This window comes from Sarcophilus harrisii, chromosome 2 (assembly GCF_902635505.1).
Source record: "Sarcophilus harrisii chromosome 2, mSarHar1.11, whole genome shotgun sequence".
In the NCBI taxonomy this organism is placed as follows: Eukaryota; Metazoa; Chordata; class Mammalia; order Dasyuromorphia; family Dasyuridae; genus Sarcophilus; species Sarcophilus harrisii.
The window spans coordinates 108,019,369-108,163,547 of NC_045427.1; the positions used below are offsets into that span (position 1 = coordinate 108,019,369).

Here is a 144,179-nt window from a genome sequence, read left to right on the forward strand (position 1 = left end):
TCAGACTTGCTGTATCTCTGTCAGCTGCAGTTAGACATGAAACCAATGGATGAGCTTCAGTCCTCTAACTTTCACAGGAATCTGCAATGATTAATCATAGCAGGAACTCAAGACATGTTGAATAAATGGAAATAATCTTTTTTATATGTTTTTTTTTTTGCTTGTTTTGCTGTTCTTACCCTCTTTGACAGTGTTACAGCATTCAGCACTTAGCCACTTTTTCCTTGCTGATGCTCTCTCCTCCCTTCCATAACATAGCACACATGTTGCATGTGTGGATTCCCAGTGCCTTGTCTTATCCCCTAAGGGGCATTTGGAGAAGTTTACAATGATTAACCCTAGCTAGGTTTCAGTTATCTTATCTGTAAAATAGGTATATTAATACATCCTCAGGATTGTTGTGGGCTCAAAATCTAATAATAATAACTAATATTTATAAAGTGTTTACCATGTGCCAAACACTTCACAAATTTATTATCTCATTAGAACCTTACAACAGCCCTGGGAGATAGGTGCCATTATTATCCCATTTTACAGATGAGGAAACTGAGGGAAAGAGAGATTCAATGAATTGCCTCGGACCTCACAGCTAGTAAATTTCTGAGGCCATATTTTAATTCGTTTCTCATGGACTTCAGACCCAGAACTATCTAATGTGCTACCTAATTGCCTCAAATAAGATACTGTATATAAAATATTTTCTAATATGCTTGAGGTCATCATCACTAGATAGGGGTAAGTAGCTATTGGTCAAGGATAATATAAAAGAAAGGGGAGAAAAATTCTTTTGTGCTATCCCTCTGATCTGGAAGGATGGGTTTTTTTTTTGAAAATTATTAATAAAAGATAGGATTTTAAACTTTTAAAAACTGACCCAACTGCTAGGGGATAAATATACCAGGGATTTTAGTCATTAAAATAGTTTTAAATTAAATTATATTAATTTAAATGTTTATGAATCTCCTTTGAAATTCTGATCACCATCTTACCTGGTGGGAGAAGAGAGGAGAGAATCATTTGTAATACCAAGGTTCATACTCTGATGTTGATGTCAGAGAAATCTATTTCCATCTCCCTCAGTTCTACTCCTCCCCACCTCACTGCACACACTTCTTTTTACCAGTAAAATATATCTAGGAAAGGCAGAGCAAGGAAGCTGGGGATTTGTATAAATAAATGTGATAAATTATCCCCTTCAGCAAAACTGAATAATAGTAATCTTGTTCAGTATGCACATTAATTAATTACCTGATATGTACCAGGGCTTGATGCAATCTTCCAAATGGTTCCATAATTCCATGTTTTGTAATAGGATGACATTGGACAGTAGCTATTATGGTAGTTGATAAAACCCAGAACTGCAATTCTAAAAATGTGGTCCTATAGATCCCTGGGGTCCTCAAAAGACCCTTTTGGGGGATTTGAGAATTATTTTTATAATAATACTAAGATCTTATTTACTTGCTAGAATATGCTTCCCCTTTCCAACTACATATCTGTATAAGGCCAGATTTTCTTCATATATTTAAATGAAAACAACCTATTGAAACAGACTGACTGCAGACGCAGATTTAAGAATTCAGCTGTCTCCTATGAAGTCAGACATTAAAAAGATTTACAAAAATGTGTAAGAAAAAGTTACTCTTCTCACATTTTTTTTTGTTTTGGAAAATATAGTTATATTACATTTTTTAAATGTCATTTAGAGTAACATATAATGGAGTTTATTACTATTATTTTAAAATTAGGTAATGGTATGTATATGTTGAAATTCTATAGATTGTATAGATTTTAATTTTAATATATCAAATATCAATCATCTAGTAGCATGTTTTCCATCCCCCTGAATTCTAATACAAATGACTGCTCTCTAATTCCCATGAAATATATTCAACACAGAATTGTGACAGTCTAAGGTTTGATTCTCCTCTGTTACTTCCTCTATTAGTATGATGGAACTCAGAACGATTGGCTTGTCCCCCCAGATTTGGCAAGGAGATTAGTCACTCCCTGCAAATTTCACCTGAATGCCATCAAGCCAGTTTTTCTCTACTGATCCAGAGGTACAATATCTTTTATTTTGATTTCCCCAATGGGAATTATTAAAAAGGAATTGTAATGCTAGCTGATCAGTTACCCAATGGGTGGTACTAAGAGTCTCTCTAGATTGAATCTGAATCCATTCAATTTCCCTTTAGATTGTGCTACTGAGTTTGTCATTTATCATTTTCTAGCCTTGGAAATAAGATCATTTAGTTCAGGATAGGTGTGATGGATAGTGATACCATTAATGTTGGTATCTTTAAATGGCTTGCTCTTTGTAGAGCTCTATTGCTCAAGAATATAAATCCTTGAGGTCCCGGGTATATGAACTCTCTCAGAACCCATGATACTGGTGCTCATTCAGTAGTTTTTTTCCCAGTTCAGGCTTTCCTAATCTGCCAAAGTAGGAAATTTATAAATTAGATACTTGGTTTGTTCAGATCTCCATATTGGCTTGTTGTTTGTTGTCCTTCTTTCTTGAAGAGGATCAAAATAATATTACTATGCTAGGTCAAGAAACAGTGTGTCTGACTATGGCTGATCAGAGCGCAAAGAGCTTCAAAGAAATTTTCATGTATTTAGTCATTAGAGGATTCTACTAGACTTTGTCCTTCTCATTAGTACATAATACCTGCAGATAAGAGTTCTGATCCTTGTGTACTTGCAATCCCAGAGGTCCTCAGTATGGGACAGCCCCATGTTGCATATGTTGGGAATGGTCCTTCATAATCAAAAAACCTGATTACATATGGATATGTGTGGGTATGTAACACAGGAACCTGTCTTTCACTGAAGAAGAGGTGGAGAGATAGAGGAGAAAGACAAAAGGCACCTAGAGAGGAGATTGTACATAATATTTTGATAGAGAGCTGTATTTGATTTTTGTCTGGCACTGCCTCCTGGATTGTGGAATGCTTGTTGTTCAAAAAATGGTGAGAAGAGGTTCCCTCCCCCATTTGCCCAGCCTTCCTCCTAACAACAAAAACAAGACGAAAAATAAAAAAATAAAAAATCAAACAAAACCCTAACCCCATAAGCACCTACTATTTCCCTCTCTTATTTAGAAGGGATGTTTTCCTATTTTTCAACACAGATTAGTTAATTTTTGTGGCAGGGGTCTTAATCTTCACAGTTCTCTGTCTCCTCTGATCCTTATTCTACTTAATAATTTTGAATAAAGGAGTAGGAGGAGGGGAGGCTTTTATACCAACTCAGTGGGAATCCTGCCAGGCCTGGTGTATGTAGCAATAGCTTTGTGAGAATTCTATCCCTGAGAACACCACAAATGGAGGAGGGGAAGCCCAGGCATTCCTGGATTTCCTGCCCTGAGTACGGCTGCCATTAGAAACCCAGCATTTCTAATTATCTAAAAAATTTCAAGTTTTTCATGATGCTAAGAAAAGTGAGATCTTGAGATGTCCAGGGACCAGAATCTCAATATCAATCAATAAACATTTATTAATAAGATGTGCTGGGCATTGTGCTAAGCCCTAGGGATACAAAAAATAAAAAAAGAGGTAAAAATATTAAAGGAGCCCACAATTTAATGAGGGAGACAACATGAAAATAAATGCAAAGCAAATTATAAACAGAAGAAAAAAGAAATAATTAACAAAAGGAAGACACTGGAATTAAGAGAATTTGAAGAAGGCTGCCTGTAGAAGGTGGGATTTTAGATGGAACTTAAAGGGAACAGCCAGAGAAAATGCCTAGAACTAAGAGATGGAGTGTCTAGTTCATGAAAAAGCTAGAATGCCATGATGTAGGAAGAGGATGTACTTGGGGAATAAACAGTAAAAAGACTGAAAAAGGAGGGGGACTGAATAATGAATGGTTTTGAATGTCTAACAGAGCATTTTGCATTTGCTCCTGGGGGCAACAAAAAGCCACTGAAATTTATTCTGTAGAGGACGGACATGATTGGACCTGCACTCTAAGAAAATCACTTTAGTGGCTAAATGGAGCATGTACTAGAGTCGGAGTGACTTGAGGCTAGCAGACCTGGAGTAGTCCAGATGTGAGGTGATAAGGACCCACACTAGAGTAGTGTCAGAGCAGAAAGGGAAGAATAGCTGAGAGTTGTTCTAAAGGTGAAATTGAAAAACCATAACTAAAGATTGGATATTTGGGGTGGGGGAGAGAGTTAGGAGTTCAATATTACTCCTATTTTGTGAAGTTGAGATATTAAAAGGAGGGTATTGCCCTCTATAGTAATAGAGAAGATCATGGTGATGGAATTAAGAAAGATAATGAGTTCCATTTTTGACATATGGAGTCTAAGATGTCCATTGAATGTCCATTTTGAGATAACTAAAAAGCACTTAGAGATGGGAGACTAAAGCCCAAAGAAAGTTTGGGGCAGAATAGGAAGATATGAGAATCATCAGCATCAGATTACCCTAAAATACAATCTTCACCAAGGGCCATGGTTGTATTTCTCAATGTCCTCTCATTTTCCCAATATGTAAAGTTGGTCAGGTTCATTTTCCAACCCCATTCAGTCATCTACTCACCCTGCCATTTTTATTCATGGATTATTACCCTTTATTTGTATGTATAACAGCTTTTCTTTCCCCAAAAATAATCATATTTCCATCCTTTTGAGAAAATTGTGGTTAAAAAAAAACACCTCAGGATCCAATTCTATTCCAACTGATCAGTGATGAACAGAACCAGCTACACCCTGCAAAAGAAAACTGGGGAAAGAGTGTGGACTGCTTGCATTTTTGTTTTTCTTCCCAGGTTATTTTTACCTTTTTAAATCTGATTTTTCTTGTACAACAAGAGAACTGTATAAATTTGTACATGTATATTGTATTTAAGACATACTTTAACATGTTTAACATACATGAGACTGCCTGCCATCTAAGGGAGGGAGTAGAGGGAAGGAAGGGAAAAGTTGGAATAGAAGTGTTTGCAAGGATCAGTGTTGAAAAATCACCCATGCATATGTTCTGTCAATAAAAAGCTATAATAAAAAAATACCTCAGGATGTCATGACATGCAAAGGACATCTGTGGTTGGACTTTGAAGTAGCTTCCCTTACTTTGTGGATGAATTTCTGCTTCCCCGAGATGATTCTTCTTCTTCTTCTTCTTCTTTCTTTCTTTCTTTTATTTATTTATTTATTTATTTATTAGGATTCTGGCTTTTAATCTAGTCTGCTACCTGCTTCTCTTTTATGGGAGAGTTCATCCCATTCATATTCACAGATAAAGTTATTAACTCTGTATTTCCTGCTATCTTGTTTACCACTAGTTATACTTTCCCTTTCCCCCTTTCCCTACTCCCCAGTATTTTGTTAATGACCATCCCCTTCCTCAAACAGCCTTCCCCTTTTACAACACCTCCTCCTTTCTTATACCTTTCCCCTTCTACTTCTGTTCTCCTATTAGCCTCCCTCCTTCCTCTCCTACTTCCATATAGGCTGACATAAACTTTTTTGTGAAGCTAAATGTATCTAATATTCTCTCTTTGAGCCAAATCTGATGAGAGTTAAGTTTCCCACAATGCTCATCTCCCTCCCCTCTTTCATTCAATTGTAATAGGTCTTTTTTTTGCGTCTCTATGAGATGTAATTTACCCCATTTTAACTCCATTTTTCTCTCCTTCCAGTAGAATCACCTTTCCTCTTCTGGTTTCTTTTTTTATATCATCACAATAAAATCAAAATTATATCTGCACCTTCTAAGTATATCCACAACAGAGATACAGAGCTTCCATTTGTTCAATTCTAATTTTTAGTGAATTATTTTCTTCAGTTAGCTTTTTTATCTCCTTTTGCATTTGGCCAATTGAACTTTCATATGAAGTGTTTTGTTCATTGTATTTTGATTCCATTTCACTGATTTTGGTTTTTTAATGAATTGGTTTCTTTTTCGTATTTATTTTGTAAGGAATTATATGCTTTTTCTATTTCATCAAGTCCATTGTTTAAGGAGTTTTCAAATAATTTCTGGTTTTCCTTTTCCATATTCTCATTTCCTTTCCCCATTTTTCTTCTAACTCTCTTTTAAGATCCTTTTTTAATTTTTCCCAGAGAGTTTTGTGACATGGGGACCAACTCATATCACTCTTTGGGGCTTCATCTGGAGCTGATTTGCCTTTAAGATCCTAGAGTTTGAGGTTTGTTTTTCTCTTTTTCCATAAAAGCTGTCTATGGTCAGAGTTCTTTTTGGGGTTTTTTGCTCATTTTTTAAAAGGTTAAGGTCTGCTCTTGCGGCAAAGGGTCAAAAGCTGCTTTAGTTTGCCCTGGGGCTGGTGCTGGTACCTGAATTCCAGTGCTGGGTAGGCCAGGCCAAATCCCATGTTCTTCCCGGGTTCAGTGACTCACAATTTGCCTTTTGTATTTGCTTTTGGGTGTCTCACAACAAATCTACTGAACCACCAGCTTACAACCAGGACAGGGTAGCCTAAAAGCCTCACAGTAGATTCCCAGGTATATAGAAGCCACAATGCCCTGGCTCCTGCTCCAGCTCCCTGTCCTGAGCTCCCTGAGTTGTGGTCTGGGTTCAGCAGCTTATCTCCCCTGCCTGGTTGAAACAGACCTTTTCTGAAGTTCTTCCAAAGTATCTTCTTCTGGAAATTTGTTGTACTCCAAATATTTGTGAGTTCAGTCACTCCAAAACCAGTTCAGAGGCTTAATTTGCTGTTGATTTGAGGGACTACTTGGAGGAACTCAGATAAAGACAAGTCTACTCTCCATCATCTTGGCTCTGCCCCTCCTCAAATAAGATTCTTCTAGAGAAATTAATTGGCTCCTCCAGATGCTTTGTCTTAGAAGCTATTATTTGGGGAAAATCTGTGATCTACCATTTCAGACTCCACAGCTTCCTTCTCCATCACTTTCAACTTCTCTTGTCAGAGTGAGAGCTCCTTCTTTCCCTTCCTCAAATCTTATTTCATCAACAAGATTTCAATGGCCTTTTTATATAAAGCAGCAGCATTCATCAGTATAGGTACCTGAGAGAGTCAAGCTTTCTTGGGAGTATTTGATTCAATGCCAGAACTTGTTTGTACTGAAGATTTTCAGGATAATAAGGCTTAAAGTCAGACATGCTTTTCCCATTCTCAAAAAGAGAATTACAAACTATTATATATCACAGGAAAAATTGCCACAAGTCACAAATAAATAAGATAAATGTATATCAAGCAATACTAACATTTCAACTGATAACCAGTAAAATGTCAAAGAAGATAAGCAATGAGTTGAAACAAATGTTAAAGGACCAGTGGAAGGGCTCATCTATGCCTAGCAGAGCTGTGAATTGGTCTGACCATTCTGGAAAACAATTTGGAATTATGCTACAAAAGTTACCAAAAAGCAATTTCTCAATAAGCATTTATTAAGCACCTACTATATGGGAGATACTTTGCTGTTATTAGGGGAAATGACCATTTCCTTTGACTTGGAGATCTCTTTTAGGCATATATGCTTTAGGGATCAAAGACAGAAAGATAGTGTGTGTGTGTGTGTGTGTGTGTGTGAGAGAGAGAGAGAGAGAGAGAGAGAGAGAGAGAGAGAGAGTGATATGCATAAGTACACTGTTGTGAGGATCAAATGAGATTATATTGTAAAGCACATAGTATAGTACTTGGGAAATAGTAGCTACTTAATAAATATTTGTTTCTCCATAGATGGACTAATAGTTAAACAACTTGTGATACATGAATGTAATAGGATTGTACTATGCCAGAAGAAAAGATGAATATGAAAAATTCAAAGAAGCAAAGATGTGTATGAAATAATACAGAATAAATTAAGCAGAACTGAAAAAATAATATACCCAATGACTACAACAATGTAAACGGAAGAACACAAATGAAAGTAAATATTATGTAATTGAACCAACCAAGCTTATGTCTGAGGAGATAATAAAATGCATGTCCCTCCCTTCCTTGGAGAGGGGGGTGTTGTGCATGAGAAATGTTGTATATATTGTCCAACTCCATTGCTGTGTTGGTCAGTCTTACTGAGCTTCTTTCTTAATAGTATCCACCTCAACAGGCTCTTGTCATAGTTAATGGGAGAATAATTGTAAAGCATTTAGCCCAGTGCCTAGCACATAGTGACATACAAAGTTAGCTACTATTTTTTTCTTTTCTTTCATTTTTATCTTTTTGTTACAAGGGATGATGGCTCATTAGACCAGGCAGGAGGAAGGGATAGCATTAGAAAATGAAAGTGATGTAAAAAGAAAATATATCAATTAAATTTAAATTTTTGAAAGAGAAAGGAAGAAAATAAGAGTTGTTCAGTAGAAGTGCTATGTGGGTAGCAAAATGGTTCGGGCTTCAAGATGCTGAATTTTCCTTCCTGGGTGAGCTTCTTTTTCCTATAATCAGTGACTCTTAGATAGCCAAGGATATTGTCTTGTCCTATGGGGCCTATTTCCCCATTGTCCCTCTAAAAAAGAGAAAATGGGAAATTTATTTCAGACATCTTTTGAATAAAAGTACTGACTCTAGGAATCAATGAAATTAGATTGAAAACCTGCCTTTAATGTCAATAATAATAATAATAATAGCTTGCATTTATATGACTGTAAAAAATTTGCAAAGCACTTTATGTGTCATCTTGTTTTAATGCTCACAAGACTATGAGGTACTTTTTCACATTTTCCCCCTTTGATTTGATTTTTCTTGCACAGCATGACAAATAAGGAAATATTTTAGAAGAATTGCACATGTTTAACCTATATCAGATTGCTTGCTGTCTTGGAGGGGAGAGGGAGAAAAACTTGGTACACAAGGTTTTATAAAGATAAATGTTGAAAACTATCATCACATATATTTATTTAGGAAAAATACTATTAAACATTTTTTTAAAAGACTGAGGTAAGTAGTTATTATCCTCACGTTACAGACTGGGAAACTAAGGTTAAAAGAGGCTAATAATTTATCCAGAATAATACAGCCAGAAAAATCTGTGAGGTAATATTGAAATTCAGATCCTCTTGACTCCAAGCCCAGCATATCTTCCAATGAACCTCTGAGCTACCTCTTAACTTCCCTAAGCCTCAGTTTCTTTAATTGTAATAGCAATTAGCATTTATATAATGGCTTAAGGTTTACAAAATGCTTTGCATATGTCATTTCACAATAATCTTGGGAGGAAGGTACTGTTAGTATCCCCATTTTACAGTTGTGGAAACTGAGGCAGATAGAATTAAAATGATTTGCTAAGGGTCACATAGCTAATAAGGATCTGAAATTTGAATTCAAGTCTTTCTGACTTCAGGCCTAGTGCTTTATCCACTGGGCCCCTTGGCAGTTTCGACTTATTTTTGACATGGCTTCTCATTTGGAGTATTTCTTCCTCTAACTCTTAGGGGCTAGTTTCTTTACTTAAGTTGATTAATGAGTAAAATTCTCTTTGCCCTTGGTGACTTTTAATTAGCAGCCAATTGAGTTATTTAATTAAAATCATTAACCCAGGGTTGTTGTGATGATCAGCTGAAATAATATATGTAAAGCACTTAGCCTGAATGTCCAACACATAGGTGCTACCTAAATGCTAGCTTTCACTATTATTAGCCATTATCATAAATAGCCTCATTTCTATGGAATTTACTACATGGCACATCATTTTGAAAATAAATGCCATTCAATTCCAGTAGATTTGGGAAGGAAAATGCCCATCACATCCAGAGAAAGAAATATGGAGACTGAATGTGGAATGAAGTACATAGTATTTTACCTCTTTGTTTCTTTCTTATATATTTTTTATTTTGGTCTGATTTTTATTGCCCAACATGACAAATATGGAAATATGTTTAAAAGAATTGCATAAACAAAAGAACTGTTCGGTTCTGCACACATATATTGTATCTAGGATATACTGTGACATATTCAACATGTATAGGACTGCTTGCCATCTGGGGGAGGGGGTGGAGGAAGGGAGGGGAAAAGTCAGAACAGAAGTGAGTGCAAGGGATAATGTTGTAAAAAATTACCCAGGCATGGGTTCTGTCAATAAAAAGTTATAATTATTTTTAAAAGAATCGCACATATTTAACTTATGTCAGAGTGTTTGCTGTCTTGGAGAGGAAGAAGTGAGAGAGGGAGAGAGAAAAATTTGGAAGACAAAGTTTTACAAAAATAAATGTTGAAAAAATTCCCAAGATGTCTTTCTTCCCTCCCTTCCCAGAAAGCCATCCCTTGAACAAAGATTTCAAAAAAGAGGAAAAAAAATACATCAGTATTTTTCATTCATATAGTGAAATGCCCTGCCATTGTATAGACAGGGCTTCATATACGGAAGATGGACCTTCTCATATCTATTCTTTGAGGACAAATGTGGCCATTATAATTTCACATTTGATTTTGTTTTGTTGTTGTTCTTGCTCTTTCCATTTACATTATTGTGGTCATGATTTTGCTATCTGTTACTTTGTTTACTGGTTCCGTTTACTTTGAATCAGTTCACATAAGTTTTTCTGTATTTCTTTGGATTCATCAGTCACTGCTCATTATATTAAAATAAGATTCCTTTACACCTTGTTTAACCACTTCCCTGTTGATGTGTATCTACTTTGTTTCCAATTCTTTGCTACTACAAAAAGTTCTGCCATAAATATTCTGGAGTAGATGTGATCTTTCTTTTTATCATTAACTTTTTTGGAGTAGACCCTTGATAGTGGGATATCTAGGTCAAAGGGTATGGATACCTTAATTACTTTCTTGATTTAATTCTAAACTATTGTATAAAATGGTTACATCAATTTACAGCTCCAGCAACAATGTATTAATGTGCCAGTTTTTTCATAATCCATGAAATATTAACTACTACCATGGTCTGGCATTATTAATAATAATATTAATTACTGGGAAGCTAGATGATGCAGTAGATACAACAAGTCAGGAAGACTTAAGTTCAAATCCAATCTTAGCTATATAACTGAGCAAGTTACTTAACCCTGTTTGCCTCAGTTTCCTCACCTGTAAAATGATCTGGAGAAAGAAATGGCAAGCCACCTCAGTATCTTCGCCCAAAAAAATCCCATATGGTTTTACAAAGAATCAGATACAACTGAATGACAACAACAAAATTTTATACAGGACCTTAGTATTTATAAGGAATTTTACACATATTAATTTATTTGACCTAATGAGGTAACTACAGATATTATAATCTCCATTTTACCAGTTAGGAAAGTAATCACACAGTTGGCAGTGCTGGAAGCAGGATTTGAAGCTAAGACTCTTTGATTGTAAATCTAGAGTTCAACCCACTAGTCCACTCTCCCTTGTATTAATTAATTAGAGCTCTAATGAATCATTATGCTAATCTGGAGCAAGGAAATTGATGACACTCTGAGAGCTGTCTTAAAATTTTAAATGAGTCTTTGAATTGTCTTACTAAGAAACCTAAAAAGGACAACCACCAACTCCAAAGGAGAGAACATGTGCTAGTTACTAATTTGTTAAATGAGCAAATTGGGCTAGAGGCAGTGTGAAGTAGCTGGTAGAGCACTATACTTGCATCAGTCACTATCTAGCTGTATGAACTTGGACAAGCCACTTTTGTAAATCTTAACTTTTTCATCTATAAAATGAGAGGATTGGGGTTCCTCCCAATTCTAAATCTATGATTAATTAACATTGATTAAGCACTACTATGTGCCAAGAATATGGCTACAGGTAAGGAGAAGGAAACAATCCCTGCTTACAAGGAGTTTACATTCACCTTATGATCTTTCCCAGTTCTAAATTCATGCTCTTTTGAGCTTCTGTTAAGCCAGCAGAATGGCAAAAAGAAAGTGAAGGACCTTGCAGAGAAATGAGTGTTTCAAGACCTGTCGATTTTAAACACATTTCAGGTTCAATCTCACTTTTTGACTCTCCCCTTCCACACCTGTTCACAGTAGTGTGAGCTTCTGCCATAGGAATGTAGGCGCCTCCCTTTGCGTCCACTGTCCCAGGACAAAGACATTGGATACACCTCTGATGAATTACATCTCCTTAGCAGGGATGCCCTCTCTGCTGCATCAGCTTCTCCTTCCTCATTCCCAAAGGGGATAGTAACCTGCACTCCCTTTTTGATGCTGGCATTATTTTTACTCTGAAGTTCAACCTTGCCTTCCAGGCTACTTTCCATCAGCTGTGAGGAATGTGCTTCCTCCTTTCAATCTGGGATTGTCCTGTTACACTATTTCCTTCTCATCTCCTCCTACTGCTTTTTCCCACTGATACTTCTTTCCCCACACTCAGGAAAGACAAAAACCTATAGAAGAGGCATGGCAAATTCTAGGTACTACAAAGCAGTTAGCCTGGCAGAGTTTTCAGGGCATCCAGTCCCTCCCCCTAACATTGGGCAACATACTTCAAGTTTACTCTTTGGAACAATAGCCAAATGCTGGCTTACCTTCAAAAGTAGTAGTAGTAGTAGTAGTAGCAGCAGCAGCAGCAGCAGTAATAGTAGTAGTAATGGTGATAGCAGCTGTAGCAGCAGCATTAATAGTAGTAGTAATGGTGGTAGTGGTGGTAGCGGTAGCAGCAGTAGCAGAAGCAGTGAGGAGTAGTAGTAGTAGTAGTAGTAGTAGTAGGAATAGTAAGAATAGTAGCAGTAGTAGTAGTAATGGTAATAGTAGTAGGAATAGTTAGTAGTGGTAGTAGTAATAATAGTAGTAGCAGTAATAATAGTAGTAATAATGATAGCAATGGTAATAGTAGTAGGACTAGTTAGTGGTAGTAGTAATAGTAGTATTAGTATTGCTACTAGTAGTAGCAGCAGTGAGTAATAGTAGTAGTAATAGTAATAGTAGTAATAATAATAGTAGTATTAGTATTAGTAAGAATGGTAGCAGTAATAGTAGTAATGGTAATAGTAGTAGTAGTTGTAGTAACAGCAGCAGCATCAAGTAATAGTAGCAGTAGTAGTAGTGATGATAATAGTAATAGTAGGAGGAATAGTAATAACAGTAGGGATAGTAGCAGCAGCAGTAGCAGCAGCAGCAGTAGTAGTAGTGGTAGTGGTAGCAGCAATAGTAACAGTAGCAATAGTGGTGGTGGCGGTAATTGTGGTAATAGTAAAAGTAATAGTAACAGTGAGGATGGTGATTAGTAGTAGTTATCACAGTGAGGGTGGTGGTGATAGTGGTAGTTGTAGTAATAACAGTAGCAACAATAGTAATAGCTGGTTTTGCAAAATGGTTTGCAAGATTCTTTACATATATCATCTCATTTGATTTTTCATAACAACTCTGGGATGTTGGTATTATTTCCCTTTTTAGAGATAAGGAAACTGAGGTTGAGAAGTGAAGTGACATAGAGGGAGTAAATGTCTAAGGCAGGATTCAAATTTAGACCTTCTTGACCCCAAATTCAGCGCCTCAAATCTCTCCTTATTCCAGACCATTATTTTTACTCTAAAGATCTGAAACACAAGCCATCCTTCATTCAGCAGCCAAAGTGATTTTTCCAAAGTACATCCTTTACCCACCCCACTCCTGTCCCAACACAGACACTCAATAAATTCTAATAGTTCACTATGTTTTCCAATATTAAATGTAAAACCCTCCCTTTGTTTAGAATTAAGGCTTTATAAACCAATTGCTTCCTATCTTTCCAGTTTTCTTCCTTTTTCCTCCTTCTCTTCTACACAATCTACAATCCAGCCACAGTGACCAATTTGCTCTTCTTCCTACACAACACACCATAACCTTTCCTTAACTGTCCCCAGTGTACAGAATGCTCTCTTTCTTCCCCTTTGCCTCTTGACTTCCCTGCCTTGAAGGCACAATTGAAAAGACTTTGTATCAGAGTTGCAGGGGGTCTCAGAGGCCATCTAATCCCATCCCCTCATTTTACAGATGAGGAAACTGAGGTCCAGGGAAGCTCAGAGTCTTGTTCAGTTTTTTCAATTGTATCTAACCCTTTGTATCTCCATTTGGGGTTTTCTAGACCCCTGGGGTGATTTGCTATTCATTTCTTCAGGTCATTTTATAGATGAGGCAAACAGGATTAAGTGATTTAGCCAGAGTCACATGGCTAATTAATATCTGAGATTAGATTTGAACTCAGATCTTCCTCACTTCCTAACTCTGAGCCCAGTAATCTACCCACTGCATCACCCAGCTATCTCAAGAGATTAAGCAAGAGAGTCAAGATTTGATCCCAGACCCTCTGACTCCAAAGCCAATATTCTTTCCATTGTCCCATGCTGGCATGGGACATGTATCTGAAGTTGTGTATCTGAAACTGTCTACTGCCTTTTGACTGAAACACCAATAGAATTGAATGCAGATTTTCTGAGGTATGTGTTGGAGTGTGTGACAGAAGGACTACTCTATAGATTCATGCATCCTTGATGGGTATGTGAGAGTCTCCTTTTTTAAAACTGTTGAAAATTAACTTTGAATAATGAGTGATCAAGTTCCATGACCCATGTCTTTTCTTCACCCTTCTATCTAATTTCTATTTTATTTTTTTGCTGAGGCAATTGGTGGTGTGATTTGCCCAGGGTCACACAGCCAGGATGTGTTTAAGTGTCTAAGACCAGATTTGAACTCAGGTACTCCTGACTTCAGGGCTGCAGCTCTATCCACTGTACCACCTAGATACCCCACTTATTTTCTTACTTAGTATGACTTCATCCTCTAGGGGACCAAGAGTGCTAAAAAATACAACATCCAGGATCCATAAGGGAACACTTCTGCCTGACTTCATTGTCAGAGTCAACCTCAATTCCTTGCTCTGACTCACCTTCCATATTTATCTCTCATATGGATCCTCCTCCCTCTCCTCTGACCACCACAATCCCAGTAAAGGCTTTCATCACTCCTTGGCTGGCCCATTGCAATAGAATTATGGTTGGTCTCTCCTCCTTGAGTCTCTCACCCCACCACTGCATCCTCTTCTCAGCTGCTAAGGTGAGGATGCTAAAGCATAAACTTGACCATATCACCTCACCTACCTCCTGTCCTGCTCATCAGCTCCAGTTGCTCATTGTTATTTCTAAATTCACATATAAAATCCTCTGCTTGGCATTTAAAGTTATTCATATGTTATTTCATCTTCCTACCTTTCCAGAATTCTTACACTTCAGTCTCCTCCACATACTATAATACAGCTACACTGGCCCGCTAGTTGTTCCTTTTATAGGATTCTCCCCCTCAGCCTTTATACTGACTGCTCCCCATGCCTAAAGTACTCCATTCCTTCAACATCATCTCTTAATTTTGCTGGCTTCCTTTAAGGCTCAACTGAAAGCCTACTCCTTATGGGAAGCCTTCCCCATTTCCCCAGCTATTAATGCCTTCCCTTTGGCTTTATTTTCCATTTGCATTGTACATATCTTAAATGTACATAGCTACTTATGTTGGCTCCTCCATTAGAGTGTCTGTCCCTTGAGGATAGGGACTGTGCCGTCAAGGCATTTTCTCCTTCTTTCTTAGCATCCTCTCCACTTAGCATGGTGGCCATCAATTAATGAGTGCTTAATAATAATAATAAGTGCTTAAGTCGATTTGCCAACTGACCGTCATGGAAACCAGTCAGCCCTGAGAGAAGCTCTTAGAAGCCTTAGGCCTAGATTTAGAAATTATATCAATTGATCCAAACTTGGAAAGAAGCTGGAAGAAAGCACAGAGAAAGGGAAGTCCTAAGATATTACTGAGCTCTGTGTTGGAGAGTTGAACAGGATGGATTTGTGCAGATTCAGGTTCTGGAGATATTGGAAAATGGCAAATCAAGTGTTTCACTCCATATGCAGAGAAGTGATAGCTGGATCTTAAGTAAATCTAAGGCCAATGAGCTACAATAGAAGATCCTCATGTTGGTCATTGAGACAATACTGAAAAGACATGGGGACAACATGACTGACTTTTTTTTTTACCTCATTCACCCACATCCTTTCCTAGGTTTTCTTTAGGCTGTTTCTTCCCTAGCCAACACCTTCAAGAGGTGCAGAAGATTAAAAATGTTTATGGGAAAGTGAAAGAATAATTCTATTACTTTATTCCCTCATTATTTGTATTGGTTTGGTGTCTTAATTAAAAGCTTTGACCTTGGAATTGTAGTTTTTGCATGGTCTATGATGGAAAATGTTGCACTAGTGGGGGCTCATACAAGACTCAAAGCATTGATTTTCCAAAATAGCCCACATCAAACCTTGGAAAAGTAATAAGGGATAATAGAACCAAAGTAGGAAGAAGGTTTAATACCATATAAGTTAAAACCTTTAAAATTATTTGTAAATGTCAGCCCTCATTCTCTGGGGTATTAATTATAGGAAAGCTTAGCTTATCGTGGCTAATTAATGACCATAAGTTCTTTGTTCTGGTATTCCCACAACCTTTGCTATCCTTCTCCAGAGACTATCTTTATGTTGAAAAAATATATATCCTGATAGATTTGATCCTGTCTTCCTAAATGGCTGTGCACCCAACTTATGAACAACCTTATCCCCATAAAGATGGCAACACTGTTAACCATCTTTATGGGGATAAGGTTGTTTTCCTTCAAGTAGCCTTCATTGACGGTGACTGAATGTTTCTGAAGCATTATTGCAATGATGATTTCTCTCTTTTCTGTCTCAGGGAGATGCTGAGCCTGGATCTATTTCTCTGGGCCTTTAATGTCAGCCATTCAACGCTATAACCAACCACCAGAACCGAAGTAAGCGTCTCATCATGAAGCATGTCAAATTGCTCGACGCCACATCCAGTTAAGCAATTCGAAAGGGTGACGGTAGGAGAGTCAGTTTGCTTTTCAAATGACTTGAAATTACAGAGATGCTTTTTCCCTTGATATCAAAGCAGATTTAAGGGAGGGACCAGAAAGAGAGAATAAAAGGAAGAACCAGTTAATGGGTTATAGTCATTGGCTATTGACTATTTTGTTACCATCTGGACCTGTCCAGATATGCTACATTAAGTGAATCTTATGAGTAACTCTTCTCCTAGAACAATGGTTTCTTCTATAATTAGTCAAGTTCCACTGAATGGGCTGGACCCAGCATTCTGCCACATTTCAAAGGGATGAGTCAAGGCTTAATATGAAAAACTCAGCTCTTCAGCTACAGTTTAGCTTAGACATGTAAAAGTTACCTGCTATCTCTGGCTTGTTGCCCAGGTAGAAACAGGACAAAGGAGATATAGGGGTTTGTGGATAGAAACAATGGTTAGTGGGCACTTGGAGGATACCTGGGCAAGCAATCCTACAATTGAGGCAGTAGGATTCACACTATTTTACTTATGCCAAGGTCTAGTTCTATAAATTTGCTCAGCTGGGAGATATGGTTTTCAACTGTCTGAGTCCTTAGACTTCAGAAGATCCCTCACATCATCTCCTCCAAAAGATTGTTAGGCGAGAAAAGGTCTTGCAAATGTGAATCCAGTGAAGGATCTCCTTAGGAAAAATAATCCAATTCTGCCTCTCGATCTAGACAATTCCATATCTCTTCCTGGTTCACAGGTTTAATTAAAAAGGACTCTTTTCAACACAGAAGGAATGAGGAAAGATGAGCTGCCCATAAATATTTCTTGCCACCAGTCTTCTTTATTAGTGCTTTTGGCTTTTAACCTTGCTTCCCTTGCCTGACACTCTGGGATGCTTCTTTAAGATCCCCTGAGCTCCATAAAGCTATGGGGAAGGCAAAAAGAAGATTATCATCACCTGTCATATTTTCTAGTCTACTCCCCAGATCAAACTACGAATCTAGAACAATCAATTGAACAAAAATATCTATATAAAATTGGAAAGACAAAAATGAGAAAGTTGCAAATGACTCACTAGATTTAATGCTGTGTCTCAATGAATTTTGAAGGGACAGGTTTCTGAAATAACCCACCTTGCCATGAAACAAGATTTGGGCACTTCATCCTAGCCAGGCTGGCTATTTCTGGACTTGGGCCCAGAGTAACTGCCCATCCCTTCCTAGAACAGGGAATAATGAAACTTGATCCCAATTTGTTTCTAGGCCTAACCTAGGAAAAGTATTTACTTTCAGCTCCTTTGGTGTGAAATCCTTTGAACGCTCAACTAAGAAAAGTTCATTGATACTTCTGACCTAGAAGTGGTTTCACTAGGCAATGTTCCAGATGAGATGGGCCTGGGAACTGACATTGTGACCCCTTGGGGTGGGGTTTATCCTGGGCTAAACACCTTGATTGGAGGCCAGGAGCTGCTTCAATCAGGATAGGGCTTGCCATTTGTAGGCGTCCACAGGGCAGGTACCCCACTTAGTCCTACTGTTCCTCTCACTCCAGAGAGACACCTGTGCCCCAGGCAAGCACAAGTGATATGGTACAAGGACCAGAATATGTTTGTTATTAAACCCACAGCTCAAAGGAGCTGGGTCCCCAGGGACCCCCACTCCTGCCTTAGCAACCTGGATCCTCCTAATGGCTCAAGACCATCAACTCCTGTGAGCAGTCAGTTTTTACATAGAATTGAAGGCAAAACAGCCTGCTAGTCCTGAACCAACTACCTAAAGTGGTTCACCAAGGAAAGAGAGTAAGATGGTTCTCTTTTCATTCTCCTACCTCAGGAGTTACATTTCTCCAGGCTGCTGGGAAGAATCAAGATACCATGTGATTGATTTTGTCTAGATTGTGAGATTGGGATCTTTCTAAAAAGCGCCGTCAGGCCATACAAACCAGCTTCTCAGGGTATCGGGGTGGAGGAGCCCATCTCCTTAGCAACAAAGTGCTAGTGTTTTTTATTTATGAAGAATCACCACCGTCCCTAGTGTTTTTTACAAGTGTAAAACAGAAAAATCAACAGACCAGAACAAGGCTCCCTCTACAAAGGGCTGGTATTCCAAAGGAGGTGCTATTCCAAGAAATAGGGTGTGTGTTTGTGGCCTATTGAAGTTCAAAGGAACCAAAGATAGGGAATCCAGGCTGATCTGAAAGAGGGAATAGACAATGGCAAAGGTGTAGTCAGGATACTGGAGGTGGGTCGGGAGACTTGCATGGCTTTGGAGATCCAAATACGGGCACTCCCACAGCATTTTAAATGTGTATGCCAGTCCCACAAGGAATGTAGTCTGCTGGGAGATGGAGCAATATCTCTGCTGAATGTACTCGGATTACCTCACTCCCCCACCTCTGGAGACACTGATCAGGGGACCATCAAAGGTGATGAAATGTAGATGGGTTCTGAAGCTCTTCCAGTCCCACCAGTTATTTCTCAATGTCTCCTTAGTGCCATGACCTTCTTGAAGACAATGGATATGTACACTGGTAGCTAAAGAAGTTTGTATCCTTCACTCAAAAAACAAACAAAAAATCCTTTCTTACTTGGAGCTTGTCTTTTTAGGCCCAGATTTTTTTTTCTTGGACTATTAATAAATAATTTTTTGCTGCTTAGAAAAAAATTAATTTTTAGAGTTATCCAGAAGTGAAATGAGTTATCTAATGAATCAGTGAGTTTCCCTTTCCCCGAAGATCTTCATATTGAGGTTATATTATAATTTGTCAATCATATTCAAGCAAAGATCCTTCTCCAAGAATTGGTTGGAACAGATGATTGTGGAAGTCCCTTTCAACCCTAAATTTTGTGATTCTTTATTAGTTACAATTCTACATTATTAATGATGTTTCCCAAGCAAAGAGATATCAACACTTTAATGGAATAGTCATGCAATAATGATATAATTCTACTTTATTGCAATATGGTGGAATATCTATATGATTTATGGACAGAAAGGACTTTGAGACCTGGTCCAATCTCCCCTTTCATTCATTATCATGGCTGCCCTAGAAAAAGAATAGAGCTATACAATATAATCTTAAGGAGTTGAAAAAAATGAGGAGCAAGGAGCAAGAGTCTGAAGATGAGTTGAATTATTTGAATGGTGTTTTGATTAGTTCCTCCTTGATGTAAAATAAGAAAGGTGGATGAGCAGAGAATCTTGGAATTATAATTTTCTCTCTGACTGCTGAGTGGATGGCTTAGGAGGCAAATTCAGTAGTTTAGGAGGAGTGTCACCTATGTTCTCTATGGCACCTGAGGAACTATAGCATCAAGGATCCAGATTCCTTCCAGAACCTAAATTGCTTTTAGGTAATAAAATAAAATAAATTTCAGTACTAATAAAAATCTGTGATTTTATTAATGTGGCTACTCCCTCTACCAAAGCAGACCATAAAGCCTGTCACACCTCAGATAATCTTCATGAGTTACTGTAACCAAAACAATTCATCCCCCAGTGATCTTAAGTGATGAGAATTTACAAGAATCATTCAGCAATCAACAAATGATCTAAGAATATGAAGAGCAATTCTCAAAATAAGAAATTCAAGCTGCCAACAGCTATATGAAATAATTCTCCAAATCACTAATAATTAGAGAAATACACATTAAAGTTTCTCCAAAGTTTTAACTCAATACCTATCAAATTGCCAAATCGATAAAAATGGAAAATGAAAAATGTTGGAAATGCTGCAGAAAACTGATACACAAATTCAGTGTTAAGGGAGCTATCAATTGTTAGGGTCATTCAGGAAAACAATTTGGGACTATGCTTAGTAAGTTACTAAATTGAAAATATCCTTTGACTAACAATACCTCTACTGGACTTCAATGGCTGGAGGAGAAAATGAGGCTAAAGGCTTTGTACACCTCTGCCTCACTTAAATCCACTTCACTCTCAAGGCAAAACAAGATTCCGTGTTGGACAGAAAAAGGCAGTAACAAGGTTGTGTGTGTTCTCAGGCTCCATAGAGGTAAATGGGAGAGAGTGGGAAGTGTAGATCAGAAACAATTCCATACAGGCTTATTTAGACCTAGCAGAGAGAGCTGAAGAGCTGGAGAAAATGGGTATGAAATTCAGATATCAATTACTTTTTTTTTTAATTTGAGGACTAAGTTGCTGAAATAAACCAATGGTCTCATTTTATCTTGGTCTTCTTCAAGAATAAAGAATGAGCAACAACAACAATAACCTCTACTGGGTTTATATACCAAAGAGATCAAAGAAAGAAGAAAAGAGACTATTTGTAAAATATAGATGTATATATTTGTACCAGCTCTTTGGGGATTAGCAAAAAAGGAATGAAGGGGGTGCTTATAAAATTGGGAAACAGATGAACAAATTACAATATAGTAATGCAGTAAAAATAGTATTGTGCAATTAAAATGACAGTGATTGGTTTCAGAAAAACATGGGAAGAGTTACATGAAATGATACAGAACAAAGTAAGCAGAACTAGGAAAACAATTTACACAACAACCTCATGAAAGAATTACAAACTCTGATCAATGTATCTACCAATCATGATTCTAAAGGTTTGATAAAGATCCATGCTATCCACCTTCTGATAAAGAAGTAAATCCATGTGATAGATTCAGGATGCATTTTTGGACGTGGATAATTTGGGTGTTTGTTTTACTTGACTATGCATATTTGGCACAAAGATTTTGTTTTCATTTTTCCCCCAACTGGAGTAAGTAGGAAGGAAGAAAATAAATGTTTAATTTACTTTTTAAAAAATTAGTATTAAAAAAAAGACTCAGGAGGGGCAGTGAGGTGGCTCAGTGGATAGAGCACCAGCCCTGAAGTCAGGAGGACCTGATTTCAAATCTGGTCCCAGACACTTTACATTTCCTGGCTGTGTGACCCTGGGCAAGTCACTTACCCCCAATTGCCACAGGGGAAAAAAGACTTAGGAATCACTTAATTCCTATATGGCACCATGTATCATTACTGTGACTTCCCAGATCAAAACAATTTTCCCTGGCCATGATAGATAGGATTCTCTACAAAGCCCTTTGAAAAGAAAGATGAGGTCTCACTTCTGTATTTGTATCCCTAACTCTTAACATAATGTTAGTGCTTAGTAAATGCTGAATAAAGGGATTTCATTCATGCATATTCACTTGCTGCATGACTTTAGGGAGAGCCCTGATCCTCAGCAGTCTTGCCCATGATCAGAATGACTTCCCAGAAAGGCGTTCTGGCTCCATCTCCCAAGATCTGCAGCTGCTTTTCCTGAGGTCGTCCTCAGCCTCTTTGAGGATCTTTCCAAAGCCGCTGATAGCGATGTCTGCAGGTTACCAGGCCAAGCCGAACCAAAAACATCACACTTGTCACAACTAAAAGGACAACTAGAAAAGAGACATAAAAATGAGTGGGACAGGAAGGACAGCCCGGTTGTCTGAACTGGAGAAAGAAGCATGGCCATTCCCTGACAGACGAAAAATGGCAGAGACAAGGTGGTGTGTGCTCCCCGCTTCAGGATGGGAGGGAGCGAGAAGTGCAGAGCAGAAACTGTTCCATACAGGCTTATGCAGACCTGACATCGAGCTAGAGAGAGTGGGTACGGAATTCAGATATCTTCTAGTCCAGATTGGGGTTTTTGTGGTTATTATTGTTGTTTGTTTTTGTTTTGTTTTGTTTTGAAAATTTGAGGATCAAGCTGCTGAAATGAACCAAAGATCTCACTTTGGTTTGGAATGGCTAAAAATATTTTACTTTTTTTTACTCATTTTTACTCATTTTACTCATTTACCTGTAAAAATGTTGTTTGTGCTTGGAGCAGATGGATCATAATGCTGAGCAATATTGCCAGTTAATGCAATCATGACCACCGGATACACAACGAGGATGTAATGTACATATTTATCCAGGAGGAAATTTTCCAGGTAAAACCTAAGGAGACAAAGAGTGACAGCACTTAAGAAATAAAAACTTTATAATTCTAGAAATTGACTTTCTGGAGCTTTAGCATAGCATCCCATAGAGTCAATCAATTAATAAATAAACATTTATTAAATACCTACTACATATCAAGTATTAAGCAAAGGTTTAGGGATACAAAAGGAGCAAAAAATAGTCCCTAATCTCAAGGGGCTTCCAATCTAATGGATAAGACAAGAAGGAAACAAATCTATACAAAGCAAGTTATAGACAAGATAAATGGGAAATAATTAACAGAAGGAAAGCATTGGAATTAAGAGAGATGCAAGAAGGCATCCTAGAGAAGGTAGAATTTTAGTTGGGACTTAAAGGAAGCCAGGGAGGTCAGTAGTTAGAGTTGAGGAAAGTGCTCCAAGCGTGGGGGACAATCAGAGAAAATGCTCAGAGCCGAGATATGGAGTGTCTTGCTCCAAGGCTTGTGTCACTGGATTGAAGAACATGTTTGGGGAGTGAAGAGAAAGAAGACCGAAAAGGTAGGAGGAAGCTAGGTTATGAAGAGTTCTGAAAATCAAAAACATTAGTGTTACCAAGTAAAAGAGTTAGAAGGGCTTTTTTTTGGGGGGGTGTTGCTTTTTGTTTTTTCCTTGTTCAAAGGATAATCTACTGAATATCAAAGAAGATCTGGATTTGGGATAGGGAATTGGTAAAAGCAATGCTCATGCTATCTCTTCTCTACAGTTATTCAGTAATGATTACTTCTTTGGAGGGAGTCTTAGGAATAATTTTAAATTCAAGAGTTTTGGGTTACTTGGGGATGGGAAATTTTAAAAGAAAGATAAATAATTATTTTAATATAATTGCTTTCCTTTTATGTATGTATTTTGTCTTCTGCATTTAAAAACAGTATTCTGAGAAGGGATCCATATTTTTCACCAGACAGTCCAAGGGGTTTGTGAGACAGAAAAGGTTAAGAACTACTAATCTAAAGGTTAAAGGATATTTCCTGAGCAGTATTACCTCTTGGAAGAAAGTGTAGGATTCTATGGTAATCGTATTTTTCAATCTCCTCAACCTGGCCCTCACCTACATGGCTAGGAGAACAATAATAGGGATATAAGACTTGAGGAATCAAGAAACCTGTAGCTTGCTCTGACAATGAGAACTTCAAACTGTGAATGTACAACAGGAATTAATGATGCTTATTCAGCTTCATATGATTGTCTTATTGGGGAATTTATGGGTTATTGGAGTACTTTATTATATTTTCTATATCTGCTTATTAGCTTTTTTGAGTTTTTTGCATCTTAAGCATTTTCTGTGAATTGAAATAAAGACTTTCCTGAAAGATAAGAATATATTACCTTGAGTGTTTATATAGGAACTTGAGACCCTATTATCTACATTGGAAGAAACCTAGATAAGTGCTATTCCCAAGTTACATTTTGAGATTTCCAGGCAAGTGGAAACATAATGAGCTAAAAAGAAAAAGTTATCTGAGATGGACCAGATCCACCACAGCCTGGGGACTTTGGGACCTTAAGCTACAGGTCCCTATTTAAATCAAATGAAGTGATTGATATTGTTCTAGAGGTCCAATTATGAAACTTTCTTCTACTCAGTAGAAGAGTTCTCCCCTATAAGTAAGGAAAAAATAGCTAACCCAGTGAATATTAGTTGGGAAGTGACTTAGCAGTATTAGAAATTTTATATTGCACTATGAAAACAAAAGCCATCAACAAAATATTTTTGAAAGAATAGAAAAAAAAAAACTAGAATTCCTTCCTTCTAAGTTCTTTCCTTTTCCTTCTTTTTGATATTCCTGATTGGTTTAACCCAGTTAGTTAGAGACTGAACATTTTCACTCCTGAGAGTGAAAATTCTACTTTGGTCAAACATGAACCAAATTGAGCCCACAAGTTAATTATTGTCATTTGCAGAACTAGACAGACTGGCTTATTTCTAGCTATAATTGATTTTATCTAGAGCTAGACAAGGAATTTTGAAGTGAAATTTCCTCCTGGGGAAAGGGGTAAGACCTCCTCCTTTTCTAAACTTTGGTGTTCCAATCAAAAATATCATTGAGCTTCCCATGCAAATGAAATAGGGGTCACTTTCTTTCTGGAGGAGATGTAAAAAGTGAAATCAGAGCTGTAGAGAATTATCAGAAATGCATAATATGACTGAAATTTCCATGAAGGAAGATAACAGATGACAAATAACTGAGCCTGGCACACAGTAGGCACTTGATAAATGCTTGTTGATTGATGGATAGACTGAGAAGGCCCCATTTTCACTGGAGTCACATGAAAAGACATCCAAATTTCAGCAACCACAGAAAAAAAGGGGAAAGAAAATGATTAGGGAGAATCCAGTGAAAGAGATTTTTGTTTTTCTTTTTCTACACTGAATCTAAACACTGGGGCAAATATCATTCATGGAATTCCTAACCCTAGAGTTAGTTAACCAAGGATATCTAGTTTAACTTTCTCAATTTATTTACAAGTGGGGAAACTGAGGTCTAGGAAGGTTCCATCATTTGCCCAAGGTCACACAGCAATGGATAAGATCTATAAAACACAAACTACTGACATGGATCCATGATATATATGGCAGAGGCACCAACAAACAAATTTGGAGTGGGTTCTGGCTCTTCTTCATGGAAATAACCTGAAAGGTTAAAACAGGTTCTACCTCAAAAACATCTCTAGGTTCTAGCATCAGCCTATTGGAAATTTATCCAAACCCTTCTCAAATGATTTACATATTCAGTCCATGATAATCTGTTTTATTATCTCAGAGGATACTTATTTCTCTGTGCCTAATATTATTATGTAAATTCACCTTGAATTATACTAAATTTACCATTTTAAACTTTTCACACGTAAAAAAAAAGTCTCATAGAATGGATTTGGTTGCATAAAGACTAGTCACTAAGTAACTGTATGGCCTTAATGAAGTCCCTGGTAACTGAGTCTCAACTTCTTCATCTGTAGAATGAAATTTTTTTTTATTTCCTTAAAACAAACAGGGCACCCAGGATTTAAGTAGAGGAGAAATAATCTCATGTTGTGGAATTTAAGAAATGTTCTTCTCAAGGACTTAGCACAGAGCCTGGGACATAGTAGGTACTTAATCAATATTTGTTCCCTGTCCCCCTCACTCCTTCACCTCTCTCCCCATTCTTTCTCCTCTGGTTCTAGAAACTCTGGAATTTGGTGGCCCAGTCAGTGCCCAGATCTTTCATCATACTACAGATTTCAATCATATCTCAACAGTCTTTATCTTTCCAGGATTCATAACATGCAGCATCAGTCTTAGGCTACGAGAGAAAACTTGTTGAGGACAATAACAGATCATCACTGATGATACTTTGCTTTGTGTCATACTTCTAACATTTAAAAGTCACTTTCTTAGTCCTTCTTATGTCCCCATCACAGCCTTATGGGATAGGCAGGGCAGATATTGTTATCTTCATTGTACACAATTGTAGATGTATGGAGTGATTCGTAGTTTTTCCAAGGTCATAGCGACTTAGTGTATACTTTTTGATGACAAAAAGCTATCTTCCTAAGACAATCTGAATGAACTATGCTGATCATTAGCTAAAGAGATTATGATGTGATTAGCATGGAAAATATTGTAAATCTAGTGAAATGCCTGTTGATATTGATATATCAATTGATGAATATGATATGAATTGATCAATTAAGAATTGATACCCATTTTAAAAAAATTCTATTCCAAGGCCTCCTCCAGGAAGTTTTCCCTGATTCCTTTCTCAGTAATATCAACCTTTCCCATCTGAGGCTTCACATAGCACTCATTCTGCCCTTCTCCTACACACTTGCAGAAACCTGCAATAGTAATAGTAAACCTGTAATATAGTAAGAGTTTGGGGACTCGGTATCACCAAATAATTAAGTACCATAGAATTTTAGAATTGGAAGGGATCTCAGTGAACATTGATAGTCCAATTTATACCTGGAAGTATAAACATTTCCCCCTACTATATATATATATAACATTTATGTAACAAGTGGTCAACCAGCCTTTTGCTAGGTCCAAAGAAGGAGAAGTCACTACTTCCTGAGGCAGCCCCTTCCAGTTATGGGCAATTCTGATTATTAGGGAATTTCCCTTTATAATAAGTTTAAGTATACAAATAAATGTATAAATAAATAGTTAGTTGTGAAATAATTAGGAGCCCTGGGTTCGGATCTTAGCTCTGATGCTTCCTAGTTCTATAGTTATATGACTTCCCCCCAAGGCCTTCTGTTTTCTCATCTGTAAAATGGGAACAGTAATCCTTATATTGCTTATCTCATAAAGTTGTGATGAAAACATTTTGTAAATCTTAAAATATTATTCAAATATGAGGCATTATTAGTATTATCATGTATTATTTCATATTCTAGTTAATTATGTTTATGTTGTCTCTCTGATAGAATGTTAATTCCAGGAAAGTAGGGGACTGTTCAATGTTCAGCATCATTGTTCTATAAACAGGAGGCATTTAATGTTCCCATTGATTTGAGATGAGCTGACTTAAATTGACTGGAGTTGAATGGAAATCTAGATCCTTATCTAGTCAGCGAGGGATGAATTACTCACCAGAGCACCAACAGCATGAGCAAAATAGACAGGACAACAGTAGTGGAAGTTGAATTGGCCACCCCCACCGTGTAGATTAACACAATTGCAAAGTTCAAGAGCGTTGCCACTGTGGTCCATGTAGCATAAAGTGCAATTCCATTCTGCACCTAGAATGACAGGCAATGTGATTTAAAAAAAATTCACACCCAGACACAAGCCTGAAAGATTTATAACAAAAGTTATTGTTATTTGTGGCTGATGTTGTTTTGCCAGATCTGTGATTTCACTGATAAAGAGAAGTCCAAGTGAGGAAATGCTTCCCACCAAGGCAGATTGCAACCTTCAACTTAGAGTCAGAGAGTTGCTCACAGGACTGTAAATTTAAAGTGATTAGACCAGCATCACACAAGCAATGACTGTCAAGAACCCAAGATTCCAGACTTCTGAAGATTCTCCAAACTTCTACTGCAGTTGCCTCATCTACTATGATTGCTAATCATAACTATTTTGGTTTGATTCTGTGACTTTATTGGTGTGGGGAAGACCTGATGTAGCTACTACTTCACTAAAGCAGACTATAACTTATAGTCTTAAAGAAATGCCTGAGACTATTAAAGTCCAGACTCTGACCCCAAGTTTTCCTGATTCCCATCTTGACCCTCCACTATCTAAGCCTTGATACCACTCAATGATTTTTGAAAAATAGTTCATGGTTACATGGTGCTTGGGGTTTACAAACTGTATTTCTTATGACAATCTTGTGGAATAGCACAAGTTTTTTATTATTCAAAAAATAATTTTAATACATTTTTAATACAACAAACATGTTTTAATAAATTTCTCCCATAAGTCTCCTTCTTTCCCTTCCCAGGGAGCCATTCTATTGAATATATTATCATTTTAATTGAGGAAATGAGGAGTTCAAGAGGAAAAGTAACTTGGCCAATCGTGCAAGCCAGTGTTCCATCTCCAAGTTTGCGGTTCTTTCTTTTATTCCAGGCTGCCTCCTTTAAGATGGATCAGACCATGGATATGTGAAAGGGATAGATTATGTGAGGGAAAAGGCCTCCAACTTCTTTCCCAAACAGGACAATGGAATCATTGAAACAGCCTACATTGCATCAGATGATAATTTGGAAAAGGGTGGAGGAACTTTGGGGGCCCTGAAGCATTGGTTTTATGTATTGGGCTTTGTTCAAGACAGGCAAAGTATAGTTTGAGGAATTGCTTGAGTAATAAATGTCTCTAATTGCATTGGACCTACTGCTATTTTAATAAATGTAAGCACCTTGAGGGCAAGAGCTATTTCTTTTCTATCTCAGTTTCTCCAGCTCCTAGCACAGAGCAGGTACTTTATAAAGATTTATTGATTAATTGATAGTTTAAAGGAAAGAGTTAAATACATTCATTTCCATGTAATTCAGCTGATGTTTATTAAGCCCCTATTAAGACTGCTTGTGCCAAACCAACTATGTTTCAGGCAGTTTTCCATCTCTTTCATCAGTGCTTTGTTAGTACCTCTGGATCTGCAATACTCAGTCCTTTCCCAATACTTCTAATTCCCATTCTTTGTCCTTCAGATAACGTTCCTATAGCCTTAAACTTTACTTTCACCTTCTATGCCCAGCTTTGATTCCTTCCCCTTCTCAGGGTCTCCAGCTAATCCTTGCTTTTAGAAAAGTTTTCTGGAATATAAGCAGCATCTCTTATTAGTCACTGACACTAAAAGCTTGGAGTCTAGCTTCATAATATCTCAAGCAAAGTGACGGGATTTGCTGGTTTTGGGTTTCTATGCCATGATGAAGCTGGCACAAGATAGGTCGCTCTCAGATTTGGGTTGTTTTGAGTGGACATGAGAAATACTTTGTGGGTTGCTATGAGAGAAAGAGAACTGGTACTTTCTCTAGCTTTTTAATTAAAGTTCTATTGACTTTTTAAAAAATTATTTCTTGATTTTAAACTTCTTTTCTTTTAAAATGTTGAGTTCCAAATTCTATTCATTTCTCCCATCTCCTCCTCTGCCCACTGACAAGGTAAAAAAACATAATATCGACTACAAATATGAAATGACACAAAATTTTTTTTATACATCCTATTGACTCCTAGTGGCATATAGCCAAGTGGAGAAAGGCAACATGGGAAATTCCTGACTTAGTAGGAATTTAATTGATCTGCACAGCAAACCTGAGATAGAGGTGCTACTGAAATCTCCATTTTACAAAAGAGGAAGATGAGACTGAAAAATTTAAAGATTTACAGAGCTAGGAAGGGTTGGAGGCAGGATTTGATATCAGATTATCCACAACTTTACCCAGATGGCTCAATGGGGGGAGGAAATTCTGCTACATCATTCCCTCCCCTACCTGAAGTCTCCCCACATTCTCCTTCCTTGCCTCAGAGCCAGCTTGCTCCTGGGGCCACCTAGCAGTGGGGTCCTGTTCTAGACCCCCCCAATTTCCACAGAGTATCCCCTGTGCGGACAGCCTTTGCTTCTTGTACCACACACACTGTGTCCCCATTAGGAGTCTGCTCTGCAGGGGCCTTACCAGAACGCGGAGGAGCCACAGGTCTGTCCTGTGGTGACTCTGCAGCCAAAGTCTGTGGGAACTGAGTCCTCGACAAGCCAGGAAGAGAATCGCGTAATTGGACACTGTGAGCCCTGTGAGGACAAGCAGAGCATGGCTGAGGCATCTGAGGGGGAGAAAGAAGTCACCATGAAACACGCTGTACCTGCTCTTGTTCCACAAAGCCCCTGACACCTTTCAGACCGATCTACAGGGTCCACGTGCTTCAACAGCCGGCCAATTGCACCCATATGTGTGTGTGTATGTTCACGTGCCCTGGATGATAGCCCATTAGAGCTGGAAGGAACCTGAGACATCGTCCTTTCCAAGCCCAGGGAGCCGAGGAGATATCTTCCCTGAGGTCACCCTGAGCAGGGGCAAAGCCAGGATTCAAATCCTTATCTTCTGACTCCAAAAGTTCTTATGTGCAAAGCTCAGAGAAAGCCACAGAATCCTCCTCCTCCCAGGATGTCAGATACCGACTTTTTCTACTGACTCTTTAGTGCAAGCCCCTCTGATGGGGAGAGATAATCTTTCTTCACCATCAGCAACAAACTCGTGCCAGTGAGAGCAAGCGGACAAGGAGCTCTGTTAGGTTGATGAGGCACAAAAATCACCGATATTTTTGATAGTGATGATGAATCACAGTTGGAAAATATAACAGCCAAAAAATATAATGGAGGCTTAGAGGGTAAAGTTTTTTTTTTTTAATAGTTAATAAACTTTTAGTAATCATCTACCCAGGTATTGTTTAAAATGTTGGTGATAAAAATATTAAAAAGGAAAATATCCCCTGCCCTCATGGAGCTTATGATCTAATGGGGAAGGGGAAAACAGCACACAAAAAGAAGCTGAAAAGTGGGGTTGGAGTGGGAGAAGTTACACAGAGAGGACTTATGGAAGCGTCCCGTGAAATCCAGATGAGTTTAGACGGATGGGAAATAAGGAAATGGCTGGGCTGGGCCTACTCCTTAAATATGAGTTTTGATATTTATGGTCATAATTTTATTTGAAATAATTTTTAGGGTTCATTTAGTTCAGGACCCTCATCTCGCAGATGAAGAAACTGAAGCCTGAAGAGGTAAAATGATTTATCCAAGAAGAGAGTCTGGATTCACACTCGGATCCTTTAACTTCCCAGAAAATGCTCCTTCCCTACATTGGCTCCTCAAGATTTGGTTCTTCTGACTAATTTCTAAGTTCTGGTTTGAGGAAAAGTGATGATTAGCCCTGCAGTCTTGTGATGAGAAGCTTGGGGGCTCAATTCCAGGAAAACCAGTTTATCCTCCCTTCTGTTAACCTGCACTTTGGCACCTCTACCATCATAATAATGATCCTGAGGAATTGCAAGATCCTGAAGTACCTTCTGAATCATCAACAATTAAGTTGTTTTCATTATAATTTTAGCATTAAGTATATTTTATAATATTTTCATTTTTTGAAAATTAGTCATCATAGACTAAAGGAGACCTTGGAGTTTGTATTGTCCAATCCCTTTTTAAATAGATGGTATGATTTCCCAAGATCAAAAAGCTATTTAGTTTTTTTAATTGGCCTAGCTCTGGACTGAGAATCTGAAGAGTTATAGTGAAATCCTGCCTCCAATCTTTGCTGCTTGGATGATGTTAGAAAAATAATTTCACCTCTCTTGTCCTCTGTTTCCTGATCTGTTAAATTAAGGAGCTGAACTAGGTGACCTTTAATATCCCTTCCAATTATTTCCAACCCATTAACCTATGTGTATATAGTATTTGAAAACTGATCTTCTTTCTCGGCCCTCTTTAATTCTACTGGCTTCCCTTTGAGATTATCTTCAATTTGTCCTGTAGTTTGTATATAATTATTTTTATTTTTCTCCTTAATTAAATCATAAGGTTATTGGGGGAAGGGGCTGTCTTTTGCTTTTCTTTGTATCTTCAGAATTTAGCAGAATGTCTAGTAAAGAGTCGGCACTTAATGAAAGCTGACTGACTGACATACACACATATCTTTGGTCGGATCTGTGATTTTATCAGTGTAAGGGAATTCCTGGTATGTAAACTCCCTTCTACATTGCAAATTTCAGATTGGCTTGGAGAACACTTTAGGGCAATGAGAAGTTAAGCGATTTTCCATGGTCACACAGCTAGTAAGTGTACAGAAAGGATTTGAACCTGTCTTCCTAGCTCTGAGACCAGCTCTTTACATATGATGCAATACTATGTGTATAGTTGTATGGATATATACAAATACAGATATATGATTATGACAGAAAGATGTCGTTAAGTCACACAGGATGAAAGGGCAATCAATCAATCAATCACGACAGCTATATTTATATAGAGCCTATTATATCCCAAGCGCTGTTCTACTTTCTTACATATATTTCCTTTGATCCTCACAACAATCCTGCAATGGAGGTGCTATTATTCTCTCCATTTTATACTTGAGGAGACAGTGTCATAAGCTAGTAATTAACTGAGACTGGATTTGAACTTATGTCCCCAACTCCAGACCCAGTATTCTATCCATAGCACAACCTAGTTGCCTCAATCAACAAAAATTGATTAAACAGTCAAGTATTGACATTATTTTCCAGGCACTGTAACTAACACAGAAAATAAAAAGAAAAAAAATGAAATGGTTTCTGTTCTTAAGAAGCTTACTTTACTTATAATTACTATTCCCTTGTACAAATATCAATTGATACAGAATATGTATAAAGTAAAAATGTATAAAAGGCGTGGGGGGGAGGGGAATCACCTGCAGCAGAGAGAAACAGGAAATGTCTCCTGCAAGAGATCACTCTTGAGCTGAGCTTTGAAGGAAACCAGGCTAATTCTAAGATGCATGATCGATTGTCAGCTGTCTTATTGGAGAAAGTACCCACACTATTGGGAAACATTAAGGTACCTTTTTTACATAAAGAATTATGGATGCATATTTGCATGTTATATATGTGTGGATATGCAGCATATAAATGTGGCTGGTATGAGATTTCAATGGTGTAGGGAATTCCTACTCAGAAAATTTCTCTACCATAAAGTTGAGCAAATTCTCCACAATTTTGCAACTTAGAGAGTTGATTGGGACAGTGAGGGGTTAAATAATCTTTCCTGATTTGTATGGCCAGGATGTTTCAGAGATGGGGCTCGCCACTATCATGCTGATATAATATATAATTTATTGTATACATAGATACACATGTGTGGAGTATGGGCAGCTAGATGGTACAGTGGAGTGACACTCCTGGGGTCAGAAAGACCTGAGTCCAAATCTAGCCTCAGATACTGACTGGCTATAGGACCTTGGACAAGTCATTTAACCCAGTTTGGCTCAGTTTCCTCATCTGTGAAATGAGTTGGAGAAGGAAATGATAAACCACCTCAGTGTCTCTTCCAAGAAAATCCCAAATGGGATCACAAAGAATCAGACATGACTGAAATGAATGAACAACATGTGTGTGTGTGTGTAAACTTTTAAACTCTCTATTAAACAGGGACTGGATTAAACAGAACCCCAATTTCCTGACTATACCAGACAAGACTTTATGATACCATTCAAAACAACAAAACAAACTGGGATCAGGAATCTGTGAAAGAAGCCAATATCAACATAGAGTTTATTTGCTCATTTGTTTGTCTTGTTCCTCCCATTAAGTCAAACTTCTTTAAGGGCAGGAATCATGTCTCTCCTTTATCATGTAATCCAAGAACATGGGCTTGTGGCAGGGTTTTCTGTAGAAACTGTCCGAGAACACATGTCCTCATTTCCCTCCTGTTGCTGGCCTGAAACATTCTATCCCTTAGCAACCACAACCCAGCCTGTAGTCTAATACCTCCATCCACCTGACTCGGTAGCCTGAGCCCATCTTGTTCCCTGCTGCCAAGGGGTGACTGATACCCAAAAGACAAACACTTCTGTCTTAAAGACTAAGGAGAAAGAACATCCACTCCTACAGATGGAGAAGACCAAATCAGAGGCAAACGTGTCCACTGCTAGGGGAACAGCAAAGTATATCCTGGACAGATGGACAAGGGGAGAGTCGGGTTGGAGGAGGAAGAAGACAGGGGTGGGTCACATCACATTTAGAAGATTGTGCTTTCAATCAGCCTAAGAAGCTCCCAGCTGCCACAGCTCTCTCACACCAGTATTTCCCCAGAGATGCTACAAAGTTGTGAATCATGCAATGGTATCTCAAGACCATCTCAATAATCAAAACTGCAGGTGATCCTAGGATAGGGGATCTTAAGCTCGGGTCTCTGAACTTGGGAGAGAAGGAGAGAGACGGAGAGAGTGAGACAGACAGAGAGAAACAGAGACAAAGACAGAGAGAGGAGGGGACAGAGAAAGAAGCAGAGATAGAGACAGAGAAAGAGATACAGAGACAAAGAAACACAGACAGAAAAACAATGACAGAGACAGAGACACACACAGAAAGAGACATAGACAGAGAGAGAAAAAGACAGAGAGCCTGAAACAGAAAGACAAAGAGGAGGGGACAGAGAAAGAAACAGAGGTAGAGACAGAGAGAGACAGAGGCAAAGAAACAAAAAAGAAAAACAATGACAGAGACAGACAGAGACATGGAGAGAGACAGAGACACACACACAGAGAAACAGAGACAGACAAAGACAGAGAGAACCTGAAACAGAAAGACAGAGAGAAGGGGACAGAGAAAGAAACAGAGATAGAGACAGAGAAAGAGATACAGAGACAAAGAAACAAAGACAAAAAAACAATGATAGAGACAGATACAGAGACAGGGAGAGAGTAAGACACAGAGACAGAAAGATAAATACAGAGAGAGACACAGAGACAGAGGGAGATTTTTATGTTTATATAACATAGTATATTTCTATGTATAATGTATTTCAAATATATGTATATATGCATAAACATGTATGAATAACTATTTCAATACAATTGGAGAGGGAAGTATTTCAATACAATAGACTCTTTTACAGTCTTATGTATTTTATGTGTCTAATTCTGAGAAGAGGTCTGTAGTCTGCCCAAGGGATCCAAGAATCTCTGCCCTAAGATAATAAAAAGGTGCATAACAGATGGAAGTAAACCAAAGCATATTATCAACAGTAACAATATTAGAAGAGACCCAGAAGACATCAAATGCATGTATGATCAGCAGAGAGTGGTCGTGCTCCCTAGCCTGAGGACACCATCTCCATCAATCACAGTTGGATAAGGGGCTGTATTTCTCCAGATTGAGCTGGATGCTTTATCAGAAGAGATAAGTAGGTGAAGAAATACCATGGAAGACTGGCCCCAGCAGTCAGGTGACCAATCACAAAAACATGCCTTGGCATTGATTCTAAAGGTTTTTATCATTCTCTCAAGGTCTCAGCAGAATTAAAAGAATATATGTCTTCAGAGCCTAAGTTCTGAAAAGTCACAAATTATGGTGACAGGTTGGGCCTCCCCCATGCAACTCTAGATTTAAAATTGAATTCAAATCCTGACTTGGTGTATATTATTGGTACCACCTTCAGTAAATCCCCAAAGTTCTCTGAAGTTGTGTCCTTCTCTGCAGACTGGATTATGCTGTAATAATGAGACACGTTATCTCCACACATATCAAAATGAAAGCATTGTAAAAGCATGAGGGTCCAGGCCTCCTAGAGAAGACCAAATGTCCACAGTGACACAATTTACTGAAAGGTATATAGAACATGAGCCCATTTTGTTTATTGATTACAACAACAAATATTGACTTGATAGAGAAAAATGAAGCTTTTTAGATGTTTCTCCAAAAGGATGCTATGATCAATACAAACTTTGGCTCTGCTAACTATGTGACCTTGGGGAAAAAAAACATTTAATCTCTCTAGGGCTCATTTTCCTCATCTGTAAAATGAAAGAATTGGATTAGATAAGCTTTCAGACACCTACCAACTCTATGTCACTAATCTTATCACATTCTACTGTCTCATTTAAAGATTCTTGATCATCAACTTGCAGACTTCCAGAAACCGTGAACTGTTGCAGTTTTACCATATGCAAAGTTGTTCTTCAAACATCTAAAAGATGTAATAGATGTATGGGTGTGGTAGCCCACACCTGTAATACCTGATGCCATGGAAGCTAAGACTGGTGGAGTCTGAGAACTCTGGCAGCAGCAGGTCAGCTGATGGGTTGTATAGTGGCAATAATATAGTGAGCCCCTGGGAGCTCTTCGGGGCTTCCAGAATCCCTGAGGAGGGTGAACTGACCAAGGGAGGAAACAGAATGGAAGTGGGCCTTGCACTATCAGCCTGGGCAAGACAGAGAATGCTCACTCTCACTCCCTTTCTGTCTCTCTGTCTGTCCGTCTGTCTTGTCTCTCTGTCTCTCCCTCTCTGTCTCTGTCTCTCTCTCTCTGTCCCTCTTCCTCCCTTCCTTCATTTCTCTTCCTTACTCTTCCTCTTTCCTTCCCTCCCTACCTCTCTTTATCTATGTATGTTTCTCTCCTTCCCTTCTTCCCTATCTCTCTCTCTGTGTCTGTATGTGTGTCATACACACACACACACACACACACACACACACACACACATATACACACTTATATATACATATTGACACATTTATAATTTATATATGCATATAATTTTTTAAAGAAATAGATATTTCATCTGGTTATTTTGTAAATTAAAGTAAGAAGAAGTTTTGCATGAATCTGTCAGAAGTATGAGGGGGCTTGCTTATACTAGCTCTACAGAGCTGATTTTTAAATATTCCCTGTAACCATTTTACACCCCAAAAATGGGCAAATGCTTATAAATCAGGGCTTAATGTATTGTTTTGCTTATTAATTTATTAGTGGCTTACTAAAACCACTAGATCAATGGTTCAAGTTCAAATTGACAAAGGAGACACTAAACCATACACAAGGATCCTTGCAGCAACTTGGTTCTTTAGCAAACTATATAATATTATTTATCTTTATTGTATTTTAATACATTCTGTTAAACATTTCCCACTTATACTTTAACCTGATTCAGCCCGGAGTATATTGGAGGTGGAATGCATCCTCTGGTCTCATGTTTGACACTTCTGGTTAAGTGATGAAGAAAATATTCACAATGCAGATTAAGCTTAAAGGTGTGTCATAGCTACATCTCACCCCCACTCTTACCCTAAGAGCCGGCTGTTAAACATTCATCAGTACATCAGTCAACACATTTCCTCTGTCACCTTTGTGCAAAATGAATTTCTTCTGCTGTGTTGAACTTGGATTTGTGTGGTACTTAAGTTCCAATGATGACTCCTACATTTATTTGTGAGACTTTGGACAGGTCACAACACCTCCCCTCCACCTCATTTTCCATTTCTGTCCCAAGAGAGATTGAAGCAGATGACATCCAAGAACAAAGAAACGAACCTTGTACTAAATTGGAACCCAAAGAGATTAAGAGGTCAAAGAAGGACTAAATCAGATTCCTCTTGGTGGCTTCCCAAAGGGCTGTATCAGAAGGCAGGGAGGGGCTGTGATCTTTACCCTTGAAATACTGATTCATCTCAGAGTGGTGCAATGACCATAGAGCTGAATTTGGTAACCATACCTAGATTTGACTATCACTTCTGCCACTTATCAGTGTGATCCTGAATGTATCATGTAACTTTCTGGGCCTCTGTTTCTTCATCTATATGTTTAAAAAAAAAAAAAAAAAAAAAAAAAAAAGAAAGGGGAAAGGGATAGACTAGACCACTGATGTCAAGCTCAAATAAAAACAGATCCCTGCAGGGATATTTCAATTTAGAAAACTGTAAATTAACATTATTTGTGTTGCATTGTGTTTATTTTTTTTCTAAACATTTCCCAATTACATTTTAATCTGATTAAGGTTGTACAACCTGCAGGGAAGAGTTTGATACCTTTGAACTAGGCAATTTCTAAAATAAATCTGTGATCCAACCAACTAGACCTAGGGTCAGTATAAATTTGAAGTGTTATGATTACTTAGGTCAACACTGCATGGCAAATTTAGCTCTATAAACCTAGGCCCCTTTCTGGGAATCACTTCTTACATAATTGCCACTTACTCTTTGTCCCATAGAAACAGCCACCCAACATTCAAGGCGTTATTCAGGATCCATACCAAGTAAAACGGAGTTGGCAAGACATCTGGTTTCACATAGAACCATCCAAGTTCGTTCCTGGCCAAAAAAGAAAAAGCGTCCATTCAGCAAGACCTACAGTCAACTCTCATTGGATCCAATGAACCCACCCACCCTTAACAGATTGCCAGTTCAGTGCCTTGCACACATTCCATTTTGTCTTCATAAAATCTGTTGTGCAGTGGCTGGAGGCCATGCTACAGTACACACAAACATGTTTTGCCTCTATGTGACATGTCCCAAGATTTATGTTTACAATGAAACCATCCCAAAGGACCCCACCTCTAATGGAAACTCCCAGACTTTCACAATTCAGTCAGATTCCTTATTTGACTTAGTAATAAAGATGAAACTCCCCTAAACAACCTGTCCTTTCAGTGATGGCTTAATTATTTGTGTAAAGCACGTGTGAAAAGATTCAGGTGGGTGGGGTGACTACTTCCTAGAAACATGGCTCTCAAACATTTTTTGTTCCATATTCAGTGACATAAGGAATCACTCTATCTAGTATGGGAGAACCAGGGCACTTGGCCATGTAGTCAGAAGTATAAATTCTATACAACTTTAATACCTGTACCATGGTCTTCCCTTTAATGTTTTTTGATAGAGGAGACACAAGACTCCGTTAGTTAAACACAATGGTATCTTTTGGATGAATTGTCTTTTTTTTTTTTTTTTTAAAAATGGATGGCCACCACAAAGATTAGTTAACTTCCTGTTGTATTAGAGATTTAGGGACAAGGCGTAGAAAAGACAAAAGACAATTCTCTGCTATCCTTCCATTCACAATGAGCCCTACAGAAAAAAATGTAGTTTATCCTGGATTTGTGAAAGTTTAACACCCTTAAATATTCCCTAAATTGTTTCTTTTGGCCCCAGAGAAATGGGTTTCTCTATTTAGAATGACTGAGCTGGAAAATGTTGAAAATATAGCCACAGGACTAGCACCAACAACCAGACAGGTCTTGGTAAAAAGAACTTGTCTGATCCAGACCCTCTTGATATCCAGTGGAGAAGGGAAATACTTCCTAGCTCTGGTGGCTGAGGAGAGCTCCTCTACAAATACAGTACCTTCTGCAGATTCCGGATAGAGCATAGCCAAGCCAAGCTAATTGCCACAAATAGATGATGTTCCAAATGAGGAAGGTCCAGCCAGCTGGAGTCACATCAGTGTTGTACTTGTTGGAGATGTTTCCAACAGTTCTCTGGAATATACCTAGAGCAATTGGTGTTGCAACAACCACACATTACAACTGCTCTACAAAAGACCCAACACTTCCTTCCTCATCCTCCAGTTGGGGGTGGGGGGGCTTCATTTTGCCTTGATATCAACTTCTGACCCTTACTAGAACATAGTTACTACAAGACATTTGGGTTCTGACCTTTGTTGTTGTCTCTAAATAGACAGATGTGATTATATAACACTGATTCATATAAGCAGGTCCAGCTTTAACCAAACCATGCCCAGGAAAAAAAGAGAACTACATGCTAAATAATAATTAAAACTAGACAAACCAGCTCTGCTAGTCTCTCAGACTAGGGTGCAAGGAAACTTCAGAGAAGTCAACAAATGGAGTTTGTAGGATTGAAAGCTCAGATTTCTCAACCAAAACCATTTGACTATAAGTTTGAATTCTATTAATTCTGTTATTCAACATTTACCCATATATGATATTCTGATCATTCTTCCCCCTTATATGGGTAGGAAATTATCGAAAGGGAGGTTAATAACCAAGGATTTTTTTCCAAGTAGATGAATGAAATAGCCAGGATACAAGTTGACTCAGATGCTTAGAGTGGGAAGAGGCTTAGAAATCATCTAATCCAAAATCTCCACACCCTACTCATGCCCCTCTACATCATCCCTAATATACAGTCACCCATCCTCTACTCAGATATTTCCATAGATGGGAGTTCACTACTTCATGAAGCAGCCCATTTATTTCATTGCTGGCCAACTCTAGTCAATAAGCACTTATTAAAATGAAATCTGCTTTCCTGTCATTTCTATTGAGTCATTGATCTTAGTTCCAGACACATAATTCCAACCCACTCGTAAGCTCCCTCCAACTGACTGCCCTGAAACATAATTTGGAAGAAATATACCCCCCTATGACATGGATAACTATAGAAACTTTCTAAAAAAGCTAAATACCTACCTTTGAATGCTCCAGAACCTGCTGCACCATTCATCACCACCATAATCACAAAAGTGACCATACTCAAAGAAATTAAGAAAACTTTGACCTTGTTATGTGTAGACATTTTGGAGACTGAGAAAAAAGTCAGAAAAGAGCATGGAATCAGAGTCGTTGGTATCACACTATGATTTCAACCCAGGTCAGTTTCTGGGGCTGATGGAAGGAGGCAGATGAGCTATTCCTAAAAGATCCTTTTGATGATCTGTTGAAATGACAAGAGCCATTTATGCTAAATTGGATCATCATCTTTTATAATTATGACAGAGGGAGGATTTCCTTGAATGTAACAGAGATCCTGCTTGGGGGGCAGAATCCAACTGAGCCCATATACCCTATAAAATGTTCAAAACTTGAGGAAGCGCATATCTGAAGAAGGTTCCATTGGGAGGAATACGTCAACAGTATACATTCTGATTCCCAATCCATAGAAAATGTATGAGGGGAAAGAAAGGAAAGGAACAAGTATTAATAAGCGTCTACTATTTGTCCAACACTGTATTTAATGCTTTGTTAATATTATTTGATCCCTGTGAGGTGGGTATTCTTATTATTCCCATTTTACAGTTGAAGAAACTAAAGCTTACTCAGGGCATATAGTTCATATGTAACTGAGGTCAAATTTAAACTCAGGACTTCCTGGCTCTATGCTTAGCCCTCTCTATCTACTTTACTACCAAGATGCAAACCTGTATACAGAATTTAAAAAGCTTTGCTCAGAAAGTGCAAACTTAAAACCCAAATTAACTAAAGAATAATTTTCAGTATAAAATAAAATTACCCTCTTAATGTTCTTTAAAATAATAAGTTTCATTGAATTTAAAATATGATTTATAAAACAAGTTTTCAGGCTCTCTTCTATTAGAGCAAGTGAAATATATCTACATTGCAACATTTTGGGGAGATGTCAAGAGTATTTAAAATTCTTTTTTCACAATTGTAGGGATAAGGCACCATAACAGTTAAATGAATTCTGGTCTGGAGTTAGAAGATCTGATTTCTCCTTGCCTCTGATACTTACTAGATATGTAATGCTGGGCAAGCCACTTATTCTGAGTCTCTGTTTCTTCATCTATGAAATAGAAATATTTGCACTCCTTTGCTACCAGGTTGCTGTGAGGAAAGCTCTTTGTGGGACACAAATTAAGCCATTTAATCACTTTTCAAGGATCACCCTCATTCATTCTATTTTTCTCAGCACCAATGCTGATGGAGATGTTTGGCATTCAAGTCCAAAGGCTCCAAAGAGAAGGCAGAGGAAGTCAGACCCACAGAGAACAAACAACTCTCACCTCTCTGGGAAGCTTCCTCTCCCCTGGCTGCCTTCCAAAGCATGAATTCTTTTCCATTTCCTGAACACCCATAAGCAGGGGTGAATGTTAAATGGCACAGAGGTCAGCCTCCTTGGCCCTGTGAGTTTGCACATCCCTTTTCCCTGTGCATAAATGACTGAACACACAGCAGGCTTCTCTAAACAATGTTTCCATTTTCTGTGACAGACCAGTCCTGCTTACTGAAGAGTTTTCATCACTCAGAAAAATGAAATGGCATCTTTGTTACCATCCGTTTCTCAAAAAGAAGTCTTTTGCAAAGAATTTAAGACCACGGATTTGCTCAGAATTCCCCTGTTCTTTAACTCTCACTAAATGCCTTAGAAAAACTTTCCCAGTTTAAGATCACTGGGAAGAGTCTTGTCTTTAATCTGGGTTCTCTCTTTGGCTAGCTGTTAAGTCCCCTTGCTAGCAAAGTTTGGAAATCTACTGGGTGTGAATAAGTTCCTTCTCTTTCAGAATCTCTCTTTCAAGCATCCTTTGATCCAGAAAAGCTTGGAAAAATCTAGGAATGCTAGAGTGGGGAAGGGAAAATCAACAGTAGTTTTGGTTTTCTGAGACTTGAAGATTTTTAAGATTAAAATGGAAATCTCTTTAGGACATATTAAAAAATATATCCACTGTTGCAAACCATGTGGATGAAATATATTTGGAAAGAGAGAACATGGAACATTGCCTTCTCTTACCAGGGGACATGAATCTTATACTTCTGGAAGAGATAATCTAATTGTTTTGAAAGGTTCAATTCCCCCAAAAAGTGTCTTCTCTATTCTGGCTGGGCAAACAATTCTTTTGGGCAAAGCATTTTGAGAGCCAAAAATGTGACAGAAGTGATAGTTATAAACTATCTTAAGTGTGGGAAACCAAGAAAAGAACATGATGGCAGGAGTGTTTGGGAAAGTGACCAAAAAGAAAAAGAACATACTTAATGGTGTCTTTTCTCTTCTCTTTCCCTAAAGGCAGACAGAAGTGGTATTTTATTGGTGGGCTAATTTTAACTAACCTGTTCCTAGGATTCTGAAGGTAGCAATGATCATCTTTATCCTAAATATTCTTTTTCGATGGTGATGAGGGGAGAGATGGGGTAAGTAGACTGTTATCCTTTGTTTTCCACCCAATAGTGATACCAACAGCAGGAAAACTTGGGATCGAGCTGGACTTGAATTCTGGAGTCATCTAAGAAAGGGTTAGTATCATGAGAATCTAACTATAGTCCTTCCCTACTCATAACAAGGAAATAATATGGCTCAACCTAATTCTCAGGAAGGTCAGCACTATGTAACCATTTAGTTCATGTGGAACAGCTGAACCCTTACCAATCATCTTGACTTATGTCTTGCCACTGGACTCAAAAGACTCTGGAAGAAAGAGTGAGGCTGATGACTTTGCAAGCTCTGTCTCACTTAAATCCAGTTCACTCACAAGAAAAGACGTCATTTTTCTGATATCATTAGTCTTCTTCAAGAAAGAAGGATGAATACCAAAAACATATGGAACAGTATGGAGTAATGGATAGAGTGTGTCACCGTGGGTAAATCATTTAGCCTCCCGCCAACTCATCTTTAAATGGGGTGGTTGGACTAGATCATCTTTAAAATTCAGGTAGTTCTTACTTCACAGTGGTATTATAAGGCTTAAATGAGATAATGTATGTAAAGCACTTGACAAACCTTACAATACTGTGTAACCAACAGCTATTATGTTCTACCCAATAAGGAAGTTCAGTGCCAAAGTGTTTAATTGAAATAATTTTTTTTTTTTTAGAGGGGAGGACTTTGGTCATTTTGAGGAAGTTGGTGTTCTTTTTAGCATAAAAGGAGGATTTTCTTTAACTTTTGGCACTGGCTTTGGAATACTATATTTTATTTTATTTTTGCTAAGGCAATGGGGTTAAGTGACTTGCCTAAAGTCACACAGCTAGGAAGTATTAAGTGTCGGAGAGCAGATTTGAACTCAGATCCTCCTGACTCCAGGACTCTGCAAGGTCCTGCAAGGTTAGAGCATTCTGAACCTCTCGCCGTGAGAACACCAGGGAACACAACTTGGAAGGTCAGTAGAGAAGGCTTATGGCACCCAGCACACAATCCCAGTGCAGGGCGCTTCAGCCCAGCCAGCTCAGTATCCCACCCCCATCACACACTGGATCTTATAGCTACAGGAGGGTGGGAACACTCCTAACAGTTCCAGGGCAAAAAAATAGTGCTTGTGGTCAGGTTCCTAAAAGGATTTCTGAAAACACAAGGCACAGAATCCCAAAAAAGAATGTCCTGGGGGAAGGGGAAAGAAGTGGAATGGTGCATGTTATCTGCCATAAAAAAGAGGCAAGAATAAATGTTTTCAGTGGAGTGAAAGAGGGGAAAGAAAGGGTAAAAGTGAATCTTCCTCTCATCAGAATTGGCTCAAAGAGAAAATAACATAAATAAGCTATTGGGGTATAGAAATCTATCTTACCTTGAAGGAAAAGAGGAGGAGAATGGGATATGGGAGGGGGAAGGGTGATAAGAGAAATATTGAGGGAGGGAGTGGTCAGTATTAAAAAGACTTGTGAGAAGGGACAGGATGAAAGGAGAAAGAGAATAAATGGGGGGGGGGGGAAAGGCAGTTAGCAATAGTAATTGTAAAAGGATTTTCAAAGCAAGTTTTCTCGGTAAGCTCTTATTTCTCAAATACAGAGGGAGCTGAGACAAATTTATAAAAAATAAGAGTCGAGTCCCAATTGATAAATGATCAGAAGATATGATGTGTGTTCAAAGGGCTATAAATTCATGCATATCCTTTGATATAACAACACCACTATTTGGCATGAATACCAAATGAAATTTGGGGAAAAGATTAAAATTACCTATATGTACCAAAAAATATTCCTAGTAATTCTCTTGTCAGGGAAAAAAAAAGGAAATTGAGGCAATATCCATCAATTGAGGAATGGCTCAATAGATTGTAGTGTGTGTTTATGGTGAAATAATATTGTTCAATGGGAAATGATGAGCAGGATGCTCTCAGGAAAAAAACCCTACAAAGTCTTCCATAACGCAAAGTAAAATATACTGTATATAAAGTAATAGCAATTTTCTGGGATAACCAACTGGGAGTGACTTTGTTATTCTCAATAATACAACCATCCACATCTACTCTGAAGGACTTGATGATGAAAATTCCTATCCATATCCAGAGAAGGAACCAAATGTATCTGAATCTGAATACAGATTGAAGCATTCATCTTCTCACTCTTGCTCTCTCTCTTTTTAATTTAATTTTTCTTGAGGATTTTTATTTTCTTTTTGGTGGGAAATATGTTTTTTTTCCACAACTAGACTTTTATAGAAATGTTTTGCATAACTTCACAAGTGGTTTCTTAATTGTGGCTGGGGATAGGGGAGAACACCTAGAACTCAAAAAAAATTTTTAAATGTAAAAAAATTGTTTTGAATGTAACTGGGGGAAAATATTAAATAAATTTTTAAAATTCTGAAGGAAAAAAAGAACCACTTTGTCAAATTATGAATCCTGTAAATTGGGAAAACATTTTATAGCTAAAGGTTCTGATAAAGGCTTCATCTCCAAAATACATAGAGAATTTGACTCTAATTTATAAGAAATCAAGCCATTCTCCAATTGACAAATGGTCAAAGAATATGATTTTTGGATGAAGCAATTTATTTATAGTTATATGAAAAGGTGTTCCAAATCATTATTGATCAGAGAAATGCAAATTAAGACAACTCTGAGACACCACTACACACACCTGTCAGATTGGCTAAGATGACAGGAAAAGATGACAAATGTTGGAGGGGATGTGGGAAAACTGGGACATTGACACATTGTTGGTGGAACTGTGAACAGATCCAACCATTATGGAGAGCAATTTGTAATTATACTCAAAAAGTTATCAAACTGTGCATACCCTTTGATCCAGCAGTGTTTCTACTGGGCTTATACCCTAAAGAGATAATAAAGAAGGGAAAGAGACCCACGTGTGCAAAAATGTTTGTGGCAGCCCTCTTTGTAGTGGCCAGAAACTAGAAAATGAATGGATGCCCATCAATTGGAGAAAGGCTGAATAAATTGTGATATATGAATATTATGGAATATTATTGTTCTGTAAGAAATGACCAACAGGATGATTACAGAAAGGCCTGGAGAGACTTACACGAACTGATGCTGAGTGAAATGAGCAGGATCAGGAGATCATTATACACTTCAACAACAATACTACATGATGATTAATTCTGATGGAAGTGGCTCTCTTCAATAATGAGAGACTTCAAATCAGTTCCAATTGATCAGTGATGGACAGAACCAGCTACTAAATCTGATCTTTCTTGTGCAACAAGATAACTGTATAAATATATATACGTATATTGTATTTAAAATATATCTTAACATATTTAACATGTATGGGACTGCCTGCCATCTAGGGGAAGGGTGGAGGGAAGGAGGGGAAAAGGTGAAACAGAGGTTTTTGTAAGGGTCAATGTTGAGAAATTACCCACGTATATGTTTTGTATATAGAAAGCTATAATAAAAATAAAAAAAATTATGAATCCTCTTTTGGAAAATATGGTCACTGCAAACTTACAAGGAGAAATGACTTGGAAAATGACATCATCAGCACTATCACCATCCTAATGAGTTACCTAGAGTTAAGTTAGCCTTCCTTGTATCAGTTCCTGATCTATATGCATGTTGGATGGGGATGGTAGAGGGAAGGAGCTCATCAGGACACCCCTAATCAATTTGATTTTTCCTCAGTGAAGCTGATGTAATTATAAAAAGGAGACAAATCACTAATAGCAAGATGCTAAAATACCCTCTACAGTTTGCTATGAGATGTAAAGTTCATGATATGTAAAGTTCTCCTTAATGGAAGGAAGAAGTAGCTAGCTAATGGGTGGTGGGAGCTTCTGGGAGGCCTTTAAAAGCCAAGACAGAGTGACCAACCGTAGCTCAGGAAGACTGAGAAGAAAGCAAGCTGCCCACCTCCTGATAAACAGATCATGGACTTAGATTCAGAAAAACACATGAAATTTTGGACATGGTCAATATCTGAGTTGGGTTTTGCCTGACTTTCCATATATATTATAAGGTCTGTTTTTCTCTTACTTTAATTGATGGGAGTAGAGGTAGGGGAGAAATCTGTTGGTAACAGGTGCTAATGATAATGTCATCCCTCCAAAAGAAAATAAAGAAAAGGGAATCATTGAAATATCAAAGAGAAAAGCATAAAAAAGAACAGAAGGAAATATATACAAGCAGAACAGTTTTGAAAGTCACATTGTTGAATTTAAATGAGCTCTAATGAGATACTAATTTTAAAGCACTTAACACAGTGTCTGGCACATAGTATTATATAAAAATAATATTATATGAAAAATATATAAAACTTCAGTAATAATGATAATAAAAATAATGGCTAATTATTTTTATTATCATTATTACTGGAGGTTTAAGTTTTTAGTAATAGAAAAGTACACTAAAATTTGGGATGCCCTAGATATCTTTTTTGAAAAACAAGCCATATGTAATAAAAAATGACAGATTTGTATATAATAGGTTTGTTTTGGAAGTTCTATTGTGACTAGATGTTTTTTCTTATGGCATTTAAGTCTATAATAAAAATAGTTTTTTTTAAAAAAGAAAAAAATTATCATAATTTAATAGAGAAGGAGTTTTTGGATATTACATATTTCTGTGATCTGCACTTCACAGATTTCTATTTTCTCTTGCTTTGTCATTACTAGCATACTGTACTGTCAAATGAAATGATTGTAATATTGCCAAAAATAAAAAATAAAAAGCAGGACATGCTCTCTAGGAAGACAACAATCAAAGAAAGGGAACAGAGCCAACTTTGGAGAAAGAACTCAACATTTAAGAGGAAGTCAATTTTATGACCTTTGCCTTGTTCTCTCTCTACCATAGGGCCACAAAGGGGGAGGGGATTTCTCTTCTCTCCTTCCCTCACTCCCCTCCAACAATCCACACTGACCACAGAACATTTTGCAAAGTAGCTACTCCCTTAGTAGGAGTTACTGCTTCAACATTGAGCTGGCCCAAAGAGTCAATCAAGATGGCTCCAAAGAACATGACCTTTGGCAGCTGGGAACCAAGCTCCCTTTAATAGACCTGTCCAGCAGAAATGCTACAGCAATGAGAGACCTGCATGATGATCCGATCCCTCAAGAAGAGAAAGGACATCAGATCCCTGAGATGTGAATGACCTCTGCTGTTGGTGTTCTCTGCCCAATACCTATCTGTATCTGCTGTGTATGTATCCCCACTGTCACTATGCTGTGCGTATTTATGGAAGAGTGGGCCATAAATTTATGGGGAAGAGCACATTTCCAAGGGAGAAAGGGTATTTTTTTTTTTGCTATTATTCTTAAAATGCTATTTCAGTAAACGCCTTTGTTTTGAACTAATTGTTATCTACTGACTGCAATTGTAAGTGTGCTGGTGGAGGCTGGTGAGTATAAGTTGACCCAAAAAGTACCTTAAACCTGGGTCCTGAAGACCCAACCTGTATTCTGCCAAATTGGGTTATCGTCGGGGTAAGTGCAGGGTGGGGGAGAGAATCAAATAGATTAAAGGTGCATTGTATAGAAAATGAAGTGACTGGGCTTGATAGTCATTGAGGTCCTTGATGATTTCTGTATTTATGAAACCATCTCTCTGGGGCTCCATTTCTTAATCTGTAAAATAACAGAGTTGGATTGGATTTTCATATGAGGTTCCTTTCAACCATAATTCCTATGATTTTGTGAATCTTCACGGTAACATGGAACTTTTCATGACCCTGTGATCTCATCAGTATATCCCCTAAAGATACAAAATGGGACCTGACAATGCCAATAGATTTGTGGTAGAAAATGCCATCTGTATCCAGAGAGAGAAGAATGGAGGCTAAATGTGGATCAAAGTATCATATCACCACCATTATTGTTGTTTGTTTATTTTTTCCCTTTTGATCTAATTTTTCTTCCACAGCATGATGAATATGGGTTTTAAAAACTGCATATGTTTAACCTATATTGGATTACTTATTGTCTTGAGGAGGAGAGGGAAAGAGGCAGAAAAATTTGTAACACAAGGTTGTGCAAGACTGAATGTTGAAAGTTATCTTTGTGTGTGGCTGGAAAAGTAAAATGGTATTTAAAAAAGAAAAAAAAAAGAAACAAATTGAGACTTTTTTACAAGGCAATTTATATGATGCAGTGGACAGAGTAGAGGGTGTAGCATCAGGAACACCCGAGTTTAAATCTGGCCTCAAACACTTACTAGCTCTGTGATCCTGGACAAGGCACTTAACTCTGTTTGCCTCAGTTTCCTCAACTGTAAAATGAGCCAGAGAAGGAAAAGGCAAACTGCTCCAGTATCTTTGTCCAAAAAAAAAAAAAACCCAAATGAGATGACAGAGTCAGACACAACCGAAATAGCACAACAATATCAGATCTAAGGTCAAATTCTGCCTCAGACATTTACTTGCTGTGTGATCCCAGGCAGGTCACTTAATCTGTGTAGGTCCCAGTTTCCTCAACTATAAAATGGGAATGATAATAGCTAGCACCTGCCTCTCAGAATTGTTGTGAGGACCAAATGAGATAATAAATGCTAGCTGTTATTATTAGCTCTTAATTCATCTCATGCAATTCTGATTCATGTCATTCTATAAATCTTGCAGAGAGAATATAACTAATGACCTTCCTGTAACTCTTTTAATATTTCATAAACACTTGAACACTGGGCTCCAAATCTATAATCCATCATTATCACTATGATGAGACCATATCTGTGACAAATAACATCCTCATGCCAGCGTTTCCATGTAAGTCATCATTGGCAATGTGGCCCCACTGGCCAACAGCCTTGCCGGATCTTTCCGTGTCCTTTGGGACACCACAGTTTTGATTCTTCAGAAATTGTCCCGTTCCATGACTTCCAATACCAGAAGAATATTGATATTAGAGAGATGAGTTTGTGAGTGTACTTGTGTGTGGGAAGAATATCTAGACGTGTTCAAATCTGGCCTTAGACACTTATTAACTATATGATGCTGGGCAACTCACTTCACTCTCAGTTTTTTTTTTTTTTTTAATCTATCAAATGAGTTCGAGAAGGAAACAATTTCAGTATTTTTGCCAGGAAGACCCTAAATAGGGTCACAACGAATCAAACAAGGCTGAACAACAAATCTGTGCTACAATATTGAAAATGCCATATAATTTCTTCTCATCAAACGCAGCCAGCTCTCCCACTCCTCTTTAATTCTTGGTCATTCATTGTCTTGCAACTTAATATCACACATGTCAAAAACAAAATTTTCTGCTATTAAGAATACATGCATTTACAAGGAAAACTGTTATTAACAAGTAACCCTACTGTATTATATACCCTATATATATGCATATAATATAGTTCTATGTGCCCTCACTGCCTACATTATATCCTTCTCCCCCAACCCGAACTCTGGTCCCATCCCTTTGCCTCTAAACCAGAAATTCTTAACCTTTTTTGTGCCATGGACTCCTTTAGCAGTCTAAGAAAGCCTATGAACCCAGTACCAGAATAATGTTTAGATGCATGAAATAAAATGCATAGGATTAAAAATGAAACAAATTATATTAAAATAAATATTTGATTATTTCCTATTCACAAACTCTCTGAAATCTATTTCCAGGTTAAGAACTAATGTTCCAAGCATAGCCAATAATATTCTGGGCTTACAGATCAGGAGGATAGAAATCAGAGTCAAATGGGGCTTTTCTCCAAGAACTGACATGTGGGTCAGGACATGTAGATTTAGCTAAAATAACCATCTTCTCTGAGATCTGTTCCTTAAGCTGTGCCAGCCCCTCACCAATCCATATGGCTATAAGGTACAACCACCCTCAGTCTGCTATCCTTTTTCCCCAGGGTGCCCCTCCAGACCCAACTTTGCTTCTCAGCTCCCAAAGAGTTGTAGACAAAATTATCTGAGAGATGAGTCCTCTCCTTGGTATGATTTCATCAAGAAAGGGATTAATTCCTTCTGCCATCACCACTCTCCTCCCCCAATAATGTTTACCTTGGGTGAAACAATTCTCCTGGTTTATGAGGTAAGAGTCTAGACTAAATATATTTCCTCATTTTACGCAATCAATTGTTGTTATTTGACCTTTGTCCTCAAAGAGGATCAATGACATTATGAAGGTAATGTCTTGATTTGAGTGTAAATTGGATTTGTTGTACAGGATCACTCTCCACCACAGGTTACTGGAAGTCTGATGGCAAGATAAAAGTCAGGAGGACAGCCATGGTCTGGGATGAAGTAACCTTTGGCCTTTCTAAATTAAGGAGCAGTCTAGTAGCTCCATTTGGAAAACAATGGGCCAGCCCAGGGAATAAACTGACTCCTTTAAAAATCATTATTTTTCTTTAAAAGCCCCCCCCTTTTTAGAATTCTGTTTCAATAAATCATCACTGAAAACTGAACAGGACAAAAAGTAAATTGAACCAGTTTTTAGGAGAAAAAAATCTAGTCTTCAAGCCCCAAAATATCTTAAAAATATAACTAAAAATGATATTTCAACGGACAGATTACCCACCTGTAAGGATCTAGCCCCAAGTGAAGAGAGGGACTAAATGTGGCAAGAGGCTGTAGTTATGTAGGACTGCAAGGCAGACAAAGCAAATATCTCCAGCCTCATCTTCCTCCACCCTTCTCCAAGAGACACTTTCATCCCTGCCACATGTTTTTTTTCAGAACTAGTTCTGGGGTCTGCAAGTCCTCACATGGTCACCATTCTCCTGACTTATGCTCTGGTACGTGAGTGACCACAAGCACTCTCCTCCCATCTGGAAGCATGACCAAGCCCCTGTATTAAAGATAGATAATAAGAGCACCGACTGAATTGGCCATGACTAGTGGAACTCTGCTTGAAGAGGGCCAAGGCAGAGGAAGCCACTGCCATTCCAGCCTCTTTAAACAAAGCTTATCTCAAATAATCTTCTGAGAAGCCATGAAAGCCAGGGAAGATGGGAGGTAGAGATGAGGAGAAAAAATATTCCAGGCATAGAGAAAGCCAGATGTGACTTAAAATGCATCAAAATTAAAGCTAAAATAGATTTAATCAAAAGAGAAAAATAGGGAAATTACACTATGTCTGCCACATTAATCAATATTGTTTTAGACTATTTCAAATAACTAGACAGTTTGAGGTTGGAACACTGCTGTGGTGTAGGCAATGATGAATTGGCTAAATTAAAAAAATATGAAAAAACTTGGACTTAGGAAGATGTTATCTACCTCTAGAGAAACAGAGGACAAATAAGTAGATGATTTATATGAATGTACATGGGCATATGTGTGTAGATATGGATGTATATGCATGTGTAAATATGTATATGTTTATATGTTCATATATGTAGGTGTATGTAAACATATCTATGCTTAATTGTAGCCTTCTTGGGGAAAGTGAGGAAGGAAAAGGGGGGGAAAGAATAAGGTAAAAAGTGCAGAACAGAGAAGAAAACTTACAAGAAAGAAAAGAGAATATGGACAGCTCTGAACACAATGTATAGTATGTATTATATAGGTTTTCTTGAAATGAAAATTTATTGTCTAATATTTTTAATGTGCTCATGTTCTGCTGTGTGCATGGACATTTTTTTCTTTTTCTATTTTGTTTGTTTTTCTATTTTGAAATAAATTTTTAAAAAGAAAAAAGAAAGATAGTACACTAAGAAGAAAGGAGTGGAGAGCTTTAAAGGAGGATCTGGGGGAATAGGAGACAGAAAATGGGACTTCAATAATGAGAGCTACTGGGATGGAGTACAATATGATTGAGTGGAAGTTTGTTAATCATTCACAAGACAGTTTGGGTAGGTTAGCAATATTACTTGGCATAGAGTGTCAGGATGTTAGGCATCTTTGGAATTCCTGAAAAGTCCCATAAGGTAAATTTGTAGAAGATGACCTATTTTCCAAATAATAGGCTACACGTGGACAGCACATTCTCTTGGAAAGCAACTAAGTCTTAGGTAATGCAAATCATTATCCTCTAGACTCAATATTACATTTTGTTTTAATTCAGATTTTTAGCAAGTTTCCTCCAGAAATGCTGGAGCTGGAAGCTTAGCTCCCCTCATTTTGCCCTCACACTTCCTATTACAGGTGGAGAAAATCAGGCCCAGAAACAAGATGTGTCTGAGCAAGAATACAATTATTGTATCATATACCTCTCAGTGAATTTCTACCCGGAGCTATACAGTTTACATTTCCTAAAATATTATAAGAAGAACAAACAATGGATATTTGCAAAATATTAAGATGATATTACCAATTGCATGTTTTGCCCTTCAATAATTGCCTTGGACCCAGGCTTTGTGCTAGGTATTATGCTCTCTTTGTCTAATTCTCCCAAGTCAGAAAGCTATTTATTATCTAGGTTTGTATAAATAAAATATCTATTAGCTCAGCCATTTAGTTAATAATTCAGACCAGAGGCAGATTAAGGCCTTTTGGGGAGCATGGGCAATAAGAGGCCTTTTTACAATGTTAGTAATATTTTTAAGTAGATTTTTTTTAAATCAGTATTTAAAAAATAAAAAACAGGCTTGTTACTGTCTTTATAAATATTTAATGTTCTCATATTCATATTTAACAAAAGGTATGGAAGAGACTTTAGAGGATACCTACTCCAAAATGTAAACACTCAAAAACTGCCTCATGACTTATTGTCAGCGGGACATGGAGATAACCCTGGGTTTTTGAAGGCCATGGAAGCAAAGGACAATAATGACTGGAAGAACCAGCATTTATACAGTATTTGAAAGTTTATAAAACACTCTAACTCTATGATTTCATTTGATCCTCATAGACACCCCAGGGGGAGATAGGTGCTTTTCTTATTTTCATTGCACAAAGGAGGAAACTGAGTTTGAAAGAGGTGACTTATCCAGGAGTTCAAATCCTGCCTCAGACACTTAATAGCTGTAAGACCATGGGCAAGTCACTTCACTCTGTGTACCTCAGTTTCCTCATCTGTAAAATTACCTAGAGAAGGAAATGGAAAACCACTCCAGCATCTCTGCCAAGAAAATCCCAAATGGAGTCACAGAGTCAGACAACACTGAAGATTATCCAACCACAATTTCTTAGCCCCAAGGGTAGTATTCTGTTCACTACATCAGCTCCTTAGCTCTAGCATGTTATACTATACTGAAAAGTTCTGAATATTGACCAGATTAGATGCACATCTCTTGTCTGAAAACCAAACTAAGTTAGGAGTTGGCCAAATGAGGCAATTTTTTAATACAGCAACCCCCTAAATGCCAGAGTAGATGTGATCTACTCTGACCAAAGGAGTACCTACATGGATGACATTACAAAATTTTTATGTTTTGAAATATTAAATGTATATATTAAAATTGAAATAAATTAAAATTAAGCAATTAAGTTGCTCTATTATATTTTTAGGCAATAAGATTTGCAAAATTATAAAGTTTCTATGTTTTGAATATTAAAATGAAACCAATTTTATTTTTAAATTCTAGTTAAAATCAAAAGGAGGAAAAAACTATGACATGCAAATGAATTAGATTTGAGTGAGGGAAGGCTGTGCAAGGGCACCTACCTCACTTTCCACTTCAGAGCCATCTGGGTTGCTAGATGGTACAGTGGATAAAGTATCGGCCTTGGAGTCAGACAACCTGACTCCATTGGATCTCAGAAATTTAACTACTCTCATTTAACAAGATAAAGGACTAGAAAAATATACAGTATATAATATTAATTTATTAGGCTAGAATGGGCTCAGTATTAGAAAGTTATAGCACATTTGATCCATATGGCACAAATATGTGACTATTTTTCACATAAAATTCTATGAAACCATGATTATATTATATTTGTATTTCCTACTGTAAATTTCAGAGAAAAACTTTTTAAACACTTTTAAAAATATCTTTTCCATAATTTTCAATTTCTCTAGTCATCCAAGTCAGTAGTTCCCAGGTAGATACCAAAGTCTACAAACCATAATCCAGGGCCAAAGGCAACCTAGTTATTTACCAAGAAGTGCCATTGAGATAAGCAAAGATATAACAATCCCTCTAGGGAAATGGCTGAACAAATCCTATATCAGTCCAAGGGCCATTAACAAACATCTATGAAATTATTATATTCTAGACCAGTAAAGGTCTTCTTTGTCAGGCACACAAGGAAGAGTACATTTGAAACCCATTCCATTCCCCAGTCACTCCAAAGTCAACCATTTGATTACCTTGTAAAACTCTAGTCATGCTCTTAATCTTGAGGGTCCCTAAAAGTGTCACCAACATTCATTTTGAGACATTTATCTTTGGCTCAGAAAGTCCTTGTGTTTAGGCTTCAACTTGGGGTGCATGTGGATGTTACTTAATGGGGTGGAATGCTGATCAGCACAATAACCAATTTCATAGGACTCCTAGTGAAGCTTTCTGCCCATCTTCTGGCACAGAGGTGATGGACTTGGGGTGCAGAATAAGGCATGTATTTTTGGACAAGGTTGATGCAAGAATTTGTTTTTCTTAACAATTTGAATATGATAATTTTTTTCCATTTTTTTTCCCAATGGGGTGGCAGAGAAGATAGGAAGAAAAAATAAATTTCTCTTAATTGAAAAAAAAAAACTTTTTTTAATAAATTTAACTGAGCAATATTTGGTTTACAAGGTCAATTGAAATGAAAAGAAAAATAAGTCCAGAATTCTTACTGCAGTAAATATATATCTGCCTTGCACACAATAGATCTTTAATTAATGCTTAATAAAGCACTTAACTAAATCTCTGCTATGGGACCATCATCTAATAAAGGGAAAAGAAACAAGCATTTATTATATGCCTACTATGTGCCAGATGCTGTGTTAAGAGCTTTACAAATATTATCTTATTTGATCCCTCTCTCTTCTGTAGTTCAGTCATTTCTTACTCTTCATTACCCCATTTGGATCACTGGAGTGGTTTGCCATTTCCTTCTCTAGCTTATTTTATAGATGAGGAAACAGAGGCACATAGGATGAAATGACTTGCTCAGGCTCACATGGGTACTTAGAATCTGAGACCAGACTTGAATTTAGGATTTTCTGACTAGATCTGGCACTCTAACCACCTCACCTACCTACCCTCTCCTTCTCTTCTGTTTCTCTCATAAGGCTTCAATCAGATTCAGAAAGGAGAGAAGGAAATAGCTAAGTAGGCCAAACTTCTTCAGAGAAGAGTCATTGCTAGTTCAACACTTAGGCTCTCGGTTACTTCACCCAGGAGGGCACTAAAAAACCCCAGTTGTGACCTAGTAGTGGTTCCAGTTAGCTGGTCAAGAAGAATCTGGCACTCCAGGACTCCTACTTCCCCTTATTCAGAATTAGGCACCTTCAACCTGGTGGAATATCAGGAGTGGTCTAAGAGCCTGGGGCAGATGGGTCCTTGAGAAGTCAGGAAATGAGGACGTTCTCAGGGAAACAAAAAATCCCAACCTTGACATTCCTTCCTTCCTACTTTAAATATACCCCCTTCTTATTGCTTAAGCAATATAGCAAACCTGTTTCTAGGCTAGAAGCTAAATTCAATCATGTCCTTTAATTGATGAGGTTGAAGAATGTGAATGTCCTTGTGTGTGTATTTCTTGGTGGGTGTTTATTTATGTATGTATGTGTTTATGAGATATTCTGTCTATTGTCTCATCTAGGTAATATTCAAAGTATTCTCGGCTGTTTGAATTTCCCTGGAATTTATTCATATTCTCTTATGTAGCCCTAGCCTGGAACATAAGGGAAAACTGGCTGAGAAGTGTCCTACCCGGGGTTTTGAAATGGCACCTCCATTTCCATTTTGGTTTCTCATAACCTTAAACCCAGAATTACTAAAGAAAATTGCCAGGCTGTCCTCCCCAAACAAGCAAAAGCCCAGCTCTTCATAGGAAGCCAGGAGGAAAGAGACTGCCCCGTGTATCTGAAGCTTCTGACTCGTAGTTTCAGAAACACAGACCCCGCCCCCCCCAATATTAAAGACACTCTCCCCCTACCCTGTTTTTAAATTTTAACATCTCAGAGTCTGACCTAGCCCCTGACACCTCTGAGTTATATGTCCCCAAAATACTTCACTTGCCAAAAACACTTGGAGGAAGACCAGAGTTCAAATAGTACCTCATGTGACCTTCTGTATCTCAATTTCCTCACCTGTTAAATCGGAGGGATTGGCTTTTAATTTCCTTCCAACTCTAATCCTACAATCCTATTCTCCTTCCAATACCAGCCTGCCCAACCCATGTGCCAGTTCTGGCTGGGCGGGTCTACAATTCATGACAAACAGGGTGGTGGAACTATTTCAGTCCCTGGATACCTGAAACTTTGAATCCACTTTGGAGTGATCTATTCAGCACCCAGAGAACCCCTCCCAAGACCTTTGCTTCCCTTGGGTGGGTGAAGGAAGAATGGTGGCTTCAAACTGGAGGGATTGGGAGTAGGGAGTGGGGAGTGGAGAGATCTTGAGGAAATGTTTTTCCTAGTTTTTTCCCCTCAGTCTTGGCTGGCTCATAATAGTTTTAGCTCTTTTTCTGGTTAATCATTTATAGTAGTCTTCCTATTCCACTGCAAATTTTCCGGCAGTTAAAAAAAAAAGTTACTCACATTATTCCCTTTTTTCCTCCTATAGGACTATGTTAAACACCCTCCAGATTTGGTTCAGCTGCGGCTTCCCTGGTTATTCAAAATAACTAAGAGCTGTGCCTTTCAGGCAGCTGGAGAACTTACGTCACTGCCCCTCCAACCCATCTCTTGGGAAACTCCAATGATGCTTCTCAAAAATACCCTTTGTCAGATTCCTCTGGGGAGGATAGCCTCTGATTGACTGAAAGGAAACTCTGTACCAGAGAAAACTAGATCCTTAACTTGGGGCCAGGACCAGAGCTTAGATTCCCTTTTCCTAAGAGACATGGTTAATTTTTTTTCTAAATATTACTGCAGCACATTCTCAAGGCGAGACCCTCAGATGGTTCTGTGGCATTCCTTTCTCTGGAAACAAGCAACTTTTGGGAATAATTGTACTTAAGAGGATTGGGAAGGGCCATTTGCATAAATGAAGATGTTTTAGGTGTATATAAATCATCCTGAATTTCTTACATATTAATTTACAGGCAAAGCTTATTTAACAGGGGGGAAAAATGTTATTTCCAGTCCTTCTGTCTGCTCCTCCCCTCCCCTAAGTCCCTCCATTTCCGTTATTCAAGACACTCTGGAAGGAACATAATGTTCCTGAAGTTAGAGGGGCCTGCCAAATCCCTCCCATTTTCTAGGGAGCTTGTTTTCTTGTTTTTAAGCTGAGTTGTGTAAAACCACAAGATACAACAGTAGAGTTGTTTCTCCTCTACTTCTTCCAGTGAGCCAGGGACGTGGCCTCCTTCCCTCCCTAAATCCATGACTGCAGTGCAGTATTCCTGGCACATCTGCCAGAGGCGGATCTCAACGCCACAACTGCACTGGGATCTAGGCCAGAAAGTGAGATGTCTGAATTTGCTGATGCAGAAAATTTTAGTAAAAACCTTTGGCACCCATGTGGCCAAGAGACTTTCCTATCCTTTTATTCCTCTTTTTCCTTTTGCACTCTCCTTTCCTTCTTTTATTCTCTCACTGAATCTGAGGACCAGAAGAAGGAGTTAGTAGGTTTTCTAGTTTTTTTCCCTCCTTTTCTTGAACACAGACATATTTAAGCCGTCCTGGAGAGAAAGGGTTTTTTGTTGTTTGAAAAACCTCCAAAAGAGATTCCATAATCTTTATGATTTAGTTCAAAGATAATTTTAAAAAATAATGAGTTGAGACTAAAGTACAGTTGTACCCTACTTTCTCTAGCAGATGTAGAGATAAGTTCAGGTTAATAGGAATTTAGTCCATTGAAAGAATGATTAAATTAGACTTAGTAAAAGGAAGGTAGTTTAGCAATGAATGGAGTATTAAATGTGGAGTAAAGAGACCTGTGTTCAGATGCTGACTGACAATTAGTAGACATGATAATAAGAAAAATCACTATAAAATGAAGATAATATATTTGCACTTAATCCATTTCAGGGTTGCTGTGGAGAAAGTCTCAGCTAACATCCTGCCTTCTATAAAAAGCTCTTCCTAAGCCTCTTTATTCTTAGTGCCTTCCCTCAGAGATTATCTGCAATTTATCCTATATGTGTCTTGTTTGTACATAGTTGTCACATAGATTGTGAGTTCCTTGAAAGCAGGGACTGGGGCTTTTTCCCCCTTTTTTTGAATCCTTAGCACTTAAACATAGTTCCTGGCACATAATAGTCATTTAATAAATGCTTGTTGATCTGACTTGGGTAACTTCACAAAGCTCAAGGAAGAAAAAGTTTATACATATAGTACAGGAAATAGAGTTCATATTAGAGCACATGTAAAACATCAACCTTACTCAAAGAGCAGCTCTTCCCCAGAGACCTGTACAGATTTATTCATTTATAGTCATTCAACATTAAGCGATACTCCAGCAGGCATTCTTCTCAGGGCTCCTTAGCATGTGCCATCTTCATTAGTTCCTGTAGAAAGTGGCATTTCCAGTCCTTTCACAGAGAAGAAGCTCTATATTATGGGCTTTCCATCTCTGTATGACTGATTAGGGATCCTTCAATGTCTGTATTATTGCAAGAGATGCAAGTCTTCTCTCCATGTTATTGTTTAAATGTATCTCTGGACCAGTGTCCTCACTCCCAAGCAACTACTTGTCTCATGTGAAGTGTTCCCACTAAAGTCAGGATATACTCTTCCCCTTTGATTTCTGAACTGATCTCTAGAACTGGTAATGAATTGGAACACGATGTGTTAACTTCAGAGCCAAACATTCTTTTTTACTCAACATCAAGTATTGTGTCTTTTATTCACGTCAGCATTTCCCTCAAAAACTTGAGAAAGCTCTCTAATTTCTCTGCAGTGATCTCTCAAATCATAAAAGTCCTTCCAGAACAAGTGGTCAGGATTTTTTAAATCATATGGGGCTGCTTCCAGTGATATCCAAAGTAGAAATATGGGCAAGGAAAACCAAAGTTTTCCTCACATGCTACCTAGAACTGGAAAAAATATCCAATGCCTATTAGATTTATAAATCTTGAAGCATAATATTAACGTGAGTTATTGTGATAAGAAAAGTGGTGATAATGAGAACACTCTAGGAAGAATGGATGTTCTTAGAAAAAGAACAAGTATTGAAGGGTTTGAATTAGAATTTAGGGGTTCCTAACTTTTGTGTCATGGTACCCTTCAAGCAGTCTAATGAAGTTTATGAATTCCTTCTTAGAATCATATTTTTAAATGTATAAAATAAATTTTGTGATTTGCAAAGGAAATTAATTATATTAAAATAAAGACATAATGGTTTTTTCCCATCTAAGTTCATAGACTTTCCAAAAGTCATCTATGTATCTCAGATTAAAAATCCCTGGATTATATGATCTACAATGTCCCTTCCTGTTCAAAGTCTACAATCCTGACCCAAAGATAATTTTAAAAGAAAAACAAGAGGTCATCTGAACTCACTCTGGAAATTGGTTTCCCAATCCCAGCTTCTGGAGATAAAGAATCAACTTACAGTTGAAGAGACTTCTGACTCATAATGAAGGAAGCTCACTCATTTTACTTCCTTCTATCCAGACCTGCGCTGCAGGTACTTAGTTAATCCCTTCCATAAATCAGCCCTCAAAAAAAAAAAAAAAAGGAAATCCCAGTGCTTGTTTTGTTTGCCACAGACTCGTCTCCTATCCAAAACATAATTCATTATATTTCCCCTCAAAAAATCTTTTCCCTACCATTTTGGCATCCTCCCAGAACCCCTGCTTTCCTGCAGCTCATATATCCAATTAGTAACAAAATTCTTCTAATTCTACAGCACTTCTCACATCCAACTCCTGTACAACCTGACTCTACCTTACTTTTTAGGTTTATCACATATTGTTCTCCTGCACACAAAGTGACCTTTTTTATTTTCCTCACACACAGCTCCACCTCCCATTCCCATCTCTGCACTGGCCACTCTCATATCTGAATGCATTGTTCTGTCTCCTCTCCCTCTTAGAATCCTCTATTTTCTCCAAGACTCAGTTCACACACAACCTTCCGTTTAAAGCCTGTCCTGATTCCCCACTCCCTCAATTCTACTGCTTTTCTGCATTTAACCAAATATTGATTTGTACTTTGGTATATTTTGACATGGGACGTTAGATAGGAGAGTGGATAGTATTGGGCCTGAAGTCAGAAAAACTCATCTTCCTGACTTCAAACCTGGCCTCAGACACTTACTAGCTACATGACCCTGGGCAAATCATTTTACCCTGTTTGCCTCAGTGGAAAAGGAAATAGCAAATCTTACCAGCATTTTTTTTTTTTTTTTGGTCAAGAAAACCTAAAATGAGGTCACAAAAAGCTGGACATGACTGAACAAGTTTGAACAATTTATTTTGACATAAGTACATGCTGTCTTCCCCCAATGGAGTATCTATTAGGAAAGCAAGTTTCATTGTTGTTTTTTGTTTCTTTTGCCTTTGTATCCCTAAACCTAGCACAATGCCTAGTAGGTGCTTAATAAATGCTTGATGATTTACTGAACTATTATGATTTAATGTGATGGGAAAACAGCAGAAGGAACTCTTCATACATTGGCCTTACACCTGGAATCTTCCTGAAAGAGTGTGGCTATTTTAGAGAACATTTTCCCCTCAGGACTTACATGATCATTACAGAAGTCATTTATCTTCATTACCTATTGATCTTTCATTGGCAGAAGGCAGCCAATATTCAAACTTACAGTTCCTCTGCTCATTACCCACTCTCAGTCAAATAATTCACAAGAATTTACAGGAAGGGATTGAAGGGATTATCTAGTCCAACCTCCTCCTTTTACAGATAGGGAAACAGAAGCTGTGATTTGACCACAGTCGGAAGAGTAAATGGATGAGTGAGAATTTGAACTCAAGTCCTATGACCGACTCCAAAGTCAGTGTTCTTTATTAAAGCATTCTTCCTTTCTAATGATTGTGAACAAAAACATATCTCCAGAGTTAATTCACGTGTAAAAAGGAACCCTTGTGAATTGATTTTAAATTTAAAACCTTCATTTTTGATGGCTTTATATGAGTTTTCTTAAATGGAGTACTACAGAGAATTAAATTTCTGTTCTCAGAAGGAAGAAGGTTCAAAGTATAAGAATCCCTAAAAGGTTTAAGATTTCATATATCTGGTCTCCTATGCAGGAGTCACACTTTCCACTGGTATACCAGCACCCATGTGACTCACCCACACAGCCTCCAACTCACCTCTGGAGTCCTGTAAGTATCTAAGGCCTTTTCCCTTTAGTTTTATGTGGGCTTGTTAAATACTTGTAGTTCCCTCATAGTTTTTTTAAATTATTATTTATTGAGAATTCACAGAAAAATGCCACATTATATCAAATGTCTTTGCAAGGTGAAACAGTTCCATAGAAATATGGTAAAAATGGACAAATGAATTAATGGCATGGGATAGGAAGAGGTTCACAGTAGTATATTATATTCTATTGCATTGACTGTGAAAAATTTCACAGTATAAACACACATCCTAAAATCCTTTCTTCTCTTCTACAACTAAGTTTTTCTGTACTTTTCATTTTATATGATTAAATGAAAGACTACTTTTTCTTCACTACACAATTCTTCCCTTATACCCTATTTGTCCATCCACAGAAATTTTTTTGTTATGCTTAGCTCAGATGACTCCAGTACAAAGGGAGACATAGGGAAACCTCTGTTTCAAGAAATAAAAAGGATTCAAACTCCTACAGGCCAAACAGAACTTTTATTCCTGTATATCATACTTTCTTTAAGAAGAGAGTCAGAAGGCACTGAATGTAGAAGACATCAAATAACATCATAAAAATTAAACTGACTAAATCTTAACAGTAAGGAAACAATTGGTCAATAATATGGGACTGATTTCCAAATCAGATATCTTCATCAGTCACTCCATTGACTTGTTATACCAAAGAATTAAAACATTTCCAATCAGACCTAGTTTTTAAAAAGCCATTGAAAATGAAATAAGGGAATCGAATAAAGCAAAAAATATTTGTATAGTCCAGGGTAGGAAACTTTCGACCCTGATACAAGACCTGTGGAATTATTTGCTAAGGCAACCACAGGTGATGATGAGCTGAAGCTAGGTACAACAATCTCCCACTGCTTGAGTTCTAAGTTGAAAGTTTTGTATAGCCCACAAATGATGTTATAAATATCCAAATGGTCCTTGGCAGAAAAATGGTTCCCCACCCCTAGTATAGACTATCATCATTTCCTAAAGAATTTTACCTGGTATAAATCCATGATCACAACAAGAAGTCCAAAGAGTCCAGCTGAGTTTTATCCAGCCAACACTTAACCTCCTTGCCAACCAATGCCAATTGCCAGGGGAAAATATAAACTCATTTGCAAAATCTTATAAAGAAAGCACAATTAATTAACTAGCATTTATTAAGTGATACTGTGTGCTAGACACTATTATAGTCACTGTGAATACAAATTAAAATTGAAATAGAGCCTTCCTTCAAGGAATTTACATTATATCAAGTGAGACAACATGCACATATATGAATACATGCAAAATACAAGTAATTTTGTGAAAAAATTATAGAAGGTGGGATAGTCAAGGAAGACCTTATATAGGACATAATACTTGAGCAGATTTTGGAAGGAAACTAGGTACCGTAAGAGGCAAAGGTGAGGATGGACTAATTTCCAACAGTCAAGGAAGACTTTATATAGGACATAATACTTGAGCAGATTTTGGAAGGAAACATGGGATTGTAAGAGGCGAAGGTAAGGATGGACTAATTTTCAAGCATAGGGTACAATTTATGTAAAGGCATAAAAATAGGGACATGAATGTTTTGTGTTAGGAACATCATGAAAGCCAATTCTAAGGTTCCATGGAGTTCTTAAAGGGAAGTAATGAATAATAAGGCTGGGAACCTACATTGCATCTAGATTATGAGGGGATATAAATGCTAAACAGAGAATTTTGTATTTAATCTAGATTAATAAAATATGGTATTTATATATATGGCTGCCTTTATGCCTTAGGAATGCCAGCTGTGGCAGTCGTGCGGAAGATGGATGGGAATAATGAGTGTCTTGGGTCAGAAGCCAATTAGGAGATAATTATAGTAGGTGACAAAAACTTGAACTAGAGTGTTGATCATGAGAAATGAAAGAAGAAAACAAATGCAAGAGATGTTGCAGAAACATCAAGATCATCAAGACTTGGAAATTGAGTGACTATATGGGATAGGGGAAGTTGATGATGACTTGAAGTCTGAAATTTAGATGACTAGAAAAGTGATAATATCCACAACAAAAATGTGAAGTTTGAAAGAAGTTTGGGGGGGGGAGATAATAGGAAAAAATTTTGTTTTGGACATATTGAATTTGAGATACCTAGAGGATATCCAGTCTGAAAAATAATAATTACACATTTATTTGTAATATGAGGAGGAGTTATTTTACATCCTATTTATCTGTGCTCTATGTGTGTCCTTGGTATATCTCTCTTTGGATGCACTATCTGCTAATAGTCCAGTCACTCCAGTAACTGGTAGGAGGAAAAATGGGTTGTGGTGGTTTTGCTTTGTTTTTTTTCTTGGCAACATGACTGATTTTTATTTTGCTTGCTATTATGCACAGTTTGTGTTATATGGATATACGTGTTAAGATTCATTCATGTAAGACAGAGTGCAGAACCTTTTTTTCTGTCAAGGGCCATGTGGATGTTTATAATGTTTGCAGACAAACAAAATGATCAACTTATAGAACTCAAGCAGTGGGAAGCTGCTGTACCTAGCTTTCAGTTCATTATTGCCTGCTGTTGCCTTAGCAAATGATTTATCAGATCTTACATGGCTCATGGGCCAGATGTTCCCCACTTCTGATGCAACATATCCTGCATGTAACTTGACCTGTGGGGCTCAAAACAGCTTATCAAATTATACTCTGAATTGTATTAGTTCTGCTGCATGTATTGTTGAAGTATATTTTTTACAAATGGCACCTTAAAGTGATTTCCAATGATACTGGTTAATCATTCCTGTCCTAAAGTGCCAATGCATTTTTTATGCTGTTAGGTATAATTCCAGGTGTCAAATATCATCCAGCTGATTTTGCAAGGGAATGCAAAAAACAACAATAGAAATAAAAGGATTTGTCAGTTCAGAGGGACAAACATTTCCTTACAATCCTGAGTGTTATTTGAACTATTATAATTCTTGAATTGGAAAGGAAGTCAGATTTAGCTTTTGGGAAAACAAACTCAGAAGAAGAAATAGGGTAGCCCCATTCCCAGACCAACCTTGCACTTCTCAAGGAAACCATAAAGCTTTGGAGGGGCAGAAGCAAAATATAACTGAAGAAACTTAAGAAACTAAAGGAAAAATTGAAAGGAAGGTAGAGCTTCAGTAGAAAAGAGATGGATCAAGTGGGCCCTGAAATTCCTACAAGTATTTCAGAACAGATAATGCAAGTTGAGGCTACCAATTATATTCACCTCTCCAAGGACTAAGAGAATTTCCAAAAGAAGCTCTGCTCTTTCTCCAACTTCTCCACTATTTATTTAGTAACAGACACTTGATTTTTTTAATCTATCCCCTGTATTCTGATTTTATATCAAACATAAAGAAGCCATGGATTAGCTTGGAGATACACAAAAACTTAAATTGTAGTTAAGAGCTAAATTTTTGCCCCGAATCTGAAAAGTTTTCTTAACTGGAGACTATGAGCTATTGTACTTCAGTACTTATTTTTCATTTATGTAAACTCCTTAAAACAATAGAGGAGAAAAATACATGGACCTAAGAGTCATTTTATTGACCATAGGATAAAAATTGAACTAATCATTATAATAGGGTGTGACTGATGAAATTTCCAGAGAGAAGGAGAATAGGGAAGAAAGGGTAGTAGTTCAAGAAAATGTTGCAACCTAAATCAATGCCCAAGGAGAAGACTTGAAAAGGATTCAGTTTTTCCTCTATTCAAAATAAGGTAGGAGAAGAAAGGATCTAGTATCAACCAGTCAACTATTCATTCTGCAGCAATACCCTTCATAATCCAGTTCATTTCCTTTTTTGTTCTTTCTGTGCACATGAATAGGTAGTTTTATTCATGATATTCTACTTCAGAATAATCTTTACAATTTCACATTTGACTGAAAGATGAAATAAATACAAGATCCTGCTGTGCTTGTTGTTTATTTACAATTTTTTAAAAAGCAGTGATTCAGTAGTGCATAATGCAGGCTTTAAAGATTATTCAAATAAGATGTTTCTCAAATATCTTAAAATCCTAAAAAATGTTCCTTGATATATACAACCAACATAACTTTGTTCATCAATCCATTGATTATTAATAGCAACTTAAGTATATAATGGAAAGATGTATACTTGATGAAGGAGTTTACTATTGTCTTAGTATATGTCTAGAAAAGAGTACATATGGAAGGTGGATTCTCTACAGATTGTAAGGTACTTTTGATATCCTTATGATTATTGCATTAAAGCCCAGAATATCACAGAATTTCTTAAATGAGATTTATAATTATTCAAGAGTTCAGCAAAACTATCAAAAGAAGGAAAAAAATCAATAGATGAAGAATGTCTAATTTTCAGACAATAAGCAGCTTAGGAGACTGTTCTACCAGTGCATGTATCTTGGACAGATACTAAAGAAAGACTATGAGCCCAGAAGTAAGTAAGAGGAAAAGAAAAGATGATATTTGGGAAATTACAAAGTATTTTTACGAAGAAGTTAGAAGTTATTGAGATAAAACCCTCATCTTTTAAATATTAATAATTATCCAAATCAAGGAATATTGAAATCACCAAGAAATGAAAATAGCAGATCGTCCACATAGCACAATGGCAATAGAGAAGTGTATATATATGCATATGTATATATATATATATATATATAAAAATATATATACATATGCATATATATACACATTTATAATAGATAATGATGCAGCCATATGTGTATGACAAATAACATACAAAAGCAACATCAAAAATATTATTTTGATAGTGGGAAAGGAGGTGGTTGATCATATAGTGAAAGGGAGGAATAGTAAATAGAAAGCCCTTTGTTGCCAGAATATGTGTATCAAAAGATATGTAATATCAAGATGTCAAACAGTGCTCATTGGCCCCATTATAGCCCATGATACTACAGTGAAAAATGAACCAGATTAAAATTTAATTGGAAAATATTTAACAAAATGAATTAAAAATACAATAGAACATAGATAATGTTAACATGTGGTTTTCTCAGTCAATATGAACCCCACAGGGATCCTTATGCATGGCTTAATGGTCTGTTTCTGTTTGGGTTATTTGCCATTGATCTGGGGAGAAGATCTCAGACCTGTGAAGAGAATCTCTGTAAGAGATTTATAAGCAGACATAGTAAAGAGTTTAATGAGATAAAATTAAAAATATATATAATTGGATGGAAATAGGTGCTTTTGGAAGAAGTAGCCTCATTAATGAATTTAGAGATCCAAAACAGATATTTTTATCTATTTATCATCTACTTTTATATCTGGTCTAAGTTTCCATGGAGTATTTAGTGATACATTCTATGAAGATGTTAATGTGAGAAAAGTAGCTTGAATTAAATTCAACTGAATTGAATATTCAGGAGAAAAAGGATAAGTTAACCAATTAGGCAATGTGACATTTAGTCTTACATCTTTTTCATATTATATCTGCTCTGAGAAACTCATTAGCTGGTTTAACTGAAGTTGCATGCTTAAGCTCCATAAAGTATCACCATGTGCTTGACAGACCAGAAAACAATGTTCTTGATTTTTAGAAACCAACATCCAAGAAAACCAGATGAGCAACTATTAAGAGATCTCGCTTATGTTTTGTGAGCTCAGGGTGGCTATTTGCCGGTGTTTCATGTTTTAGTTTTATTGAGAATTGTGGAAAGGGTGGAGGGAAGTAGAATCATCAGTCATGCTTTATGGAACAGGAATCAAATCATCATAATACTTTCTGAGGTGAGCAATATAACTATCACATCAGATATAAACCCTTCTTTCACTCTCTATGCCCTGTCCTAAACCATGAGTAATAAAATTACATTCATAGAGGTTTGGATTTATATATAGCTGAAGGGAATCCTAGAATTTCATCTTACATTTTATGGATGAGGAAAGAGAAACTCAGAAGCGAAAGGACTTGTTCATAGACAGAAAGCAAGCCAGTAGGACAGCTGGAGAGAGAATTTGGAGGTCCAGATTTCTAGGTCTTTTCACACTAGGTTCTGCTTCTCTTTATTCAGTTCTAAATCATCCAGTATACAACTTCTAGTCCCACTCTTCTCTCATTGTAGTCTTGCCCCTCCTTGCAGTTGTGGCTTCCCTACTGGTTCCTCACCAGTCCTGGCCCTTGCACATGCAGCCATTTTGCTCTGTACACCTAAAATTGTAGAATTACATAAGAAGGCCACAAGACCAAATTCTTGTACTGGAAGCCTTTAAAGAGAAGGGGAAAGGGAAAAGGGAACAAATATTATGTGCTAGACACTGTGTTTGAAGCTTTATAAGCATTATCTCGTTTAGTCCTCACAACCCTGAGATAGTTACTATTATTATCAGCATTTTATAGTTGAGGAAATTGAGTCAAACAGTAGTTAAGTGGGTAGTTCAGGGGGCTATCACTAGTCATCTTGACTTATGTCTTGCCATTGGATTCCAGTGACTCTGGAGGAGAGAATGAGGCTGCTGACTGCATAGCTCCCCCTGCCTAAAAAAAAAAAAAAATTTAAATCCAATTCACTTACAAGTCAAGCTATCACCTTCCTGAAGAACAAACAAGAAAACAATTTGTTCAGGATCACATAGCTAGTGAGTATCTGAGGCACTGATCTGGACTTAGGCCCTCCTCACCCCAGACCCCATGCTCTGTCCACTGTGACATCTAGGTAATTAGAAATCTAGTCCTTCTTGGGGTCAAGGAAAAGACAAATTCACTAATTATATCCTAGTTTATAATTCTTTTAAATCACCCAGTAATGAACTTCCAAGAGAGTTCTACTGGTGGCATTCTTTGTGAAATATGAAATTAGGGCATTTTTCTGTGGTCATTAACCAAAGATGGACTGCTACTGACTAAAGACCCATCCAAAGAATGTGATTGCTTTCTAACTTACAACAACTTAAATATTATCTTGATCCTAGTTAGTTATGGGATAACTATCAGTTATCCCATATCTGTCAGTTCCAAAAATGTGGGACTTTTTGAAGTCAAGCAGGCAGATAAGAACACTCATTACAATCTCTCCAACTTATGTGTTACATCTAGACTCTTCGAGTGGTCATCTCCAAGCCCTCTGACCGCAGAATTGGTCCCTATCAAGTGGGGATGTCTGACATTTGCTCTCTAGGCAAAACACATGAATCCAATCATCCTGCATGGGAACCTGAGACTCTGCCCAAAACACTCTCATCACAGAGCTTCTGAATAGTTTAAGTAGCACCCTCCTATAGGATAGCTAGGTCCTCATAAAAGATTTTATACTTTAAGTTTTCTCTGTGCTGCTTTTAAATGATGCATCGGTACTACAACTGATCGGTGATTTCATCAATGTGGGGAAACTAGACACCAATACCTACTAGCATCCATTCATATTTTCCCATCCTGTACAATTCTTTGCTGTGGCCTTCAATAGAGATTCCAAGGAAGAACTATTCCATGTGGTAGAGGTCTTCCTCTAGACCTTTTCCTACTTTATGGGTAATCATGCAGTTTCTAGCATCCCATCTGTTAAAATCATGCTCTTACCACACGAATCATCTTTTCTAATCATTTAGTCCCGTGGTGTAGCAATAATAGAGTTGAAAATGAAGTCAAATCTAGCTTTGAAACTGTCAGTCACTAATCTCTCCATATAGATTTCCTCTAAGAATAATAATAGCATCTTAAGGGTAACAAAACACTTTAAGAACATCTCATTTGATCTTCACAACAAAGCTGTGGGATAAGTGCTATTATAATCTCTATTTTACACTTCCAAGATCCCACAGCTAGTAAGTGCCTAAAGCCAGATTGGAATTCAGATCTTTCTGACTGTAAGCCCAGTCCTACCTATCCATTGTGCCACCCAGATGCCTAAAAGTGGTAATGTTAACTCTTATGGTACCTCCCTCAGAGGGTTGAGGATCAAATAAGGATGAAGATCAAATGAGACAATGTATGTGAAATGTTTTGTAAATTTTAAAGAGCTATATACATGTTGACTATAATTAATCTCTCAAAACTTTAATTTTCTCATCTATAAAATAGCATTAATACCTTAAATGGTTGATGTGGGGAAAGTCTTGTGTAAATTTTTAAGGACCATATAAATGAGTCAGTCAATCACCAAACATTTATCAAGCATTTACTATGTGCCATTCACTGTGCTAAGTGCTGGAGATAGGAAAAAAAATAAAATCTCTGTCCTTTAGGAATTCAAATTCTAATAACAGAAAAAACATGCAATCATCTACATGTAAAATACATAATATCAATGAGAAATAATCTCAAAGGTTAAATACTAACTATAAGGGAAAGCCCTCTTACAGAAGGAACACAGGGAAATAAGGAGACATGGGGAGAAGGGAACAGAAGAAAGAAATAGAAGGCCATCTTCTCCATTAGAAAGGAAATCAAATATTTCCCACTGATGTGGTTTCTGGGTTCTTTTGGTCTTCTCATTAGTAGCAACTGTTTTATATTGGTTAAACTTTTGTTAAGAAATGTTTATAATGATTATAATCAAAACCAATTTTTAAATTTAGTCCACTTATTTTTCAAAGATAGCAACTTTTAAAAATATGTTGAGTTATAGTTACCATAAATGTACAATGATAGCTAACCTTTTAATATAGCAATTCTATCTAGTTGGTAATTTGATTACCCATAGTAGTGTAGTCATTCTGAATGTTGTTCTTTTTGCCTTCATTTTTGAAGACCACCATAACACAAGGGAAGTGATGTCATCATATGCAACTAAATTGGGCTTAAGTGAGGGAGGGCTGTTCAAAATCATCAGGCTCATTTTCCCCTCCAGAGCCATCTGGGTCCAGTGGCCAAATATAGAGCAGGATGACTGGAGATGGTCCTGGATGCAGTGGGAGATTTGGGCCTTTTTAGGCTAAAGTCTTCAACAGAGCTCAGTTTGACTGAGTCCACACCCATTCAATGATTGAAGTTAAGAAAGAATTGAGGCAAAGAATGGCCTTTTTCTACCTAGTTAAATAATATCTGCTACTCAATAACTTACCTTTTTTGCTGAAGCAATCAGGATTAAGTGACTTGACCAGAGTCATACAGCTAATAAGAGGGGAGGGGTGAGAAGGGGAAATTAGGAGACAGAAAAAAGAGGGAAGGAGAGGAGAGGGGTAGAGAAAAGGGGGGAAAAAGGTGGTCTTCACCTCAAGACCTTTCTTCTACTTTTATATTCTATGTTCCAAATCTAAATTCTTTAGATCAGGATCTGTGTGCAGCTTTTGTTTCTTTAAATGGTTCTAGAATAACTTTTATATTAAGGGCACTCAGAATAAATTCAGTTCCTAACTAATAAAAACACTAGACTATGACTAATCCATAAGAGCTATGTACTTAGTTTACACCATTGTTTTAATGAATTCATCTTTCCATTTCCAAAGTAAAAATAGAGATGCTCCAAATGGAACAACTCATATGATTCTAACTTCTCAGATTATTTCAGAGCTCAAGGAGCCAGAGCTGCCAGGCTAAGACTTCCCCCCACACTAAAAACCTCAGATCTATCCTTACAGGACTATACATAAAGATAAAATATTATGCACAGTTTAAACTTTCTAACTGGATATCACTGACAACAACTGCAAAGGTCTATCCTTCTCTTCTCCCAGTATGATGATGAATCATCAAACTACAGGTGCCAAATAGAAGCTGAGGTTCTGTCATTGAAACACTTCTTTTTTATCAGTCAGACACTAATTCAATCATCAGATATTGATCCCCTAGCATACCAAGGCACCGTGAAAAATGCAGAGATACAAAAGACAAATTTGCTACCTTGAAGATCTCATATTATAGAAATAAATAAAAAGAATACTGATCAACAAAATGATCAATCATGATTCCAGAAGACTGATGATGAAGGCTGCCCATCTCCTGACAGAGAGATGATGGAGTCAAAATGAGATGTAGTGCTGGACATGGACAATATTGAAAATTATTTTGCTTGACTTTACATATTTTTATGAGATTTTGGTTTCTCTTTTCCCTCACAGAGAAAGAATGTAAATGAAATGAGTACCTGTTACTTGAAAAAAAATTAGCCAAGGCAGTGTGACACAGTAAAAAGGGCACAGGAGTTTGAATTAAGACAGCCAAGTGGTCTAGTGGATAGAGTGAAGGGCCTGGAGTCAGGAACACTCATCTTGCTAAGTTCAAATCCAGTCCAAGACACTTACGAGCTTTATGACTCTGGACAAGTCACTCAATCCTTTTACCTCAGTTTCCTCATCTGTAAAATGAGTTGGAGAAAGAAAGGACAAACCATTCCAGTGTCTTTGACAAGAAAACCCCAGATGAGGTCCAAAGAGTTAGACAACAAAACCCACGTGACTTTAGGAAAGACAAACATTTAATTTATTTGGGCCTCAGTTTTTTCACCTATATAAGGAGGAATTTGAACTAGATACTTCTGTGTTGCTTCTCATCTCTAAACTAATGATCTTAATGTAGGTAATCAGGAGTCCTGATCTGCTGGATTGGGAATTACTCTTATAGAGTATTTTTAAGAAAGGGCCTGAAGAAGGCCAGCAGTTCCCAGTCTACTCTCCCTGATTGACCCCATTACACTAAAACCCTTGTGGCTTTACTTCCGATCTTTAGGAAGTTGCCACTCTGCTTCAGCTTTTGGGATCTTTGCACCTCAGAAATATCCATTAGTTCCTGTGACTTTCTCATCCTGGAACATCCCTCCACCATGCTGGCCCATTTCTGCAATTGGTGAATTCTTCATGGCCTTCATTTTGAACCGAGTTCCAGGATAGCAATCTTTCATTCCCTTGTAGGCTTTGCTTCTGACTTTCCTAACTTCAGTACCATGCTCTCTTTTTCTAGAGAAAGGATATCTTCCCTTCTCCCTTTTCCCCACTCCTTTTTGTATATTAAATTACTCATTATAATGTAAACTCCTTGAAGTTGGGTACGTATATCTTTTTTCTATTTGTATTTCCAGTCCTTAAGCATAATGTCTAATATAATGTAAGTCCTTACTAAATCGTTCTTACCTATGGATAACAATAACTGCTATTTGCAAGGCATTCTAAAGTTTACAAAGTGCTTTATATGTATCATTTTTTAGAGATCTATTTGGAAGATATAGCATATACACCATATTTGGCCATAAAAGCCATAAAAATAAGATTTCCCCATATGATAGGAATTCAGAGAAATGAGAGATAACTTCTAGCCCTGGGAGGAAGGGACTCAATTACAAGTCCACTATTGATATCTTGTAAAGATATAGATATGACTTAGACTTTCTGGCTGGCAAGTGTGTGTGTGTGTGTGTGTGTGTGTGTGTGTGTGTGTGTGTGTGTCTCAGCTATATCACCAATGTGAAATCTAAACTCTAGGGACCATAGACACTCAAATTAACAGGACTCAAACCAACTTGTGGCACTGACTGGAAAACCAGTCTCCTGATCAGTTTGCACTCGGCCTAAGGAAAAAAAATAAAAACCAAGTCAGTGATAGGAATTAGCATCATTTCTTGAGCCAGCCCATAATGTTGAGGGCTACATACTAATCTTCTAAAGACAGTTTAACATGTTAATCTTCCACTGGATTAATCATGAGAAGAAGGGGACCTCAGTTGTACAGATTAATATCCTTGGGCTGCTGCCCAGAAAGAGATTGGACTTAATGTTCTGAACAAGAGAGAACATCCAAGAATGAAGTGGACATAGGAAAACAGGAAAATGTGATTAAAGGAGTAGGAGGGAAAAGATATAACTTTTTAAAAAAAATACTTTGGAAGCAAGCCCCCTACCCTGACTTAAATTTAGTGGTTGAAATTTATATGCTAACTTATATATGAACTTTGAATGCATCAAAAGAGACAGAGCTTTAAATAAAAGATTTTTCCTGAGCAATCAGCTGTAATTGAGAATTAAAGAAGTGCCTACTGTGTACTGCAAACAAACAACACCAGAAAAGGAAACAATCCCTGCTCTTAACTAGAAATAAATGAATTTTTAAAAATTATTTTTAAGTGCTTCCTATATACCAGACACTGTGCTAAAGAATGTGACTTGAGATTGCTTGTGTCAGAGAACAATGTATCAGAGGAAACTGGCCTTAAATACTCGTAAATGGAAGATTTAAATCCACTAATTAAAAAAAAAATGTCTTTGACATATTTGCTAAAACCCAAGCTGTATAGTTACTGAATATAGTAGACTGTTTTGTTTTGTTCTTTTACATTGCCCACTGCCCTAATTAAGAGCTCACCATCACCTTTTGCCAGTATTATTGTAATGGCTTCCTACTCTGATAACATACTGCCTGTGTGACCCTTTGCCTCCAGGCAAGCCTAATTTTTCTTTATTATTATGAACCAGACAAACATCAACATTGAAAATTTCACAACACAAAGATGAACAGGCAAAATTGGATAGCATATTAAACAAAAAATACTATATAAAGTTTGGTTTGGGTTTGTTTTTCCTATTTCAAACTTGGTATTTCCATCATTGGTATGTTTGTGTACCTTTCAAAACTACTCTTTTCTGTACTTTTTAAATGATTGACACTTTTATATCTCTTCCTCTCCCATCAAAAAATTGAAAGCCTTCACTTGTGACAGATGTTGTTGTTCAGGTTTTTTTAATCATGCCTGATTCTTCAGGACTCCATTTGGAGTCTTCTCAACACAGATACTAAAATGATTTGCCATTTCCTTTAACATCTCAATTTGCAGATGAGGAAACCGAGTCTAAGGGTAGCTATGAACTCAGGAAAATAAGTATTTCTGACTCCAGGTTGAGGGATGCTATCCACTGAGCCATCTAGGTGCCCTGTAACAAAGGTAGATCACACAAAACAAACCCACACATTTTCTTTGAATATGTTTCATTCTGGCATCTCCAGTTCATCACTTCTATGCTAAGAGATAAAAAATCTAAATCATGATTAGCCTTCTAGTATCCTCATTGGAATTGCATTTGATCACCGTTCTTTTTTTTTTTTTTTTTTTTTAATTTAATAGTCTTTTATTTACAGGTTATATGTATGGGTAACTTTACAGCATTGACAATTGCCAAATCTCTTGTTCCAATTTTTCCCCTCTTTCCTCCACCCCCTCCCCCAGATGGCAAGATGACCAGTAGATGTTAAATATATTTAAATATAAATTAGATACACAATAAGTATACATAACCAAACCGTTATTTTGCTGTACAAAAAGAATCAGACTCTGAAATATTGTACAATTAGCCTGTGAAGGAAATCAAAAATGCAGGTGGGCAAAAATATGGGGATTGGGAATTCAATGCAATGGTTCTTAGTCATCTCCCAGAGTTCTTTCGCTGGGTGTCTCTGGTTCAGTTCATTACTACTCCATTGGAAATGATTTGGTTGATCACATTGCTGAGGATGGCCAAGTCCATCAGAATCGGTCATCATATAGTATTATTGTAAAAGTATATAATTTGATAACCGTTCTTAAGTTTGTAACTATTTCCTAAAACGTTTTATTCTTCAAAGCAATCCATTTATCCTTTCCCAGCTGATTTTCTAGTCTATTCTCCACAAAAACTATTCCAAACCTTTTTTCTCCCTACTTTTCCACAACTCCTATTTCCTCCGCTCTTAGCCAAGAGCTTTGACATCCTCCTTGATCTTTCCCCTCACATGTCCTACTTAATTTTACTAAGATAATTGAGCCATTTACCATATTCCTTCTTTTCTCCTTATCTTCATGTCAAATTCCTCACTCTTTCTTCTTTCTCTCTCATTCTTAATAATGAAGCAGCCCTTCCCCTTGCCAAGGCCAAACATTCTATATGCATCTTTGATCTCATTATCTCTCATCTCCATTATATTGCCCTTCAATATCTCCCTCCCCCCTATTCTTCCAGCTCTCCTTGTCTATAAATTCCTTTTTTTTTTTTTTTACTGATTTCAAATATACCCAAGTTTTCCTATTCTTAAAAATCTTTTACTATGCTCTACCTTCCCCTCAAACTATCAGCCTAATCTCTCCTCACTTTTCTCATTAACTCTTAGAAAAAGCAATCTATATTTGCTTCTCTACTTTTTTTCTTTTCATTTGCTCCTCAGTCCTTTACAATCTACCTTTTAATTCTTTACTCAATTCAAATTTCTCTTTCTAAAGTTAAGAGAGATCTAGTAATTGCCAAATCTTAGTCTTTTCTCAGGACATATCCTTCTTGGTCTCCCTGCTGCTTTTAACCCTCTTCTCTTTCATGAAACTATCTCGTCTCTGAGTTTTTGAAGGACGATTTTCTCCCAGTTCTACCTGCCTAATCATGCCTTCTTGGTCTCTTAACCTGGTTCCTTATCCATATCATGCTCCCAAACAGTAGATCTACTCCAAAACTTCATGCTATCCTCTTCTCTTCCTTTACTATATTCTTTCTCTCAATAATATCACTGGTTCCCATGTGTTTTCTTTTCTTTTCTATAAATAAAATTCACAGATCTATAGACAGCTTTGATCTCTTTGCTGACCATTGTTCCACATCACAACTTTCTATCAGACATGGAGACATCTTAAACTCAACTTATCTAAAATAGAACTCATTATCTTCATGTCCATACCCTATCCAGATCCAACCTCTACCATGCTTTTCCATTTCTAAGAGTACCACCATTTTTCTATACTCTTGGAGTCAGTCTTAGTATTCTTAATTTCTCATTTTCCTCCCTCATTGTCCAATTGGTTGCCAAATCTTGCCATTTCTACCTCCAATCATCACTCACATTTAACCTTGTCTCTCAGTTCACATGTTGTTGTACAGTCTTTTTCAGTTGTGTCTGACTCTGTGATCCCACTTGGGGTTTTCTTGGCAGAGATACTGGAATGGTTTGCCATTTCCTTCTCCAGTTCATTTTACAGATTGAGGCAAACGGTGTGAAGTGACCTAAGGTCACCTAGCTAATAAGTTCTGAGGCCAGACTTGAATTCAGGAAGATGAGCCTTTCTAACTTCAGGCCCCACACTTTATCCCCTGTGCCACTTTAATTAATTTCCTCTCAATTAAATCATTGCAATGGTCTCTCAATTGGTCTTCCTGTCTCAAATCTTTACCTATTGCAATTCATCCTATATGTAACTACCAAAGGGATTTTGAAAACCTACCCATGTCATTCCCCTACCAATTAATCTGAGTAGTCCCTCTTTTCTTGAGTATAAAATAAAAACTCCTCTGATTTTTAAAGCCTTACGCAGCCTGGCTCCAGTTCCAATCTCATTATATATGATATTATTACTCACCTTCATATTCTGTCAAACTGGGCTTCCTTGTGTTCCTCCAACATGGCACTCTCTCTCATGCCTTTGTGTTTACACTGGCCATCCCCCATGCCTGGATTGCATGCCTCCCTTTCACAGAGTCTCTGTCTTCTTTTAAAATGTAGCTCAAGTTATTACTTCCCCTATGAGATTTTTTCCTGATCCCCAAAAAGGTTCATGCTCTTCCTCCCTATCTTGTATTTATTTTTTGTTTATTCTGGATGTATTTCTTAACTCTGCCTTCTGGCAGGCCTGAATTCCTTCAAGTCCCAACTAAAATTCTGTTTTCTATAGAAAGTCTTTCCCAATTCCTCTTAATCCTAGTGCCTTGCCTCTCTTATTTACTTCCTATTTACTCTATTTTTAGTTTGTTTTTACTCTCCAATGTGTTTGCTTATTGTCTCTCCATTACAATGTAGGCCTTGGAGCTTCAGAGCTCCAGAGCTATCTGGTACATAATAGGCTTTTAATAATAATTATTGACTGATTAACAGGATTTAAGAATGTAAACTTCTGGAAAATAAGAATTGTTTGATTTTTTTTTTTTTTTTTTTTTTTTTGTCTTTGAAGCCCTAACACCTAGTTCAGTATCCAGAAAATAGCAGATGCTTCATAAATGCTTGATTAACATTGAGTGCCAGGAAGTATTTCTCCTGAGTTGCAGCAAATATCCAGAGAGGGTGAGACACTGATCTGCTATTGCTTTTATATGGAAACTGATTTTAAAAAGTTACTTTTCTGACAACTGAGATAAGGGGCTCATGATTTCTAGCCTTTAGATGAAATGAAATAGACATCTCAGTAATTATTGCAAATCATAATACACGTAACAAACATATGTTACCTGTCATTTTAATCATTTCCTTGTCTGTGACTTTCTTTTTGAACTTAGTCACAATGTGAAAGAAAATGTGAAATAAAACAAAGTTTTACTTCTTTCAGATATAGCATGAAGCATGAAAGTACTAGCTTGCTTTAGTTCTGAGAAATACAACCTGAGTCTTTATACTACTGTGATCATATTGCAAATATTTCAATCAAGTTTTAAAAAATTCTTGGGTTGTATTCAACTGTTCATTTAAAGAGCACATTACCTTGGAGAATGAATGAATGTAAAGAAAGCATTTAAGTGCTTACTGTGAGCCAAGTACTAGATATACAAACAGAAAAAATACCTGCTCTTAAAGAGTCCATACTATATTTGGAGGAGAGAACGGATATTTCAGCTGTAAAGCAAATGGATAGATCAAATTCTTAGTGATCCCCAGCGGGTTTTCTTGGCAAAGATACCAGAGCGGTTTGCCATTTCCTCTCTAGCTCTTTTTACAGATGAAGAAAATGAGGCAAACAGGATTAAGTGACTCGCCTAAGATCACACAGCTAGTGACTGTCTGAGGTTCTTCCTGACTCCAGCGCTGGCACTCTATCACTGAATTCAAATACTGCCTCAGATAGTTATTAGTTGTGTGATGCTGGGCAAGTCACCTTTCTCATCTTCAATCCTTTATGATGCATTGAGTGTCTTTCATGTGTTCTGGCTAGGGCCCTCCATGTATCACGCTGGTCCTGATAGAAAATCTAGGGTCAAGTAATTTTTTTACTTAATGATCACAGATTTTTCTTCCAAAATAGCTTTAATGCTTTGCTTAGCATTAGCTTTCCTTTAGCACTAGTCGTGATTTAGGTTAATGACTGATAGTGATAGCATTTGGATTAAAATTTTTAAATATAAATGCCTCTTGGTTTTGCATCAGATTTTTTTCAAATATCTCCCTCTTCCTCTCTTCTACCCAATGAGCTATCCCTTAGCAAAGATTTTAAAAGAAAGAGGAAAAAAACAAATAGGTCAGTAACATCAACAAATCAGTCTTGCCTGATATCTGTGATATATACAATCCCTGCAGTGAAGAGAGGGAGGTGCATTTTCTCAACTGTTCCCCAAGGCTCTCCGGATGGTTCCAATGTGAACATGCCAGGTTTGGATGGACTGGGGTAAGGATGATGAGAATAAGGGCAAGAGTGCCAGCAGTGTGCCCTGGACATCTGTGTGGATTGTTTGTGCTGTGGTTTTCTCTTTCTCAAGGAAAGTCTTGCTGCAGAATCATCACTTAGTGAGGGCTCCAAGGCTTACCAACCTGTGTAATCATAGGCAAGCCACTTAACCTTTCATGGGCTTAGTTGCCCCATCTGTAAAACCAAGGGGTCAAACTCAAGACCTCTGAAGTCCCTTCCAACACTAGAGTCATAAGACTATGAATCTTTGAAAAAAATTCTCCTTGTTTTCCCTTCAATATATATGATCTTGATTTAAGGGTTATTTAAATTAAAAAAATTTATTTAAATTTAAATTTAAATTAAATAAAAAATATTTTATTCCCCCCCTCAATTAATGGATATATGTTATCTTGAAACAAAACTTAACTACAAATGCTAAGTGACCCCGTGAAGAAAGTAGCAGGCCTGGAGCCAGGAAGACCTCTGACACTAGCTGGGTGACCCAGGGCATGTCACTTTACCCTGTTTGCCTCAGTTTCCTCATTTGTAAAATGAGCTGGAGAAGGAAAGAGCAAGTCTTACAAGTGTCATTTTCATTGCCAAGAAAACCCCAAATGGGATCACAGAGAGTCAGACATGACTGAACAACAACAAAGAAGAAAGGAAGGAAGGAAGGAAACCACTGAAAAGGTTTCTTCCATTCCTATGATATGAAATATTTATACAAATCTTTTTGCATGCATAGATAGGCATCTCATTTTAGTTCCTTTTTTGTGCTTTGTTTTGGGTTTTGGCAGAAGTATATGCAGAGTGTTATCACATACAGTGGAGTTCTGTTTTTGCCTTCTGTACTTAAGCCTATTTCCAATTGCCTTGTACTTTTCCAGTTTATGAAAAATTGCAGGACATTCACTGAGGTAAAAGAAAATTAGATCCCCAAACAGTCTATCTTTACTGATATCAGCAGTTTGGCTCAAATTTTTTATAACTGCCTGCAGAATATGGCTTTAACAATTTGGCTTTTTTTTTTTTTTTTTTTTTTTTGGCAAAGTTTCTGTCCTTTCCTTGCATAGTTATGGAAATACAGTGATTGCAATTCTCCCCAGCTTGCCCAAGGGGTGTGGATTGTCATGAATGCTTAAAAGGCACCCTTACATACCCTCCAAAAAAAGGGGAGTAATATTGCTTTGTACCCAACATAAAACAACAGTACAACTGCTTGGTGTCCTGTACGTTGCTGAGTAAGGCATCTATAAGGAAGCTAGGGAAGCCAGAAATCTGCTTCTCTGGCAATCATGCCATAGATGCTCTACTCAAAGGGGGAAAAAAGTCTCTGTTTCTCTGAAATAAACATGCACTTTCTTCTGTGACAGAAATTTGGCTGGTAAAAGATCAGGGAATTGTTGCCATCCTGGCATTAACTTCTCTGGCCAGTGATTCCTTCCTCCTCTGCATCCAAAAGGATACAGAACCAACAGTTTCCTAAATGCAAAAGAAAAGATTGATGACAGAATAAGTGGGACTGCTAATCATTAGCCCTCATGAGTTTCTGCTTTATAAAATGAGAAAGGAGAAAGATGTTGCTTTTTCATTTCAGAGCTATTGAGGAACACCAGAGATGGAGAGAGAGAAAGAAAGAGAGAAGAGAGCAAAAGACAGAAAGAAAAGATTCAACGAAAGCATTGAGAGACAAAGAGAGGGACAGCAAGAGACAGAGAGACAGTAAAAAAAAAAAAAAGATGAAGAGACAGCAAGAGGTAAAAGAGAGATAGAGATAGAATTGTTGCTAGTACTATATGTAAAGTGTTTTCACTATGGTAGACTTTTATATGGCTAGAGCTCCACTGGTATAGTCTTTCAAAACACAAGGCAAGTCTCACAATGATATCAGTGTAGAATTCTGTGGAGATTTTTTTCATAAACCATCCTAAAATGTAACACCGGTAGATTATCCTACTCTTGTCATTGGCAATCTGCATGTCAATTAAAAACCAAAGGGAATTCTCTTTAAGTCACTAATTAGAAAAATCTATCAAATATAACTTTGTAAGACTTAGCAAATCTGATCAACACAATGAAACCAACCCCAGTTTCAGGGGACTTATAATGAAACATGATCTCCATCTCCAGAGAAAAAGGTAATAGACTCAATGTGAAGATTGGAACTTATTTTAGACATGGCTAATGCTGGAATTTATTTTGCTTGACTACACATATTTGTAACAGGTTTTGTTTTTCTTGCTTTCTCAATGACAGAGAAGGAGGTGGGAAGGAAATTGGAATTGAAAATAAAATGAAATTTAAAAAAAATCTATTGCCACCAAAGTCCATCTGTATGCTAAAAAAAAAAAAAAAACCTAAATGATCCCACTATAGAACTTTATGATCCACAAAACATACTTTTAACTGAATATGTCTGTTCCAGAACTTAGTATATTCCCAATTCATGGCACTCACCCAACTATTTCCTGGAATTGCTCTTCTCTTGTGCTTTGCATCCCACATCTGGTCCAGATAAGACCCTCCCACTCTAAAACAGATGCCATTTGATGTAATGCCCTATTCCTGTGTTTTAGTTCCCTGATTGGTTTATTTGTAAGATAATTATGAGAGAATTCTAAAGTGTTTGTTTATTAAAACATTCTGTAAAACTTTGCTTAAGATTGGATTCTTTTGTAATGCTACAGGATAACTAACTGGCTCAGGATTGTGATGTTTACTGACTCATCATGCTAGAAATTGTATAGAGATTTATCAAATCAACTTTTGTATCATTGCATCTTGCAGAATAATTTCTGGAGAATCTAGACCAAGCTGTAATACCATCTAAAGTTGTAACCCCCAAATGAACATTCCACCAATACCTTGCAGACCACTAGTCCCCAACAAAAGTAGATACCATGTTGCAATGTATTCCAATTTATTAAGAAATCTGAGGGGCCAGAAGTGACTTCAGGAGAAAAGTAAACATTTCCTTTGAGCGTCCTTGCTCAAATAGCTTTTATAAAATCTTATTTAACATTTTATTTTTCCCAATTATATTTAAAAACAATTTTAACATTCTTTTCTATTCAAATTTTGAGTTTCAAATTCTCTCCCTCCCTCCCTCTAAGATTTTAAGTATAAGTAACTGGAAAGATTGGAATGTAACTACAGAAATAGTGGTGGCAAGAAGAGAAGATGGTTTTGGAAGATAGATTATTTCAGCTTAAAATATATTGAGTTCAGGATACTAGCAGAATAACCAGACTAAGCTTCCAAGAAAGAGCATAAAACACTCCAAGAAGGAGTACTGAGCTCAGGTGCTGGAGATTTGGGTTTCCTTCATAAATAGCTAAGACTTGAAACCATAGAATTAGACAAAATCAACAGAGAAAAAAATAGAGAGAGAAAGAAGAATGCCAAGGAAAGCCCTTTCTATTTAAATTTCAATCACCTGCTGGACATTTCCACTGTCCCATTTATATCTCAAACCCAACATGTCTAAAACTGAATTCGTCATTTCTCCACTCCCAACGAATATGTTTCTCAAATTCAGCATTGTCTTTTGGCTTTCACATAGACTTTTCCCCATGTTTCTCTCCTCATCTCTGCCTTTCAAAATCTTTCTCTCTCTCTAAGGCTTATATTATGGACTATCTCCTCCACAAAGCCTTGTTCAAGTCTGCCTCCTCCTTTCCAGTAGCCTGATAGTAGCCTGTTTCCTTTTCAATTTACCTTGTATTTATTTAATCTGTGTACATATTTGTATTCTTCCCCAGAAAGAATATCAAAGCCTTAAGAGAAATAATTCATTGTTGTCTTTATAACCCAGACCTATCATAGTATTTTTTTTTTATTTAATAGCCTTTTATTTACAAGTTATATGTATGGGTAACTTTACAGCATTAACAATTGCCAAACTTCTTGTTCCAATTTTTCACCTCCTACCCCCCACCCCCTCCCCAAGATGGTAGGATGACTAGTAGATATTAAATATATTAAAGTATAAATTAGATACATAATAAGTATACATGACCAAATTGTTATTTTGCTGTACAAAAAGAATCAGACTCTGAAATATTGTACAATTAGCTTGTGAAGGAAATCAAAAATGCAGGTGGGCAAAAATATAGGGATTGGGAATTCAATGTAATGGTTTTTAGTCATCACCCAGAGTTCTTTCTCTGGGCATAGCTGGTTCAGTTCATTACTGCTCCATTGGAAATGATTTGGTTGATCTCATTGCTGAGGATGGCCAGGTCCATCAGAACTGGTCATCATCCTATCATAGTATTGTGAAGATGGTAGGTACTTAAATGTTTTTCATACTTGTTGAGTAGACTTGGATTATTTGGGAGAGTTTGGGTAGAAATACGGCCAGAGGAAGCCCTGAACTACACAAGAAAATGCTGTTAAGACTATATCAAGATGCTCTCTAGTTCCCCTTATCCCCTTGCCAAATGTGTTATCTTTTTGCTCTTTGAGCTGTGCTCATCATTGAATCACCACTGAGGTTTATTTAAGTAGGACTTCTTCCTTTTCAATAATCAAGTGAACCTTTAGGAACATCACTCTTCACAAAACATCGTATTCACTTAGACATAGTACCAAAGGAGTTGTTACTTTTTCTGAAATGAAACTTCCTCTGCCAGAGATGATTATAAATTGGCAAGTCAAAACCAGGTGAGAAAGCACAAAACTGCTTATTCTTATTATCAACTCTTACATTTTTCAGTTGGATGTATCAAAAAAAAGTGTGTAAATATGGCAGCGCTATATTTCACCAAGCTTTTCTCATCCTGTATTTCTATAAAGCCTCTAAAGAGGCTTTATAAAACACTGTGCTTTGTAAAGTCTGTCTGTGGAGGTAGCATAGTGTACTACAGAGGTGTCTAACTCAGACACAGGGGGCACTAAACTACATATAAGGATCTTTGTTGGTCACAGTGACTTAAAAAAGAACATATTTATTGATTTTATTCAATATTTCTCAATTACATTTTAATCTGGGTCAGCCATACTCCCAAAATGTGGTCCAGCTGCTATTTGCCTGAAAGCCTTAGGCTTGACCCTTCTGGAGTAGTAGAAAACCTTAGAGTCAAGAAGATGGAAATTCATTCCCCATCTCTAGCATAAAGTTTTCTGACTGAATTCTGGGCTAAAAACTCTAACCTAAAGAAACTTTGATTTAATATGTTACTTCCTTTTTAAAATGTTTATTCTTATTGTGATTAACAAACACAAAATATACAAAGAGCAAGAGGATTGTATAAAACCCTGCAAATCTACTATGAATAGTTTGAGTTTTTAAATATATATTAAATTTAACAAGGTAGTAACAAAATTGTTCATTTGCTCCTTTCTGTGGTTATTTTTGTATTCTTCCATGCACTAATGTTTATTGATACTTTCTCTTTCACAATTTCTATCACTACCTACTAATTTTCGGTCTCTCCTTCTCCATTACACCCAATCCCAAAAGGAATCCTACCTTGTAACAATTAAGTATAGTCAAGCAAAACAAATAAACATATTGGTCATGTCTAAAATTGTGTGACTTATTCTGCACCTACATTCCACCATATCTGCCCAAGATGTGGCTGGCACCCTTCATGATTATTCCTCTAATGTCCTGACTGGTCACTGCTTTGAACAGAGTTCTGAAGTCTTTCAAAGTTATTTTCATTTACATTATTGTGGTTGATCTCACAAATATCTCCTGGTTCTCCTCCTTTTGCTCTGCATCAGTTCTTAAAAGTTTTCCCACATTTCTCTAAATTTATCATCTTCACCATGTCTCAGTGCAAGCCTGTTTTCCAAAGAGTTTTATTTCCTTTTCCTTTGTGGCATTCTATCCTCATGCTGTGACAGTGAGCCAAGAGAACTGATCTGGCATCTTTTCCCTTTTGTGATTCAGGCCCAATAGCTCTTTTCAGTAGCACTTGTTAATCTTGTTAAATCTTAAATACTCTTGGTTTTATGATCCACACTCACTTTCATTCCAAACATTGGGACTGACCTCTTATTATTGTAACTAAGAATGTTACCTAATGAAAGAAGTGTACAGTTAATCCTAGAACAAGGGGAAGGTGTCTCACAATCCCCAGGTGGGATAATGCAATGCATTAAATGCTCATTAAACCAGTATTTAAATCTATTTACAACTCATTTTCTTTTAAAGTTAGAACTATTGATCAGGGAGTTTAGATAAAAATAGAGAAAAAAAATCTGCCTAAATTCCCAAAATTGGGTCATTGTAGCAAAGCTGGATTAAGCATAAAACCACTGAATTTTAAGAGTAGAAGGGCCCTTAGCAACCACAGAGTCCAAGAAAAGAATCCCTACAAGAAGAGTTGGAATACGTAGCTATGCAGACTTACCTGGAAGTCCTCCAATAACAGGGAGCTTACTATATCACAAAGCAGATCATAGCATTTTTGGACAACTATGGTCAGGAAGTTTTTTCAGACCTCAAAAGTAAATTTGCTTCTTTGTAACTTTTGCCCATTTCTCCTGCTTTTCCTCCAGGGGCCAAAAAAAAGGTTTAATTTTTCTTTCACATGTTAATCCTTCAAATCTTTGACCACAACTATCATAACCCAAGCAAGAAGATTATATTTCAATTAACACTCCGTTTATCAGTTTTTTTCTCACATAAAAGGCAAGAAATAATGTGGAAAAATATGCTTTAATACGTACTCAGAGTTCATCAGTCGTCTCTCTGGAGGCAGAAATTAATTGGCTGTGTGACCCTGGCTAAGTCATTTAACAGCTGCCTGCCTCAATTTTGTCATCTGTAAAATGGGAATAATAATAGCACCTACTCCACAGAGTTGTTATGAGAATCAAATTCAATAACACACATAATTAAAGTGTGATGACCACGTATTTAAAATCAGCCAGAATCAGGAATTCATGTTAAGGGAAAATCTTCAATCTTTATTCTCTGTGAAGGTGAAGGGGGATTGAAGGTGAAGGGGGATCGTGATAGCAATGTGAGCAGATGGGACAAGACACCAGCCAGCAGTCTCTCCCTGCCTCTCTTCCTGCCCCCCTGCCTCCACCCACCAAAATCATCATTTCCTATACAACACATCAGGACTTGCACAAAGAGTGGGCGGGGGCCATTCTTTCTCCAAGCATATATATTAATAGAGTATGGTCCAATTACTATTTAGCCTCACGTGCTTGAGACCTCAGTGTATCAACTCGAGCTTCAGCCCATTACAATAAAGTGCTTTGCAAACCATAAAGCACTATATAAATGCTAGCTATTATTATTATTATCATTGTCATTATTATTTCTTTCCAGGCAATTATTTCTAATCCTCATCGTGTGGGGACAGACTGGCTGATAAAAGAACATTTCCTGAATGGAATCCTGAAATCCTGAAAGAATTCATTTGCCTCCAAAGAGATGCACAACTTGCTCTAGAGAATAATTAACTCTCTGTAAAACCAGTCCTGTTGTCTCTAAGAGGGCAACGCAAGAGCATCACAGCACTATACCGGATGCTATGTTTAGCTACAATTACCTTAACATTTTAACCAACCATTTTAAACACCCATATACTGGCTTTGCTTTGTAAATTATTTAGTTTTTTCATTGTGCTTTGGAAAACAGGGCTTTTCTTAAAAGGACTCTCTGCATTATGAAAATGACTAGATACATAAATCATGACAATACATAACAGTATACGTGATTAAAAAAAAATCAAAAGGAGAGAATCTGTCAACATCTCATCAACAAGGTTAATGATGATGACATAATCTTCTCAGCTGCGGGAGTGACCTGGATTCTGCTCTCACTAGCCTGAGTCTCTCAATCCCCTGGCTCAGAAAGAGTGAAAACACTTGACAAGAGGATGTGCTGTCTCCAGGAAAGTTTATGTGTCATTTTGTTGAACTGTGCTCCTGTTTCCTATTCTCAGGAGGAATACTGTACACTGATAATCACGCTTTCTCCAAACCAGGGGTTGGGTAAATATCAGACACTGTTGATGGAGTTGTGGTTTGGAAATCATTCTGGAACTGGGCTAAGAAAAGTCACTAAATGTTGCATACCCTTGGATGTAGGAATGTAGCTGACCCTAAAGAAGTCAATGGTAAGAAGAAAGACCCTTACACTCATAAAAATATTTATAGTGCCACTTTTTGCATTAGCAAATAGCTGGAAACAAAAAAAAAAAAGCCACAAATTGGGGGATAGCTATAACAATTTGTGATACATGAATGTAATGGAATATTATTGAGCTACAAGAAATAATGAATATATTGAATACAGAAGAGCAGGAAAGACTAATAATATGCAAAGTGAGTAGAAGCAGTAAAACAGTATTCACAATGTTTACAAAAGTGTACATAAAAGAACAATCAAAAAACATGAGATTGGCTATCGTAAAATTGTAATGAGCAAGATAGGCCTAAAAGAAGAGATATAAGAATATACTTCTTTCTCTTATCTGTAGAGGTGAGGGAATTATGGTTTTAGAGCACCATATAGGACTTGGTTAAGGTGTTAATTTTGTTGAACTGGTTTTTCTCCCTCTTTTATTCTTTATTCTAGTTCTGGGAGAGATGCTGAGAAAGGTAGGTGATGTAAGAAAAATAGTAGCAAACTTCTTAAATTAAAAAAAATTCTGAAAATCATTTGGACTAAGATGACATCAAAACTTAGATGGAGATTACAATAAAGGGACCTACAGAAGGAAAATGAAAACAAAATAAGAAAGCCAAATTTGTCTAAATATCTCAAAGATGTCCTCTGTTAATACATAAGTTCTCTAATTACAAGGTCATCATATACCAGCAAAAAATGCCTTTGATATCATTTGTCCTATATTGGTCAGGGCAACACCCACTTGACATATAATAGACTCTTAGTAAATTTTTCCTTCTTTTCTCTCTTCTTTCCTTCTTTCCTTAAGGAAGAAGAAGAAAGGAAGGATGTAAGGATAGAAGGAAGGAAGGGAAGGAGAGAGAGAGAAAGGAAAGAAGGAGTTATTTATATACAAGTACTTACTTGTATAAAGCACTATGGTAAGTGCTTTGCAAATATTATCTCATTTGCTCCTCAGAACAATCATGAGAAATGCTTGCTATTATTATCCCCATATTACAGACAAGGAAACTAAATGGATTACCCATTGTCACACAGCAAGCAAATGTCTGGAACCAGTCCTAAACATACAACCAGCACTTTAATACCATAATTTTAATTTTTTTAACCATTACTTTTCTTTTAAATTCCTTTTTAAAATATACTTATTTTAAAATACAGTTTTATTTTCAGTTCCAAATTTCCTCCCTCTTTCCTCACCACAAAGAAAGCAAGAAAAATGAAAACCATTACAAATATAAAACTATAAATTTTAGGGGAATTTTGAAATATCTAAAAGAAATGATTTGTTTCTATAAATTCAAGACAGAGAAGGAGAAATGTGAGGATGTTGTTTATTTCACTCCTCAGAATAGATTCACCTACATAAAACTAAAGTGGAAACTTAGCATCATCATGGGCTTTGATCAATTGGATGCTGCATATGTAATAATAGAAATAGCTTGCATTTGTGCTGTTTTTTCATCAAGAGATTGCAAGCACTTTGCTGATATTAGCTGGGGATACATTTCAGTATCTTTGTTTTATAGGCAAAGAGAGACTAAGTGATTTACACCAAGTCATTGACAAAGTAATTAGCTGCCTGGGGAAGAGGTTTTAAAATTCCCAGCTGGCCTCCACCTAGCCACTCTCCTATTCTACCTCATGCATACTGCAAATCATTTTTGTCATCAACTCAAAAACAAATATACAGTACTTCTATATGGCCTAAAAATAATAAACCCAGAAGAGATCCTTTACCTTTAATTCTCATATTCACCAGTTTTTACTTCAGAATTATTCCATTATATTCACATACCAGGATTTTTTTTTTTTTTTGGTATTACTCAATTCTTGTGTACCCACTTTTTCATTTTTTTTTTGCTACCACAAAAATGTTCATATGTATTTAGCAAAGTGTCTGGCAGTAGGTACTTAATATATGCTTTTTGGATAAATTCTGGGTTTGTAGTTCTATCTTTGACCACCTTGAGTCAGAGGAAAGAAAGAAGGAAAAAAGGAAGGAAGAGAGAGAGAGAGAAAAGGAAGAGAGGACTTAAGGGAGGGAGGGAAGGAAGGAAGGAAGGAAGGAAGGAAGGAAGGAAGGAAGGAAGGAAGGAAGGAAGGAAGGAGGAGGAAGGGAGGAAGGAGGAAGGAGGAAGGAAGGATAAAAAGAAAACGAAGAGAAAAGAAGGAAGGAAGGAAGGAAGAGAAAGAAAAGGAAGAGGAAGGAAGGAAGGAAGGAAGGAAGGAAGGAAGGAAGGAAGGAAGGAAGGAAGGAAGGAAGGAAGGAAGGAAGGAAGGAGGGAGGGAGGGAAAGAAGGAAGAGAGGGAAGGAAGGGAAAGAAGGAAAGGAAGGAAGGGAGGGAAAGAGGGAAGAAGAAAGGAAGGATTTACTAAGAGCCTATTATGTGCCAAGCCCTTTGCTAAATGCTTTACACCTATTATCATCTTTAATTCTCACAACCCTGCAAGGTAGGTGTAGCTATGATCCCCACAGTATAGTTGCAGACACTGAGGCAGAAACGATCTGCCCAGTATTACACAGCTGGTAAGTGTCTGAGGCCAGATTTGAGACTGTGGGCCCAGTGTTGGCCATTGCATCAATTACTTGCGGGTATGGGGTGTTCAGAAAGGACCCGCATCCCTGCTGTGAGGGCTTACCCAGGCTGCTTGGGAGCTATTCATCCACCCTTGGTGTCCCCTGCCAACTCTCCCTTACAGCTCCAAGAGGCTGCAGCAAAGGTAGCAAGCCCACCCTGGCAAACTGTTTCAGCAGACGGGCTAAACCAGGTTGGGGGTAGCTGATGGGCCTAAAGCCTGTCAGTGAGTTAGAGGGATGTCTGCCCCTACGAAGTCCTCCCTTGGTGGAATGGGTGGATGAAAACAATTAGTGCCATGAAGGCAGCTGAAGTAGGAGCTGTGGAGTGCCTAGAGCTTGGTCAGACTGCAGAAGACCCCAAGGTCATCCACCACATCCCAGGCCACCACCAGTCACCCTGACTTTTGTCTTGTTACTGGACTTCAATGACTGGAAAAGAGAGGGAGGCTGACAACTCTGTGCAGCGCTGCTTCACTGAAATCCAACTCATACTCAAGCTAAGACATCACCCTATAATGTCACTGGGTTTTTTTTTTTTTAAACCAAGGACAAACAATAATGTGCGTAAACATCTTCATCACTTTTTTTGAATTGTTACAAATTGATAAACAAAATCTTGAGTTAATTAGAGCTCTGCCAAGATCTGTCTTCCTAAAGTCCCTCCAATGATGATTATTCCTGTTGCTGTCATCTCTGACCACTTTCAGGACATAAATTAAAACCACCAAGTTATTTTATTTGTATTTTTCTGTAAAAGATTTGGGTTTGTTGTTTAATTGTGTCCTACTTTGTGACCCCTTTGGGATTTTATTGGTGATAACTGTGGAGTGATTTGCCATTTCCTTCTCCAGCTCATTTTACAGTTGGAGAAACTGAGGCAAAGAGGGTGAAGTGACTCTCCCAGGCTCACACAGCTAATAATGGTCTGAAGTCATATTTGAAGTCAGATCATCCTGAAGTCAGGCCCATGCTACCCAGCTGCTCTATTAAAGATTTGGAGTACATTTCTATATGGTCACTTACAATTTAAAATTCTTCCTTTGAAATAGGCTTATCCTTTTTTGTCTCTTCTCTAGTTTTTATTTCGTTCATCTTGGACAGAACCATCTGTCCAAATAAAATAAGCAGGTGGGAATTGTGTTCCATTATACCACATCACTATTTCAACAACTTATATGGCTTTAAAAATTTCTTTGTTTATTGGCCTTAATTTCCAACAACAGCAAAATTTACACCCATTTCTTTTTTTTCCCTGGAAAGAGAAAATTTCTGATCACTTTCTATAATAACACTTTATTTACTTGAGGACTATTAAGCTGCCCCTCAGCTCTCATCATAAGGCAATCTCGTCTGTTGAAATGTGACATTCTCATTGCTCAACTCTCTTTGGACCTGTATTTATTATGGTTAATGTTTAATTCTGAGCTAAAATGAGATATCCTCTGCAGTGGTTTAATGTTTAATATAAACAGAGAGTAAATATATTTTTATATTATTATGCTTCTGATTTATTGATTTTTTAAAAATTCTGCTTCCTGATGATTGACCTTGCAAATGATATTGTTCATACTTTGTGTGTGGTTTTTGTCTTCAGTTTACATTAAATCTTATGCAGCCCCTGTAGCTTAATGTCCAATGTTAATCACCAAATGGCCAAAATTTGCTCATATTCAAAGTCTCCTCAATGAAGTATTTGACCTTTTAACAGAGAAACCTAAGGAGTACAATTTTTAAAATACCATAATCTTGCCGCTGAAAAAATAGTAAAAAGTAAGTAACTAAATAGTAACTAATCTTTCTATGGTGTAGTCTTATTGGAAAATAAGATTTAGAGTGAGAAGGGACCTTAGAAATTAGTTACTCTAATGTCTTGATCTTACAGAAAAAAAAACTAAAGATCAAAGTTAACAACAAGCATTTATTAAGCACTTATTGTGTGCTAGACACAGTCTTAAGTGCTGGAAATAAAAATAAAAGCAGATTGTCCCTTCTTTCAAGAAAAAGAAATTAGATCTATCCCTGAGTTTTGAAAAAGACCAGGAATTAAAAAAGGAAATAAAGAAATGAACTCTAAGCATGAGGTGCAATGATGAGGAAATGAGTATCATGAGGGAGGAAGAGCAAGGTCATTTTGGCTGGTGCGTGGGGGACCATACAAAGTGTATGGGGGAGAGTAAGATGGAAGAGTGCTGGAAAAGGAGAATGAGGCCAGATAGTAAAAAACTTTAAATGTAATAGGAAGCTACTGGATTTTATTTGGGAGTGGGGCATAGACATACTTATATTTTAGCAAATTCACATTGGTGATAATATGAGAATGGATTAGAGAGAAACTTGAGGAAAGGCGATTAATTAGAAATCTTTTAATATAATCCTCATCAGGAGTCATAAAGACTTGAATGGGAGTATAGCTATTTGAGTAGAGTGAATGGGTCATATTCAAGAGATGTTGTGAAGGTAGAAGAGATAATATTTATGAATTAATTGCATAAATGAGGTGAATGAAAGTGAGGAATCAAAAGTGACAGGGAGACTGAACCTGGAAACTGGAAGGATGGTGTCACCCTCAAAAGAAATAGGAAAGTTCATAAGTAGAGCATTTTGAAGGGTTGGAGAGAGAAGTTAACAATTTCTGTTATGTTGAGTTTGAGATGTCTTTGAGATACCTAGTTTAAATTATCAAGTAGGCAGTAGATGACATTGGAATGGAGATCACAAGGAAAAAATATATGTGTGTGTGTGTGTTGATATAGATATACATATATAAAAGTACATATGATATCCAGATCTGGTAGACATTTTCATAGAGATGAGAATTCAACCCATGGAAGTGGATGAGGTCACCAAATGAGTAAAAAGAGAAAAGAGAAGGTGGTCCAGAACTCTGGAGAACATCTACAAATAGTGAGAATAATGGATGAAGAGCCAACAAAAGGGATCTATAATTAGACAGATAGGAAGAGAACCAATAGATGATCCAGATGATGAGTGACTATTTGCTAACCAGACTTGGGTAACTATATATATTTAGAAATTATTCATATTACTAAATGTTTATTATGTATTTCTGTGTGAGCTGTTATAATAAAGATTACATAGTTACCCACCTATAGATAAGTAGATACTTATATCTTCATATTTATAAATACATACATAATATATACACACATATCCAGGAACGTGTGGATATATACACACATGGGAATAAATGCATACATACATACATATATGTATATATACAAATACACACTCACTACAAACTGTGTGTGTGTTTACATAAAATTATCAGCTTTATTTTTTAGGATGCCTAGTCCTATAAAAATAATCAGGGCAAAAGATAGAGCACCAGGTCTGGAGTCAAGAAAACGTGGGTTTAGATTCGGCCTCAGACCCTTACTAGCATGTGTGACCTCCTAAGCAAATCACTTGACCTTTATTTGCTTCAGTTTGTAAAAGGGAGATAATAATAGCACTACCTCCCAGGGCTGTTGGGAAAATCAAATGAGATGATAATTACCAAGTGCTTAGCAATAGCAAGCATAATAATAATGTTAGCTATTATTATTATTGCTATTTACTAATCTTACCCCAATAACTAGCCATGACTTTACTTCTCTTTGGGCCTCAGTTTCTTGATCAAGGCTAATTTATGATTTCAGAGCCTTATTTTATCTCTTAGACTCCTATATCTTCTTCCCAAAACCATTCCTTCCCATCATTATTCACCTCAGGAGGTCAAGTTCATTTGGGAGACTATAAGCATTGGGTAATTTGATACCTCTAATCAGAAATACAGTGAGCAAAATGATGGATTAGGGGTGGGAAGAACTAGTTTTGAATCCTGTCATTTAATCCTTGGTGACCTATATAGCCTCTCTGTCTTATCCTTCCAGCTGCATCTTATCTGGCACAGTTCTTAGATACCACATACTAAAATAACATTCGCAACCATCATTGGTTTTGTTAACATTACAGAAAGAAGAAAAGACAACTAATTGTTGACCTCCAAAAGGAGAGTAAAACCTTTGCCTACTCCTACAAGGCCTCCTCCCTAAAGAAGAAATAGGTGATTGAGTTTTTAAAAGTGTTTTTCATGTTGTTATTGTTGTTGAATACAAGAGTAAATTATGAAATCTTTAAAATCTAGTCTTTGCAAAATAACGTTTTGGTCATGTATACTTATTGTGTATCTAATTTATATTTTAATGTATTTAACATCTACTGGTCATCCTGCCATCTGGGGGAGGGGGTGGGGGGTAAGAGGTGAAAAATTGGAACAAGAGGTTTGGCAATTTTAATGCTGTAAAGTTACCCATGCATATAACCTGTAAATAAAAGGCTATTAAATAAAAAAAAAATCTAGTCTTTGAAAGTTGTGCTTTATAATGTGCTCGTACTGCCATTGGCCAGATGATGAGCTGAGGGGCTGGTCGTCAGATAGCAGACCTTCTCTTTGCTTGGGTGGAGTTCACAAACATTATGTTCCAATAAATAGCATAAGTCTTCAAGACCCTAGAGTCACTTCTACGTCATGACACATCAGAGTAGGTGTTTAATGGAGGGCCCTTCTATTGCATAAAAATGGATACTGAATCTTAAACAAAACATTACCCAAAAAACCCATACCCAACTGACAATCATAAAAAAAAAAAAAAAAAAAAAGCTTGTCCAATTAAAATATTGTAGGTGGAGTTTCTGTATTTATGTAGAGCTGGGTAGGCAGATTCTGGCAATGTCCAGCCTTCATTAGCCTCAATCAATCTTTAGGTTTCAGTGTACACCCAAGTACAGTCTCCAAAGCCAAATGAAGTTGTATAGATAGACATGAAAGAGACTGAATTTTGATTAAGACATATGCCTATTTGGTGTTTTCCATATCAATTCTGTATAAACCAGAAGGAACTTTAGAAGCCAATTCCTGCATTTTATAGATAAAGAAACTGAGAATTACAAAGGTAATTGACTAGCCCAGTACTGATGCAAAATGAAATGAATAAAACCAGGAGAAAATTGTACATAGTAACAGCAATATTGTAACAATGATCAACTGTAGAAGACTTAGCTCCTCTGACCAATATAATGACCCAAGACAATTCTAAAGGGTCCATGATGAAAAATGTTATCCATCTCCAGAGAGAAGACTGCTAAATTCGAAATACAAATAAAAGAATATGCTGTTCACTGTGTTTTGCTTTTTGTTTTTTGAAACATAGTTAATATGGAAGTGTTTTGTATGACTTCATAAGTATAATTGATATCATATTGCTTGCCTTCTCAGTGGGAGGGAAAGAGAAAGAGAATTTGGAACTCAACATTTTTAAATGAAAATTAAAAATTAAAAAATTAAATAATGATGGAGAAGATGAGGCTAAAAAAAAAAAAAACCTCACAGAACTATTCTTATATGCCCAAGATATCTGTCTGTTGATTGAAAAAAAATTGACTTATCTAGGGTCACACAGTATTTCACTGTGTAAATAGAGCCAGAGGGTTGAATAAATCATAAATAATCCAAGTTAACTTGTACTTTAGCCAGTTAGAGCAATTTTTCACTTGAACTATTTGGACAAGGAGCTCAGACAGTCATTTTATTAATGATGAGGACATGACCAGAGTGGTGCCATTTCTAGAGACAACCTCAGATCCGGTTTACATATTGCTGGCTAAAAGGAGCAGATAACAAAATTTATGAACAAAATGCAAGTTGGCCCAAAACTTGGAAGAATATCAGAGATGATATCCTCTATCAAGAAGTAGAGAAATTCAAGGAGGGTGTATATATGTGTATACGTTTAAATAAGAAACTACCTAACCAATTGTGGCATTTTTGACAGACATCACATTTTGTCTGTCACCCAAGTGCCAAATTCAAATCCTTTGTGGTTTATCTTAGCTGTTACAGGCCCCTGGAAATCAAAAGCTATTTGTTCTGGGGTAATTATTGTTCTTTGCTATTTCCCATCTAAAGCAATTTAATAATCTTTGTCACTCAAGTCTGTTTTCTCTAGCAATTAAAACATGGCAATCTTCTTCCTGTGTTTTTTGCTCATTAGTCAGGATTCCCAGATGATTGCTAAATCAGAATCTTGGTCTGTTTCCACCCAATAACCCAAGAAAGTTTCCATGAAACTAAGAAACACTTCATACTACTTGTCAGCAATAAAGTAAAAAGACAATAAAAGAACCATAAACCAGAAAATGAGAATAGAAATGTCAAACATAATGAGGTAAGAAATGTAAGTGTAATTAGGCCTCCCAAGCACTATGCAGTCCTGTTCACATTCCTTTTAAGTAAGAGAAAGCCAACAGATATACCTACTGGAATTACAAAAAGATGAAGGCACATCAGATTTTACTCCTCCCCCCAACTTCTACTCTTTTACTCTCTCACCCCCTCACCACCACCACCACCACCACTTTGCCCCCAGCCCCCCTTGTCTTTCAAAGCCTACTCTATTAGCCTGTTAAGAACAATCCCCAAATGTCTTCCTTTCATGCTACAAAAATTGGAAGAAATCTCTTCCCATTAGTGTCTAATTAAGAATTTCTTTCTTAAAATAGCAACCCACTGTTTTTCACTCAGTGTGGATTTTTATTCATTCACAGGTCAATGTGATAGAAGAGGAGAAAGGGAAATGAATAAAAAAATGATAGAAGTAGAGGTAATTAATGAAATGTTCAAAGGTAATGCTACCAAGTCCCCAAGGTCACAAGCATGGCATATTTTTTTAAGCTGTGAATTCTCCCAAGGAATGTGCTTGTCAGTGTTGTCTTATAGCTCAATTGTTCAATTGTACCGTAATCTCACAGAGGGTTAGGAGGTATCAATAAAACCATAGGGATGATGGCTGGCACAGGGTCCTCAACATTCAGTTGAAAAGGATACCCACTCCCATGACAATGAAACAAAGTCCTTTTGCTCCTTGCTTTGGGGGAGGGTGGAAGAGAATGGCTGTAATTGTATACATTTATGCCATAATTTTCCAAAGGAAAAGACTCATACTTCTGACATCTAAATTCAGCTTTTAGCTATAAAGAGGATATATGTAACATAATATAGATGTGATAAATCAGAAAAAGATGAACAGAAACTATAGACAAGTGTGTATATTTAGGGTAAAGTTCACAGCAGGGAAGACAAATTAATACATTCATTAACTATAATTTATACTTTTTGGTAAATCAAAAATGCACTTATTTAGAATTAGGGGTTTCTCTCTTAATTGTTCTCACTAACTTAAGTGATTGAATGATAAAATATCTTATGCTTTCATCTTAAAGGGCTAAATATTAATGTTTAAATATGCTGATACTAATAATCAAAACTTAATTTTCACCACAGAACTTAAGACCAATTTACAAATGACATTTTTCCCAATTAAGGACATTGGCTTGCTCTGATTTAGTTATCTCTCATAAACTGTTAGAATTACATTTTTATGTAAGTTCCTTTTCCTATGACCCATATTCAAAAACAACTCTCCTACTGACAATATTAACATCTTATGTTATCATATTAACATATTATAAATATATTACATTGATTCAAACACTGGCATAGTGTATTACCATATTCTAAGCCTACTTAATATATCACCATGCCATGCCTCTTACTTTAAGTAAACTTATATTTGAACATCCAGACTTAAATCAAATCAGAGGATTATTCTTCATTTGAAAACAACTATTCACTTTATAAAAACTACCAAAAAAATTTTAAGATAATAAACCACTTAAGATCATAGCAGTTAGAGCACCAAGAGACTTTAGTTACCATCTACTTCAGCCCCCATTTAACACATGAGGAAACTGAGTCCCATACTGGTTAAAGTGGCTTGTCTAAAGTCACACAAGTAAGAAGCATGGTCAGGATTTGAATTCAGGTTTTCTGACGGCAAATTCAGTGCTTTCTCACCCTACCAAGTTGGAAAGGCTCCGAAGCATACAAGTTTTTATCAACTGATGACCAACTCAACTGAGATCAGAAAAGCTTGTCACAAATTGGCTGCTGGGTGATGATTTCTGGCCACACTGACTCTTGAACACCTACTTAAGTTGCAGAAAGGGTGTGATTTACATTGGTGGAGGAAATAACAAAGTCACAGATCCTTGAAATATATTGCCATAGGAGTCACTGAACTCATCAGAAGTAAGCAGCTGGAGCAACAACTGTGTACCAAACAAAATATCCACCTTGCCTAAACCTTTAATCCAGTTTAGGTCCCACAGCTGGGAATATGAATGTCATTTATAAACATTATTATTGTTGTTCAATAATTTCAAATATGTCAATGTTTGCTACCCTACTGGGGGATTTCCTGGCAAAGATACTGGAAGGGTATGCCATTTCCTTCTTCAGCTAATTTTCTAGATGAGGAAACTGAGGTAAACAGTGTAAAGTGACTTTATGTACATTTCTCCCACCCCACTTGGCTATTCTATAAGAGACACTACAATGGAAAAACTGCCATGAATATATGGATGCATCCAAGATTACTCAGGCAGTGGGCAGAGCCAAGCTGAAAACCTCAGAAGGTTGCCTTCAGTTTGCATTAAGTCACACATGTTCCCTTGGGTATTAGTGTAAAACACCCTGGTGATTCACACAGTGAAATGTTTGAGCCAAAGATGTCACCTAATATATAGCATGGAGATATAGCTTTATCTGGGAATTACATAATCTGCCTAATGTGTAAAAGTAGTAAAGGAATTTGATGGAAGGAAGAAAGGAAAGGAGGGAGGGAGGGAGGGAGGAAGGAAGGAAGGAAGGAAGGAAGGAAGGAAGGAAGGAAGGAAGGAAGGAAGGAAGGAAGGAAGGGAGGGAGGGAGGGAGGGAGGGAAGAGAAGGGAGGGAGGGAGGGAAAGGAGGGAGGGAGAGAGGAAGGGAGGGAGGGAGAGAGGAAGGGAAGGAGGAAGGAAAGAGGGAGGGAGGGAGAGAGGAAGGGAAGGAGGAAGGAAAGAAGGAAGGAGGGAGGGAGGGAGGAAGGAAGAAGGAAGGAGGAGGGAGGAAGGAAAGAAGGAAGGAGGGAGGGAGGAAGGAAGAAAAGAAGGAAGGAAGGAGGGAGGGAAGGAGGAAGGAAGGAAGGAAGGAAGGAAGGAAGGAAGGAAGGAAGGAAGGAAGGAAGGAAGGAAGGAAGGAAGGAAGGAAGGAGGGAGGGAAGGAGGAAGGAAGGAAGGAAGGAAGGAAGGAAGGAAGGAAGGAAGGGAAGGAGGAAGGGAGGGAGGGAGGAAGGAAAGAAGGAAGGAGGGAGGGAGGAAGGAAAGGAGGAAGGGAGGGAGGGAGGAAGGGAAGGAGGAAGGGAGGGAGGGAGGAAGGAAAGAAGGAAGGAGGGAGGGAGGAAGGAAAGGAGGAAGGGAGGGAGGGAGGGAGGAAAGGAGGAAGGGAGGGAGGGAGAAAGGAAAGAAGGAAGGAGGGAGGGAGGAAGGAAGAAAAGAAGGAAGGAAGGAGGGAGGGAGGGAGGAAGGAAGGAAGGAAGGAAGGAAGGAAGGAAGGAAGGAAGGAAGGAAGGAAGGAAGGAAGGAAGGAAGGAAGGAAGGAAGGAAGGAAGGGAGGGAGGGAGGGAGGGAGGGAGGAAAAGAAAGAAAAGAAAGAGACTGCCACTTCCTAGGGGGTTACATCTCTTCCCAAAGAAAGCTTCCTGCAGTTTATTTAGCTGGACAGGTGAGAGATGAAACTAGGGTTGGAACAGAATCTCTCAACTAGGTCGATACTGTGTCTGGCTCAGTTTTGTAAAAGAATCCAGCAGAGGATCCTAAACATTAACCCTTACGATGTCGTTCCTGTGATTTACCCCACATCCCTAGCTCCATAAAAATCCCAGGGGGAAAAAAGTGTAATTTGTTGGGAGAGCTGTGTCTGAAAAGCTCTGGCTAAAATTTGTCCGTGATCTACGTCTGGATGGAGGGGTTGGGGGTGGGAGGGAGGGAAGGCTCGTTGGATGGATCCGTCTTTGCCAACCTTTTCCACACATTACTTCCAAAATACAATTGCAATTTTATTAAGACAATCTAAATGTGGAGGGAGCACAAGGGGGGAAGGTTTGGATCCCACTTCTGCCACTTACGTGACCTTGAACCCGTCACTTCTCCGAGTCTGGTTTTCCCTTCTACTTAAACGAGGCACCTCTAATTTGCCTTCCAAGTACCAACGTTATAATACGTGGGGTCTATGCCTGGGTCAATCCGTTCCCAATCACTTACTAAGAGATTTTTAAATGCCGGTCACAGAGCTAAGCAAAACCACAAAAGCAAAAAGACCCCTCTAGCCCCTGCCGTGGGGGAGTTCACCTTCTGACTCGGAGAGACGAGGGCTTTTCAGAACAGAACCCTACAGATTGCTACGGTCACATCAACGCCGAGGGAAGGGGCAGTTTCGGCGCGGCACTGGGGCAAAGCGGGGCTCGGTAAGTACTCTCTGGCCAACCCCTTCCCCGGCCGCGTCCCACACGCCCGGTTCTCCGGAGGAGGGGTGCGTTCCTGAAGCCCGCTCTCGGGGAACAGAGGGACCAGGGCCCGGTGGGTGACGAGAGGTCTCTCCCTCGGGTGCCCAGAGGCGGAGAGAGCACTCGGCGCATTCCAGCTCTTTCTTCCCTCCGTATCTCCTCCCCCCCACACCTTCCCTCCCTCACCCATCGCACGCCCGCGCGCGCGTTTGGGAGCAGGAAAGGAGACCCGCTCCCCGCCGTCCCCGCAGAGCACGCACGCCCTCGAGGCCGTCCCCGCTTCCCGCGAGCCTGCACTGTCCAATAGCCTCGGGGCAGGGCAAGCTGAGCAAGCCGGGACAGCCCCGCCAGGGCCCCCGCCCTGTTCCCGGTTCCTTTGCCTGGGTGATGCAGCGGGCCCGGGGCTGGGCCTTTATATGCCTCAGAGCCGGCCCGGCGCGGCGGCTTTCTTTCCCACCTCGGTGCTCCCGCAGTAGCAGCATCCGCTGCAGCAGCGGCAAAAGCGGCAGGAGCTGCTCGCGGGCACGGGGGGGAAGGGGAGGGGGAGGGCCCCATCCTGCCGGCGCCGCTCTCCCCGCCTTGCTCCCCTCTTCCTGCCCCCCGATCCTTCCCCCGGTCCCGTCTGCTCGGGTCAGCGCCAAGTGTGTGTGCGTGTGTTTGTGAGTTGCGCGTGTCTGGGGGGTGCGCGCGCGCGCGCCCGTCCGCCGGCGCTGCGCCCGCAGAAGCCCCAGCTGTGAGCGCCGGAGCCCGGCTCCGAACCTGGGTCTCCCCCTCCCCCGGGCGGCGGAACCCGGGTACCCCCCTTCCCCTCCCTTCCCCTCCCCTTTCCCCCTCCCCCGGGCCCCCGGCTCCCGCGGCTGTGCAACAAGATGGCGGGATCGGTGGCCGAGAGAGACGAGGTGGTGAGTGTGGCGGGGCGCACCGGAGGGGGGGAGACGCGGCCCCCTGCCCAACCCCGGGCGCCCAGCTGCTGGGGCCGCCGCCGCGGGGACTGCCCCCGCCGCGGCGATTTGCTGGAGGGGGCAGGGAGGGGGGCGTTTAATTTGCAACTCCCCCCCCCCCCGCCTCTTTATGGGGGAAGTCCCCGGATCCCGAATACCTGTTAGCAGGAGCTGGAGCTGCATGCAGACGGCCCGGCCGCAGGAGCGCGGCCGGGCTCGAAAGGGAGGCGGTGGGGATGGTGGTAAAGAGAGGGGCAGCCCGGGCCGGATCTGGGCCGGACCTGGCCTGCAAACGGCAAGGCGGGGACTAGAGTAGGGGAGAGCCCGCGCCCCGCAGCCCCAGGACCGTCCCACTGCTTCCCCTCCCACCGGCCAGGTGCTAGGTAGCAGCCGATGGGCGTTAGGCAGAGTGTGCGCGCACGTGCGGGTGGGCTTCATCCACACGTCGGAGGATTCCCCCTTTCTGTACGGGTCTGGCGCCCGAGGCCTGCCCGCGGGAAGTGGAGAGTTTCCTCGCCAGGTAGAGCACAGCCTCGTCCCCAGGCTGGACAGAGTCCGAGGTGAGACCAGGGCCTCCCCCGCCCCTCCTCGGGTAAAGGTTTTGCGTGTCAAGTCCGAGAGAATTTGAACCGGACTCGTGATGACACCTTGAATCTGAGCAGCGTCTGTGGGACTTTCAATTTAAGTTGGTTTTGTGGGACTTGGGATTGAGTTGGATCCGGAGGACCTGCTTCAAGGACATCCCTCTCGAACCCTCCCCCGACTCCCCTTTTTAAAAGTATATAAGAGATGGAAGAAGAGGTAGAATCTCCAAGTTCATCTGTAGAGGGGATGCCCGGCCTTGATTGTGGTTCCCTGGTCTGCCCTTCCCCTGATTCTCCTTCCACCTCCCACCAAAGGCTTCTGAAAGTGAATCGCTTGTGTTTCTATTTTTAGAAATTAGAGGATGGGCATTTAAACAACTCCTTGGGATCTCCTGTCCAAACAGATGTGTACTTTCCGAGACTGGTAAATAATTCTGTCTTATGTTCTTCTACCCACCTTCCACTTCCCCCTCCCTGCCTCTTTTTTTTGTTTGTTTGTTTATTTCCTTTATGGACTAGTTCTTTAAGTCTTGAAGAATAGGCTCTTCCCCCAGATAGTCCACCCACCTTCTGTTATCTTTTTTGTTGTTTCCAGATAGTACCATTTTGTGGGCATATTAAAGGTGGGATGAGGCCAGGCAAGAAGATCTTAGTGATGGGGATTGTAGACCTCAACCCTCAAAGGTAAGGCTTACTCTTATGTATAATCAATATCTTGGTTAGTTTGGCTGAGCTGCTTTTATAAATTTTGCTATGAAGATGGGATAGGGACACAGCTTTTATGTTTAGAAATAAAAATGATAGTATAAAAAAGACCAAAGATATCAATAAAAATAAGATTTCAAAAATCATCAGAATCACTGTTTCTCAGGGAATGTTGATGGGAGTGCCTAGCAGAGAAATAAAACTCTTCTCCTCCCCTTCCAACTTTGTGGTTTGGTGCTTCTCTTCCTTCTGTATACATTTCCTGCCAAGGAAATGCCAAGAAAGTACCATGTTCCCATGAAAAGAATTTGTGTGAATCCCACCCATCATTTTTGCAGACAGCTATTTTTATCAGGCATTATAAATATAGATACACATTTTTCCCTTTGACCCATAGAGGGGGTTAGGATCCTTTCATCGTTCTTTTATGTGTTATATGAAGCCAGGACAAGTCTTAAGGAATCCATACCACCAAAATTCAATGAAAGCCAAATTTATTGCAAGTTATTGTTTCCATAGTCAACCTCTGGAACTGTTTCTGATTTCTGAAAGTTATAGTTGTGTTGGATTAGAGTGGATAGAGGAAGTGTCTTTGGGTGCCTCTGGTTGGGGAAAGAGGGAGACACCCCCTTAAGGGGAATAACAGAAACAAGGATAATTGAAAAGGTAATCCTTATCCTTCAGTAAATTTTTCTTTCCCTACCTCTTCAGGTGGCTTGCACAGTTGACTTAGAAAATTTAAGAACCTGAATAATCTAGAAAGGATGTGGAGTTATCCATTTCCATATTAGATAAGGAGGTTCTGTTGGTCTTTCAGTTTCGAGATCAGTTTGACGTGTGGAGACTCCAAAGACCCTCCTGCAGATGTGGCCATTGAACTTAAAGCAATATTTACAGATAAACAGCTTCTCAGAAATTCATGTATAGCGGGAGAAAGAGGTGAAGAACAATCAGCAATTCCTTATTTTCCTTTCATCCCAGACCAACCATTTAGGGTGAGTCCAAAGAACCATCATTTATTTGCCTGGGAGTTTGGTGCATGTATCTAATTAGGTGGGTTGAGAATATCTAAGCTGCTGACATCTTCTGCACATTCAGGAAATAGGCTTCCTAAGAGTTGTAAATATTTAAAACTTTAAATATTTAAAGGGGTAAGTGTTGTATATTAATGCTTGCAATAGTAGTAAATATCTGTGAAATAATTTGGGTGGACCCCATGAACCACAGAAATAAATGTACATAGTTTTAGAAATAGATAGCATTACAACACACACACACATCCCCATACAGCTCCTTCTATTTACTTTTTTGTCTATGGAATTGTGATTATTATTTCACTAGCGTATTTATTACTGCCTGTCTTATAGTCTTTGTCCTTAGGACTGGACAAAGGAATGACAGAGTTGTCCCGGTGTTGTGGTTTAAAATGTGGGAAGTGAGTGATAAAAAGTTTTATGCTGCCTCTTGTTAGCATGTGTTCCACAATTGGCAGCTACTATTTAAAAGTTCCATGTCACATGTACTGTAATTATGCAAAACTCTCACTGGCCTCTTAAGGCCTGTCCTTTTGTATGGGCAGTGAGGTAGTTCAGTGTATAGTATCCTGAACCTGGAGTCAGGAAGTCTTGGGTTCATGTCTAACCTCAGATATTAAAATTGTGTGACCTTGAGAAAGTCTCTTAACTACTGCCTGCCTCAATTTTCCCATATGTAAAATGGGAATAATAACACTTCCCAAGATTGTTGAGAGGATCAAATGAGATAACCTTTGCAACGTGTTTTGCAAACTTTAAAATATGACATATAAATGCTAGCTATTATATCATTATTATAAGCTCATCCTTAATAAAAATTTTCCCTAATTCTATACTGCTTCTAATTACTTATGTAGAAAATGCCATACATGTTTATGAAGAAATAATTACCTCTTCCCATCTTAAAAATAGAGGAAAAACAGTATAGTGGACAAGAAAGCCTGGGTTCAAATCCTACTTTTAATATTTGGCAATGTGACCAGATGCAAATCATTTAACCTCTCTTGACTTCAGTTTCCTCATCTGTAAAATGGAGATAATATATAACTATAGTATCTACTTCTCAAGATGTGTTGTAGGCACTAACTGAGAGGATGTGAGATCGGACTTTTGCAAATTTAAAACTGTCGATTACAGTAGTCACCCAGGATTGTACCCATTCACCTGCCACATGTGGGATTGCGGCCAGCATGAGGGATCCCAGAAAGTGACTTCTAGATGGGAGTAACTAAAGCTTCTTGACCAACATTTTAAAATATCTCAACAGTAAATTAAATTAGAATTGGGGCCTTCTATGTTAATATCTAATTAGATGTGACTAATGTCATGTGTGGAGTCTTTCCTTATGGTGAACACCTATCTCTTAATCAACACATACCAAGAGCCATTAATTATATCCTGTGGTAAATAAGGTATAGTTAAGAAAGAAAGAATGAAGCCTTAATGTTTGCAACCTGGAAGCAGGATGTTTATTTGACAAAGGCCTGGTGATAACGTATGCAAGATGCTTTGCAACTTTTAGGTGTTATATAAATGTCAACTATTCTTATTATAAGTTGGTCTAACAAGAATTGACATGTCAACTTCTGGCCAAGTAATAGAATCCTTTCACTTCAGAAGGAAGCTTCTAATAAAATCAATAATATAAATGTGGTAGGTAAGCAGTGGTGGCATTAAATATCATACCATATTCCTGCCAAGGGCTTCATCATTTCCTGGGTGTCAGGTATTTGAAGGCAAAAACAATTGTAAGTCTGTAAAATGTGCCATTGCTTTCCTAGAAATTACAAAATTATATGTTAGGCCAAAATCATTGAAGTTATGTATTTAATTCACTATTTTGTTTTCCCCAGGTGGAAATTCTTTGTGAACACCCACGATTTAGAGTATTTGTGGATGGACACCAACTTTTTGATTTTTATCATCGAATTGAAACACTGTCTTCAATTGACACAATAAAGATCAATGGAGACCTCCAGATCACTAAACTCGGCTGACCTTGGTGCCCAGATCATTGTCCCTATTCCATATAGGAACAGATGCCATCCTGGATTGTCTGGAAGAACTATCCTACCAGGATATGGAGACTTAACAAAAACAAAACAGACAAACAAAAAGACAAGCTTCCCAGTCTCTTCTCTGTGTGCAGTTTAAACCCAAAATGAGGACTTGAACCATGGCTTACCCTCATGAAGAAAGCTTTGGGGTAACAGACTGAGCCTTTGTCCTGGAACAAAGTGTAATACATTTATGCTGGATTTTGTTCCTATCAAACTAGAATGGGTTTGGGGTCTTTGTGGTTTGGGGCTAAATTGGCAGCAGTATATTCATCTTTCCTTTACAGAAGAATGTCTGCAAACAAAAGTGCTAAATAATAATAATAATTTTAAACACGGTACACAGAAAAGTTTTCTTTTGTGCAACCATTGTTTCTGCACTGAAGTAGATTCATGTAGCACAATCAATAACATTTTAGTCAGGGTATTTACATAGAATGTAGGTTGTTCAAGTTTTTTGCACAGCATAATACAGTTTTTAAAGCTTTCTTGTAGTTTATTTATTTATACTCAGTATATGTATTAGAAAAATAAGCAATTTTATTGAGTGCAGAGAACAGTGAGTCATGAAATTTTGAATGTACAAATAACTTAGTTCCATGAGATAAAGTAAACTTTTATCATTTTTGGAACACATACAATTCTATTTGAATAATTGAGTTCTGGTGGTGTCCTTTACACCCCTAAAATTAAGCTCCTTTGGAATAGTTGCTATTAATACTCGGGGGAGGGGGAGAAGGGAGACTTTGCAGTAATTTAAGTAAAATTATTTCCCATGCTATTGGTCATTACATTTAACTACATTTATATTGATTTTGCTCCTTTCTGTGAATCAACATAATACATAATAGGGCTTTCCAAAGGATAAATTCCTATGTTTTCCTGGAATTTATACCATGGCTCATTATATAATTGTTCAATTAATTGAAAATACTTATAAAATGATTGCAAAGACAATTTTTTAAAAAGTACTTTACAGGGACTTTCAGCATATGATGAAGAGGATATTTGTGACATGATAGATAGCAAATTAAGATTACCAAGAGAACTTTCTGGATTTTGAAATAAGGTTAACAATGTTTATGCTGTACTAACAACAGCTGCCAAATTTCAGAGTTCAGAACACAGGTCTCCTTTCTTTTATCACTCTTAGCCATTTCCCTAACCAGTGCCTCCTCTGCTCTGGCTCATCCGTTCCAGACTGACAGAATTGATTATCTTCTGTCTCTATTGATTCGTGCAGGGGGAAAGACTAGGATTGAGGTTGGATCCCAACGAAGTAATTTTATTTCAAAGAGTTAATTAACATTGTCAAATTTGAGCGAGGATAGTTTTAGGCCCAGCAGAATTTTGGTACCATAAGCTGGCTGAGCTGATAAACAGACGTGGTTTCTCCAGGGAGAGGTTTATGCAGGGAAGATGTAAGGCTTGGACAGGAGTTTCATCTTGCTAGGCGGTGCTGGTGGCATTGGTTAGAACTTTAGCTTTAATAAGTGTCCCTGGGAGAGCAGAGTGTGGCGTGGGAGGAGCTGGAGGACTTCATTTTGACTCCCACTTTGCTATCTGTGTGGCCTTGGGTTCTTATCTGGTCATAATAAGGGGGTGTTGGACCATATGGATGATGGTCTATATGATCCCTTCTAACTCCAAAATGTAATGATCCTAAGAGTGGCTGGGGGGTGGGGTAAGGATAGGGGTGGGGGAGGTGTGTTTATATATAGTTCAGATTTTGTTGGTAGAATACTGAGTCTTGTTACAGTCATGTTTGCTTTTTAGTTATTTACACAGCATGCAGACATGGAAATGAGCAGGTTATTTCCATTTGTCAAAAGAAGGTAGACAGTGTTTCAGTACCAAAGTTCAATCTTTAAAAAAAAAAAATCTTTCTTTAAAAAAAGAAAGAAAATCACAATCATGAGGTTTGAGGATTCTTTCCCATCTCAGAAAGTGTCTAACACAGTCTCTCTGTGTTCTATAAGAAGATTCTTTATCCCCCCTCGGATCCATTTTGCTCTGAAGAATTTTGCATACTAGTTTGTTTCTATTGCTTTGATCAACTTTTCTCACCTTTGAGAAGTATAAAGCCACCTAATACTGAAGAGAGTTTGTAGGTGGAAATCTATTTATAGCATCAATGGGCTCTGCTCATCATTAAATCATCACTTTTAGAAGGTAGCCCACCAGATACATAATTCAGCAGAAAATAGAGGGCACTAAAGTGTAAGGCTGAAAACAACTCAATTCTGCCTACTTATCACTGAACCAATTAACAGGTCTTTAGACGGCTTAACAGCAAAGGTACAGTGTTAACCCTTTCATTTCAATGCAGAGAGGGCCTTGAGAGTCCATAATAAGCCTTTTCAGGAATGCATATTAGCTGTGAAGAAAGCTTGATTCAAGTGCTGCTTAATTATAAGATGAATAATCCTGTGGTTTTATTCATTTTTTTAGCTGCAACTTAAAAATAATTTTCACCTCTCATCCTTCTGTGAGGTCTAAGGTGAGAAATGAAGATGAGAAAGTACAATTTAAAACTTCACAAGAAAATGTAGGCAGTTACTGAACCAGAGCTCTCATTCCCAACATGATTAAAATCATCCCAAATATCAGAATTAGTCTATTCAAAGATAAGGTAAGTTTACCAGTGGTCCTTACCCTTCTTTATGTCATGGACCACTGGCAGCTTAGTGAAACTTAGGGACTCCTTCTCAGAATAATTTTTGATGGCATAAAATAAAGTAGAAAGTATTAAAAAAAAAAAAAAAAGAGAGAGAGAGAGAGAGAGAGACTATTTGTATTGCAATACAAGTCTAAGTATTTTTAAAAACAAGTTTACAAATCCCTAAGTTAAAACTCCTGCTTTAGACAATCTCTTGTTTCCTTCTTTCAATATTGTGTCCGTCAAACGGAATTGAAATTTGTGTCCACTCCTTAGAGTTATCTAAGGAATTTATCTTTAAGATTTTGTTTTGGACATGTTTCTAATAAAGGTAACCTTCATATAGAACTCCTGATAAGGTTCCCTCATAAAATTGATATTATGATTTTCATTTTATTCAAATCACCCCCCCCCAAAGCAAAAAAAGGGAAAAAGATATGTTGCCTTGATTGAAACAGCCTTGACATTCTTAAACATTCATTTTGAGATAGTATTCCATAAGAGATTTTCAAAGAAACACTTTCTTATTTTCTGCGTGGTGTAAAATGTTGCTAAATGTGTAATCTTATGTCACTGCTGAAAATTATTTGCACTAAAATAAAAGAGCATTTTGTACAAAGCATTTTTCACATCTTCTAATTTATCTTAAGTACCAAGTGTAGCAACCAGTATTCCTTACTCCTCTTTCTGAATCTCCAACCCTTACTCAGTTGATAGTGATTTATCTATGTTAGCAAACTGGTCAGAGGCTAGTGTTTTAAGGGGAGAAAAGTATGTTAAAGGGACGTGAGATTTTTTTTGTTTGTTTGTTTTAAATTAGGATCTCCATTGCTCGTGAAAATGGCCAACACTGACTAGGTACATTGAGGTTAAGAATGAGAAAGGCATTAGAAAGAATACGAAAAAAAAAAAAGGAAAATACTGCATGCACATTGCAGGTGCTTGAGAAATATTGGAGTGAATCAAGATGATCCTAGCTGTGTCTATACTGTTTTGAGATTGTATTTTTAAAGTTTCTTTTAATTGTTCTAAAAATTGAGAATCAGAAGGTAATTTTTCATTGCATAATATCTGGTAAAACAACATTAAGTACATAAGACCTTGACAAACTTCAATCAATTCAGTAGTTATTAAGCACCACTGTATGTATTGTGCACAGTCCATGCATATAATGAATATATAAATGGTTTTAAATAAGCCACATGAAGTATCCAGGGCCATGCTTATCTCTCAAGTGGTCAAGTATCTGGGTTTGTTTTTTTTGTTTGTTTGTTTTGGTTTTTTTTAAGACATCCAAAGCCAAAGGAGCCAGTTTACTAATCTTAGTAATTTTCTGTATGAGTCAATGCCAGGTTTAAATGCAACTTGGACTCAATCTGGGAGAGAGTTCTGAGGTAAATAAAAGATGCTGGGTGTCAACCACAAATGTGTTACTTTCTAATTAGGAAAGTTCCCTAAGACAATATACCACTAAGACACAAACGTATTCACTTTACTTCTCAAGCCAAGGCCAGGATAGTAGAGGGCCATGTACCTTCAGGTCACTCTTAAGTAAAGTAAGAGAACTGAATCATAAAGTAATCTGGGAATTGTGATATTGCTATGACGGCTTTTCTATCTGCCTATAAACATGTTTCAATGCCCATCACAGCAAGTCAGGAGCATTGTCACAATTGTTACTATCTTCCCATCTGTCCTTTTAAAGAGAAAATTGTTGCTTTACAAAGACGAGTTTTATAAAACCCACAGGGCTCAGGGTTTTGGGAAGGTAATTTTGATTTATACCAAAAGGTGAGAGCAGTGAGCCACACTATGATAAAGAAAAAGTAGGTGGAAGTAGGAGTGGGAAGGGGGAGTGTTCTTTATAAGGTTGGCAATTATCATAATTACTCTTGAAAAAATAAGGACTGGGTCATGTTTCTAGACATTTGGTATGTTTTCAGAGGCACATGTTTAGCTATCAAGGTTTGAAAAATTTGCCGAAAAGCATTTAAAAAGCAAAGGGAAACTATGAATTAATACATAGCATATTAGTCCTAAATTTAAAACCCCCTTTGATAAGAAAAAATGTAATTGAGTTAAAATGTGCTTCATTGCATTCCTATATAAGATACAGTTGCCTCAAGTGAGATTCATTCTTAATCATTTTAATTTCACAATGTTTCACCCCCAAAAGATTTGAAAAAAATATATAGAGAACTCCAATTCAAAAGAAACAATTAATTAAAATGAGTATATTCAAGATGCCCAACCCAAATAGAAGGGGGGAAAATCCACAGATGCTTTCCCTTGCTTTGATACACCCTACCATCTCTTAGAAAAATATGGAATTATGTGAACAAACACCCAAGGAAAAAGGGATCCTTGTTTATTTGACATAGTAATGTATGTTGTACTCTAGTAATAGACTCATGTAGCTAATAGCCTTTTCTTGGGCTACATGAATGTTGTAGGGTAATTTTGACTCCCAAGTCTTTCATTTACAATAATGAAATATTCTGCTAATAATCTCTACGCCTCTTGTTTTAGTGTTTACTGAATAATATACATTGTTTGCTATAATCAATTCTATAATGTTAAAACAAAATACAGCAGAGCTTACTCATTTTGATTAGATAGGAAACAATAGGAAATGTAATGGGCTAAGGAAGATGATGAGTGAAAATGAGGAATGGGAAGATCTGTTCCACCAATCCCATGCCAGTCATAATTTGGGTCTTATGGGCAAGTTATCCAATCTCTGCTTTAGTCTGCCTTCTCACCTAGAAGACAGAAGTCATAAGATCCCATAATAACTTGTTTATGACATTAGAAGATAAGGTATTATATGAATATAAGATAATTAATAAAGGTGGTAATCCTGGGTCAATATAAATATGAAACTGATTTCTATACTAATTTTCTATGATTTTGATAATGAAACTTAAAATATGCTTAAGTCTGAATTTTAAAAATTACTATACTCTGTAAGTATGCAACCTAGAATATTGAAGCATAATTGGTATTAAAAGTGCATTAGATGGGGAAGCTAGGTGATATAGTGGATAGAGCACCAGCCCTGAAGTCAGGAGACCTGAGTTCAAATCTGTCTCAGACACTTAACACTGCCTAGCTGTGTGACCCTGAGCAAGTCATTTAACTCCAATTGCCTCAACCAAAAAAAAAAAAAGTATTAGATGCCTTTCAGAAATTTTAAAAGAATATGCTCAATATTTTTTAATCTTAATAGGAGAAGCTATAATTTTCTAATGCAACAATAATGGTTTTCAGATTTAGCACAAAGAATTTTTTTATTATCTTAAAAATAAATCCAAGGTATGCATTAGAGAACTTGAAAATATGGGGATCCTAAACCATAAGTTGATTTTTCCATATTGTGCCACTTTGGGAAAGACTTTTTAATAAAAAACAAATATGAAATATATATGTATATATATATATAAAGTGGTATAATTTGTTGCCTTTTGGTTCTTAGAGATTTTTACCTAAATTTCTTTCATGTTTCAATCAATAGGAATGAGCCCCAGGATCTAGATGCTTCAGGTGAGCTTAGAACTAGTTATTCAAGTGGGTAACTATTCCAATCAGTGACAAGTCTAATAGTAGAGTCATGTCCTATAGTTACTACCTTCATGCTTCTATTTGTACATTCTAACATCCTTCACATCCAGGTCCTGAGAAGCAGAGAGATCTAGAAGAGTTCTGGCTTCAGAGTCAAAGATGTGGGTTTATATCCTACCCTCTGTCATTTTACTCACCTTCCCCAAGACAAAAAATTCTGTGATTAACCAGAGTGATGGAATCACCTTATAATTGACATCCTCTGTCTTAGGAAGATGATGGAATCTCTCTCACTAGGTTTTGAAGCAAAAACTAAATATAAAGGACCACTTGTTGGGGACATTGTAAAAAAGAATTTTGTTCTGGTATTGCTTGGATCAAGTAGTGCCTGAGGTCCCTTTCAATACAAAGAGTCAATGATTCTATATGTTCTGTGATATAACAACAAGTAATTGTACACTGATTTTTAAAAAATCAGTCTATCTGGTTGGTTATTGATTACTGAAATAATTAGTCTGTTGTATTGAAAGGTAAAAGTGTCATTCTTTACATACTTAGGAATCATTAATTTCATGTCAATGTCAAGATGGTTTTTGTCTAATTAACTGTTAAAAAATCCCTTTACCTTTCAATCCTTCTGTATGTACTAATTTGAGGTCTCCAGATTGCAAACCTTTGCTAGCACTGTTATCTATTAGCCTAAGTCACCACTACTGGCCCACCAGAACCTTAAAGCCAAATTCACGGGTTACCTCCTTTATCAACTCATTCTTGCTCATCCTACCTCCCCTTGGTAATAAACTTCCCTATAAGACCTCACATCATACTATTATTGCAACACTCAAAAATATTGCTCACCACAGATACTTGCGTTTATGTCAGATATCTCTATGAGATTATAAATGCAACTAAGGACAAGGGATATGTCTTATCTCTATTTCTATATTATGAATAGAGTCCATCACATATTTTTATAATGAATTCATTAAGTTGGTCTTCACTGATAATATATATGGGTTCCAGAGCCTCAAACAAGCAAAAAGAAAAAGAGAGAACCTACTTTACTCTAGGATATATGCTAAGTCCTGGTAGAATACAAAAAGCTAAAAAGAAAATGTTACCTGTGCTGAAGGAGTTTACAATATACTTGGAAAGATAAGACAGAATTTCTAAAAATAATATTACAAGTCTTCCTAGAACATACCTGATAAGTTACATAATTCAAATAAGTTGAATTATATTGAAATATTTGTTTCTACCATATGCAAAACATTATTAGAGGCTGGGAATTCAAAAATGAAAAAAATGTCCCTGTTCCCAAGGTTTATGCTCCACTAGGGGGCATATTACCCTCCTTTTTATTAAAATTTATTGATTTAATTTAATTATATGTGAAGCAGGTAGATAGCATAGTGTATAGTGTCCCTTACCTGAAGTTAGAAAGAATTGAATTTAAATTTGACTTCAAACATTTAGTAGTTGTTGAGTGATTAAGTTGGGCAAATCATATAACTTTCATCTGCCTTAGTTTCTTCCTCCTATGAAATGAGGATAATAAAATATCTACTTCACAGGATTGTTTTTAGGATCAAATGAGATCATATTTGTAAAGCATTTTGCAAGCAATCTCTAAATACTAGCTATTACTACTTAACTACTATTCCTTACTGTTATTACTACTAGTACTAGTACTACTACAATACAAGTCTGAAGTATACTACTAATGGAGTACATGGGGGTGGTTTAAGGAGAATTAGCATCTCTGGTATGAGGGCCGCTGAAACCTTTTCAGGGGCTGCCCATCCCCTTTTGGTATCAACCAACCACTCAATTTTTACCTGTAAAAAGCTGTAGCATCCACATCCCAGTAAACCATTTTAGCAGATGGACTAAAGCAGGTTAAGGATAACCAACAGGCCTCAAATGCATTCATGAGTTAGGGGGATGTCTACCCCAAGCATGTAAAAACTTCCCTTGGAATAATGGGGAGATTGAGAACAGTTTGTTCCAGTGGTCATGGAGGCAGCTAAAATAGACGAAGAAGCCAAGGTATCCACTGCAACTTGGGCCATTGCCAGTCACTCTGATTTTTTGTCCTCTCACTGGACTTTTCCCAAGGTCACAGACACATCGGAGGCTGGATTTGATCTAGATAGTCCAGCACTCTATCCAGTGCACCATCTAGCTACCCCTCCCCCAATGAGGGGTAACACATAAGAGGAGTCTAGAAGGTAAGGATTTCAGCAAATATAAAGAAGTTTGTACAAGGTGATGGTTTGCACAAAAGAGCAGAGATGGGAAACAAGACTAGATCAGAAAACAGTTAGTAGTAACCATAGTTATAGATTTAGAGCCAGAACAGGTCTTAGGGACCAGTAAGTCCAACGTGCTCACTATACAATCTGTGACTTGCACAAGATCACACAGATTTCCATAAGTAAAAGAGTCAAGATTTGAATCTAGGTTCTCTAGATTTTTTTTTCTTTTTTTTCTTTTCTCATAATTATCTTTTCCCCCAATTATATATTAAAAATATTTTTTAACATTAAAGTTTTGAGTTCCAAATTCTATTTCTTCTTCTCTCTCCCCTTTTTCTCCACCTGAAACAGTAAGCAATCAAATATTAATCTAACCTCTTTCTACCAGGGGCCCTCAAACTATGCCCCTGGGCCAGATGCCACAGTTGAGGATGTTTATTCCCCTCACCCAGGGCTATGAAGTTTCTTTATTTAAAGGCCCACAAAACAAAGTTTTTGTTTTTACTATAGTCCGACCCTCCAACAGTCTGAGGGACAATGAACTGGCCCCCTATTGAAAAAGTTTGAGGACCCCTGGAGACAGCATTAATGAAAGGGACCTACCTTGGCTTAATTTAAGAAAAACTTGCTGAATTATTCATGGTATCCTGAAAGGAAGTAGGCTACTGTTAAAGAGGGTAGAACATTCTCTATGCACTAGGGATTGTCAAGCAAAAGTTAGTCAATCTCTCCATGATCAAATACATTGTAGAGGGAGTGCTTTTCAGGAGCATGTCAGATTGTTATATTCCAAAGAATACATAATTCCGGGAATTGTCCAAGGCAAGAAAGGGGGGTTGGAGCTAGATGTGTGAGGCTTTAAGTGTCACATTTAAGAATAATATCTTATCCTCGAAGGTTTTTAAACAAGGGAGAGTTGAAGTCAGATCTGTTCATTAGCAGGATCATTTTAGTGACTATATAAATGTATATACTAGGAAGTGAAGGAAGAATAGGGAGATCAGTTGAAATATGGTAATTCAGGCAAGAGGTAATTAGACCAAACCTAGGGCAGTAGCTGTGAGTCAAGAAAAAGGGACAGATAATATTTACATAGCTCTTTAAGATTTGCAAAGCACTTTCCATATATTATCTGTTAGTCCTCATAACAAACGTGTGAAGTAGGTGCTATTATCCCTAATTTACAGATAAGGAAACTGAGGCATACAAAGGTTAAATTCACATAGCTAAGAAGTGTTTGAAGGGAGGATTTGAACCCAGGGCCATCCTAACTCCCACTTCAACACTCACTGGATTAGAGAGTGTTTAGAGGCAGAATTAACAAGACTTTTCAACAGATCTAAATACGGGGGAAGAAAAAAAGGAAAGCATCAAAAATAATCTTGAAATCCTGAAATCCTTAAACCCAAATGACTAAGAAAATAATGGTGCCATAAACAGAAAAAGGGAAATTTAAAGGAGCGTCAGATTTAAGAAAAAAGAGAATAAACCCAGTTTTGAACATCAATCCATCCCAAAGCTCTGGTTAAGCACCTACTACATGTCAGCCACTGACACTATACAAATAAGAAATGAAACAATCTGCTCTCAAAGAACTTTCATTTTTCAAGGGAAATAACCAGAATATATATATATATATATATATATATATATATAGATGTATACATATTTACAGAATAATACAGGGGAGTTAAAATACAAAGCTGTTAGCAAAGGAGGACACCAGAAGCTGGGGAGGGAATGTCAGGAAAGAATTCATATAATTGGTGCTTGAGCTGCATCATGAAGGAAGGAAGTATGCAGTGGTAAACAGGGAGTGCAATGCAGCAATAAAGAAGTCAATTCAAAGGCAAAGAGAGAAGGGTACAATGACTGAGCAAGGAACTGGTTGGAGAAGAGAGTCTAGAAAGATGATATGGAAGAAAAACTTAGTATTCTGTTCCTTTGGCACAGATCTGTCAGCCACAGATTTATTTGTTATCTGAGTGTGATTATTTAGCATTGGGCTTCTTAAATTTTTTGTACTTGCAACCCCTTTTTGCCTGAGAAATTTTTATGCAACCTGGGAAATACAGATATATAGGTATGTAAAATAGGTATACAAAGCAAACATTTATTGATGAAAAGTATAAAGAAATTTATTTTAAAACATAATTTTGCTATTTATTAAAGTCAAAAATAAAATTGCATACTAATGAGATGGATGTGACAAGGGGAACCCCAAAACACTAAAATTCCTTGAAGGACAGATTCTCTTTGAATCCTGGCCTCTGTAAAAGATCCTGAGAGATGAGTACCACCCCCACTGATAACACTCACTATTGATTAAGCTTCCCATTGAATTAAAGAGATTGATTCAATTCTATTCAACTCTAGCTCAAATTCCACCCACCAGCCTCCATCGGAAGCAGCCTCAACTTGTAACTAAGGCTTCTATTATAAAAAGAGCCAATTTTAAACTCACTCCTCACAGAGGACCTAACATGCCATGCCATGCCATGCTATGCCATGCTATGCTAGGAAACCTCTGCCCAATGAAATATTCTCTTTCAGTGTTACCCTCTCTTTATCTCCCTCACTTATTTCCTTAATAAGACTTTATACCTCTCTGTTGGGATTTCTCTGCTAGAAATTCTCTGTCTCTCTGCCAGGACTCCTCACCTACTTTACTTATCTGTCTGGACCTTACCACTAAGTAATTCAGTCTTTCTATTCATGCATAGCAAACTCCAAATGGGGTCACAAATGGAATTAGATAGGACTGAAACAATTGAACAGTAGCAACAATGGGTGGGGGCAGGAGAGATAAGTAATAATTTAAAATAAAGTAAAACTGCAGGAAAAAAATTAATCCCCTATATATGGGATCTAAGAAAGTAGTTGAATAATGAAGTCAGAAGCCAGAGTACAGAGGATTTAGATGAGAATGACATAATATGATCAAGTAATAGACTTTTTTTTTTAAACAAAGCTTCTTGGAATATGGGAATTAAATAATCTAATGCTAAAGAATGAATGGGTGAAACAACAAATCATAGACACAATCAACAACTTCATCCAAGAGAATGACAATAATGAGACAACATACCAAAATTCGTGGGATGTAGCCAGAACAGTTATAAGGGGAAATTTTATTTCTCTAGATGCTTACTTATATAAAATAGAGAAAAAGAATATCAATGAATTGGGTTTACAACTAAAAAAAGGTAGAAAAAGAACAAATTAAAAATCCTCAATTAAATACCAAATTTGAAATTCTGAAAATAAAAGGGTAAATTAATGAAAATGAAAATGAGAAAACTATTGAAATTAATAAATAAAACTAAGAGTTGATTTTATGAAAAAACTAACAAAATAAACCTTTAGTTAATTTGATTAGAAAAAGGAAAGAAAAAAATCAAATTGTTAGTCTCAAAAATGAAAAAGGAGAACTTTCCACCAATGAAGAGGAAATTAGAGCAATAATTAGGAGTTATCTTGCCCAATTATATGCCAATACATTTGATAATCTAATGAAATGGAGGAATATCTATAAAAATATAGATTGTCCAGATTAACAGAAAAGGAAATAAATTTTTAAATAGTCCCATTTTAGGAAAAGAAATAGAATAAGCTATTAATTAACTCACTAAGAAAAAATCTCCACAGCCAGATGGATTGACATGTGAAGTCTACTAAACATTTAAAGAATAATTAATTCCAATATTATACAAGCTATTTGGAAAAATAGGAAAAGAATGAATTCTACAAAATTCTTTTTATGACACACATATGGTGCTGATAGCTAAACTAGATAGGATGAAAACAGAGAAAGAAAATTATACAACAATTTCTCTAATGAATATTGATGCAAAAATCTTAAATAAAATATTAGCAATAAGATTACAGAAAGTCATCCCCAGGATAATACACTATGACCAAGTAGGATTTATACCAGGAATGCAGGGCTGGTTCAATATTAGGAAAACTATTAGCATAGTTGACTATATCACTAACTAAACTAACAAAAATTATATGATTATCTCAATAAATGCAGAAAAAGCATTTGATAAAATCCAACACTCATTCTTTTTAAAAACACTAGAGAGTATAGGAATAAATGGACTTTTCCTTAAAATGATCAGTGGTATCTATTTAAAACCATCAGCAAGCATTGTAGGTAATGGGGACAAACTGGAACCATTCCCAATAAGATCAGGAGTGATACAAGATTGCCCACTATCATCATTACAATTCAATATTGTATTTGAAATGTTAGCTTTGGCAATAAGAGAAGAAAAAGAAATTAAAAAGAGATGAGGAAACCAAATTATCACTCTTTGCAGATGATATGATGGTATACTTAGAGAACCCCAGAGAATCAACTAAAAAACTACTAGAAACAATTCACAAGTTTAGCAAAGTTGTAGGATACAAAATAAATACACATAAATCATCCGCATTTTTATAATATTATCAACAAAGTCCAGCAGCAAAAGATACAAAAAGATATTTCATTCAAAATAACTGTCAATAGTATAAAATATTTGGGAATCTATCTGCCAAGGGAAAGTCAGGAACTATAGGAACGCAACTACAAAACTCTTTCCAGACAAATAAAATTAGAACTAATCAATTGGAAAAATAGCAAGTGCTCATGGGTAGGTTGAGCAAATATAATAAAAATGACAATACTAACTAAATGAATCTACTTAGTGCCATAGCAATCAGCTCCCAAGAAATTATTTTACACACCTAGAAAAAATAATAATAAACTTCATCTGGAAGAACAAAATGTCAAGAATTTCAAGAGAATTAATGAAAAAAATTGCCAATGAATATGGCCTAGTTGTGCCAGACCAAAAACTATATTATAAATCAGAGGTCAACAAAATCATTTGGTACTGGCTAAGAAATAGAGCAATTTATAAGTAGAATAGGTTAGGTTCACAGGACAAAATAGACAACAATTATAGTCTAGTGTTTGACAAATGCAAAGACCCCAGCTTTTGGGATAAGAAGTTACTATTTGACAAAAACTGCTGGGAAAATTGGAAACTAGTATGGAAGAAACTAGGCATTGACCCACATTTAACACTGTATACCAAGATAAGGTCGAAATGGGTTCATGATTTAGACATAAAGAGTGATATAAGCAAATTAGAAGAACATAGGATAGTTTACTTCTCACATCTGTGGAGAAGGAAGGAATCTGTGTCCAAAGAAGAGCTGGAACTCATAATTGAACACCAAAAAAGATAATTTTGATTAAGTTAAAAAGTTTTTGTTCAGGGGCAGCCAGATTGCGCAGTGGATAGAGTACCAGCCCTGAAGTCAGGAGAACCTGAGTTCAAATCTGGTCTCAGACACTTAACATTTCCCAGCTGTATTACCTCAGGAAAAAAAAAAAGTTTTTGTACAAACAAAACTAATGCAAACAAGATCAGAAGGGAAGCATAAATTGGGAAAACATTTTTACCTTTAAGGGTTCTGATAAAGGCCTCATTTCTAAAATATATAGAGAGTTGACTCAAATTTAAAAGAATTCAAGCCATTCTCCAGTTGATAAATGGTCAAAGAATATGAACAATTTTCAGATGAAGAAATTAAAACCATTTCTAATCATATGAAAAGATGCTCCAAATCACTATTGATCAGAGAAATTCAAATTAAGACAACTCTGAGGTACCACTACAACCTCTCAGACTGACTAAGATGACAGGGAAAGATAATGAAGAATGTTGGAGGGGATATGGGAAAACTGTGACATTGATACATTGTTGGTAGAATTATGAATGCATCCAACCATTCTGGAGAGCAATTTGGAGCTATGCTCAAAAAGTTATCAAACTATGCACATCCTTTGATCCAGCAGTATTTCTACTGGGTTTGTATCCCAAAAAGATCTTAAAGAAGGAAAAGGGACCCACATGTGGAAAAATGTTTGTAGCAGCCCTTTTTTGTAGTGGCTAGAAACTGGAAACTGAGTGAATGCCTATCAGTTGGAGAATGGCTGAATAAGTTATGGTATATGAATATTATGGAATATTATTGTTCTGTAAGAAACGACCATCAGGATGAATGCAGAGAGGCCTGGAGAGACTTCCATGAACTGATGTTGAGTGAAATGATCAGGACCAGAAGATCATTATACACAGCAACAACAATACTATATGATGATCAATTCTGATGGACATGGCTCTCTTCAACAATGAGATGATTCAAATCAGTTCCAATTGTTCAGTGATGAAGAGAGCCATCTACACCAAGAGAGAGGTCTATGGGAACTGGATGTGGACCACATGGCATTTTCACTCTTTCTGTTGTTGTTTGCTTGCATTTTGTTTTCTTACTCATTTACTTTCCTTTTACATCTTGATTGTTCTTGTGCTGTAAGAGAATTATATAAATATGTTTACACATATTGGATTTAACATATATTTTAACGTGTATAACATATAACATATAGATTGCTTGCCATCGAGGGAAGGGGTTAGGGGAAGGAGGGGAAAATCTGAAACACAAGGCTCTGCAAGGGTCAATGCTGGAAAATTATCTGTCCACATGTTTTGAAAATAAAACGCTTTTAAAAAAAAAACCCAAACAAACAAATAAAAATAGCTTCTTGACATATGGGTTGTGACCCCATATGGAATCACATAATTGAATGTGGAAGTCACAAAATTATGATTTATTATCAGTAAATGTTTGATTTGTTTAAGTATTTTATATACCAACAAACCCAGGCTCCTATAAAAATTTCTCAGGCAAAAAGGGGTCTTAAGTGGAAAAAGTTTAAGAAGCACTCATTTAAAGGATGGAGAAGGCATGTGATGTTTGTAGGCAACAAGGAAGAAATCAGTAGACAGAAAACTAAAAAGAAAGTGAGGGCGATTGAAGATCTATTGGAGAGATGAAATGGGACCAAGAATACTAATAGAGGGGTGTGCCTTCTCAAGGAGATGGGTGAGCATCTGGCCTGAAATAAGAAAAACCTAAGTTCAAATCTAGCTTTGGATACTTACTAGCTGTTCGACCATGGACAGGTCACTTAATTGTTTGCCTTAGTTTTCTCATCTGAAAAATGGGAATAGTAATAAGACCTACCTCTCACAGTTGCTGTGAGGATCACATGGGATAATAATTGTGAACTGTTTAGAAAAGTGCCTGGTATACAGAAATAGCATGTTAATATTAACAACTGTTATTATTAGTTATTATTTCCTCCTCATGAGAAACAGAGATAAAGAAGAAAATAGTAGAGAGAAGTCACTGAGTGATGTGAGAGTAGTCAGAGAGGAAAAAAAGGGGGTTCTTAGTGAATGCTCTCTATTTTTCCAATAAAATATACATCAATATCCTCAATTGAGAGGATGGAGAATAGTGTGGCATGGGAAATTTGAGGAGAGATAAAGAAAAGATTAGGATATTATGAATGGGAGAGAGAATGTTTTATCAGGTAAAAAAGGATTGCCTTGCTACAGTGAGGGCCCAATTGAGATTCTGTAATATGAAGAGTTTGACATGACTGAAAAATAACATTTGATTATAATTTCAGAACTGAAAAGCAGGGAATGGGGAACAGTAAGTGGAAAGGAATCAAAGGGTGTCTACCCATGAAAGGACAGGTAAAGTGAAATATAGCTAATGCCTTATGAGGAATTCCTTATTCAGGATCATAGAGCTCCAGGGTTGAAAACATTAAAGGGTTAAGTCTTCTAGATGAGGAGAACAACAATTAGCATTTTTCTTTTTCCTTTTCTTTTCTTTGCTGACATGGTTGCACAACAAAGGCAGCAATATAGAACAAAATAAGGATAGAATTTTTCTAACTCCAAGTATGGTGGTGGGTAGAGGAAAAAAGTTCAATTTCAGCAAGAGAAAAAATTCAGAGTATCCACCATAGATATTAGCAAAACAGAAGGAGGAAGACCTTACTTCAAATCCTGGACCTTCTACTTAATAAAAACATACTCCTGGGAAAGTCAAAATCTCTCCGAGCTTTGGTTTCGTCAATCTGGACTTTTTGTTGGTGGTATTTGGTTATTATAGTCATATCTCACTCTTTGTAATGCCATTTGGGGTTTTCTTGGCAGAGATGCTGAAGTGGTTTGCCATTTCCTTCTCCAGCTTATTTTTACAGATAAGGAAACCAAGGCAAAAAGTGTTCAATGACCTGCTTAAGGTCACACAAATAGTAAGTGTCTGAGGCCAGATGTGAACTCAGGAAGATGAATCTTCTTGACGCCAGATCTGGCACTCTTATCTACTGTGCCATTTACCTATACCTAGCTAGGTAACTCATTAAATAAATACAGCCTAGGCCTGGTGTCAGGAAGACGTGAATTCAAATTTGGCTTCAGTTTCTAGCTGTATGGCCCTGGAAAAGTCACCTAATTGCTGCCTGTCTTAACTTAGTCACCTGTAAAATGGGGATCACCTACTTCTCAGAATTATTGTGAGATCAAACGAGATAATATTTATAAAGTGCCTGGCATGAAGTAGGTGCTATAAAAATGCCTATATTCCTCTTTCCTACAAAGTATCTTCTATTTGAAATTCTATGACAATCCTGTTTTACCATTTCATAAGAAACCAAAATTTAAAAATATTTGGGCATTTAAAGATCATGTAGTGTAGTCCATGCTCAATGCTATATTATATATAATATGTGTGTGTATACATATGTACATATGTATGAGTATGTTTATATATATATATATATATATATATATATGTAACTACATTTTAGGAAATTGAATTACAGATAAGAAAATGAAGTTTCTAGAGAGATGAACCTGGGTATATTTTAGAAGAACATCCAAAAGGTTACTATAATTCTCTGGTACAGTTCACACTTATGAAGTATCTCCCCAGAGTTTACCAAATGCTTTGCTGCATCTGCTTTTTGATATCTTGGCAAGGTTAACTCAAAGGAATGTGGGACAGTGCTGAAGAAACAGTGACATGCAAAGAGGCTGATGGATGGAGCAATAATACAGTCATGAGATCCTGTATTCTGGCCAGGCTTAATAAGTCATTGCCAAGGTGAACTGAATAGCTAGGAGCTGTCTCAGCTGTTTCTGCACAAAAAGATTGGCTCACCAGATCTACCTAGCAGGGGTTGTAGAAATTAATGAGTGGTGAACAAGATGTTTCTGACAAGACATCATTTTCCCCAATAAAATATCCTGGTGTATTTAACAACTCTAACCAGATGTGAAAATAAACATTTAGGTCTTAACAAGCTTGAGTATATAATTTTTGAGAGTTCTGAAAGTTACTAATTTTCTCTTTTCTTTTTTGTTAGAAGATTTTCCTCAATGGACAGGAAAACTTTCAAACTTCTTTGTCTCAGCCATTTATCATATTACTTCACATGCTGCATAATTTTTGCTTTGTTACATTTTAAGTAATTTATAAACTGCACAACTAACAAAATTATCTTTTCATTTCACCTGGGTTTATGCTCCCTTCTATATTTATCCCAAAGATCACACTTCTTTTTCATTGTTGGGGGCCTTAGCTTTAGCATAAGACCAGAAATAAAGGAAATTTAGTTCACTTTCTTTCCCAATTTACACTAACTCCGTCATACTCGGATGCCTTATCATGTTGTGGAGGCTACCTTGGGTTCCCAAAGGCAATGCCAAGTTCTAGAATATTCTACTCAGCTAGAAAAATTTTAAACAAGGACCCAGGACCAGTCCACCTAATTTGAAAGAAGTGCATCATCATGTTGAATACAGAATGATTCTTTTTTTTCACTATAAAAATTTTCAAACAGAGGACTTACGAATTAAAGGAGTATATCCATGTAGGAAATAATGAATCCCTGAAGTAATAAATACCTTATCTTTTAAGAATCTGTCTGTGTTGGGGTAAGCAATCTTTATTCTTGTCCAGGTCCCAAGGTGATTATGTAGTGCTTTGTATAAATAATTATAAGACCTCAAATTAAAAGGACATCTGATATTTTATCACATAAGTGATAAATAATAGCGCAGCCCTCAGGGGCCCAAGACAAGGTATATGTCTTCGCAAGTACTGAATTCACTACCAGCATGAGATTAGATTTGGGAGCAAAAATTAGCATTGTCCCTGCTAGAGCACAATGTTCTCCACTAAACAGATTCTTTTAAAAAAAGAAGTTGGTCGAATTGAACTAAATTGAGTAGGCAGGGATAAGCCTAGAGAAAAAAGAGAGTGGGAATCCCACTGTTTGGGGAATCTGGGGACACCAAAGAATCCCAGCCTCCATGCAATCCCTCAGCAGCCTGACATGGGCCTAGAACTCCCCGCTCACATCATCCCGTAGAGTGATCCTGAGCCTTTGTATTAAACATCCTCTCTAGAAAGTCCCTGTTAAAATGCAAATGTGCTGTTTGGAAAGCTGCAATGCTAGCAGAAAATAGGGCACTGCAGGAATGGGGAGCAGGGTAGGAAGGCTTTGTAATATAGCACATCTTCAACATTGATCTTTATTTCGTCTCTTGACTTCTTTCTCTATCATACCCCAGCTGTATTCTCATCTTGGAAGATGTCCCTTTTCTCCGGTCTTCTCATTCTGAAAAATTCCTCTTCCCTAAAATCCTTTCCTTTGATTGATTGGAGCCTCCCAGAATGTCTATTTTAAGAAATTACTTAAATGACTCCATGTTTGGTCCTTCACTCTTTTCCAGTTCCACTTCTGAATCTTTGGCTTTCTTTCTCTATCATATCCCAACTCAGGTACCATCTCCTCTCTACCCCTGTCAACTTATTTTTACATTATTATTTTTCCTCAAAAGAATATAAGCTTCTCACTGGAAACTGAGTGGATGCCCACCAATTAGAGAATAGCTGAATAAATTGTGGTATATGAATATTATGGAATATTATTGTTCTGTAAGAAATGACCAACAGGATGATTTCAGAAAGACCTGGAGAGACTTACACGAACTGATGCTGAGTGAAATGAGCAGAACCAACAGATCATTATATACTTCAACAACAATACTATATGATGACCAGTTCTGATGGACCTGGCCATCCTCAGCAATGAGATCAACCAAATCATTTCCAATGGAGCAGTAATGAACTGAACCAGCTACGCCCAGAGAAAGAACTCTGGGAGATGACTAAAAACCATTACATTGAATTCCCAATCCCTATATTTATGCCCACCTGCATTTTTTATTTCCTTCACAGGCTAATTGTACAATATTTCAGAGTCCGATTCTTTTTGTACAGCAAAATAACGGTTTGGTCATGTATACTTATTGTGTATCTAATTTATATTTTAATATATTTAACATCTACTGGTCATCCTGCCATCTGGGGGAAGGGGTGGGGAGAAGGAGGGGAAAAATTGGAACGAGGTTTGGCAATTGTTAATGCTGTAAAGTTACCCATACATATAACCTGTAAATAAAAGGCTATTAAATAAATAAATTAAAAAAAAAAACAATATAAGCTTCTCGAGAGCTTTATCTTCATATTCCCCCATCAGAATGTAAGCTCTTTATCTTCATATTCCAGTGCTCAGCACCATGTCTAGCACTAAGGGCCAGTGTAGGATCCTGAATAACCAGTAAGCAAGAGATGACTACATAATAAGGAGACACCAAAATGAGATACAGGGACACTGAAATAGATGAGAGGATCAATTGGGGGGGAGAGGACTTGAGATGTGGGGCAAAGGGAGGAGGATCTAGAAATGTGTGTTGATGTCAATTTAGAGAGAAGTCTCTAATGATGAAACCCAGGAACTTGTCCTTGGCCTTTGATGTTCAACATCATTGTTAATGATTTGGACAAAGATTCAGAAGGTATGCTTGTCAAATTTATAGATGACATAAAACTGGGAGGGATAGTTAACTTATCAGATAACATAGTCAGGATTTCAAAATATCTTGACAAGTTCAAATTATAAGATGAATCCAATTAGATGAAAATCAATAGACACGAATGTACAGTTCTACAACTAATAACAAATCTAAGATGGGAAAGACATTGAAGACATGTTTGAGCTGAGTATTAAGGAAGCCAGGGATTTTAAGAGTCGGAAGCTGTCCAGTCAAGGGAAACAGCTAATACAAAGGGAGGGAGATGAGATATAATGTCATGTAGTAAAAGCAGCCAGTATGTTTAAAGTATAGAGTAGGAGGAAGGGGAAGAGCAGGAACAAATTCAAGATAATTGTAAAGATAAGAAGGCATCAGTTTCTAAAGAACTTTTAATTCCAAAAAGAGGAATTTATATTTGATCATGTAGGAAATAAGCCACAGGAATTTAATGAGCCAGGGTTGGGGCAGTGAAATTTAATTTGATCAAACCTACACTTAAGTAAATTGTTTTGGCAGCTGAAGATGGATTGAGTGAAGGAGAAATAGATATTGAATGAAGGAGAAGACTATTACAGCAGTCCATGTAAGACATGATAAGCTAACCTACAGTCATGCCCATGTAAGTGGAGAGAAGGAGAACTATATGAGAGATGCTGTAAAGAAAGAAATCAAAAGGTTTGTTAACTGATTGGATCTGTTGGGTTATTGGAAAAGAAGGCAAAAATGACACAGGTTTCAAACCAAGATGAATGGAAGGATGGTGCTCTTGACATTAAGAAGAAAGTTCAGGAGATGAAGGATTGGGGATGGAGGAGATAGAGTGGCAATAAAAATAATAAATTCTTTTGAACATGTTGAGTTTAAGATGCCTATGGGATGCCCAGTTCTTATTGCTCAACAGGCAATTCAAGTTGTGGGAGTGAAGCTCAGGAGAGAGGCCAGGGCTGAACAAATAAAACTGGCAATTGTCTGCATGGGAAAGAAAATTGAATTCATGGAAGCTGATGAGATCATCAAGTGAGAGAGTGTAGATGGAAAAGAGGGCCCTGAATATGTCTTTCAGAAGATATCCACAATTAGTATGTAGAATATAAAAAAGATGCAACAAAACACTAAGAAGGAGTGCCCAGAAAGGGAGAAGAATCAAGAGATAGCATGAAAACCTTAAAAAAGAGAATATAAGGGAGAAGAAGGTGGGTCACATTTTCAAAAGCTCCAGAGAGGTCAAGAAGAATGAGAATTAAGAAAAGACATGCCAATTAAGAATCATTAGTGACTTTGGAGAAAGTAATTTGGAACTATGCCCAAAAAGTTATCAAACTGTGCATACCCTTTGACCCAGCAGTGTTTGTACTGGGCTTATACCCCAAAGAGATACTAAAGAAGGGAAAGGGACCTGTATGTGCCAAAATGTTTATGGCAGTCCTGTTTGTAGTGGCTAGAAGCTGGAAAATGAATGGATGCCCATCAACTGGAGAATGGTTGAGTAAATTGTGGTATATGAATATTATGGAATATTATTGTTCTGTAAGAAATGACCAGCAGGATGAATACAGAGAGGATTGGCGAGACTTATATGAACTGATGCTGAGTGAAATGAGCAGAACCAGGAGATCATTATATACTTCAACAACAACATTGTATGAGGATGTATTCTGATGGAAGTGGATTTCTTCGACAAAGAGAAGATCTAATTCAGTTTCAATTGACCAAGGATGGACAGAAGCAGCTACACCCAAAGAAAGAATACTGGGAAATGAATGTAAACTGCTTGCATTTTTTTCCCCCGGGTTATTTTTACTTTCTGAATCCAATTCTTCCTGTGCAACAAGAGAACTGTTCAGTTCTGCATACATATATTGTATCTAGGATATACTATGACATATTTAACATGTATAGGACTGCTTGCCATCTGGGGGGAGGGGGTAGAGGGAGAGAGGGGAAAAATCGGAACAGAAGTGAGTGCAAGGGATAATGTTGTAAAAAATTACCCTGGCATGGGTTCTGTCAAAAAAAAGTTATTAAAAAAAAAAAAAAAGAATGGGCCATTGTACACATGAGGGAGGTACTGAGTAGAAAGAAAAAGATGACAAATTAGAAAATGGGGATGATAGAGGGGGCAATCTTTTGGAGAAGAGAAGAGAAGATGGAGTTCACAGCACATGGAGAGGGAATGGCCTCGGCAGATCAGAAGGCCACTTTATCACCAGAAACTAGGATGGAGGGATGTGATATGAGAATGGTATAAAAAGTAGCTCTCATTGCTGAATGTCCTTAATGGTTTCAAGAGAATATAAAGTGGAGTCCTCAGCAGAGAGGAATGGGGAAAAGAAGTGGTACAAGATGCTTGAGGTGGGAAGAAAAACTTTCGAATAGTATTTATGTAATAAGAAATCAATTAGAGAAATTTTTTAAGGGGAAGCAGAACCACGGTGGCAGAATAAAGGTAGGAACTTGCTGTGCTCTCCCCCAAACTGCTCCAAATTCCTTTAAATAATAACTCTAGACAGGTTTTAGAGCATCAGAACATGCAAAAAGATGGAGTAGAACAACTTTGCAGACGACAACTTCGGAGATCAGCAGGAAAAGTCTGTGCACCAACTGGCTGAGGGACCTTTGAATCAGTAGCAGCACTGGCAATATCCAGCCACATCAGCCCAGAGACACCAAAGAGGACTTGGAAGGTTGGCAGGAACACTTTGTCAGTAGGGCGAGAGGACCTTGGGAAACAGCAGGGGCATGGGCAATGGTGACAGTGGCAGCTTCCAGGGGCTGCAGCTCACAGGAGGTCTTTTTTACTAGCACTGAAGAAGGACTCTGTTTCTTTTTAGCACACTAGATCTTACAGGTCCAGAGGGGCAGGGGCATTCCTAACAATTCCTGGGCAGAAAAAAGAACTTATGGTCAGGTCCCTAGAAGGATCTCTAAAAACAGCTACATAAAACCCCTTAAGCTTGGGACAGTACACCCTCCATGCTGGAAACAGAGTCCTATTTTAACAAAGAGTTAAAAGCCGAGTAATAGGCTAGGAAAACAAGCAGACAGCAGAAAAAGATTCTGACCATAGAAAGTTACTATGGTTACAAGGAAAATTAAAACACACACTCCAAAGAAGATAGCACAGTCAAAGAAATCAATTAGAGAGAAATATCCTTGCTGTAGTAAAAGCCCAGTAAAGATTAGCCAGCATAAATGTTAGCCAGCATAAATAAAGGAAAGAAGGGAGAGAGGAACAACATTGAAGTGGGAAGTCAGAGCAGTGAATAGAGAGCATTTCAGGGATAGAGAACAGCCAGAGAAAAATGTCTGAACCTAAGAAATAAAATGTCCTGTTAGGCAAACTATCTCTAGATCAAAACTCTGTTTAGAAAAAGGATCTGGAGTATGAAAAGAGAGATGGGATTATTTCAATTTAGTCAAATACCTCCCAAGATAGTAAGCGCTTCCAAGTTGGAAAAAGAAAGATTCAAATGAGACAAATTACTGTTTACTTTCAAATGATCTGCTTTAATTTTTGCAGATTTTTTTTTTTTAAGGCAAACAGGGATGCTTCAGGAAGAGACTATGTTGAAAGTGAGTAGACAGATTTATCATTCAAGGTACCCAAGAGTGAAAGAGATAAAAGTAGGTAATCAATAAGGCTTTTCTTGGTCAATGGTAATGTACAACAAATATATCAAACAGAAAGTTGTGCAAATGGATGGTTCACTATGTGGGTCATGATTATATACCCAAAGCAACTAGATGACATAGTAGGTAGAACTCTAAGTATCAGAAAATTTGAGTTCAAATCTGACCTCAGATATTACTTTCTTAACTGTTAAAGGAAGATGATAACAGTACATACCTCACAGGATTGTTGTGAGAATATGTTGAAAGAAAATATCTGTAAAACACCTGGCATGCAGTAAGAGCTTAATAAATGCTTTTTTCCCTTTTCCCCAAAGACAGTTTAAAAAACTATACCAGTCATCTAGTTTTATAGGGATTTCCAAAGGAGATTATTAAGACATAAAAAACTAAACAGAAAATTGGGAAAGGGATCCTTGGGTAATAAATGAGATGTATTTAGTACAACATGATCTATTCTTGATGCAATTGTTCTAGCTCTATGTTATGATTACCTCCTTTCCAAGGTATTTACTAACCAACAAACTGAGAGCCAGAGAAACCAAATGACTTGTCTAAGAAACAAATTTTTTTTTCAAAAAATTAACCTATCCCTCTCACTATCTTCACTTACCATCCTTCCTTCCCACAGTGAGTAAACAAATAAATAAATAAGGAGATCAATTGGTTAAATAAATAAAAAATGAAATAAATCTAAATTTCTCAAAAGTTACATAGCTATATAGTATAACAAAATAAGTACCCCACATTAGGCTATTGGAAAGTATCTTCCTGAATTGTAAGTTCATTACCCTCTTTGTCAAGAAGTAAGTCATATTTCCCCTCTTTATTCTTTTAGATTAATGGATTATTATGATGTTGATCAGAATTCTAAAGTCTCCCAAAGTTGTTTTTCTCTATGATATTATCATCATATGAATTATTCCCATATTTCTTCTCACTTTGTTGTGTATCAATTCGTAAAAGTATTCCTTTGAAATTGTTCATTAGATCACTTCTTTTTTCTTGTAATTGTTCTTTGACACTAGATAATGATATGCAGCAAGTAATAGGGGTGGGTAGTAGAAGCAGCTAGGTAGGACAGTATATAGTGCTGGACCTGGAGTTAAGATCTGAATTCAAATATGGCTTCAGTCGTGTAACCCTGGACAAGTCACTTATCCCTGTTTGCCTCAGGATCCACATCTGTAAAATGAGCTAGAGAAGGAAATGGCAAACCACTATAGTATCTTTACCAAGAAAACCCCAAATGAGGTCCCACAGAGATGTGATTGAAAAACAACTAAACAACAGCAAAAGTAATATATTACTTAATGTTTAACAACAAGATCTCTTGGGAAAAAAAAACATATGCAGAACAGACTTTTGAGTTTAATTTCCATTTTTAGCATTTTTCTATTACTTTTTAAAATCTAGATAACAAACAAAAAAATAAATCCATCCCTACAATGTACTGGTATGAACCAACTCTAACACTTATTGGGACTTTATTGTTGTTTGTCATTTCAGTCATGTTGACTCTTCATGACCCTAGTTATTATTAATGACCCTATGACAAAGATAACTGGAGTGGTTTGCCATTTCCTTTACTAGCTCATTTTACAAATAAGGAAACTGAGGAATTCATGGTTAAATGACTTGTCCAGGATCACATAGTTAGAAAGTATCTAAAGCTGGATTTGAACTCAAGAAGATGAGTTTTCCTGACTTCAGGCCCAGCACTTTATCCACTGTGCCATTCAGCTGCCCTATAGTAACATTTATGTATTACTTATTTTATGCCAGGCATTATCTTAAGCACTTTACATATATTATTTTATTTGATCTTTACAGCAACCCTAGGAGGTAGGGGCTATGATTATCCTCATTTTATAGTTGAGCAGACTAAGGCAAATTTTATCTATTTAATAGTCTCACTCTATGTCCCAAATAGTAAATTTCCATAAAACAGCTGGAAAAAGATGCAGCACCACTTAAGATTGTTTCCCATTATCTGGAGGCTAATAATTCCAAAATCAGCAAAACTATTCAATTAAGATGATGTTCAGATTCCTTCGTTGCTTTGATTCGGATTTGTGGAATTTGAATATGTTCTTTCAGGTATAATATCAACTGAGCTCCTGCCTCCAAAGCTGCTGACTCCTAGGAAGAACATTCTAAAAACATTTTCCTCTTTTTGAAATAGCCCTTTGATGGTTCCAGACTGTGAGTTCTGGGAACATAAGCATTCCCTTTCTCTCCTCCCTTTCTTGAGACACAATTTACCGGGAGCAATTGGCAAGATATCAATAGAGTTACTTAAAAGATTCAGAAATGTTTCTTAACAGGCTTAAGATACACCTTCTAGTAGTTTCTTTCTAGAAGCAATAAAATACCCATTCCAATTATTCATGGAGACTCATGTGGTCATTTTCACTCAGGCATTCAGTAACCTTGTGGTCTTTTAAAAAGCATCTGACAGGGAGTAATATGGACAGGAGCTAATATGAAAGGAAAATGTTAAATATTGGGGGAGAGGTGGAAAAACTGGGACACTAAGGCACAATTGGTGGAGTTGTAAATTGATGCAACCATTCTAGAAAACAATTTGGAACTGTGCCCAAAGGGCTGTAAAACTTGCATATACTTTGAGAGACAGAGAGAGAGAGAGAGAGACAGAGAGAGAGAGAGAGAGAGACAGAGACAGAGACACAGAGACAGACAAAGACAGAGAGAGAAAGAGAGAGATAGTGCTTTATTTTTTTTCTTAATTTCTAACAAGGCAACATACTATACATTTTTAAAATCATGCATTTGAGATTATTTAAGTATTTCCTTGTCTGAAGGAAAAGAAATAGATAATACCAGCAGTTTATACAATTGTCCAAGTCAGGGAAAACCTGGTAAAAAGCCCTCACCTGTGTTCTCATTACTTGCCATTACAAATAAAAATTTTGAGAGAACAAGTAGAAACTTTGGACCTGCTATTGGTACCATTCCTTGAGGAATGCCTGGCTTTCCTTAAATATCAAATGTTAATCATTAATTCATGCTGGAAACAAAAATATAAAGTGGGAGTGTGTTGGAAAGATTCCTAGGGCATCAGGTAAAGCGATCTGGGTCTGTACTAATTTTCCTCCATGTGTCTTTAAGCAAATCCCTTCATTTCTTTGTGCCTGTAAAAAGTCTCACTGACCTATATCACTAGATTGCTACTAAGAGCAAATAAGTGCATACACATGAAAATACTATGAAAACAAAAACATCTAAATAAATATAAGGTAAAATCCATTAATATCTTAATGAAGAAAAGAGAAGAATGTAACTGACCAACAGAACTATGATGAGCTGGCAGATATTCCCAGACCAGATTTTGAAACCTTTTGTCGTAGACAATTTCTAGAGCAGAATTCTAATACTCACATTCCAGGGTATAAAGAAATTATAAAATATTACAGGTGGGAAGTTACAAAAGAGACATGGGATAAAGACTCTCTGATATCTGCTCATCTAGGTATATAATCAAAACTTTCAAAATGTTGGACAGTCATGTAGCAAGAGGGAGAGATAGCAATTAGATAGGATTTATACTCTATTGACATCCACATAAAGTCAAGAGAATGCAAAGGGAATGCACTCCCTGTGTCACACTTGTGAGAGGACATGGATGAGAGTCCCACAGGATAGGCAACCGTGAATAGATTACACTCTGCATCACTCTGCATCCTTGGATTGTCTAAAGGAGGAAGGAATGCCCACAGATTAGACAGGAACATTAGAGGTCCAGGGAGCATTTGGAATTACAGAAGTAATTTATTCCAGAAGAAAGAAATGGACTTCCCTCGGCCCCCAGCCCCCAGCAGGATGAAGACAACATGTCCTTGTCCAATAGGGCCAGTAATAGGAAGGAAAGAAAACTGCTCTTTAGGGTAGTCTGTGAGGGGCCGGGCAGGGAGGAGACAAACTTTTAATGTATTTTACCACACACGCACACACCTTTTGTGGTGTCCGGTTGCGTGGGTCACACAGAAAAGGCTAAAGGTCTCTGATGTTTGCCACCCAAGAGGTAGGGGGCAGGGAGGGGGGGGGTCCTGTTTTAGCCTACAGCTTACAAGCCTCTTGTCTAGGCTCTTCTGCCCAAGATCCGGGGCTGGATCCCAAGCCACAGACAGAACACATGAGCTTAGATACTGAGGAGATAAAGAGTAGCCCCGGGGTCCCTGCCAGGAAGATGACTGTCCCTGGGATCCCATGAGAGTCACTGTTAAGGGTAACCCAATACTTGATAGAAAGAGCCTGAAGGAACTTAACAGCAGGGGAGGGGAAGCTGCATAAACCAATTTTCTAGAACCTTCTTACTTCTCCCAGGAGCCCAACAACTCCTTGGACCCGCCTGGATGGCTCCCAAGGCAGTCCATGGCAGGGTGAAGCTACTTGAGGGCAGGGATGGTGTTGATCCTTGGGCAGCCCTCCTTCTACATCTTGGCTTGGAAATGAGTTTGTTTAAAGAAAAAAACCAAAGGGAATTGCACTCCTCTGTGGAGGAGCCTTCTCCCTGGGAGGGCAGGTGCTGTTGGCTCAGTCCAAGCACTCCCTTTTCCCTCCCATCAGGCCTAATCTGCTCTTTAGTCACTGCTCTCAACTGCGCCCCCCTCCAACCCCCCTCCCCGCAAAGAGAACTCTCTCAATTTATGAGTGAGGAAAGGGAGAAAGTGATGGAAAAGACAGTATTGTCCAGACTACTCTGCCTTCTGCAAGAGCTCAAACAATCCTGACCCAACTTTACCCACTGGGAGACACTTATTAAAATTTGTTATTGTTACGTATTTGTTTCAGTAGTACCTGACTTTTCATGACCCTATTTCAGGTTTTCTTGGCAAAGATACTGGAGTAGTTTGACATTTCCTTCTCTTGATCATTTTGGATCAAGATGATAAAAACTGAAACAATAAGTGACTTATCCAGGATCACACAGCTAGTAAGTGTCTGAAGCTATATTTGAACTCAGAAAGATGAGTCTTCCTGACTCCAGGCTCAGTACTCTATCCACCAAGTTGTCCTTATTAAAATTAATAAATATTTTTCTTTCTTTCATATTCCTCCTGAGCCCTCAGTCATTATTCAGATTTGTCAATGATTCACTTCTGCCTCTATATTGCTTAGTCACTATTTCTTTTTTTTTTTTTGAATTTCCTATTCACAAATAATGAGAACACAAATTAAAAGAAGTTATGAACAATTCTATATCATCTGATATGAGCCAGCATTAAAGTGCTAATTAAATTAAGGACTTAAAGAATAGAAAACTTTAGATTAGATATCTGCCTTCTCAAACAAAAAGGGAGGGGAAATGGTAGAGAGAAAGAAAGGGAAGGGAATAAATATTTACTAAGTACCTAATAAGTGCCAAGAAGTGTGTTGATAAATATTTCCTTTCTCCCTCTCTCCTTCCCTCCGTCCCTTCCTTCTTTCCACAAACTGTAGATTTACAAATATAAATATAAATTCAGTCCAGTACCACTGTACTGAATGAATTCTTATAGGGCAACTTCACCACCAAACAGACATGGGCTTCCCTCTGGCCTCAACTGTCCCATCCGACTTCACTAAGTAAAGGCAACAGCAGCCCCACTGGAGCTGGTCTCATTAACACCAGCCATGGCCAGCAGCTCCTCTTGGTACTCCATATTTGCACTCTTCCATCTCCTTACTCCTTACCCTTGCTAGATCTCCTTCCAGCTAATGATCAGCTTCCTCCCCCGTCTGTAAGTTTAGGCCATGGAGGTTCCTTGACCTTGGCAATACCTGCCGCCAAGACAGCTTGATCCATCCAAGTCCTCCCCAGTACCACTTTTGCCGTGGAGAAATCTTGTCCCAAACTCCACGTGCTTACTTCACTTCTCATTGCTGGAGCTCCTCATCACTGCTCAATCTATCTTCTCCCCCGACAAGGCTGGGAAAAAGCCAAACATTTTCCCCTTGAGACTCACACCCCCTCTTCCATCCAGCTCTGCCAAGCCAAAGTGTTCTGTTCCTACTCTCAGGATGTTACCTTTAATTTACAATTCTCCATGCCCTAGACAGCAACTACAAGATTATCTTTGTATTTTCAGTGCCTAGCACATAGTAGGCTCCCAAAAGTGCTTGTAGATTGATTGTCATTGTTATCATTCCAGTGCCTTGGACAGCTATATGCCATTAATAGTTGGAAAATATTTCACCTTTTTTTAAAATTATGGCTAGGATTAGAAGCAACATAAAAAGTGATGAGAGATGTTATTAAAATCCTCATGATTTTTATCTCCAACTTTATCATCTTAATATTTGCTTAGGAGGCAGCTAAGTGACATAGTAAATAGCTGGAGTCAGGAAGACCCGAGTTCAAAACAAGCATCAGATACTTACTAGCTGTGTGATCTTGAGCAAGTCACTTAACCCCTACTACTGCCAAAAACAATATTTGCTTTCTCCGACTTAAAAAAACAGCAACTGTTTCCTTCTCTGAAGAGTTTGGACAAAATAATCTCCAGCGATTAACACATAGCAAACACTTAATAAATGTTTATTGACTTGCTTGCTGTTGACTCCCAGGCTTTGTAAGACTTCCCATTCTCCCCTACGCCACATAAATATAGCCATATATTTCTCAAATCCAAACCCTTCTTTCTACTTGTATAGCTAATAACTCAATTCTAGTCTTCATCACCTCTCACTCAGATGATTAAAATAGCTTCTTAATTAGTCTCTCTGCTTTAAGTCTCTCATCAATCCAGTTTTTTCTACATGTAGCTGCCAAAGCCATTTTCCTTAAGTGTCAATCTGCCTAGGTTACTTCTCTGTTCTATCAACTCCATTTTTTCCTGTTGCCTCAAGGATAAAATATAAATTGTTTAGCTTTTAAAGTCCTTTACAACCCTCCAAACCAACTTTTTGATCTCATTGCAAATTACTCCTCCTCCTATAATCCAACCTGGCTTCCTCCTCGTTCTTTACTCTCAATCTCCCATCTCCAAACCTTTGCTTCAGCTGTTTCACATGCCTGGAATGCACTTCCACCTCATTGCCGCCTCCCTAAATCTCTTCCTTAAAGATAAAGCTGAAGCACCATTTCCTGAACGAAACCTTTCCTGATCTCCCCAATTTAGTGTACTCTTTCCCAAATTATTTTGTATTTAAGGACTATAGTTAGAAACTTGTGTATTTTTGGATTTATTCACTTTATATTTATGTAGTCCATATTAGATAACTCAGTGGCTACAGTACTGGGATTAGAGTCAGGAACACCTAAATTCAATTTCAGTCTCAACTGCTTTTTGAGATCTTGGGCTTATTTAAGCTCAGTTTTCTCAAATATAATATGAGGGTCATGACTTGATAAATGTTTAACACAAGGCCTGGTACATAATGGGCATTATATAAAGCATATTTTATTGCCCCTGTGAATTTATGTATGTACATGCTGTCTACCCCATTAGAACGTAAACTTCTTGGGACTAGAAATTGGTCCATTCTCTGTACTGATATCCTTGAAGGCTTAGCATAGTCCTATGAGAAATAGTCAAAAGTTGGGTTTCCAGAGTGTTTTAAGCTTCCAAATAATATAGGATAGGGGGGGTACCCCGATTAGTACGTTTTCAGAATGTGAGCAGTTAAGGAAGTTTAAGATTCCACAGAACAATTAAGTTTCAATCTCTCAGAAGCCTTAAGCAAAGAAGGAACTGAGGAGCTAGGAAGGCATAGATGAATTCAGTCAATCAGAATGAGTCTTGTGGTTCTAAGAAAACCACAAGTTTAAGATAATAGCAGATCCTGCTCAAACTAGTTGAGGTCAATGACCCGACTTGACCCAATCACTCTTGAGCCTGCTTAATAGGTTAATTGAATATTAAATAACATATCCTATAGGAGGAGTTTTCCACCATTTTTGTACATGGGATATATGACGAGGGAGGTAGGATCTGCTTATACATATTTAGGGGAAAACATATTTAGGGAAATGGAAACCCATTTTGTGGGCATATCAGAAAAACTGCAACCCAGAAGTGAATGGACCAATCCAGTCTCTGAAGGGAGGGAGTGCGCCAAGCTAACAAGTACAAAGCTTCTCTCGCTTTTGTGCTCAACTTCCCTCTTCCTGAAGAGGCAGCCTGCTTCTGGCCAGAAACATTAAGATGATTCCTTAAGATTCTTCTTTAATAAGTTTTCCTCGATATCTGACTTTCAATGTGGACTGTGTTTCTAACAATACACACATTAGTAGATGATTAATAAGTACTTGCTGATTGATTCTCAAAGGCCAGGCCAGCAAAACACAAGTTCTAACAGAACACAGGTTCTTTTAAGCTGAAAAGACCTTTGGCTGTCAATGGATGGTATCTTTCAGCCTGCCTAAGACAATTGATACTCATCACCACAAAGAGTGACAGAGGGATGAATTTTTCTACTATCTCATGATGAGCAGTTTATTAAGGCCCAGAGGAGATGCATTCTGCACTTGTGAAGGAATCACCCAGACTCATAAAGACATCTCGAAGTACTGATTATAAATATTAAACCCTTCAGGAATGAAATTCTTCTCATTTAATCTTTTAATATCAACATTTTATATTTTGTAATAAAGCTTTTGCCTTTCAAATATTTGCTTTGTAATTTTTATTATATATATAATAAATATGTAAAATTTACATATAACAAATTTTATAATTAAAGTAATAATATATATATGGATTTGCTTTATTACCATTTGTCTTGGATGTCATTTAAAATTATGGCTAAATTAGAGCTCCATGGCTTCTTCCTAGCTAATTTTTTATTTTCTTCTCTCCTTTATATTTACTTCATTTTCCCTTCTATATAAAATTTACAAGAATTCAAAAGCCTGTTTAATGTAGAATCACAGAAATATAAATTTATAACTAGAAGACATCTTGTCCAACACCCTCATTCATTCTATCTTCTATTCATTTACTTATTTATTTCAGATGAATTTTGCTCTAAGTTTTATTTAGTTATATGAAATTCCAAGGAGGTCTCCTTAGTCATGCTGTAAGGTATGAGACAGCTGGGTGGCAAAGTAGATAAGAGTGCTATGCTTGAACTCTAGGAAACTGGAGTTTAAATTCCATCTGTATCTGATACATACTAACTAGTATATGACTTTAGGCAAAGCACTTAAGCTCTTTTTCAATTATAAATTTCAATTTTTCAATTATAAAATGGGGACAATAATAGCACTTGCCTCCCAAAGTAGTTGATAGGATTATATGAGATAATATTTGTTAAACACTTAGCACAGTGCCTGGAACATAGAAGATACTTAATAAATGATTGTTTCTTTATTCTCCACAACATGTGTATATATATACACATATATACATGTTTATATATGTGCACACATGTGTGCTTCTAAAATTACATACATATACACATATAGGTAGAAAGAAAATAATTTATTGCTTATATAGTATCAAATAGTATATATTATATACTATACATATGCTTATATATATATAGTAACAATGTATGTATATATATATAAAAATATACACACATATGACAAACATGTAGTGGGTAGGTATATGTACATATCTGTATGTACATACATACAGATATATTCATACACATACATACACACATCCCTGCTATGTGGGTGTATACCCACCCACACATATACATATCTGTACTTACACATATAGTTTAATCCTGAAAGTCTTTTTATTGATTGTGAATTTAACGCAAAAAAAAAAAAAAAATGACCCAACATGAGAAAATTTAAAAATCAATTCAAATGATGCTTCATTTATTCATTCAACAAACATTAAGTGCCTATTGTGTATGGAGTTGGTGGATAAGAGGCGCTGAGGGAGGACCAGCCCCTCTGGTGTGAGGACTTGCCAAACTTTGTTCAGGGCTGCTCATCCACCTTTGGGGTCCCCCTGGCATCCAGGTCTCACTTGTGGCTCCAAGAAGGAGTAGCATGCACAGGGGCCAACTCTCTTGGCAGATGGACAAAACCAGGCTGAGGTAACCAGTGGGCCTTAACCCTGTTGGTAAGTTAGGCCCTATCTGCCCCAAGCCTGTGAAGACTTCTCCCATGACACATGCGGGTGTGCAGTCTGTTCAGAGGGCCGTGAAACCTGCTGAAGAGGAGTGGCGGAATGCTTATTGGTTGGTCAGCCAGGGAAGGTCACCCAGCTCTGACGTCATCACCGTCTGGTGACTTCTGTCTGGTCATTGGACTTCGCCAACTAGAAGAGAGAGAGGCTGACAACTCTGGTCAACTCTGCCTTGCTTATATCCAATTTACATGTGAGTCAAAAGACATCACCGTTTTATACAGATCATCTGGGCTGGCCTGGGCTAGAGCCTTCTGACTTATATTGGTCAGAGCAGTCACAACTGGTCACTCTGCTCTCACCTCAACATGGCGAGGTCATTTTAATTCTCTTCCAGTAAGAAGTAGAATAACTCCAATGTGCAGAGCGCTGTGATAGCTGCGCGGCCCTTATCTTCCTCCTCCTCCAAGACCTGTCTGCCCTAACTTGAATTAAAGAACGAAGGTTTTTATTATGGTTACTAACAAATAGATAAAAGGTAGCAACATAACATTAGGAATCTCTTTACAGGTGGTTAAATGATCTTGAAAGGTTCCTTCTAACTCTGAAATGCTATAATTCTGTGTTAGCCCAGTACCTCTTTCAGCTACCCCCTCATTTTACAGACAAAAAACCTAACCAAAGGCAGAGAGGTTCTGGCTCGTCCATAGTGACAGTTAAGTGTCAGAGTGGGGACTGCTTTGAATCTAACCACAGCCTTTTGTGGGGTTTCCAAGACCATAAGGTCTATTTCAAAGAAAGCTGACCTTCCTGCCCACATTCACTCCCATGAATACTAGCACACCTGTACAGGTGGGCTGGGGAAACACGCTCTTCTTACAACCCCAGCTGGTTGTTTTTTTTTTATCTAAACTCTTGCGCCATTCTCATACATGCCTGAAGGGACTTCTGGGATTTTCAGACGGGAGAGGTTCTCCAAGCTCAGGTCTCTCAGCTTCTGTGGTGAGATTCAGCATATAAATCTAAATCAGCTTGTCAACACTTCTCTCCCCATGCTGCAATTATTTAAACAGATCCAGTAAAGAGGAGGGAGTTCACTCCTAGATGAAAAGGCCTGGGGCTGGAAGGCTTGTGTGCAGATCCCTAGAGCCAGACCTGAAAGGGCACTTCTGGAATCTGAAACTTGTAAAGACTTAGCTTTTAGTACCTAGTCTTTTTCTCAAATACTCTTCTTTCCTAAGTAGCTAATATTACTGCCAAAAGGACTCGGCATCCACCATCTTTGATATCAGGGAGAAAAATAACAATCACTGGGCCACTATCTAGAAAGTTGGAAGAAGTAGTTTGCTAAGTGAAGGTATTCAGGAGTGCTCTTTTTGCCAACCCTTTAGGTCATAAAGCTTAATTAACCTTTAATATAGGATAAAATCTTTCATTCCATAATTAGAAATAAAGTTTAAAATACTCCTGAGAAAAACATAGGAAGGGTTTAAATTTTCACTGAATTATACCTCAGTACATACATTTATACATGACTGATAACATCTTTTTCCTGAGAGTAAGTAGGTTATGATGTTGTTATTACTATTCAGTTGTTTTCAATCATGTCCCACTCTTGGTGACCCCACTTGGGGTTTTCTTGACAAAGATATTGCAGTGGTTTACCATTTCCTTCTCTAGCTCATTTTACAGACAGGAAAACTGAGGCAAATAAGGGTTAGGTGACTTGCTCAGGATCACACAGCCAGTTAGTGTTTGAGGCTGTTGAACTCAGGTCTTCTTGACTCCCGTTCTGGCACTCTATGTCACCTTGTTGCCAGTAGGAATGATAGATAAGGAAATAGATGAGGTATAAATCTACCTTTAAATCACTCCTGCATCTTAGGAATGTTTTAAACCTTATTTCTAATTGTGGAATAAAGGTTTTATCCTATATTAAATGTTAACTGTAAGCTAAAGGATAAGATTCTTTTGGTTAGCAAAAGGAGTATCCCTGAATAGTTTCACTTAGCAAACTACTTCTTCCATCTATTCCAGATAGTGGCCCAGTGATTGTTATTTTTCTCCCTGATATCAAAGACAGTAGTGCTAAGTACTTTTGGCAGTAATATAAGGCAGTACTATCAATAACAAGAAGATTCTATCCTCCTCAAAGTGGTATATGGGGAAATAGGATAAGGAAAAAGGACATATCTAAAAAGGAAAATTTCAAGAAAGGGGGCTAATGTGAGGTAGATAGTATGAGAAACTGATTCCAGGTATTATACCTGCTCTTCTCTAACTATGCCAGTTAAATGACCACACTAAAACTAATAAAATGGTGCAAGGAAGAGTAGAAATATATAATTATTTTATAATCTCATTGACTAAAGCTGCAGAATTCTTGACATGGTTTACTAAATCAAATATGAATTGAGGAGTCTAAGAGGATGCTTAACAGAATGTCTTCTATACTTTGAAGAGAGAGACTCATCAACAAGTAGCAATTTATATAAACAAAGATTTCCACAGAATATCTTTTCAAGCCAATTTAAATCTTTCCTGTTTACTATGCAAATCATTTCCTTCTCCTGGACAAAACACAACTTAATTAATTAATGAATGAAAAAAATTAAAAAAGAAAATATACAGTTAGTGTTAGTGCTCAAGACTCAAGAATATGCTATCACAGCATTCCCTAGGTTGGTGACATCTTTACACTTGGCTTTGAAAGTTTGGGGAAAGAAAAAATTGGAAGAGAGATAGGTGTTTCTTCCATTTTGAGAAATGAAAGCATGAAAGCCTTTAAGATGGCATAGACTAGCATGGGGCAACTTTTTCCTTACCTTGTGGTCCTTGAGATCATATTTGTGAGGTAGCAGAGGGAATGTGGAGTCCTTGCCTGTCTCTACTCCAGGTAAAGGAGAAGATTTAACTCATTTGATTTCTTTTCTATCTCTTATCATGTGTGTAAGTAAACTACTTTTTCCTATCCAAATAAACTGTTCTTCCTCCACCCACCCACTGCTCATTACACTTTGACTGCTATCTCTCTCCTCCCGGCATTAAGTAAAAATTTTCTGGCCACTAATCCTTGTCTGGTGTGACTAATGCCTGGCACAGGCAGATTCAATAAAAGATGTTGATCCCTTTAGAAAGACAGGAGACACATTCCAGCTTGAGAGTGGGCTGGAGAAGGAGAATTGTGGAAGAAGGGGAAAGAGCTGATAATGATTCCATCCAAATTCTTCATAATGCTAAAGAGACATCCTATGATCATACCTTTGAGCAAGCACACAAACTGAAGAATCTATAAATCTATTACATTACAATAACTAGCACTGATATAGTGCCTTATGGTTTGCAAAACATCTTACAAATCCTTGCAACAACCCTGGGAGGTAGGTGTTATTATCTCCATTTATAGAGAAGGAAACTGAAGTAAATAGGGTAAAGTGACTTGCTGAGGTCACAAAACTAGTAAATGTCGAATTTGAACTCAGGTATTTCTTTCCAATTCCATATCTAGCATTCTATTTACTGTGCCACTGCTGTCTCTACAATTTTATACATATACTCCTAGATCTGCTGATATAATTTTATATACATACATAATATTTTATACATAATATATTATTGTTATATCATATAGCTATATATAAAACAAAATTATGTTAGTAGATGATATCATAATAATTATACTATAATACAATATGGACGGCTAGGTAGCACAATGGATAGAGTATCATCCTGAAGTCAGGGAAATGAGTCTTCCAGAGTTCAAATCTAGTCTCAGACACTTACCAGTTGTGTGAGCCTAGGCAAATCACTTAATACTGCTTGTCTCAGTGTCCTCATCTATAAAAAGAGCTGGAAAAGGAAATGGAAAACCACTCTGGTCTCTTTGCCAAGAAAACTCCAAAATTGGGTCACAAAGAGACAGACACGACTAAAACAACTGAACAAGAAGTACAGATATCTAGAGTCCTTCACTAGAGATTTCCTGACATGGCAACATTGAGTTATCAATGACTACTCTGAGTCCAGCCATGGGTCCAATTTAGAATACATCTATATATAGACAATATATTATTGTCTAGTCCATCCCTCTCTTCTTTATGGGAATAGCATGAGATACTTCATCAAATGCAAGTTTAATTGGTATGGGAAATTCTAGTTGAGGAAATTTCCTCTCCTAAGGCAGGTTGGACACTTCTTTTTGACTTAGGAGAATTGCCTAGGGCACTGTGGTGGTGAATGATTTCTGTCAAGATCACCCAGTCATTATGTGTCAGATATGGGACTTGAGCCCAGATGTTATTGGTTTCAGAGTTAGATTTCTAGCCACTAAGCCACATGGTTTCAAAAGTTTTGCTATATCCTCCAAAAGGAGGATCTGTCTCTCCAAAAGGAAATCATTGTGAGAAGACAGTGTCTTGATGAGATTTTAACAAAAGCTGAAAGTTGGAAAAACTAAAAGTAAGAGACATTTAAATATAAAGGGGGAAGAAAGCCTTTGGACACAAAATAGACCTTGACTATCTCAGAAATGATCTGAGGCTTGAACACCTCAGTTGCTTCTCTGGAGCCTTATTCACATAATCCCCATTCTCAGTGTCAGATTGGGTGCACAGAGAAGTGGCTGCTACTACTACCATGGTCCTAAAGATGAAACTCTGAGAGCCTATCCTTTTAGCACTAACTCACAAGCCACTCGGCTCTAAGGTTGTCTCTTTCAGGTAGAAAGTTAGAGAGATAGAATCTCTTTTGAGTGACATCACTTCCAGACT

The 144,179-nt window shown here is 37.5% G+C and overlaps 2 protein-coding genes across 5 annotated transcripts; one reads left to right on the plus strand and one right to left on the minus strand.

Moving 5' to 3' along the window:
- Positions 1-21,963: 21,963 nt before the first annotated feature.
- Positions 21,964-101,637, minus strand: LOC100923562. Of its 4 annotated transcripts, none has more exons than XM_031950564.1 (8): positions 101,240-101,637; positions 40,041-40,154; positions 38,953-39,097; positions 37,807-37,920; positions 29,770-29,914; positions 27,242-27,390; positions 22,503-22,642; positions 21,964-22,098 (listed from the first exon to the last, which is right to left on the minus strand). In XM_031950564.1, the coding sequence occupies exons 1-8, from the start codon at positions 101,517-101,519 to the stop codon at positions 21,995-21,997; spliced, it is 1,191 nt and encodes a 396-aa protein (XP_031806424.1). In that variant the 5' UTR covers positions 101,520-101,637; the 3' UTR covers positions 21,964-21,994. The 4 variants fall into 4 exon arrangements, with proteins under 4 accessions (XP_031806424.1, XP_023350679.1, XP_023350680.1 ...); XM_023494911.2 differs by lacking the exon at positions 101,240-101,637 and adding an exon at positions 100,598-100,650; XM_023494912.2 differs by lacking the exon at positions 101,240-101,637 and adding an exon at positions 57,055-58,226.
- On the plus strand, positions 100,966-108,227 carry LGALSL (galectin like). Its single transcript, XM_031950567.1, has 5 exons — positions 100,966-101,042; positions 102,018-102,089; positions 102,261-102,349; positions 103,188-103,365; positions 105,258-108,227. Exons 1-5 carry the CDS (start codon positions 101,010-101,012, stop codon positions 105,399-105,401), a joined length of 516 nt encoding a protein of 171 aa, XP_031806427.1. The 5' UTR covers positions 100,966-101,009; the 3' UTR covers positions 105,402-108,227.
- Positions 108,228-144,179: the final 35,952 nt, after the last annotated feature.

Coding starts and splice junctions, on each gene's coding strand:
- LGALSL (XM_031950567.1), top strand. CDS start 101,010: ATGGCGGGATCGGTGGCCGAGAGAGACGAGGTG. Junction 102,090..102,260: donor ATGTGTACTTTCCGAGACTG/GTAAATAATTCT, acceptor TGTTGTTTCCAG/ATAGTACCATTTTGTGGGCA. Junction 102,350..103,187: donor GTAGACCTCAACCCTCAAAG/GTAAGGCTTACT, acceptor TTGGTCTTTCAG/TTTCGAGATCAGTTTGACGT.
- LOC100923562 (XM_031950564.1), bottom strand. CDS start 101,519: ATGAAGCCCACCCGCACGTGCGCGCACACTCTGCCTAACGCCCATCGG. Junction 39,098..40,040: donor AGGTTCTGGAGCATTCAAAG/GTAGGTATTTAG, acceptor CAATTGCTCTAG/GTATATTCCAGAGAACTGTT. Junction 37,921..38,952: donor CTATCCGGAATCTGCAGAAG/GTACTGTATTTG, acceptor TTTTTTGGCCAG/GAACGAACTTGGATGGTTCT.